This window comes from Polypterus senegalus, chromosome 12 (genome assembly GCF_016835505.1).
Source record: "Polypterus senegalus isolate Bchr_013 chromosome 12, ASM1683550v1, whole genome shotgun sequence".
Taxonomy (NCBI): domain Eukaryota; kingdom Metazoa; phylum Chordata; class Cladistia; order Polypteriformes; family Polypteridae; genus Polypterus; species Polypterus senegalus.
In genome coordinates this window covers 109,108,688-109,238,464 of record NC_053165.1, presented here as the reverse complement: position 1 = coordinate 109,238,464, position 129,777 = coordinate 109,108,688, and the positions used below count along the sequence as shown (strand labels likewise).

Below are 129,777 nucleotides of genomic sequence, written 5' to 3'. Positions count from 1 at the left end.
AAAAAAGGCTTTTTCCAATTTTTCCACTCCATGTGATGGCGTTCAGTGTGGTTTGTATCTGTTGGTTAAGTTGGTGTATATATTTTTTGATTGCATTTTAATTTCTGTGAAATGTAGTTGTGGTGGTCCCCAGTTGTTTTACTGCCTGTTTCAAGGGACTTTATTGTGAACTGCTAAAAATGGCGTCCCAGCTGGACTAAAACGAAGGTGAGGCGTTATGATTTTAATATACACTCAAAAGAATTGCTGCTATGTATTAACAAAGAATACATTAGGATTTTCATGTATGGTAGAAGGCCAGTTCTAAAAGAGGAAAAGATTAACTACCTAATATAACGCATTTATAAGAGAGAAATCGGCTAGGGGAGAAATGTGTTTCTGTAAAAAAAAAAAAAAAAAAGTCAAGTAAATATTAGAGCTAAGATTATATGCTTAAGGGCGTCTTGTAGATCTCATCAGGCAGACCTGTGTAAGCCGTGACTCAATGGCGTCGTCTGTTCGCAAGATCCCCATCCAGGCTGGAGGTGTGTGGTTGAATGTAGCTCGACTGGCCATTACATATGCAGTGATTTCATCTACAATTAATGTTCATCACACAGAAGTACGTAGAGTGGGATATGCTGGGGCTGTGAACGCTGCTGTAATGTATGAAGACTGGCATGCAGACAGTCACCTCTAAGCTCCAACGGCTTGTTGGCTTCTAGGTTTGTTGTGCCTGTGGAGTTGGCAGCCCCTTCCTCAGCCCACATTGGTTTACATTATAAAGCTGATTGAATACACACAGCATACGAAAGGAGAGCGTTGCAGCACTGCTAGCGTTGATCGCACGCACTGTGGGAGATGTGATCGAGTTTGAGGAAGAAGTTCTGTACTTGTGGGTCTCCTTTAACAGGCACTGCATTTGAGGCCCACTGCACTCCTCCTTCCTACAACTTAGTCTCCTTCACTTTGCTCCCATTGTTTCATTGCTGCTGTACATTCTTCAATGGCTGGTCGGCCACCAATCAGCTCCACCTTCCCCTTGCCTGCCCACCATAGTCTTTGTGAAATGCCTACCTGTACCTGCTGAGCATATTTTAACTGTCCTTCAAAAGGAACGCATAGCAGTCCCAATGAATTAAATGTCCTCCGTCCACCCATCTTGTTAACATTAAAGGAGCCGTCGATATGGAGGTGGCTGACACTCTTGTGAGCAGCTTCATCAGATAGCCCACCCAAAGCAAATTTTGGAGTACTGTACAACATTTAGGAATGCTAATATATTTAAGACCACAAAAATGTAAGCATAAAATGAGCACCAAGATTTTGATGTGGGATCAGAAGCAAACCGCAAAAAATGAACAAAGCTTTGTATTCTCAGCCACAGGTGGCCACATGTACAGTATGGGGAAACTCAGGGTCTTGCTGTGAGGTGTGGGGGGTAGCTGAACGGCCAGCTTTATGGTTTACAGTTCAGCCCTTTAAGTCACTGCAGCATGTGATAAAGTTGGGGGGCTTGGTGTTTAAAGTGTTTGAGGTTTAGAGCAGAGTTGGGGGTCTTGTGTAAGAACACACAGTTCTGTGGTGGGTAGAATAGTAATAAGTGTAGAACGTTTCAAGCAGCGGCCGTAATTCAAACTGAGTATGAACACACACTAAGGCTGAAGAGAGTTGGAAGTCCGACGTTTCCATAAACTTCTTCAAACCTGGCTTTATAAGCCATCCACAGCTTTTATGTTAACAAACTCGTTTAAGACAAATCTACCTTGTGCAGGGCTGAAGCCATTTTTTTCCACCAATGTTCACAGATCTCGGAGTATTTCACTTTTTATTGACTAAATAACATTTCCACTTTGTTAATATTTGGTAGCATTGCCTTTAAATTGTTTAATGTGAGCCAAACATTTTGGATCGCCTTCCATGAGCTTCTTACAATAAGTTGCTGGATGTTTGGCCCATTCCTCCAGACAGAACTGGTGGAACTGGGACAGGTTTGTAGGCCTCATCTCTCTCACACACCTTTTTAGTCTAACTGAGGTCAGGGCATTGTGATGACCACTCCAATACTTGGATCTTCTTGTCCTTAAGCCATTTTGCCATAACTTTGGAGGTCTGCTTGGGGTCATTGGCCATTTGGAAGGCCCATTTGCAACTGAGCTTCAGCTTCCTTGCTGAGCGCTGAAGATGTTGCTGCAGTTTATTTCCATCATTTTCCTTTTTCTTGATGATTTAGTGATGTGCTCCAGTCTCTCCTGCAGCCCCCACAACACGAAGCTCCCACCCCAATTGCTTGACAGATGGGATGGTGTGTTTTGGCTCACAAGTCTCACCCTTTTACCTGGTCATTATAGCCAAACGGTTCAAACTCTGATTCATCAGACTGGAGGACATTTCTCCAGAAGATAAGATCTTTGTGTGAAGTTTGTCTTTTTAATGGTGGCTTTGGAGAGCAGTGGCTTCTTCCTTGCTCTGCAGCCTGTCAGGTTACGTCGATACAGGACTCGTACTGTGGATGTTGATACTTGTCTACCAGTTTCCTCCACCATCTTCACAAGGTCCTTTGGCGGTGATCTGGGATTTGATATGCACTTTTTATTCCAAAGTACACTCATCTCTAGGAGACAGAGAAGCTGTATGATGGCTGTGTGGTCCCATGGCGTTTGTACTTAAGTATTATTGTTTGCACAGATGAACATGGAACTTTCAGACGTTTGGAAATTGTTTCCAAGGAAGAGCTGGATTTGGGGAGGTCTACAGTTCTTTTTCTGAGGTCTTGGCTGATTTTCCTATCATGTCAAGCAAAGAGGCAGGGAGTTTGACGGTAGGCCTTAACGCACATCCACATGTTGGCTCCAGTTAGGCTAATTGGCTGTCAGAAGCTAACTGTCTAAAGGCTTGACGTCACTTTCTGGATTTTTTCCAAGCTGTTTAAAGGCCTAGTAGAAAGTCGAGCAAAATGACGCCTTTCATTGGCTCACTGAACAAATTATAATATGCAGCTGCAGCGCCATCATCAGACAGGTTATAATACAGACACTGGAGTGCCATGCGTTTATAAAAACACCAGGACAGAGACAGCATTGGGAAACCTTTCATCTTCAAAGTCAAAAGCAGAGGTGAACAACATCTAGTCAAGATAAGATAAGAGGCCAATAAAGGGTTCTGCAGATTTTTGAGGAGTTTTCCATCCAACGTGGAGCTGCTGTCAGGTTCCGTCAGAGAAGTGTCAGTATAAACCCCAGGAACTCCAGTTTCTGAATGACATCCTGCCTGAAGAAGGGGCCACCATTGCCTTGAAAGTTTGCATATTGTAATCTGCTCAGTGAGCCACTAAAAGGCGTCATTTTGTTTGACTTCTTACTGCCTCCATCACGGTGAACGTGGTATGACACCCAATTATAAAACCAAATTGTATAGAAACTTGAGAGCCACTGGAATTGTCATTTAGTCAACAAAAGGTGAAAAACTCTTGAGGTCTGTGAACGTTGTTGGAAAAAATGACTTCAGCCCTGCAGAAGGTAGACGTCTTAAACAATACGTCAGATTTACAGGTTAGCTAGCGTGAAATCTGTGGCAGACTTGTAAAGTGAGTTCTAAAGACCTCAACAAACTGCTGACTTCAACTCTACGTCACAAAATAACGGCTTTCAAAAACTTTGGTTTTAATTCTACTGTATTACTTTGAAAGTTCTGTTTGTTTTACTGTGCCATTAAAAAATCTCTGCTAGTCGCTTTTCTCAGCCACAGCCACCAGTGTACGTGTTTCGCCGAGGCTGCCCCTGGCTGTTTGCGGCCCACTGATGCTGCTGTGTCTGCTGTAGTCCTCCATGCCCGCCTTCCATTGTCCCTCTGATCTGCATGTGCCCGTACTCTGGTGGGTCCAGTTTAACCGCTGCAGATGGCAATGAGGCCGAGCACAGGCAGCCCCCTGTCCCAGTAATCACCACCCCAAGGGGCAGTAAAGGAAAGGAGTACTGGCAGCCAGGATTACTCCGGTATATGCTGAATACTCAAAGGCTGCTACTACTTTAGTGTCAGACCCACCAATTAGTAAATAATGGATTAAACAATTAGAACACCTGGAAAAATCAAGGTGAAGGTATTGTGAAAAGGAAAAACATACACCCATGTACAGTAACTGCTCGGTACATTTTATTCATTTATTTGTTTTTTTTATTTACCAAACGTAATTTTCTAATTTCTATATTGTTCCCAAAACACAGAACTTGGGAAATAACACATCACTTAGTTAGCCAAGGAGTCCAATTAAAAACAGAAGCTAATTGGAATAAAAACCTGCAGGCACGGGGGGTCCCCAGGACCAAGTTTGGGAAACACTGCTGTAGTATACACCAGTATTACTCCAGTATTAACTCCAAGAATATTCCAGTATTAACTCCAGTTTTACACCAGTAATATTCCAGTATTACTATTAACTCCAGTTTTACACCAGTATTACTCCAGTATTAACTCCAATAATATTCCAGTATTAACTCCAGTTTTACACCAGTAATATTCCAGTATTACTCCCATATTAACTCTTTTAATAACAGACATCACGACTCTGTTGCGTTTTACATCGTGAATGGAGAACTGAAAATCTGCGATTGATGGATGCCGATGTGTTGTTAAAAATTCCCAACGTGCCCGTGTCCTTCTCCAGATGTACTTACGGTGGCCGACTTCTTTTAATTGTCTTTTTTCTCTTCACTTACTGTTTGTGACTTACTTTCCTGAAAGGCCCCTTTGTGTGAGTGAAGGGAGATTCTGAACGAAGACAGCAGTTTGTTTCTGCAGCCGTGCTCGTCCAGGCGGTGGCGTCAGACGTGTACTCGATGGAGTGTATGTGTGTGTGTGTGTGTTTTGTAAATGCTTCAAAATGAGGATGAATATTTTCCTTGTATGCTGTAAATATAAGTAACGGGGTGACTCTGTTCACCTTAAAGCATGTAGCACCTTCCTGGTACAAATGCAGCTGAGCCTGCAGGGCTAACCATACCAAACATGGAGACCATGGTGGGGGGCCGACGTCTACTGCTTTGTGCTGGCAGCAGTTCACTTGCTGTGAATGTCTGGTGCATTCAGAGCGTGTGTGTGTGTGTGTGGTGTGTGTGTGTGTGTGAAGTGCACATATAGAGCCTCAGCCTGATTGCCTGCTCTGATGGAGGGGCCTGCCGGAAGGTCAGCGTATCCCACCTAAACACACCACCACTCAGTCTTCATTTTAGCAATCAAACACTGATGGTTATCCCATAATAATCTTGTTCATGTTAACAACATGGATTGCTATCACTATACACTGCTGGGCACGGTTGGTACTTTTCAAGTCAAACACAGCATTCTACATTTGCCATCTGAGAGTAAGTGTGTTTATCTTCTCTACGTCCAGTCAGTCGTGGTGCTTTGTAATGTAGTGGCAGTGTATGAGGCGCAGGACACACAGACAGACTAAACACTTACTGTAGATGGCAGTTTTACGAGCCAAGGAGGTTGTTGACCACTGATCTGCAGCTTCAGATGACCCCCAGTTTGGGAATAAACAACAAACCACCAATATTAGGAGATTTGTCCATTTTAGAAGACCACCAGGTGTGCCAGCTCCACCAGCAGTAACACAGTTTTCTTCTGGAAAGTCAAAATATCACAGTAAACATTTCCTTCCATGTGCTTTACTTCCACATTTCTGAGATCACCGCCCCAGGAAGCCCATTTTTATCATACAATGAACAGAAAACGAATCCTTACTTCGGGAAAGTCGGTACCAGGAATATGCGATGAAATGATTATTGTCACAACAATGTGTCAGAAACACAGAAAAGCGTATTTTTCTTATATTGAAACCTTTGCTGCTTCAAAGAGGACGTATTCTGTAATATTTTCAGCTTATATTTTTCAGCACATTCCAGGCCCCCACAGGTCACACTATAAAACGCCAGAAGTGATGATGTATTTTTTTACAATTTATAGAAAATCCTAACAATTTTATTTTGTAGCAAATGCACTTATATCATGATTGTAAATATATATTTTTGATTTGAAAAAAAACAAAACTTCTCCTTTCAGCCAGATCTAAAACTGTACAGTAATTGTGTAGAAAAGGCTGCAGGCCGCACTCTCATTGCTGTTAGTCTACTGAGGTCGTCGAGGCCTCTGGTGTGACCCGCTGAAGGAGGAGCACATAAACGGCAGCACAGTGTTCTGGGCACAGCGCCGCCCTTTCGCCACAGCCGTCTCATGCCCTGGCCGCTGCAGATCAACTTATGATCTTGACGGTGGGACAGCAGTGCTTCTGCAAAGCAATCTGACCCCTAAAGCAAAAATAAGAAAAATCGGGAGCAGATACTCAGATATGGGGATGCATATTTGAGGAGTAAACCGCAAGACAATGATTAGATTTTTATATTATGTTACATTAAATAACCACCACCAACAAATGAAATCAAATTAATAATATATTGAACAATTATTATGAAACTAAAGTTGAATAAATCGGATTCTGCAGTTGCATGAATAAAAAAGTACCACTTCAGTTTAGCGGAAATACCTAAAAGTTGATAGAAATCTACATTCTGTACCTAATTTGGTTGACCAGAGTGAAAGCGTACTCAAGTTATCTTGTTTATATATATATACACACACACACACACACACACGCGCACACACACACAGAGGCATAATTCCAAAAACGGTATCTTCAGACTGAGGGGGGTCTAAAACGTTGAGATTCATCAAAATCTCGAAATCAAATTTTTGGATGATTAAAATATTTTCCCTACATGAGAAAGTAAAAAGAATTGCCAAATTAGACAAACCTGAATGAACAACACAACAGAGTTAATGGGCATGAGAGGTGGCACTTGAAGGCTGATGCCCCCCTCTGACTAAAGACTTCATAAAATTCCTCTAAATTGCACATGCTGCCCCAGCTGACTTTAAGAGCGTGGTGTCCCATGGCTGCGCTCTGTGCCCGAGAGTTCTACTGAAAGGGTGGTCTTTGGACTCCTAAGGAGGGCTTTTTCTCTTTTCTTGCTCAGAACTTTCACGGACAGGATCTCAAGGTGGTTTGGGAAACTGAGGGATTCATCTTTGCGGTGATTTCTGGCACACACAGTAACAGTTTGCAGCCGAGTGCGACGTGACTTGTGTTGTGATGTGAAATTTTGCATACGACTTGATAAATATTTTGTATGTCTTTATTTGTAACTTAGGCAAAGCAATGTAGTATTAGTGTGACATTATTGAGAAGCATTCATGTCCCCCCACCCCCCTTTTAGGAATGGGTTTCAGTGCCTCAAACCAGTTTGGTAAGTGTTTCTCTGCTAAAGTCTCTCTCTCAACCCCCACACAATGCCAGGCTACCTAACTGCCAAGCTTTACCTGAACGCCTGGTTTGGGGGCAGGTGTGAAGATGCTCTATCCCCCATTGGTCTGAAGTATGGCTGTTTGGAATTGGCTTGTATCAGCTTTAAGTACCATGACACCCTATTGGCTGTAGGGGTTGGACAGAAAATCTATAAATGTGCTTACTTTACCCCTCCCTCCCTCTCTCTCTGACCAACTGATGAAAGACCATCTCAAACGATGAACTGAAAAGGACAACACAATGAAGAGCACAGCTCGGCAGCCATACTGAGACAGGCATGCAGCCCGTTCTGAAGAAAGCTGACCACCAATGATGCCTTAACTAGAGACATTTTAAGTAACTAACAAGTCTGTGGGCTGCCTGAAATTACACATCAACATTTATCAGTTTGTATGGTTGCCAATATTCAAATGTACTTTAGATATTGTTATTATTTATGAATATTATCAATAATACATTGTTTGAATTGTAACTTCACTCCTGCTTGCTTGTCTTTTACTACACCTAATTGCCTGAGGTTTTAAAATGTAGAAGGGAAGGTGGGGAGAAGTTACTATTTACTATACTGTAATACAATATAAACAGTGGTAAGTCTGGGAGATTTGAGGCATTCTGACAAAGGCTGCATATTAATAATACAAAAGGGGAACGTAGAGTAAAATATTGCTCTACCAAGACAAAACAGCTTGGAATAGAATGGGCACCTCCCAATCTGAGGTCATGGTCCTCTGGCTTGTTCTCCAGAAGAGGCAGAGCTGATGATGAAATGTCCCATGAAAAAAACTGCGGCCAGTGCACTGATTTAACGTACTGAACCATGGCATTAGGTGGTCAGTTCAGAGGTCCACATCCACTACCTGTAGGCGAGCACGAGTACAAGTGGCTGAAATGAGGGGCGTATGGAGAGCTGCTGGGCTGGCCCCTCACAGCAGGGTGAGAGGTATGGCAGTATTGGAGAACCTTGAAATGAAAGTTAGGGTGATCCAGGCATGTAGTCAGGATGTCGTTTTACTTTACAGTTTGACGTTTTGATGAACTATGCCCAGTCCACTGGCAAAAGACCCAGGAGGTGAGAGAAGACACCACGATTTGGAGACCTAGGCAGACCAGCTCGGCAGGTTGTTATCATGCGAGTGAAGTGACGTGACGAGACAAGTGAAGTGACCACCCTGCGTCTGGGTTATGCCAATTCCTGTAACACTTGGCCACGTGGATTGATTATTGCTCTAATGCTGGCTGAAAATCAGATTTGGGCACTCCATTAGGCAGATTGATGCTCAGCAACATTTAATAGCATTTGCAATAGCAATGCAATAGCAATTTATTCTGAATTCAGATGAAATGATCTGCACAAAATGATACTTTAATAAGCCATTAAAATCATTAGAGCAGTACAAAGAGTACAACGTGGAGCAAGAATAAGAGTGGTGAGTGAGCACAAGAGGCAGACGTCTCACGCTGACCTCCTTTTGCATCAAACTGAGAAGAAGCCTTCATGAAAAACATTGCTGTTGAAATGTGTGAGCGTCTATCGTCTGTGATAACAAAGTGTTCATGGCGCACCAGGGACTCGTGGGAATAACACGGCAGATGCGTACTGATTTAGGGTACGTTTTATTTTCCTTTTCATCCATCAGTCACTGACAATTTTTATTTTATAAACTTGATGAGTCCTCTTCATCCAGAGTGGCTATATATAGACACCACAAACATGGCAGATCTCAGAGACTGCTGAATACTCTACAGCTCCTCACTTTCAGTGGCCTGACTTTGCAATGAGTGCTGCAGATGAAAGTGCAAAACGGCAGCTTTGTATGAACCAATTTGTACAACTGTGGTTCTCTCATACAAATCCGTGTACATGAATCCTTTAGTTCTGACAGATATGTTGTCCACACTCCACCATGCTAACTGGCCAGCTTGTCGTTTAGGTAACAGCTGGTTTTGGGATCCTGGAGAAGAGCATTCGCCACACCAAACAGCTTGTGTTCGTAGGCCACTTTGTAGCGCATATAGACATCATCGCAGGACTTGAGTAGTCGTATGAGGTTCTGGCCAGTCGTTGACTCAGCCGGCTGCTTGAATCTGAAAGAGATAGAAGATGGGAATGCAGGAGTGAAATGACTGAGGTCACAAAATAATGGCAGCACAAATACATAAACTGTAAATCTGATGTTGTATGGTGGTGCAGGAAATGGCACCACTCCTTCAAGGGAACTAACCCCATACATGTGAATCTAATTGGGTTCTGGATGTTTATGTGAGATGGTGCCCCACCCAGGCTCCTGGGCCTCAACTAGATTAAACCAGTTTAGTAATGCTAAGAATTGTACCACTATTGTTAAAGTTTAGCCTTTTTTTTGATGCATCACATGTAAAACCAAATTACAGGACTTCATTAAATTAAGTGCTGCCACCAGCCTTGCTTTCTGTACAACTGCTGTCAAAATCAAAAAACAAAAAAACAGTTGGATGAAAATTGGCCCCAACTTTGGCAGAACTGAAGAACAATAATGGTTATAAAAAAAAGTATCAAAGAATCCAGGAAGAAAAGATAACTTTTAAAGTAGACAATCTTCTGACCAGTGCTAGTGTCACTCTTTAAAATGTGACCTCAGTAAGGGTCAATCTAAAGTGGACATGGCAGACCATCGCTGAACGGAGCCAAAGCTTCTCACTGCATGGAATGACTCCTGACACCTTCCCTGTCTGTAAACCTTTCTTTCTAAATGTCAGCTTTGATTTTAGAAGTTCTAACCTGAAGACAGAAACTAACAGTGACATCTCACATGCAAATGGCCAGTGTCACTGAGGAACTTAATGGGTTTGGCTCTTGTGTTTGTTATTTATTTATTTATAATTATGATCACTGAAGAATGACACCATTTTGGTGAGACCTTCATGGTTTTGTATGTCTTAGCTGACTAGTTGTTTACCCCAGGCAGATGCAGAGCTTTTAAAAGTGTTCAGATGTTGCCAACTACACAATCTCGGCCTCTACTGCAAACTCATAAGGCAACTATACTGTGTGTGTATGTGTGTGTGAGAGTGTGTATTATTTATTTATTTATTTTATATATATATATATATATATATATATATATATATATATATATATATATATATATATACATACATACACACACACACACACATACGTACACATACAGTGCATCCAGAAAGTATTCACAGCGCACATCACTTATTCCACATTTTGTTATGTTACAGCCTTATTCCAAAATGGATTAAATTCATTTTTTTTTCCATTTTTTGACTTGAAAAAAACAAAACTCCTTTCAGCCAGATCTAAAACTGTACAGTAATTGTGTAGAAAAGGCTGCAGGCCGCACTCTCATTGCTGTTAGTCTACTGAGGTCGTCGAGGCCTCTGGTGTAACCCGCTGAAGAAGGAGCAAATAAACGGCAGCACAGTGTTATGGGCACAGCGCGGCCCTTTCGCAACAGCCGTCTCATGCCCTGGCCGCTGAAGATCAACTTGTGATCTTGACGGTGGGACAGCAGTGCTTCTGCAAAGCAATCTGACCCCTAAAGCAAAAAAAAAAAAAAAGGTGAGGGCTACAAGAAGATCAGCAAAGCTTTACATATCAGTCAAAATACTGTAGCAAAAGTGATCCAAAAAGTTAAGAAAGATGGAAGTGCAACCATCTTACAGAGACGTCCAGGCCGTCCACGGAAGTTAACATTTCGACAGGAGCGTCTTGTTATGAGAAGGGTTGAAGAAAATCACCATGCAAGTTCACTGCAGTTAGCTAAAGCAGTAGAAAGCCAAACTGGAGTGACCGTTTCCCGTGACACCATACAGCACACACTGCCAATGGCATGCATGGGTATCGTCCACGAAGGAAGACTATACATATATACATAGGGCCAGAACATTGTTGAGTTCATGATACCATCAATGAAATGCAGCTCCCCAACACCAGCAGCACTCATGCAGCTCCACATAAGGACACTGCCACTACCATGTTTCACTGTAGGCACCATGCATTTTTCTTTGAAATCCTCACCTTTACGACGCCATACAGTTTTGAAATCATGAGTTCCAAAAACAGTGATCTTTGTCTCGTCCCTCCAGAGTGTAGAGTCCTAGTACTGTTCATCTTTTTCAGCATGGGCCCTAGCAAATTCTAGGCGTGCTTTTTTGTGCATGGGCTTTAGGAGAAGCCACACTACAAGATGCACACCAATCATCAGCACCAACAACAAAAATGCCAGACTGGAATTCATAAAGGAGTACAACAGTTAGCCAGAAAAGTTTTGTATGAGGTAAAAATGAATCTTTACAAGAGTAATAAAAAGGTACTGACTGCACACCACTTCATCTGTGAAGTATGGAGGAGGTACCATCAAGGCTTCGACATGCATGGCAGCATCCAAAAGTGACTCGCTGGTCTTTCTTTACTGATGATACAAATGATGATGGTGGCAGCAAGGTGAATTCTCAAGTGCACAAAAACATCTTGTCTCCCCAAGTCCGAATAAATGCCACCAAGCTCACAGCAAGACAATGTTCTGAAACATGCTGCTCACCTATCCAAGGGGTTCATCGGAAGGAAAAAGTAGAAAGTTGAAGACTGGACAGACCTGTCCCCTGAGTTAAACCTAATTGAGACTGCATTCCACTTATTAGAGGAGAAACTAAAACAGAAAATCCCCAAAACAAGCACACCAGTCAAAGTTATCAAGAGTCTGACCTTGCCGGTGGGTTGCAGACTTGGGGCAGTGGTTGCATGCAAGGGGTATGCAACAGTTGATCCAACTATAGCCTACGTAAGTTTCATTTGTCCAAGTACATTTACTCGGTTGGAATTGGGGGACTAAACACAACAAATATTCCTTTCCCCAATATTGTTTGTTATATGTAAAACATGGCAAACAGATACAAAAAACCAAATGAGAGTTACGAAAGGTGTTATAAGAATGACAGATAGGTGCAAAAGGTGCCAAATGACATAGATTTGGCAGGTGCTATATGGTAGACAGATGCAACGAATAACTGAGTGATAAGAGTTTAAAAAAATCTAAAGTTTGAGAGAAAGCACAAGAATGATCCAGCTATGTTCTAAAAAAAAGAACTTATGGTCTGATGAGTTCCATATTACGCTTTTTTAGCTAAAATGTAAAGATCTCAGTGCAGTGCATCTGTCCTGTGTGATCCCTGCCATGAGATGATGGTATGGCAGCCCCAGGGGGTAGTGATACTTCTCACAGGCATGGACTGAGCTCTGAAGAAAAAACAAACACAGCACAGTAGTGGAAAAACCTGCTTGGGTGAAAAACACATTTCAGGAGGAGGAAGAGGCCAAACAGCATTCAAAGTCATGATCTCAACACCATCGAGAATGTGCGGCAAACCTGAAAATATTAGTCCAGAGACTAGAAACATGAAAAAGCTGGAGCAAACCTGCCAAGAATCTTTGATAATGACTGGAGAAAGCTGGTAGACAATGAAATGCCATTGTGTGCCACCTAAGTACTTATGGAAACAGATGATTTTTATTTTAGACTATTCCAGAAGTCTGCTGACAAATCATTTTTTTCTTAGAGGTTTTGTACTGAGCAGGTGGGTTTATACCGCAAATGCAAACTAAATAATGATGAGCAAACATCATTTCTGCTCAGCAATATCTGTGAAGTTACACCCAAAAACTGTGGTAATGGTGGGCACCTCCCAAGTTAGAGGAGTCCTTTGTGTCTTTGGGAGGCAAATGTCAAAAAAAGCCAGCTCTGTGTGAGTACTAAAAGGCAGTTTGGGCCCTACTTACTTTTTTGAAATTTCCTCTAGCAGGCTAGCTTGTAGTGGTCTCTGTTGCTTGAATTCCTCCAGGTAAGAGAAGTCTCCTCTCACGACAACTTGCTGGAACACGATTTCTGCCCAGTCAGGGACAAAATCGTAAGCTTCAGCAACAACAAGTGCCTGTAACACAAATTAGAACAGAAAATGACCAATATTAGTAAGGCCTAAAGAAAATGTCCCGATTGACTGAGGATGGTGGGTGTGTTAGACAGACAGAGGTCAAAGTGGCCAAGCAGAGGCAGCCCATACTTTTCAACTGGAGCATTTCATGTGACTTGACAATGGATACCATGTCATTCATTCCAAAAGTGTTCATTCATTCATTCAGTTGTCACCAAGCCACCACTGCTCCGTGGGAGATTTTCAGGTTCTCCAGCACATTTTGGACATTGTCCTAGAGGGCTGTGCTAAATGTTACCACTCGTCTGGGGTTACAATAATAAATAGATGGAGAATTCTCTTTGAAAGTAACTGTTTCTCTCCAAGGTCCTGCCGTATTGCTGAGATCCACAGTCTTCTCCAAGTCTACATATAAAGTACATTAGAGAGGACCAAAAAACTACCATGGCCTATAGAAAATCCTCATCCCCCTTTGAAATAGTCACTGCTTTTGTTTTGTAGGCTGACAAATCCATCCATAGTTTTTTTAATCAGTTTTTAGCTAGACCACTCAAGGACATTCACCAGCCTATCATTAAGCCACTGAAGTGTTTTTGGTGTTGTGTTTAGGGTTGTTGTTTTAGGGGAAGGGTAGGGGATGGCCCTCTTCAGCTCCCTGACAAGAACCACAGCTTTTTCTCAAAAATTTGGGTGTAACTGCCAGTTTCTCATTTACTATCAATCCTGACCAATTTGGCCAGTCCCCACTGAACAGAAACATGTTGAACATAATAATATTGCCACCACCATGCTGCAAAGTAGGTATGGTGTGTTTTGGGTGTTGTGGTGTAGTATTTAGAGTTCAGTACAAAAGAGTTCAATCTTGGTCTTATTTGACCATAAAACCTTTTGCCACAAGGCATCAGATTCTTCTTAGTATTTTATGCAGGGTGTAAATGAGACACACCATGGGATTTTTTCAGAAAAGCGTCTTGTTTGCCAGACTGCCATTCAGGCCAGCTTTGTATTAATGTGATATTGTCACATGCACAGACCAACCAATTTCAGCCATGAACACTTGCAAGTACTTCAAAGTTGCCAATGGCCTCTTGGTAACTTCAATTGTTTAAAGCCATCATGGCTTGGTCATCTGGTTTGGAGGGCTGGCCTGATCTAGGCAAGGTGTTACCAGTAAACATACGCTTTCTACTTCTTAATAATGCTCTGAATGGTGCTCAGGGAGGTTGTTAAAGCCTTAGAAATCTTTTTGTATTCTTCTCCTAATATGTGCCTTACCATGGCTTTATCCTGGAGTGCTTTTGAAAACATTTTTCCCAACCACAAGGAAATCTTTGCATTGCCATGAACTACATGTGGTGAGATTACCAAAGAACAGCCAGATTTATTCTGACGTAATCTGAACACCACAACTGATATCAATTAGCCTGGTATCTGATCTGAAAGGTGATCGGTTGTAGCTAAGCAACTTGATAATAGTTACTTTGAGGGGCCGATCACTTATACAAAGCAGGTGTTTCACTAATTAAATTTGAGTAATTGTTCAGGATTTTTTTTAAATCTAATTTTGGGCTTGAAATAGTTATAATAAACTAATTTTCATTTCCAGGGTTTAATGTTACGGACAGTAATGATTTAGATTAGACAAAATAAAATGTATTAAGCTGAAGGGGAAATTTTGACAGGGTATAATGACTTTCTATAGACACTGTATATTAGCTTAGTGGGCAACATATGCACTGGCACCTCACAAATATAAATGAGGAATATGAATAAGTAACTTGTGTTTCAGCACAGTGGCACAGAGATGAGTACTGCTCAAGTAACTTTGTGTGGAGTTTTCACATTCACTCTTTGTCAGGTGGGTTATCTCATATTCTAGTTACCTTCCACGTACAAAAGGCACAACTGGTATAACTAACTGGCACCTCTATGCATATGTACTGAGACAGTGTGGTGGTATGCATGAAAGTGTGCAATGAAACTTTGTCATGTCATTGTTTTGTCATGCAGACAGTGAAGCTTTTTAAAATAATATAGATATGAATTTACCTGAAAATGCATTGCCCACATATGTCTTAACATCACCTTGTGTGTCCATTTTAGGCAGACCTCTAACCCAGTCCTAAAAAGTCACAGGCAGTAGCTCACTTATTAAAGTGGATTTCACTAAACATAAACAGCATGTGATTAAGTTGTAGGGTGGTAACCATAAATGTGCAATCCGCTCAGGCAAGTGTGTCCAGGGTCAGTTTACTGCACTCCTAATTCCTGTTCCCTGGCTCACTTTCACAATGGGCTGTGTGTGTGTCTGCTATTTAGAGGTTGTGAGGGTACAATCGCTCACTTACAATGAACACAAGCACGTTGTGGAGACACAGGTAGGGTTAAGTGTGACTTGTTATTGTAGTTAAGTGGCTTGTTTATAGTTAAATGGTAAATTGAACATTAATTTTGTGAAGAGCCTTATACTCGAGTTACACCAGTGCTTATGATGGTTTTTATGAATAAAGCCTATTTGTGCTCTGCAGTCATGTTGAACACACTCAAATTATCCCTTCTGTATTTTCACAAGGCTTGTACTGCAACGTGTAGCCAGACTATCAGCTTTCTGAAATGGTATTATGTCCATTCAGAGGGCAGCCAGCATAGGACACAAAATCAGTCATTTTAAGTCTGCTGTCTGTAACATTTAAAGTGCTCCACATCACAGAAAACAAACAGGCCCTGCCAACATGTTACTCACAGTAACTTGAAGCAAATGGTTTATTTATCGCCTATTGCTTTAACTCTTTGAGGGCTGAATATTTTTTCCAAAAAAACTCAGTGTTCTGAAAAGCACACATAGCACATACATCACACATACGTCAACATAAAACGTCTGTTGCTATGTGCTGTGGCTGCTGTTGGCATATGCCCGGCATGTCTGGCAGCAGTGGCTGCATGGGGGCACCTCGATGGTCATCAGGAATGCACGGTGGATCGGCTGCCTGGCTCTCATTGCACAGCAGGTGGGTGGTGGTGGGGGAGCAGTGTAATGTAATCTATCTTGACATCATAAGCGGTGGTCCTACCAGGCAAATGCTTCTGTAGCCGCATCAGCTACACAAAAGTGTTCACTTGCATCAAACTCGGAGTCTGACAAGTCAGGGTCCTATTCAACAAAATTATGTAAAAGGTCCATGGAGTATTTTGCTTTGCACATTCGCTGTGTTCTCTTGACAGATGTCAGTGTGATTTTAGAAGTTGTTTGCCCTTCGCTACTCATGCACACATAGGGAATTGAGGTCAAATTAACAAACCTATGTAACTTTCCTTCTAGCAAAGAGAGTCAGACTAAAACGTATGGGTGAGTTTTACAGCTGATTACCGTCCTCTACTCCTGAATTTTGACAAAAGTCAACATCAGCCCTGAAAGAGTTAATTTCACCTGGTAGAAATGTGGCAGGGAGATCATGGCATCCATAAGGTCCTGTCGAGCCAGGTTAATGAGACGTCTGTCCTGGTTAATGTTGAGAAAGTGGATCTGCAGGGTGACCAGTTTGGCCAGTTTTATGCACCTTAGAGCCTGGCGCACACAAGAGTCCTGCAGGGAAGACAAGTCAAAGGCTAGTTAGCTTACTAAGCACCTTATGCAGAGAGTAGCCAGCTCCTTACAGATGAGAATTTGCTCTCCTGTTCAGGCAGCAGGTTTAAGGAAGTCTGTTTTGAAACTGAGCCCAGTGTCATTCAAGTAAGTGCCCACCTGGGAGATTTGTTCTCATATTCTGTTAGTTATCAACAGAACCCTTTAAACAACTTCTGACCACAAAGCAGTTGTAATGAATCTTGATTGATTACCTTGGAATAACTCTCAGCTGCATCCTTTAAGAGAGTCAGGACTTTCATTAGTGACTTCTTCAGTTCTGGTGTAACTGCTGCAAAAACAGCATATGACGAGATGAATCAGCAGTGGACTCAACGGTCAGTCAGGTACAGAAAGATCAAATACTCCACACATCCCTTTGGTGTAGCAATGACTGCCTAACTCCTCCCATCACCCACCCTTTCTTTCTGTTCCCTCACCCAATCAGCCTCCCCTCTCACCCCAAGGCTGGGACTCAATCAGTTTCAGCTGGGTACGGGCAGCTCCTTCGTGGTTTTCCCCAATCTCACGGCACATGCTAAAGCAGAGGGCTACCATGTTGTGCTTCTCACTGTCACCTGGATGACAGCGTTTGATGTAATCAAGGAGAGCCGTCTTCAGAGTGGTATTCTAATAGATGACAGGATGGGTTAGTGACCACAGACAACATGTGGAACCTGCAAATCTTTATACTACGGTTTAGTTTTCTTACTGATGGCACTTTCTTCCTAAGCAAAATTTCAAAGCGATGGTTCTGGTACAAAAGGTCAAAAATGTAGGTCATGTCATTGTATCTCCCAATTCCAGTCAGCAGACGAACCTGGAGAGGAAAAAACAAAAATCAACCTCTCAGTAATCTTTTTTCATTATGCCTTATAATTGATTGTGGGTCCATTACTATACTTCTCACAATGGGGTATAAGCTCTCGCCTCACCTTTAGGACAACCTATTGGTTACTTGCCCCTTGTGAGATGTAAAATACACACTGACCACTATAAATGAAGAAAAGGAAGATTTAGATACCATGAGACTGTACTGCTCACTAGGTGCCAAGTGGTTGTGGCTGAGGTGACGTGCTGCCTGCAAGACACGGACGATTCCTTCCATGTTGCAGGTCATCGTGTAGCAGTCGTGTGCAAGGATGAGCAGCTCTACCGCTGGCAAAAAACAAAACAAGACAACATGAGTAATAAATTCATTAATGCTGTTCATGAGCAGGTCTGAACCTTTTTATATATATATAAAAAAAAAAAAAAAACTGCTTCTGCCTTGGTAAAAGGTGCCCCTCTGTCCTGCATTTTCTTTCCTTTGAAAGGTGCCTGACTTACACATACATACTCCAAACAAACATTGCAATTCTCTGAATTAGGGCTAGTGTTAAACAGAAAAATGTCTGATAATTAGAGATAATGGCATGGAGTGGACCTTCAGTAAAGACTCTCTTTACAGGGAAAACACGGAGACCTATGGATCATAGAAAAGTCTGTAAAGGCACATAAAATGGCAAAGCAACAGCTTAGTGGTGAAGGTGCTAATCTGGCACAAGTAAGGCAAGACACTTACTACTATGAAACTGGACAAGCAAAACAAGGATCATCCTGTTTATATGTTGTGTGCACAAATTGCAGTAAACATCAACAGGAGCAGCCTGGATACATGTATATGTATTTTACCTTCCTATAACAAGTACAGGGAACATAACAGAATGACTTTTTTTTCAGAATTCTGCTTACAAAGTGCAACCAATCATTTACTTTTGTCCAAAAAAGCACATAGGGAGTCTGCTACGATACTTTCCTTTTAATACTGCAGTCTGCGTTTAGCATATCTGTAGTTGATGCACCATAAAGTAGATATACACATGGCTGCATATGATCTCCACCCATTCTGAGTCGATGGTTAATTAGGCTTGACAGCATGACCTGCACTTTTGTATTTTGTGGATGTGATGAGCTTTCACTTGTTCCTTCTTATCTCATCTGCTAATGCTGGGTGTGTTCTTTAAGAGTATCTTACATTTCCAGAACACAAGCAGTTTACAGTTCGTCCAGCAGTATAGGTATTTTGATGATCTACAAAAACAACAGCACTTTTTGTTTTATGTGCAACTGGAAACTAGAAAATCATGTTCCTGATGCAATATAAGGGGTCCTCGGGCTACGACACAGTTCCGTTCCTATAATGGTGATGTAACTCGAATTTTGGTGTAAGTCGACACACACCCTAGCCTAAGTCACTTAACTATCCTAACACATTTGCAAAATCATAATCTAAAACATAAAAACACAACTAAGCCACAGAAAAAGGAAAAGGACATAAATATATTGTACTGTACACTGTACTGTAGTAACAGAAAAAATGAGTGTAAAAAAAACAAATCCTTACATTTATTTCTTCTCATGTCTCAATTTTTTTAAAGTTTTTATGGGAGTGAGCGTTGTAAACTTGAAATGTTGCATGTCAAGACATTGTAACCCAAGGATCCCCTTATATTGTTTTTTTTTAGGTCTCCTTTTTAGTATGTTGGCAAGATATGCTGGTTTGTTGCCATTGTGACAGTAGAAACCTAAGCAAATCAGTAAAAGCCAAGTAGTCAATCAGCACCATGGTCAAGGAAATATGTGTGTAAAATTAATACTTCATGTTAAAGCATATTCCTCTGTGTTCTCTGTCTTTATACTACATGTGTATAAAGAGAATGGACAAACAAATGGACAATGAGCGATGTGAAGCTTTCTGCACATCTCTGCTACACATGACGTGGTCCACCAGCAAATAACGAGCTTGAATACAGTGGTTCAATTTTAAAAACTTGTATGCACACTTGTCCAGCCAACATGATTCTCGGACCAAAAAAGACGTGAGACATATAGACCAACTTTAATTACAACACTGATGAAAATAAAGCCCAAAGCACACAGGAAAAAAACGCCACAGACCTGAAGAGAGGTCTAGAGGCGCACCATCCTAAGATTCATGCCAAGGTTATCTAGGTGGCGACTTTCCCAAAGCCAATAGTGTTTACCCTGCAAATACTAATCTGTCGAGTGCATCGGTTTATTTTGGGTCTGTTGCTAGTAAAAAGTCACATTGATAGTAAGGTCGGTACTGCACTCTTATGTGACCGCAAATACACGAATAACTTCAGATGTCACAATAATATGTGCGAAAAATGTGAGTAAAAACTACATGTGAAAAATACTGAATAGTGGTGATGATAAACGCACCGCATCAACCTTTTCAGATGTGCTCAGCCTCAGATGTGAGTTGCAACTGTTTAACGTGTAGTGTCACACATTTGTTATAGCAGATGAAATGACAAGGGGATTAATCACTTTTAATACAGTGTCCTACACAGTCCCGGAAAAGGAACGGAAGCTTCACATTCATTCCTTGATTATAATGAGCACATCTACACGTTTGTCTGCTCACCCATCCATTTTGTAACTGGTGGACACAGTTCAGAGTTGCAGGTGAAGCCACCTCACATGCCTCCACTTACACATACAGTTACAGTGGTGGTGATAACAAACAGGCATAGCAATTAAAAATCGAGGCAAGTTTCAAACTAAGTGGCTATTTGGATGTCACCATCATTGATGAAATGAGCTGCTCCATTTGTTAGTAATAACATAAAATGTATTTAGGATTTCAGTGCTTGAAGTACATCTCCCAATTAACACTGGAATCCCTGAAGCCTACAAAAAATCTCGGAATCCTGGCCCACCAAATCCCTTCGCACCTCTCCATCAGCGTCTTTTGTTTTGTAAATGTGTTGATCAGCACAAGCAGCCTTTAGCCAAATATCAAATAAACAAGTGTGCTTTTATTCAAGAATATAACCTAAGAAAAAAAAGCATTTGATTTACATGTTGCTGTCAATGAGTTAAAAACCCAAGCTCAAATGTCAATCAACAGGGAGTTATATATATATATATATATATATATATATATATATATATATATATATATATATATATATATATATATATATTCTTGAATGGTGCAGAGGTAAGAACTGCTGCCTTGTAGCCCAAAGATCCTGGGTACTCATGTTTTGAGTAGTGAGCTGCTATTATTATTATTATTATTATATAATAATAACATACATTTGATTTGAGGCTGTAATACCAGGTTTAAATTTTGGCTACTTATAAAAGTTAGCCCCTGTTTTTTTGTTATTCAGTTTTATTCTCTCAGTGATGTTCATGTGGTACACCAAACTTGCCTCTCCCTCTCAGTGTTGATGGCATTAATCTCCACACACATTCATACATGAAAACGTTACTATTTGAAAACACTATGCCATGGAGTACAGGCAAGATCAAAAAGAAAAAATGTGAGTGTACAAGAGAGACAGATACATATTACATCTCATTCAAGTGGTTACTGGAATATAAAATAAACACTTTCGCAAAGGTAAAACAAAACAAGTGTGCTTTTATTCAAGAATAAAACTGAATAACAAGAAATTGAAGTGACAACAAGATACCACAAAGACATGATTCCTCAGCATTTGTCTGTCTGCTTATACCCCTTCAACAATGTCTTTTATAGTTATCAAAACTTTACCCCGGTTGTTACAGAATGAAATCAAAGGCGGCTTCTTTTTGGATGCATGCACCATCAGCATGGCACTGTCAGATCTAAACACTAGCGTGGTGAATTGCTTGCATACTAAAGTGACTATAGTTGCAGGTGGAAGTTCCATTTTACTTCTGGTACCTAGCAGAGTTGCGTTTCAGCAGTCTATTAGCCAGCGAAAGCATTGTAAAGAAGCTGTCTGTTGTTACGGTCCTGCCTTTGTCCAGTCTGATAGCGGTCACAGAACATTGTACCTTTGATTGATGGTACAACAAATAGTTCTGAGCAGGTATCAGCCACAGCACCCATTGTGGTTAATGCTGCTCTTGTGAAAAGAATGGAGATAAATTCCATCAACTCAGAGAGGCAGGGGCAAGTTTGTTGTTCCACGTGAACGTCACTGAGAGAATAAAATTGAATAAAAAAAAAAACTGGTGCTAACTTTTACAAGCAGCCAAAATTTACACCAGGTCTTACAGATTCAAATCAAATGTATGTTTTTATTATATAATTATAATAGGGCGGCACGGTGGCAGCGCTGCTGCCTTGCAGTTAGGAGACCCGGGTTCACTTCCTGGGTCCTCCCTGTGTGGAGTTTGCATGTTCTCCCCGTGTCCTGTGGTGGGTTGGCGCCCCGTCCGGGATTAGTTCCTGCCTTGCGCCCTGTGTTGACTGGGATTGGCTCCAGCAGACCCCCTGTGTTCGGATTCAACAGGGTTGAAAAATGGATGGATGGATAATTATAATAGTGGCTCACTACTCAAAACGCAGAGCGCCCAGTCTGAAACCCGGGTCCTTAGGGCTATAAAGGCAGTGGTTCTTCTCTCTGCACCATTCAAGAATAGATATAAACTCCTCCTGGTCGATTGACATTTGAGCTTGGGTTTTTAACTCATTGACAGCAACATGTAAATCAAATACTTTTTTTTTTGGTTATATTCTTGAATAAAAGTGCACATGTTTATTTGGTATTTGGAGAAGAGTCTTCACACACTATACTAGTGCTGGGAGGTATACCGGTTCATACCGAAAACCATTTTTGTTATGATATGGATTTTTCTTATACCGCAACACTGGTTTAAATAGCCTAACAATATTGGGAATGTGGCACAGCAGGAAACTGTTTAGGGGGGGGACCTTTCTCACTGCTACACCACTAAACACATATGCAACGGAGTACATGCGTTAGTGGAGTTATTGAGTGGTGAAAATGGACAGAGAACATTCCAAAACTGAAGCTGTAGCAGACGATAAAATTGAACATGATGACACAGAAGGACTTTTGCCGAAAAAAGGAGCCATGTCTGTTGTCTGGTTTTAAAAGGTTGGATGTGGATCAAACAACTATTTAATGCAAATGCTGTCGAGCTAAAGTTGTCACCGGAGGCAGCAACATGAGCAATTTGCTGCACCATCTTAGCCACAAACATGCTTTGGAGTACCATGACTGTATGGAACTAAGATTGGCACCCTCCGCGTCCTCAGGTAAAACCGAAAAAGCTAGAGGACACTCGAGTCAGATGTCACTTGTAGATGCGTTTGCTGGAGATACTGCCTACGACTTTAAAAGTAAGCAGTGGATCGAGATAACCAATGCCATTACAATCCATATAGCTAATGCGTCAGTGGACAGATACTGTTAACATTAACAGAAAGTGTAGTTGATTTACAAAAAATATTTACTATTTATTCCCCTTCTAAGACATGTTCAGTGCAATACAACTTTTGACAAGCACCTCTGGATATTTTACTAAGTCTAAATGCTTCTTTGGATGGTTGAAAATACGTTGAAAATACGTTATCAAAATTATAGTTTAAGTTGTTTGCAAAATTTGTTCAACAAAAAGGCTTTTTATTTGACTGTAACCGTCATGCAATACAATTCCTTCTCTTCATTAGTGCCACCCCCTTGAAAACTATCACTTTATGGGACCATGCAAACATGTATTAATACTTGTCTGAACATTAAAATGTTTTTTTGTACAATGCTCATGACAGTGGAATAGGTTATAATTAGCCAGTCTACTGTAGTAATTTCAGTTGAAAATGTTGTTAACATTATAATCATTATAAACAGTATAATCTTGAAAAATACTGTGATATAGAATTTTGGTCATACCGCCCAGCACTACATTATACTCTTCACGTCAATATTAGTATAACATGGAAAATGTTTCTGCTTTAGGTATGTGTTCAGCATTTCTTGCCTTGCATTTCCTTTCATCCTACACTTACCAAGATCTTTGTAGGCACGGCACATGCATGAAACGCATACATTTCAAATAATGATATACTGTATTGTTTACCCTAAACAACTCCAGGAACCTCACGCACAGATAAGGAGCCTTGGCTTGAGCTGGGAAAACTTTTTGCCCAAGTTGAGCTCCGTCAAGGTGGGAGATGGGACAGCAGGCTGCTTGCAACTTGTGCTGATCAACACATTTACAAAACAAAAGACGCTGATGGAGAGGTGCAAAGGGATTTAAAGTGGGCCGGGATTACGAGTTTTTTTGTAGGCTTCAGGGATTCTAGTGTTAATACGATGTGTACAAGTATTGTAGGGTAAAACAGCAGTGCTTCACTGAGGAACAGGAATATGCCAACACTAAATTTGTGTTAATCGTTTGGTTTTTGAGGGCAAGCTAATGTTTATGAGCTTAACCTCTAAAATGTAGTAAAAGCACTTAATGTCACATACATTTTTTTTTTGTAAAATCTAATAGCAGCATAACTAAGGCATTTTGAGAGCCAGAAAACTGTGAGGACAGACCAGAGCTGCCTTTATCTGACCAAGACCTTTTGAAGTAAATCCTTTCTACACCTACTCTTCATTTTATGTTCAGTAATCACTACATGTGGTTTGGCTCATTAGTATGCATGTTAGTACAGTGTATAATAGTTTAAGAGGTACAGTATATTCTGTGCATATTTATATGTGAATTAATATATCCATTTGATTTTGACTGACTAATTTACTTTTACTTTTAGTCGACTAAAACAGATTACTTTTTCTCAACTAAATTTACTTTTTCTCAACTAAAATTAGACTAACAAATTGTCAAAATTAACAGTGACTCATACTTATTTTAATGGTTGGGACACATCTAATGTGCCTCTTAAAAAAGCAAATTACGAAATCAATAAAATAATTTGATAAGTGTTTGGTAAAGCAAAGATAATGGGATGAAAAATAGGATTATTTCTTTAATTAACAAATTGCTTCTAGTTTCTTTTCTCACTGTCCTTCTCTCTATCCAGACACCCCCCCATCCACAACTACATACTGCAGGCCAGCTCTCCATGAGGCACACAGGAGATTTTATCCAGCAGCATAGAGCCCACGATGTTTGGATCCTGGCTGAGTCTGGCCAGCTGCAGGAAGGCTTCCCTTCCGTCCTCTGGGTTGTATATGGGCTTGTGACTGGCGGCTGTGAACAGAAAGTTGAAGAAAAATCTCAGTCTAGTGGTGGTGCATGAAACTCTCAGCCTGAACGGCAGTGCCGTACTATGAGGTACATCCAGAAAAATGTGTTCTATAAGAATAAATTGTAACTGGTGAATTAGCAGTGCTTTTTCTCAAAATCCAAAGACTGTCACTTCACACTCTGCAGACCTTTCGCATTCAAACAGCTGTGATAAAAACAGGCCATATAGTTCAGCTAGTGTTTCAATCCTATTCTCCTAGATTGTCTAAAATAACATCAAGTGGAGATCTGAAGGTCTCTGAGGTTCTACTGTCCATCTCATTCCTTGGTAATGTATTCCATGTCTCTATGGTTTGTTTTATTAAGAAAAACGTTATAACATTTGGGCAAAATCTGCCCTTAACAAGTTTCCAATCATGTTTCCATGTTCTTGTAGAAGAATTTGTTTCATAGTAACAGTTGGGACACACTGTACTAATTCCCTGCATAACCGTATTCACCTCTTAACATTTGTTCACTTAAATTGAAAAAGCTCAACTCTTTCAACAGCTCATTATCTCTTAATTGCACTCCACTGGACTTTCTCCAGTGCCCCTAGAACTGCTTTGTAATATGGAGAAACTGTAACCAGTGCTCCCCAATAAGCCTCACTAATGTGTTATATAGATTTAAACATAACCTCCCTTGACTTAAGCTCTACACATCTGTACTCTATATAAAACTTAATATCCTGTTAATCTTCTTGATCACTTCTGTACAATGTCTTGATATAGACAGTAATTAGTCCACTATGCCTCCTAGGTGCTTTCCAAAAGGTGTACCTTCAAGTGAAAAATCTTTCATTGTGTCTTCAAACCCATCATTTTTTTACTTTCTATGTGTAATACTTCAGATTTACTTAAATAAAATGTCATCTGTCAAAAATCTTCTCAGGGTTATATGCTCTCCAAGTCCTTCTGTAACAATTTACCTGATTCTGCCGAATCTGCCCTTCCACCTAGTTTGGTATCATCTGCAAACTTAACCAACTTGTTGCTTATATGCTTATTCAAACTGTTTATGTATATTGAAAAGAGCAGTGGCCCCAGAACTGACTCCTGAGGGACACCACCACTGTTAACATCATCCAATTCTAAAATAGGCCCATTATATAAAAAAAAAAAGAATATCTAAGGCTGCAGGATTCCAAAAACATCTTGCAAAGCAACAGCTCACCCGAGTCCAGATCCTGATTTGAAGCAAGTAATGCCTGCAAGACGTCACAGGCCACAAGCTCGGCTACACTCTGCACTCCCATGCCCTGGATGGTGATAAAAGCCTGTGCTTTCTTAAAACGGTCAGGCTGTGCAGATGACAGAACTTTGCGTAGAACCGTCTTAGGCTCCTGTGCAGAGATCTCACTGTATGAGCAGTTCAATTCCTAAACATGAACACAGAAAGGGACTATGAGGTGTGGCACTGTTGATAACCAATAGTAAGGAGGTAAAATTAACAGAAAGCCTGATATGACGACCTCCCAGTGGCAGCAGTTCCCACAATTTTATTAAAGTAAGATAAAAAGATATCAGCACTCCCAAACAGCACCTATGACCTCACATCAGAAAACTGCAGACTCACCTTCGACAGCTCATACAGGCTAAGCACCTGTCTGCAGTAGTTGTTTCCATGGTGACACTCATCAGTTAGAATCTGCAAGTCACTTATAACCTGATCCTCTGGCTGTGACACAACCACAAATGAGGAGCTGCTTGTGAGGCTTGTGGCTAAGAAGAGATAAGAGGAAACAAAATTACCCGTTGCTTCAAACTAGTACTGGCAACAGAGGTAAACATCAAGGATGCATTAAAAGAAGCCACTCTGGCTTAAGGAGTAATATACTTGAGATTCACTTTAGATTATGGAAACCATAAATCCAACCAAACATGACACTGTCTCCGAAATGCCATGGAAGACTGAGATTTATTAATGCATAATCCTCTCCTGTCAGGTTTACAACAAAGTAAGCCCTGGCAGAGTAGACACGGTCAAAATAAAACAGCACAATGGAAGTGGATTTGGGTTGTTTTTTTTTTAAACACATTAAGGATAAATAAGATTATACTTTAAATGTTTCACTCAGGATCTTAATTTTGCCAATAGATTTCTACTGGTATACTTAAAAGGTACATTTGATTTCTAGGGGGGATACACACCAATTGGTATTACTGAAAACAAACCTTCCACACATGCATACTCACTGCTTGACATTCGTGACCTTCTGGTTCCTTTTTCCAAACCTGCTGTACACCCAGCAGTGAGGATGATCTGCACCCCTGGGTGCATGGCTGTGGTATCCACTTCCCCCGATGCTAAAGCCCTGCAGTACAATACTAGTATCACATCCTGGTTGTAAAAGTCAAAGTATCTGCAGATGCGACTGGCTTCATGGATGGAACCTTCATCAAGTAATTGTCCAATAAGGTGGGCTAGTGCTTGTTTCTCTGTGGTATCCAGCTTAATTTCAGAACTATCCATGACTGGGAGACCCTCCACATGGAGATATTTTGGGCAGTTTAACACTGTTAGCTTTGAAAAAGAGTATTCCTTGATTAAAGTGTCATAAGAGGAGTCACCAGCCACCGCAACATGGTGGAAAAATATATTCGCTGGTTCAAATTTGTTTAGTAAGGTTTGCTGGTAAATACAACACTCCCATATCTTCTTCTCAATAGCTTCAAGCTGTCCAATAGGAGTAGGGTCCTGCTGGGATAGCCAGTGTCCTGCTAACGTCAGGAGAAGCCGCTTCTCCTGAATGTTGGTTAGCTGCACCTCAGATACTGAACCCTTGACTTGTGGTATGGCTTCTGCCTGAGCCATGAAAAACTCTGTCACACTGACGATCCGCACACTATCACTTTGAAATTGACTATTGCACTTCTTCCAGAAGCTAATTCGAGTTTCTCTTCTCTCCCACTGCTTGCGTTCCTTCAAAGTTTGCAGTTCTTGTAAGAGCTAAAAGTACAATAAATTATAAGTTTTTAGTAATAAATGCATAAAGGAATGACTATACAAACCAAGCCCCACTTTTCTGACCACTTAAATCACTGTGTAAAATTTACTTATCTATACTAATAAAAGGCAAAGCCCTCACTGACTCACTCACTAATTCTATAACTTCCCGTGTGGGTGGAAGGCTGAAATTTGGCAGGCTCATTCCTTACACACACACACACACACACACATACATATTATATATATATATATATATATATATATATATATATATATATATATATATATATATATATATATATATATATATATATATATATATATACTGCTCAAAAGAATTAAAGGAACACTTTTTAATCAGAGTATAGCATAAAGTCAATGAAACTTATAGGATATTAATCTGGTCAGTTAAGTAGCAGAGGGGGGTGTTAATCAGTTTCAGCTGCTGTGGTGTTAATGAAATTAACAACAGATGCACTAGATGGGCAACAATGAGATGACCCCCAAAACAGGAATGGTTAAACAGGTGGAGGCCACTGACATTTTTCCCTCCTCATCTTTTCTGACTGTTTCTTCACTAGTTTTGCATTTGGCTACAGTCATTGTCACTACTGGTAGCATGAAGCGATACCTGGACCCTACAGAGGTTGCACAGGTAGTCCAACTTCTCCAAGACGGCACATCAATACGTGTCATTGCCAGAAGGTTTGCTGTGTCTCCCTGCACAGTCTCAAGGGCATGGAGGAGATTCTAGGAGACAAGCAGTTACTCTAGGAGAGCTAGAGAGGGCCATAGAAGGTCCATATCCCATCAGCAGGACCAGTATCTGCTCCTTTGGGCAAGGAGGAACAGGATGAGCACTGCCAGAGCCCTACAAAATGACCTCCAGCAGGCCACTGGTGTGAATGTCTCTGACCAAACAACCAGAAAGACTTCATGAGGGTGACCCAAGGGCCCCATGTCCTCTAATGGGCCCTGAGCTCACTGGCCAGCAGCATGCAGCTCGATTGGCATTCGCCATAGAATACCAGAATTGGCAGATGCACCACTGGTGCCCTGTGCTTTTTACAGATGAGAGCAGGTTCACCCTGAGCACGTGACAGAAGTGAAAGGGTCTGGAGAAGCCATGAAGAACATTATGCTGCCTGTAACATCATTCAGCATGAACAGCTTGGTGGTGGGTTAATGATTGTCTGGGGAGGCATATCCATGGAGGGTCACACAGACCGCTACAGGTTTGACAAAGGCACCTTGGCTGCCATTAGGTATCAGGATGAAATCCTTGGACCCATTGTCAGACCCTATGCTGGTACAGTGGCTCCTGGTGCACAACAATTCCTGGCCTCATGTGGTGAGAGTATGCAGGCAGTTCCTGGAGGATGAAGGAATTGATACCATTGACTGGCCACAACACTTTCCTGACCTAAATCCAATAGAACACCTCTGGGACATTATGTTTTGGTCCATCCAATGCCACCAGGTTGCACCTCAGACTGTCCAGGAGCTCAGTGATGCCCTGGTCCAGATCTGGGTGGAGATCCCCCACAACACCATCTGTCATCTCATTAGAAGCATGCACCGATGTTGTCAGGCATGTATACAAGAACACAGGGCCATACAAAGTGCTGCATAATTTTGAGTTGCTGCAATTAAATTTTGGCAAAATGGACTAGCCTGCCACATAATTTTTTCACTCTGATTTTTGGGGCGTCTTTGAATTCAGGGCTCTGTAGGTTGATCATTTTCATTTCCATCAAACGATGTGGCATCCTTTCGTTCCTAACACATTACCCAGTCTATATCAGTATAGATATCCAGGAGGATTTCTTTTTCCCATTGAGATCTGATGTGTTTACAAAGTGTTCCTTTAATTTTTTTGAGCAGCATATATGTATGTACATGTATATATTACGGGTGGGACTCGATTAAAAAAAATAACCCAATTAATTAGAGGCTGTGTAATAATTAATCTTGATTAATCGTATGTAATCACACATGAAAATAGACATGGATATGAATATTGTAAACTCAAGCTCTTTTAATTTCTGAAAAAAAAATCCTTTTAAACTGGATTTGAATTCAAAACAGAAACAAAAATATCATCCCTGGTTAAAATTGGGCAGACTTAAAAATAAAGTGGTAGTTTAAGTACTTTAAGTACATTTTCAGAATGGTGTTGTCTTTAAATAATAATAACCAAAATTTCAACACAAAGTGCAGTTTTTCTTCTTAAAAAAATAAGTCAGAAACATAAAAGGTAATTTGACCAACTTAATCTTTAAACTCTGAGTAACCTTAGCCAAAATTATTTTGTACATTAGGCTAAAACAGTGTGATCATTGAACATTTTGTAATTAGATGTAATTAGAATTACTAACGGTCACGGAAGTCCAATGATCCCCAGTAAGAGCCACAAAGTCCGCTTTCTGTAATGCATCTAATTTTGCTTGCTTTTCAGTGTGCACAAAACCATGCTTTTATCAAGGCTTCGGTCGGGTAGTCTTTTGAAATGAAATTTTCCTCCGATCAGTCGTAGGAACGCGCTTTATTCCGACTATAACATTTTTGTAGCTGTGATGTGTGCATCAGTGTAATCGATGTACCAGGAAATCATGCATTGACAAAAGTTCCCCTTTGCTTGGAATTGAAAGTGTGATTAAATACGTTATTTTGTTTTAACGCGTTATGGAGTACATGCATTGAAGCTTCTCAGCTGTGCTTGTGCTAAGAAAAGGAAACATTTTAAAAATAACGTAACATGATTCTGCGTTAACCGCATATTTTTCATACTTCCCAAACCAAGGAGATGCGAGGGTAAAATGAATCGGGAAGCACGGGTACATACTCAGTGCATCCTCTCTCCGGAATCGAACCTCAGATGTCGGCGCTTAGAGGCTAAGCTCTACAATTAGCATGGCGGTGGCTTGTCTATTTGAGAGTATGTAGATCGATATATATATATATATATATATATATATATATATATATATATATATATATATATATATATATATATATATATTTTCGCAGAGGAGAAGTAGTGTGTTAAAGAAGCTATGAAAAAGAAAAGGGTACATTTTAAAAATAACGTAACATGATTGTCAATATACAGTAATTGTTTTGTGAGTGTTATTGAGTGTTGCTGTCTTCAAGGATTTGATTATCATTATTTCTTTCAATCAGGGTCATATTTGTACGATGTGTTGTGTTCAAGTTACATTCCGTGTTTGTCAATCGTTGTAAAGATAAGAGGTTTCATTCATCGATTCGTTTCTTACTGCATCTGCATCAATAAACAGCTCGTCTTCCTCTTTATCTGAGATGTGACACACTGCATGCACGGGTTTTTTTTTTTACACTGTCTTCCTTTAGCGAGACATTGACTTTTTCCACCGTGTGCTTTGTTTCCGCAGTAGCTGCACTTATGAATATGCTTGTATGTATTACACGCTTCATATTTTTTTGCTGCCTTCTCAATTGTGTAATTTGGTTTTTGTTCAGCACTGTTTGGAACTGTTGCGTTTTGTCTATGCACTGCGTCAGTTCACGTGAGCCGCTTGGTGTTCATGCATCGAAGGTTCCCAGCTGTGCTGGTGCCATCTCGTAATGTCCACGGCTGTATGTAATGTTAGCTAAGACCCGGCACTTAAAAGTTTCTCTCGCAGTTTCGCTGAGTTTGTGCCAAACACCACCCTGACCATCTCATCTTTCTCTGCATAAGCACAGTCCTTCACCCGTTAATATTTAGCGGCAGTGTTTCTATTGGATTGCCGCTGACGGACGGCCTTATATGGGCAGGCACTAAATTACAAACGCCAGCAGCAACCTGTCTATGAACTTAATTTAAACTTTAGGTTTACACCGTGCTTTGTTTCCGAAGTAGCAGCACTCATGAATATGGTTGTATATGTCAGTCGCTCGCTTCTTATTGTTTCACTGCCTTCGCATGGTCAATGACAGTGAGAATTAACAAATGATACCATCTGAATGAAAGAAAAAAAAAATCAAAACTGCTCAGTCATTAAACCGTAATCTTCTGATGACATTGTGAATCTGTCAATGGGCAGTTCAGGTAGATCTGATACTTGACAAACTAAAACAAAACCTGGCCTCCAGCAGCTGTTCCAGACCAAAGGAAAGAGCAGTTGTGTCAAAAGAGTTAAACTAATAAACATAATGGCTGGGAGTTCACCCTTGAGTACACCTTGTAATGCATAAGCTGCCTGAAAATGAACACATAAGGGATAAATACGCGTGCAAATGCTTTTCAGAAATAGCTCCATGGATTTAAGGTGCTTTAACGCAGTAGAGCCAATCATGGTGTCCACATGGAAAAACAGCAATCATTACTGGAGAATTAACTGAAGCAAGATAGCAGTAGAGTGTTGTACCGTGTTAGCCATAGATTGATACAGGAGAGTAGTGAATGACACCTTTTATTGGCTAACTAAAAAGATTACAAATGCAAGCTTTCGAGGCAGCTAAGGCCTCTTCATCAGGCAAGGTTTTGTAATCTATTTAGTTAGCTAATAAAAGGTGTCATTTCAGCCTACTTTCTCCTGAAGCAAGATAATCTTTTCAAACATTAGTACTGCCCAGTGTAAAAATTAAGATGCACACTACAGTTATGGTAATTATAGCTAATAAAAAGTATATAAATTGTTTAGTCTTGTGATATTACTTTTGTCAGTATCTCCATCCCTCAATCATTTTTATAATATTTCAAATATAATAATGTGTGGAGGATAAAAACCAAGAGAACGTCAGTCAGGCACAGAGCTGCCTACCTGGTTAATTACTAATCTGTCAATGGGCAAGTCAGCCAGATCTGCTACTTGTCGAGCTAAAGCAAACAACCTGGCCTCCAGCAACTGTTCCAGAATCTTCTGACACTCCTTCTGCAGGGCCTCTATTGAGTAATTCTTTGGTAGAGAAAGGTCAATGAGAATTGTTGTGTCCTGTAAGATTTGACTGAGGATGCTTAGTTTTTTGAAATCAGGACCTAAGTTAAGAAAAAAAAAAGACAGCAGAGGTAGAATGTCATCACGTTTGGTGACCTGTAAGGTAAAGGCCTCTCAGTTTTAAAGATAATAATAAAACAAGCAGCCACTAAACAGACGATGGAGACTTGATTCATTTTGTTTGTTTTAACACATGGATTTCTTTAATATGCTAGTGCACAACCAACACAGCTGGCTTTACTGACATTAAATGACAGAATAAGTGTGAAGTAAAATTCATCAATAAACTGTCCTTTTAATTTTTTTTATTCCAGAAATCAAAGCCCATTTGCAAACCTTCTTCTCACAATTTGGATATTTAACATGTTAAGACTACTTTTGCCTTGTTTGACAGACAAAAAGTATAAACCCATAAGCATCACAATTCATTTTCATATTTTTTTAGTGGTAGCGGTATACCTAAGATGAGTGTGCCATTTGAATGGGTGTAAATTAAAATAAGAGGCTTAATGAAGGCGGCACAGTTTGCGCAGTGGTAGCACTGCTGCCTCGCAGTTAGGAGACATGGGTTCACTTCCTGTTTCTTCCCTGCGTGGAGTTTGCATGTTCTCCCCAAGTCTGTGTGGGTTTCCTCCCACATTCCAAAGACATGTAGGTTAGGTGCATTGGCAATTCTAAATTGTGCTTGGTGTGTGGGTGTGTGTGTGCCCTGCAGTGGGCTGGCACCCTGCCCGGGGGGTTTGTTCCTGCCTTGTGCCCTGTGCTGGCTGAGATTGGCTCCAGCGGACCCTGGTGACCCTGTGTTAGGATATAGCGGGTTGGATAATAGATGGATGGATGGCTTAATCAAACCCTTTATGACTGTGTAGGTTACACCACCATACTGACTCGCCACTAATATGATCTTCAAGTTCTCTGATGGTAGTTCATGAATGCTTAGATTAGAAACAATGAGTAACTTAGGTCGGTCCCCAACACAGGGATTTTTCTTTTGTTCATAAAACTCCTCACTGTTTTATTCTCATAAAAATGAAAAAACTACTTTAATTCACTCAAATTCAAAACTTCAAACTGCCCACTTGCACACTTTTAGTGGGAAAACGTTGGGAGAATTAAAAGTGATTGAGGTTGATAGTTCATAAAACATTTAAAACCAAAAGTATATTAAAAATGCATGTGACTGCTTCAACAATAATTTGGATTAAAACTTAATTAACTATTTTCCTTTAACGTCATGATAATAAAAGCCAAAATCAAAGTTACATGCATATTTATAAATAAAAACAAAAAAAACAGATTAAAAAAAAAAAATTTGCATCAGAAGTAAGTATGCATACATCCATTGAAATAAAATCTCATACTCATTTAGAAACTGGAACCTTACCGTGGCACCGCCAGACAGAGTCTGTGTCGGCCAGCAGCTGAAGCACCTTCCTCAATTCATACTGAGTCTGACACTGCTGTAAAATCAGGAAGGGCAGCAGCAAGGCATGAGATTCAAGCCACTGTACGGGTATTGGAAAGGAGATTTCAGAGTTCTGTGATTTGAGCTGAGAACAGAAGGAAATAAAAAAAACTCAGACAAACAAACACAAAGTATGGCTCATACTTCACTTCCTACAAGCAGTTACAGTATTAGCAGATTTATAAGCACCACCACTACTAGAGTTTTCAAGACAGAAGCAGGGCCTTCAAAAAGTATACAAGCCCCTTCACTTCTTTCACATTTTTTCAAGTTGCAGCCTTGGGTTAAAATTGTTTAAATTAATTTTTTCCTCATCAACCAACACTCAGTACCTCAATGACAAAGTAAAAACAGTATTTTATATATATTTGAAACAGTATTAAAAACAAATAAATGAAATATTCTATTGACACAAGTATTCAGATCCTTTACTCAGTACTTTTTTGAAGCCTCTTTGGCAGCAATTACAGCAACAAATCTTCCTGGGTTTGATGTGACAAGTTTGCACACCTGGATTTGGAGATTTCCTGCCATTCTTCTCTGCAGCAAAGTCACACTGGATTGAGAGCATTAGTAGACAGCTATTTTCATGTCTCTCTCCAAAGGTATTTAATTGGGTTTAAGTTTGGGCGTTGACATTTTCAGAATTGTCTCTAAGCCACTCATGCATTGTCTTTGCTTTGTGTTTAAGTTCATTGTCGTGTTAGACGTCCAGGGTGCTCTGGAGCAAGATTTTATTAAGGATATCTCTGTACTTTGCTAAGCTTTCTCTCAACCATGTCATATTTCCCAGTCCCTCCTTCTGAAAAACAACCACAGAGCATGATGCTGCCACCACCATGCCTCATCATTGGTTTGGTATTGCACAGGTAATGATTGGCGACTGTTGTCTTCCAGAAAATATGCCTATCTTGGTTTCATCAGACAAGAGAATCCTGTGTCTCACAGTCTGGGAGCCCTTTAGCAACTCCAAGTAGATTTTCATGCTTTTTCTTTTTTTTGATTTTTTTTTTTAACTGAGTTAAGGCTTCTGGCTGGCCACTCTTTAATAAAGGCTTTGTCAGCTGACTGATGCAGTGATACTGTCCTATTGGAACTTCCTCCCTTTGCCACACAGGTTCTCCGACGCTTAACCATATGGTCATATCTCTCACAAATGCCCTTCTTCCTTAATTGCTTAGCTTGGCCGGGCACTCGCAACTAGGAAGAGCTACAGTTTCTATAATGTTATTCAATTTAAAATTATGGAGGCCACTGTGGTCTTGGGAACCATCAATGGTGCAGAAATATTTGTGGCCTTCTCCAATCTGTGTCTCGACAAAATCCTGTCTCTGAGCTCTGCAGGCAACTCCTTTAACCTCATGGCTTGTTTTTTACTCTTTTACACATTATCAACTATGGGACATTCTATAGACGGGTGTGTGTTTTTCCTGATTGTGTCCAATCAATTTAATTGAACAATAATTACAAACAAGGTGTACAAACATCTCAATGATGATCAACAGAATGGGATGCACCTGAGCTAAATTTCAAGCACCAGAGCAAAGAGTCTGAATACTTGTGTCAGTGGGATATATCAGTTTTCAATTTTTAATAAATTTGCAAAAATTCCTAAAAGCCTGTTTTTGTTTTGTCATTCTGGTGTATTGTGTGTCCCTTGATGACAAAAATGACTGTAATTAATTCTAGTGCAAGGCTAACAAAGAATACTTTCTGAATCCACTGTATTATAACAGTGGAATCAAACGGTAAAGTTAGATGAAAATGGTCAATGGTGGTAATGTGCCTCAGTCACTGGACCCTGGTGCAAAATACAAACAAGGAAAGGTAACTAAAAGCAAACAAACATTGAAAATGTATCACATGCATCTTGACTATGCAGCTTCTTTAACAGGAGAAGCAGGAAATTTTCAAGAGGTACAGAACAAACAAGAAAAATGAGAGACATTTTATAGGATTTTAACAGCCTGCTAATTATGTTAAAGAAATTCTCTAAAATCTGAGCACTAAGGATGGAGGGAGGAAAAGAACAGGGAATGTTTGAAGGAAAACATGACAGTGTGTGCAAAAATAACAGTAATAATGCAGTTTTTGAAAACCTATAAACCCCTACTGTAAATGTCACATGCTCACTGTGAAAACTCATATAATGAACCACAAGGTACATTATGTTATTTTTTGTTAGTAACCTAATCCGAGAATTGCAGTTTAAAATATTGCACATATATCATACGGTTAATAAAATACTATGCAAGTTCTTTATTGTAAGTGATTCCGGTGTATCCTGTAAAGGGGGCTACATAGTCTATTCAACATTTATTCTATGATTGTGTATTTGTCAACTCCTTTTGGTTAGATCTTTCTCTGGACTTGAGGAAAAACAGATACCCCTTGACCGTTACGTTTTGATAATGTCTCCTTTAGCTCAGATGGACACTATATAATTACTTAATTATTATACAAGTTCAATTTTATACACACAAGAGGAGATTCTCCAAAAGGATACCATCAAATATCTTAGGTACGCACTGATTATTGAATTATTATGTTTGGTACTGATTTTTCCTTCTCTTTTCCTTTACGTGGTGTTTAAAAAAATGTTAGGAATGTCTATGTTACATTTTTTGGGATAGGCAAACAAAAAGGTAAATTACATTAGATTAATGATGAAGTACAACCAGGTACTTAAGTTGAACCCCCAGTCAAGAAATCAAATCTTACCAGGAAAAAGTCTGAGGGACCCTCTAAAACACACAGGCAAGAAACCTTAGCCAAAAGGTCTTAACTATACAGGTTAGAGTACTGTGTTCTAAAAAGGCGTCAGGAAAAGGAAGAAGATTACAAAAAACTTACATTTATCAAGCACTTCTGGAACTCAAAAAGCTTGCATTTGGCAGCAGTGTAGTCCTTGTATTCACTACACTGCTCGTACATTTCCAACATGAAAACCATTGGCGATTCCTAAAAGAAAGGATACTAGCAAATACTATATCATAAAAGTTGTGGTTAACATACAAGGAAGCAGAAAAAAAAAAAAAAAAGACAGCAATCATTGTTATGCTGGTTACGCAAGAAGTGTCAAATGACAAAAAATGATTTTCACACTGAATATCCAAAATCGTGTTTTTTTGGGGGGAAAAACATTAGAACAAACTTATTCAAAAACAGTCTGAAGTTAAAAAATTAATTAGATTAATATGTATGGTCTGTTTAAAGCTGCTGCATTATCTGAGAAAGACCAGCAGATTTCAATGGGGAAAATAAACTTAATACAGAGGCTATGTAAACTCACAAAAGATAGTTCCATTAAAGAACATATGTGTAAAAACCAAGAGGAGGTCATTCAAGTTTGCCTGGACAGCTGAAGGCAAAGTTGTCTCGATATTTCATTCAGAGGTGAAGTAACTTTCAGCCACAGAGTTGGGCTTATGATATTAAGTGCCAGCAATTAGTAAGTGATTAACACAAAATATCTTTAACACAAAAGATTAACACAGAAAGATCTTATACTTAACCATTTCAGTTGAGCAATCAAATAATGTGAAGTTTTTAAGTATTTGCAAAACACATACCTTCTGAAAAAGCTTAAAACCTCTTAAAAGTGGCTTGACTCGAAGGTTTTTAAGGAGCACTTTGAAGATAACTGAAAGGTCATGTAGATCCCAGGCATGCTGATCCATACTCTCCTTTACATGACAAGTGGCCTCTTGCATGACATGTTCATCCACAGATGTTAGAATCCAGACACATAGACACTGTAAAACGTCTGCACCCTGTCATTAAAATGGTAGTGAATGATCAGTGCATGTACTCTAGATAGACAGACAGATAGAAACCTTACCACCTATGTGTAGGCTGGGATTATATGCGTATAATGTGTTGCCTAACCCACCCACATGATGAAACACCTGGACTAGGACCCGAGTGCATTGGGTAACACCTCAGCACCACACTGGAACAGTGTGATGTTCTTTTATGGTGGTTCGAGTGCCAATCCTGACCAACAACCCATAGGAGACTGGTAAAAGGCTTAATTTAACTTTGATATTGATCTACCTGTTCACAAGCAGCCAGAACACTGAGGACTGGGCAGTTGTGGCTGATTGCCTCACAAAGAAGGTACCTCCATGGTCTAGGCTTGTCCTGACTAAGAAGCAAAACATGGAAGAGCTCATGTGGGACTGCCTTCCTACGTGGCAAGGACATCTTCAAAGCATCAGTGTCCTGTAGACATTTCTTCTCCTCCTCCTCCTCCAAAGGCACCAACTGCAGATTTTCAAAGGCCAATGACAGGTGCTCCTGAAGAACAGGGCTGAAGTACTTCAACAAACTTTTTACCTAAAGGAATAAACAAAACATTTGCTGTTGTGCCTGATGTTTTTCCATCATCAAGTCCCATGCATCAAAACGAAATAAGGCTGTTAATGCAAATATACAGAGTCTATCTACAGTCTTTATGTTAAAAATGGATAAAATGGTTTTGCCTGATACTGTATGCTTCTCCACTATGTCAATGGATCATTTACAGTTTTGGAAAATCTTAGGAAAAAACAACAGAGAGTTCTAACCTGCTCAGAATCATAATTGTGAAGCTGGATGAAGATGAGGAACTGTAGAAATTCATTGTCCCAGGCACAGTGTTGTAGATAAACAGTGCTGAGTGCCAGCTCATGAACTCTGCAAAATTGTACAGCCAGGGCCCATTCCAGACTGGATTGGTGGGATGTTCTTTTAAATATGCAAGACAAAAAAAAAGAAAATCAAAAAAGTCAAAAAAAATCTTCCAAGACTATGAAACAACAATGCTCTTAAAAACTTCTCTACCTGAAAGTGACTGCATGCACTAAGCCATTTAAGTATGACCAAATCATCTATGATGTATCAGTATTATAATATGGTTATCGGTGTCAGCCAAAATAGCAAATGTTTAAAAGATTAAGATCATGTTGTGATTCTGATTATTTAATTTCTGACAGGGGTTACTGACAGGGTAAGGGTAATTACTTTGGCAATTCTAGGTCAAACAATTTAAAATTAATGTTTCTTCTATATTAAGGAAAATTTTTTATACCTCCTAGTTTAGCTGTAATTTAAATTGGGAGTGTTACAGTTATCTGAGAAATGAGTAAGTGTTTTGAAAAGCTTAGAGTAAAAAAATCCATTTCTCAAACAACTCAAGTGGCAGAAAATACTTCCGCTAGACAGCTAGCACAAATCAACCAGAAATCCAAAACTAAACAGCTAAAATAAATGAATCGCAAAGTTGGATGTGGTTTATCTTTTGAATTTGTTTTTTTCACTATTGGAAACCATCACAGAAAAATCCTCCACAATCTATGGAACTCTTAATATGACAGTCATGGAGACTGTCTTCACATGCAAATTCCATAGGGGAGACAACATGTCTTATAGTACAATCAAACTTATGCTTAATTTCGCAATGCACCATTTTCTGATTTTAAGATAACCTTTCCTTATCCAAATATGAAGTTTTCAATACAACTCATAATTACCCTACTTAGATGTTTTTGAAACCTGTAAAGTTTACTATTGTTAACTGCTCTGTAACGTACATCTGGATAGTGCACACCAGCAAATGAGTCTTCCATCCATTTTCTTAACTCATTTAATAAATGCAGATGAGAAGGAATCCCAAGTCTGCCTTAGCAGCAACAAGTGAAAGACCAGAAACAACCCATGATGGACTGTTACTCAGTAAACAGACATGGCATAAGTGGGCTTGTCTTAAATTTGTTATATAAAATAATAGGTCGTATTAATGTAGCTGTTCATTATTTAGTCATCACACAGTGCACATAGTTGTGTTTTCTCTGTCACTGCTGAAAAGACAGGGGTCAGTTCAAAAGTCCATTTAATGTAGAAGAAAGTTCCATCTTTACCTGCTGAATTGACTCCTCTCGATGCAGTCCTGTATGGCCTCCTCAAGCAAAGTCAGTAAATCTTCAGCACTTTGTTTATCTGCATCCACTAATTTAAAGAGTTTTTCGGCTTCAAATGGAACAGAATTTGACAGAAAACATTTACTTTTGTACTTCTGTGCAGATTCAAAGCATCTAAGTACAGTATACTAAATGTTTCACCTGCAAGGTTACAGATACCTACTTGAATGGAAGCCCCCTTCCTTCCCTAGCTTTTCAATAACAAAGTAGCCTTATTTAAAAAGATTCTTATATATGCTGATTGACTTGATACTCTGCAATTAACTGATGAAAGGGTGAAGGAAAATAACAGCAAGCTTATAGGCATGATGGAAAAAAAACAACACAAATCAGACATTTTAATTCTCTTTTTTCCCCCATGAGTGTAAAAATCTGTGTCTAAGTCTGCATAATTAATAAAGGTTAAGAAAAATTATAAGCTCCAGTTATGACACTCTAAACATGATCTACTGTATAAGGGGCATTATGACATCAGTAGTACAGTGATTAATGTATGCCGCTAAGTCCACCTTTAATGGCAACTCAATAGCAAGGACTTCCCAAATAAACATTTCAAAAGTTGTCCAAAACTTCGCAGTACATACATAAATACAGATGGGAATTTGTTCTGACATCTGTGACTAATCGGGTCAATTTCTTTTCTGTTTAAAGGACCCTTGGTTTCTTAGTGCTGAAGCCTTTTTTCCAATGTTTGATTATCTTTAAAATGTAATTCTGACTGATATACAACAACAATGCTTGATATTTGGTATACCAATAAAAATCTATATTTATAGCTTTTTCATATTTTTGAGTATTCAGTTATAATTTTTGTTTGGAGGCTTAATGTAGCTTCACCATAGGCGGTTTAAAAATGTGCTGTGTTGGTAGAGTGCACTGTATTCCTTCTTAATACTAAATAATTCAACAAAAAAAAATATACAAGATTATCTGCATATTTGTTGTCACCCTGACTGTCCTGAGCAATAACAAAATCTTCAGTTAAGATATGGCTGCTTGTGCTACCACCACCAAAAGAAAGTTCACCATATTACATGTGATGGAGTGAAATCAATGCTTTTCAACTTCAGATCTATCCTTTAGGCACTGCATTCTACATGGACAGCATGGAAAATATAACTCATTTATCCAACACAGGTCAATACCAGATTCGGAGGTCCTCCTGGATTGTCGCCTTCTCACATTAGTATGGTTTGTGTGCTGCACAAGCCGTTGAAGGTTGGAGAAACCTTATATTAGCTGAGATTTGTGCAACGGCTTGGCTCCAAATTCATCACCACTATATGGGTTTAATTTATAGTGCATGTAGTTGTTACATCAATCATTTGGCTAGTCTCACAATCCCCTCTACTCTTATTTGCGAACAAAGTCTTAAATTACTTGAATGCCTTGATTTAATTAATCATTTTCATCCACTTACATCAAGGCACAGATTTTCAGCAGAGGAAATTGCTTTACATTTGGATGTAGTAATTAGCATTCAAAGGGCTTCACATTTGACTATGAAAACATAGTTGAAAATGTTGAAAAAGTCAAACCTATATTGGATCAAATTGTACAAAGTGGATCACTGGTAATAGGGTGCAATGAGGTTAAAAGTCAATCACACTTAAGTAACCGTGTTTTTTTAAGTGTTTGTTAAAGGACACTCTGTCTAATACAGAAAGCCAACAATATTTTAATCTCATTCACATCATATTGATCGTTCCTTTCCTCGCTTCCTTTCAGATGTTTCAGTCTTTCCCCATACAAACATGAAAATCATTTTTGTAAGATACTAAGCCAGTGGGTCACACTCTCATGCTAGGAGTGCATCTGTTGACTATTAAAAACAAGACTATTGTGCACAATTATTTGGTGCATATACACCAAACTAACATAAGTCAGTGTTTATCTGTCTGAAACTCAGAATCAAGCTGAAACAAACATCCACCAATGAAAACTTCATATGCATAGCAACAAAATGGGAGCCTGCATTTGTCTCCACACAGCTATCCTACTCCAAAGACATGACATCATGCTCAATTAGTAAGTCTGGTTTGATAATGAACACTAGGAACATCTGCAAGTCAGACTACATCTTGTCCATGTACGAGCTGGAGCTTTTTCATGGGTTCTGGCTCCTTCTCTACCAGGTCTGGTCTGCCTGCGGTGTCCCACTCACACTTTCAGTGCCCAACTGTCAATGTCCCTGACCACCACGCCTTTCCTATATGGATCACTTACCTACATGCTCACCAGTGTAACACTATGCCCAGGCTCCAGGTATAACACCTGGAATAACTAGTTTTGGTTTTCAATTATCTGGCTCCTCTTCCCATATTCATTGTCTGAATTTAACAGTCAAAGTGGTGCACAATATCAAGCAACATTGCTCTAACAGTCATTTGGGCATATAAATGCCTAAACACCAAAATCCTCTGAGCAGCAAAAAATGTAACCCATAAAACTTTAGTTGGGTAAAAAAAAGACTTATCAAGTCACTGCTTCCCAAATTCACATACACTATGTCAAAACATACTGCCTCTAGAGGTAGAATGCCGTCCTTCTATATGTATTACACAGCTGCAAATATCAAAGATCTTACCAAGGCTGTCTCGTAGGGAGTTTTGTGGAGCAACTTCGTTGCTGTTAGTCCAGTGTTTGAAAATCAGGTTGCCAACTTGTAAATCCACTCTAAGTTTAAGGCTGTCAACTCCTAGCAGCTCACAGAAACAAACACATGCTGCAGCAATAACAGGCTGGTCAAAATTTAGAAGTCCAAGGCCGTAAGCCTCACAGAAAGCCTGCTTAATTCTTAATATAAAAAATAAATAAAAGTATTATTAGATCTGCCAAAGCAAAACACAACATGTACTGCATCCATTATATACAATGAAAACTCAAACAAAACCCATATGGTCTTCAGTCACAAAATCAAGAGGATTAAATGATAACAGAACTCACGCCTGAATTGCAGAGTTGGTCTTTGAAAGCTGCTGTACCAGGAAGGTCCCAAAAGCAAAAGACGGGCGTCCATGGTGCAGGTAATGCAGATAATCAAGGCGTTCAGCAACCGCATACTTGTTTACAAGATCAATGCTAGCAAAGTGTGGCATCTCTCCAGAAGATTCTGTAATCAATATGAAAGGAAACAAGTAGGTTGGAATTTTAAACTCTACCGGGCAGTAGACAATATAGTACAATTACCATTTATTAACTAAAATATATATATATACTAGCAAAATACCCGCGCTTCGCAGCGGTGAAGTACTGCCTAAAATTTTTTATTAAGAAGAAAATTAAACCTTTTTAAACTGAGGGAAAATATACCAATGTTTATTTGTTAAGGATCTCTTTGTATACCACATTGTCAGTTCGGCCCTCAGGTTGTAATATGACCAAGCTGTGCGCTGAGCTTACTCTTGAGCATGCAGTGTACAGTTGGCCATGTAAAAAGTTGCTGCTGTCATAATCAGTTTGAGTTTCATGGTTTTTTTCAATTACGACAGCATTTGCAGGACTTGTGTTGAAGTGACATTCGGCATCTGTCAAGCGTTATAAGCATACAACTGGTTTCATCGATAACTTCACATCCAGCTTTTGAGAGTTTAAACATTCATAAACATCAAAGTGTCCACTACTGAAATCGTCACCTGTGAATCTAAGATGTTTAAGAGGCATTGGCGGTTGTCAAAAGGTGTAAAATATTTGGCCATTTCGGTACACCTGAAAGCGACAACCGAACAATTCAGCGGCAGCCATCAACTCACATGCAGAACCATAGGTGAAGGCATTTCACTCTTATAGTGTTCCTGTGTAGTATAATTATCTCCTGTACCATCATCAGTCCACACCTTGAACCTGTCCCAGTCATTCAATACATTAGACACAATGTTCCTCCGGATATCAACAGTGAGCCTGATATGGCCGTGCAATATGGAACAAAAAGAATGGAAAAGGTAGGTGCCATCTCCGGGCATGGAAACCACTCGGTAAGTGACAGTTCTTTGATCGATGGTGATCACCTCGATAGACATGTTAATGTAGGTACAGTTGGAACGATAAAGGAAATGGGTACCTGAACAATGTAAAGTAAGTCTAAAACACCTACACAATAACTATAATCGTAATAAACAAACAATAAAACAGCGGAGAAGCCATGGATTAAATAAAAAGGCTGCATTTATCAGCAGGGAGACGTGAATCGCGTGGCGAAGCAAAGAAGGGAATGTAGACACCAGAGCAATGAAAGGCCTGATATAGGCAGGCAGCCAACAACGTGGGAGAATTTGGGATGGGGGACCCAACGCCGCCTCACACGGTGACCGAGCTGCAGGCTATGGACGTATATACGTACGTAAGTAGGATTCAGTTAACGCTGGGAACCCGCGTACCAAATTTGTTGAAGATGGGCCCATAAGTAACAAAGACCGTTGGAAAGTTCAATATGGCGGCCGACTGTGGCGTCATACCACCGAAATAAGTACGTACATCGGTTTTGGTTAGCGCAGGGAAGCCGCCTACTAAATTTCGTGAAGATGAGGCCATAAATAAGAAAGTTCAACATATATATATATATATACAGTAATCCCTCCTCGATCGCGGGAGTTGCGTTCCAGAACCCCCGCGATAGATGAAAATCCGCGAAGTAGAAACCATATGTTTGTATGGTTATTTTTATATTATTTTAAGCCCTTATAAACTCTCCCACACTGTTAACATTATTAGAGCCCTCTAGACATGAAATAACACCCTTTAGTCAAAAGTTTAAACTGTGCTCCATGACAAGACAGAGATGACAGTTCTTTCTCACAATTAAAAGAATGCAAATATATCTTTTCTTCAAAAGGAGTGTCTGCATCAGGAGAAGAGAATTTAAGAGAGCGCGCGAGCGCTCACAAAGAAAAGCAAACAATCAAAAAATCAATACGTGTCCTTTTAAGTTTGCCGAAGCACCGCAATAAATAAAGCGGCATTTTTCAGAGGAGCATCAGTATCTTCTAAGCAAATAGCCTTTGTGCAAACAGCCCCTCTGCTCACATCTCCTCCGTCAGACGCAGAGAACGTCAGAGAGAGAGAGCGAGATTAAAGCAACAATCAAAAAATCAATACGTGTGCTTTTAAATATGCCGAGCACCGCAATAAAGTGGCATTTTTTAGAGGAGCGTCAGTATCTTTTAAGCAAACAGCCTCTGTGCAAACGGCACCTCTGCTCACACCCTCTCCGTCAGGCGCAGAGAATGTCAGAGAGGGTGAGAGAGAGGCAGAGACAAGCAAACAATCAAGCAGTCAAAAGAATAATCAAGCATATCTTATAGCACTGAGGAGTTTTAGTTAATATGTAATACATGCTCTGATTGGGTAGCTTCTAAGCCATCTGCCAATAGCGTCCCTTGTATGAAATCAACTGGGCAAACAAACTGAGGAAGCATGTACAATAAATTAAAAGACGCATTGTCTGCAGAAATCTGCAAACCAGCAAAAAATCTGTGATACTGTATATATTTAGACATGCTTACATTTAAAATCCGCGATAGAGTGAAGCCGCGAAAGTCGAAGCGTGATATAGCGAGGGATTACTGTATGTGTGTGTGTTTTATATATATATATATATATATATATATATATATATACACACACACACACATATATACAGTCTTTGGGGTGCGAGCAACTGTTGCTGGGGGTGCCAGAATCCATTAAGGAAGAAAAATGAAAACATTATTTGTACAAAATCTTAATTTATTCATCCATTCCTAAATAATTAAATGGGCAGGCTATTTCGTATCAGTGCAATACGCGGTTTGTTAAAACGGATGACTCCCGCTCTTACGTGCAAGTCTGCCTGTATATTATGAACTATCGTATCTGTTCAAGTTCTATTTAAATTTTAAATAGAAGGAATTTTTATTTAGTCGACAGAATATTATTCCGGAATAAATCAACTCAAACCTTAAATAACTTATAATATTTTGCTCTCCATAAAAATATATCCTGTCTAAGTAATAGAAGTTAGAAATAAAGTAAACGTTAAAAGAACAAACATTCAAATTTCTTTACTCTTATGTAATTTTATATAAAAAATAAACTTAAATTTTAAATATCCCAAAAGATTTTGCTCTCGGCGGCACGGTGGCGCAGTGGTAGCGCTGCTGCCTCGCAGTTAGGAGACCCGGGTTCGCTTCCCGGGTCCTCCCTGCGTGGAGTTTGCATGTTCTCCCGTGTCTGCGTGGGTTTCCTCCGGGCGCTCCGGTTTCCTCCCACAATCCAAAGACATGCAGGTTAGGTGGATTGGCAATTCTAAATTGGCCCTAGCGCGTGCTTGGTGTGTGGGTGTGTTTGTGTGTGTCCTGCGGTGGGTTGGCACCCTGCCCAGGATTGGTTCCTGCCTTGTGCCCTGTGTTGGCTGGGATTGGCTCCAGCAGACCCCCGTGACCCTGTATTTGGATTCAGCGGGTTAGAAAATGGATGGATGGATGGATTTTGCTCTCCATAAAAATATATCCTGTCAAAATTATACAAATTCAAATATGATCATGCTGCATAACAAAACCTGGAAATATAAATAAAATTTGTTCTTTTCAGCAATAACAAATCAAATCATTCAGTTGTCTTTGCTCATATGTCATTTTATCAGAGCGGATGCCTGGCATCTTTTTTTGGCAACAAGTTTGTTTATGTTTGGTGTGAGGTTCTGTGTTGTGGAGATTCTCAGGATGGACTGCAGGTGCTCATCAGTGAGGCGACTCCTGTGTGCTGTTTTGTTAGTCTTCATGACTGAGAAGAGCTTCTCACACAGATATGTGGTACCAAACATGCACAAGGTTCGAGCCGCATGTAGACGGAGCTGGAGCATTTCTGTGGGAATGGAGTGAATAAACTGTGCGAGCCGTGCAGTATCGTACTTTGCCTTCAGTGTGCCATTACACTGCAGCTCAATCACCTCCATCTGAATCTGCACAGGTGCAGTTTCCACATCGACGGCAAATGGGTTGCGAAACAACTCAAAATTCTTTTTTTGTTCTTCAAAGCCACCAAAGCGCCGTGCAAACTCAGTGCGCAGTGCACTCAGTTTATCAGCAAAGTGCGTATTTGGGAACACCGTAGTGCCGATTTGGTTCAACATTACTTGGCAACAGGGAAAGTGGGGCAAGTTGCACTGGTGCATTTGTGTCTCCCATAAAAGTAGCTTCACTTGAAATCACTTTGTGATTTTGCACGGGTAAAAACGTCTGCTGAAGTGTCAGATTCTTCTTTAACTCTTCTGCTTTCTGTATCTTGTGCATTGCATTCAGGTCTTTCAGGTTATCTTGATGTTTTGTCTCATAGTGCCGTCTTAGATTAAATTCTGTAATTACAGCCACATTAGCTCCACAAATGAGACACACGGGTTTACTGGCAATGTCAGTAAACATATACTCAGCCTCCCATCGGTTTTTAAAGGCTCTATGTTCAGAATCACCTTTTCTCTTCGGCATCGTGTGGGCTAGCTTCGCAATAACTTGCAGCATCATAAGCTAGACTTGATTAACACGGTAAGTGTTCGCAAGGCAGCTGAAGCGCTGCATTATGGGATCTGTAGTTTATTGTGTTACCAGCGCTTCATATCCCCGGCCATTAATAACAATAATATATAAAATGATCTCGCTGGTCGGATATAATTACACGCCGGGCCGGATGTGGCCTGCGGGCCTTGAGTTTGACACATATGGACTAAATAGAACTTGAAAAGATATATTTTTCAAATGTGATCGCAATTCAGATCGAGTTGACGCAACACTACAGTACATGAGCCCGCGAGCTATTGTGGTTTTGCCTGCATGCCTCAATAAGTTACCCTCCCCTCGCTCTTACTTTTTTACCATTCATCTACTGAATACACTGAGTATGGCTTTACCAAAACAATCATTGATCGCGAATAAAGTATCCATTATTCATAAAGCTTCAATTGGTGATCTGTTCTTCTGCATTAACCGCATATTTTTTCATACGTCTCAAACCAAGGGGATGCGAGGCTAAAATGAATCGGGAAGCATGCGTACATACTCAGTGCATCCCTCTCGAATTGAACCTCGACGCCGCACTAGAGGCGAAGCCTCTACTATTGCGCCAAGGCGTGTGGTTTGTCTATTTGAGCGTAGCAGTGTAATTCGGGTTTTGTTCAGCACTCTTTGGAACTGTTGCTTTTTGTCTGCGCACTGCGTCAGTTCACGTGAGCCGTTGAATCTGGTTTTATATGTCACTCGCTCGCTTCTAATTGTTTCGCTGCCTTCTTAATTATATAATGTATGTTTTCTTCAGCGGTTTTTGGAGCTCTTCCTGGTTTTCTACGTACTGCATGATTACGTGGGCGGTGTGATGATGTCACACGAAACTCCGCCCCCCCACAGCTTTCGCGCTCAACTCCATTACAGTATATGCAGAAAAATAGCTTCCAGTTATGACCATTACGCGTAGAATTTCGAAATGAAACCTGCTCAAATTTTGTAAGGAAGCTGTAAGGAATGAGCCTGCCAAATTCTACCTACACGGGAAGTTGGAGAATTAGTGATGAGTCAGTGAGTGAGTCAGTCAGTCAGTGAGGGCTTTGCCTTTTATTAGTATAGATTCTTGAATAAATCACAATAATCAAAATTCTCAATAATAATCCAATCCTCCACACCTCCCAGCAGCTTAGTCATCCTTCCTCCCAACTCGGCTCCATCTGCTGGGGTTTCCCATCGTCGTTTTAAAGTCCTTGACCCAAAAGTGCTTCTGATCCCTCAGTCCATGTGATTCTTAACACTTCCGGGTCAGGTGAAAACCTCTTTTCTTTATCCCGGAAGTACATCATTTCTTCTGTCCCTGTGACTAGGATGTACTTACGCGTTATAGTGCACATAAAAATCCTTATGCCTCTCTGCAGCATCCTCTGGAGGCCCCCATGGTATCCAGCAGGGTTGTGTAGGAAAACTCCAATGTCCAATGCCAGGAGGGCTCCATCTGGCGTTGTGGAGGTATTGGCCGGGATGAACAGCCAGCCATATCCCACAATATATATATTATATACACACACACACACAGGTCCATTTTGGCTATAGCTTTAAACACTTAACCCTCTTTTGTTGTTTTCCTATAATTTTGCCCTTTTTCTGTGTAGTTTGTTCCCTTCTTTGTATTCTAATAATGACAAAAACAAGCAGAGCAAACACTCAAGCAGATGACACAGAGTAATGAAAGATTGACTCGCTAATTAGCAAATAATGGACTAAATAACCAGAACATCTAGAAAGGCAGAATGAAATTAGCACGATTGTTTTCTTTCACAAAATATACTGTATTGGTGCGACTTTTCAAATCTATTGGCTGCTTACTGTCTGTAGTGTCTTCCTTGCATGATTGGTTGTCTAACACTGATAAACAAGGAATAAGCACACATGTAATGGCCAATTCAGTGCCAAAAGCTTATTCCAATAGCAAGTTATGGAAAGAATGTGCAAACTGAACACAAACAGCAATTGTGCTAGGATTTCAACTCAGGATTCTGGAACTGTGAAGCACCAGTAGAAAACCCTGAAGAGGCCACATTTCAGTTGTCAAACAGTTAATGACCTTTTTATTCTTATGCCTATATTATCAAAAAAATATTACAGATGATTTTTTCCTGTTTATTGTTAAAACAGTTTTTCTAATTCACAGATGCTGAAAATGTTATAACAAGTAATCTTTCATTCATCCATCAATCTATACACCAATCCATCAATTTGCCTACCCTTAAAAGTGTATTTCACCAGGGAATCCTATTGTTTCTTTAAAAATGTTAAAAGTGACAACCTGAACTATATTAGCTGAGAATAAATTGCTGCCATAAATATATAAGAATGCTGTAAAGATCCTTTAAAATCATTTAAAGGTGATTAAAATTACAGCCTTTTTAATATGTTTTAGTACTGTTCAGTTAGAAGCAGTGAGTTATCTTGAACAAATATGCATAACTAGCAAACCCTATGTATTGATGGGTGAACACTTCCTGAAAGACACAGTTGTCCAAATGGGGTTGGTTTTGAGGATATGACTGTAGGTGAATGAAAAGATGTAACTCTGGAGAGGGCAACATACAATACAGCATTTTACACGCTGCATACAGCGATTCAATTTCACGACAAACTGTTTTACACGCCCAAACAGCGATTCACATCCGCGACAAATATGATTCTTCTTAGATGGTGCTGTCGCGTCCACCCACGCTCTCGAAGCATACAAACTGCCTGGTCAGGTGCCCGCTCGCAAGAGCAACCAACAGAGACCCGCCCACCAACTGTAAGACAATGGGAGACCCCTAGCAAACTGTTCTACATGCCGCATACAGCGATTCACATCTGCGACAAACAAACTGTTTTACACACTGCCTACAGCGATTTCCATCCGTGGCAAACATGCCTCTTTTTAGATGGTCCTGCTGTGTCCACCCTCATTTTTGAAGCATACACACCGCCTGGTCATGTGCCCCCTTGCAAGAGAAGCTCATGGAGACCCGCCCACCAGCTGCCTGTGTGTGTGCCTCTGTCTGTCTCTGGCGCTACCTGTGTGCGTGCACAGCTTTCTCTCACGCTGCCTCTGTGTGAACCGGTCAGGCTGCTGAGACAGCGTCTCGACTGTTGCAGGGCCTGCATTGGTGAAGCAGGTGAGACAGAAATGAAACAGAGGCACAGGGCTTATTGGTTTTTAAAGACTGCTTCCTTCATTGTGTTTTAACCTCAGTTTTAAAGGATTGTTTTAAGGATCCCATGAGATACCCCTCGCAAACTATTTAACACGCTGCATATAGCGATTCACTTCCACAAGAAACATGCCTCTAAGAACAGTCAACATGGCTCAGAGGTGCATGTGGACTCTACGACAGACGAACATAAATGACGGCGTTTTTTCCTGTGTCATCGCGTCTGAGTTGGTGGGCGTGGTTCTGCGAGTTGTCGTCGTATCCAATAGTCTTACAGTTGAAGGGCGTGGCTCCTTCCTGCGTCCACCATGGGCGTCTTACTTGTCGGCGCTTAGTGAATTCATGCCCCTTCCAGCGTGCTTTCCATGGGTGTCTTGCCTTAGTGAATTTTATTTTTTTTATATATATATATATATATATATATATATATATATATATATATATATATATATATATACTCAAGCTTGGGAAAACCATAACACTACAAGTCTGGGATTTTTTTATTTTTATTTTATTTTAAGGCATGACTTAAGTTTAATAACAATTTATCTTTTTTTAAAAGTGTGACCATCTATTTTCAACATTAATTTCCTACAAGAACAACTGACATAGAAAAGCACACTCTGTGTCTGTTAAACACACCAGAGCTTTAACATAATTTATACATTCATTTGCTGAACCACTTAATTCACTGCTGCAGAGAACTAAAGCCTTACCAGGCAGAATTAGATGTAAGGCAGGAACCAGCCCTGGACAAGTCACCAGTCCATCATGGGGCACAGAAACATTGTACTGCAAGTTTAAATAAAAATATTTTCTTCTTTATATTGTCACTAGATGGCAGAATAACTTTAAAATAAGACCACACAAATGTCTGTGTGGTGAGGAAACCACTGTACATGATGCCTCTGATTACCTGTTATTCTTGAAGCATGTTCACATAGGTTTTATTGTCTATTTGCTAACTAGTTTATAGCCCATCAAAGTATGGGTGATATTACAGCTCTCTGAATAATTAAAATACTGAGATGTATACTTGATATCATTTAATGATGATAGGAGTTAAAGCATGTTATTAAACATGGGAACACGGTGGCGCAGTGATTGTTCATGCCTCACGCAAGATACTTGCTGCACCGTGTGCTTCCTCAATGAAATAATTTATTGCAGCCGTACTGTCTATTTCAAACGTACTAACCCCCAATTCCTGTCCTTACTTTTCTTTCTCCAAATACCCAATTGCCACACAATCAGCTCTGTAATAGACGTTCAGCCATCTGTAAGCTTAGAACGCAGATTCTTCAAAACCTTTAAGTAACATTGAAATCTTTGTAGTACATGATATATTCTATCCATCTATCCTTCCAGTGTCGCGCCAGTCCCAGCAAGAATACAGTGCGAGGCAGAAACAATCGTGAACGGAGTGCCAGCTCCTTGCTGGCGCTGCAACACCATGTCCTCACATGTTTATTTATGAACAATATAGATTATTTAAATTAAGTTAAAATTTAATTCTGTTGCATTTCATCTTAAAAATGATCTTGTCATCGTATGTAAATACGCGCTTTATAAAGTGGCTCGGTTTGTGCAATATTATAACTGTATTGCAAGTTTACAGTGAGGTAATTGTAATTATAAGTACAAACAGTTCTACAAGGAGCACTTGATGGACTGATTGGTTGCGTTTATAGTTCTTGGGATGAAACGGTTTCTGAACCGCGAGGTCCGTACAGGAAAGACTCTGAAGCGTTTGCATTATGAGAGCAGTTCAATAGACTGCATGGCTGAGGCAGCGTGTGCTTGATGGTGTATACCGATAATTCTCTTTCCGATCAGCTGCTGTACAGCTGTGATTTCCCACTCAGATACAGTGATATAAATACTCCAAGTGGTGCAGTGAGAGTAATATGGAAAAGGATGATCTGCTGTGGCAACCCCTAACGGGAGCAGGTGAAAGAAGAAGAAGGTGTAGTGAGAGTAACGATGCTAAAGCAGCTATTGTGTTTAGAATAGTTTGACCATTCTGTGGACCATTATATTGTTACAGGTTAATTACAATGAGATGCATTAAACTAATAAATAATATGCAGTTAATTTCAGTGTATTTATAAAGCCGCGTCAGGGATGTGGATCAAAAAAGGAAAGGGAAACCACACTGGAACAGTAGCATTGCTTTGATGCTGGGTGCTGCCAGTCTGCAAAACAGAGCAGAGAACTTGTGTATGCCAGGGTATGAGCTATTTGAGCGTGGAAACGTTCGTAAGTAACACTTTTGTGCGTACGCACCATTTATACATGAGACCCCTGCTCTCCACCATGGACAAATGCAGCCAACAATTTTAATTTGAGACACTGACTGAGATTTTAATTCTTCATTGGGTAATTCTGTCAAAATGTTATGTTTTAAGAAATTTTAATTGTAGTTAGTCACAGACAATCCACTACCAAAAATTAACAATAGGACATCAACCAATGCAATTTTGGCTTTACTTGAGTTGGAATGTGCTGACTGTGAAAGCTACTGAGCCACTACAAGGCTATTTGGGCTACATTTTAACTACATAACATTGCAAAGTACTGTTAAGAAGCAATGATTTAATATTGTAATTACATTAAATTACTTTTTGAATATAATTCTTAATTTTTAAACATAAAAACTAAAGTGTCTCAGTAAATATTTTATGTGTGTGTAAAAAGTACTTTGATAAGACGAGTCTGAAAAAATGTCAACCAAAATGATGGCATACAATCAATTTATACAAATAGTATCAACAGTTAAATCAAAAAAACACTTCAGCATTAAACCTATGGTTGACGCAGGATGAATAAATCACCTCTAAAAAAATATACATTTCTAATTCAACTGTATTTCAGAAAGTGGTTTTAATATCACTATTACATTACTAACAATGCAATTTTCAATCTCATTGTTAATGTGGTTGACTCACTAAAACTGTTGAGTGAAGCCTGGTGTTTCAATAGTCAGTATAATCTCTGTAATTACCTAATAAATTCTGGCATGCATACATACCAACAGTGGCCAGTGTGTTGGCAGTCTGCCATCCAAAGTGCCTTGAAGGATTAAATGGAAACAAAGCCTGTAACACAAATAAGATTAAATAAGCCTTCTCTAACTACTGCCCACAATACAAATAAATTGAAATGTTAGTACTGTATATACATTAATAAGTGCTATAATATACTATCTGGGAATGTCTGACAAGTAAAACAAATAATCTGTGAAAGAAATACATGAATGTAATTTACATCTGAACGTTTAGTGGATTTACTATCATGTGTTTAATTTTAATTTGAAATTTAAAAAAAAAAAACAGTAGCAATACCCAAGTTTAACCACAAGAGAAATTCAAATTACAATTTAGCAAGTTTCTGGGAAAATATTATAGTTTCTAGTGACTGAAGGGTATTATTCAATCTTTACTGGTTGACAGACCAAACAATAAAAGAAGGGCTTAATAGACAGGGGATACACAAATTAGGGGGAATACAATACTACATGGGTTAAAATTTTTTTTTTCCAGTTTACAGATAAGCTGGTAGACTCATCTCTAACAAAAGCATCATTTTGCCTTGTAACAGACCCTTCATACAAGTCAGCCAATGTTGCTGTATTAAAAACTGAGGACATGATTAATCAATGTTTCTGGTGCTAGATGGGGTGCCATGAGTTACCAAGCCAGAGATAAAATGCACTTTTCCCACCTAAAGGGGTGATTTTTTTTAACTTATGAAACAGTGTTAACCAAGTAGTTGCTTGGGGGGTTTGGCAATTTTTTTTTAACTTATGAAACAGTGTTAACCAAATAGTTGTGTTGTGTGTTTTCTGTCAAAGTTAACCTTATATATTATTGAGGCTTCATGAAAACAAGGTTATGATCATACATGCTGAATGGTGCACTCTATTTCATGTATTCTTTTTAATTGATTTTATTAAAAGCAAGAAACATTCCATATAATTAAATCAAGCTTAATAGAACTAAATTCAACCCCCAACCGAGAAAAAGAAAGGAAGGCCAAGAGTTAGGGTAAATCTTTAACAGTAGAAAAGAAGGAAGAGAATCCTTTTCCACCAGTAATATAAATGCTTACTCTAAAATGTTATTGATTAGATCTTGCCAGGTTTGAAAAAAGTTTTGTATGGATTCTCTAAGTGAGAATTTAAATTTTTTCCAATTTTAAATAGTATATAACATCAGTTGCCCACTATATAAAAAGTGGTGGGCTAGGATTCTTCCAGTTAAACAATGAACGACTACATGCTAGTAGAGAGGTAAAGACAATAACAGTTTGTTTGTCCTTCTCCACTTTTGGGAGTATACCAAACACAGCTGTTAATGGATTAGGAGTGATTGTGACACCAATGTCTGTTTAATAAGCATTTAAAGATTCTGGTTCCGAATGATATTAATTTGGTGCCTGCCCAAAACATACTGACCTAGTGAGGCTAGTGCTAGACTGCAAGGTTTGAAGGTTGCATCGTGCTCTGGAAACATTTTGGACAATTTTAAGTGAGATAGATGTGCTCGATAAAAGATTTTAGGTTGAATAATTGTATGCTTTGCACATATGGATCTAGAGTGAATTCATCTGCAAATAGTGATATTTTCTGCTCAAATCCTTTTCTGATAATCATCTTTATCTCAGATGCATTTTAAAAGTGAACAGCCAATAGTTCAATGGTGATTACAAAAAGCAGTGGTGAAAGGATGTATCCTTGTCTAGTACCAAGTTCTAGTTTGAAGTAGTCTGAGATAATGTTGTTAATACAAACTGAAGCTTCTGGACTGGTATACAGTAGTTTGATCCATGCATATATGCTCAGACCAGACCCAAGTTTGTGCATTGTGGTGAATGAGTAGTCCCATTCAACCATATCAAATGCTTTTTCTGCATCCAAATATAATAAGGTCTCCGGGGCGTTAGAATTTATGGGTGAATATATTACATTAAAGAGGCGTCAAAGATTGGAAGCCAAGTGTCTGCCTTTAATAAATCCAGTTTGATCTTGTAATATTACCAATTTTATCCGCCCTTCTAGCTAGAACTTTGGAGAGCATCTGTTATTCAGAAGTTTGATTGGTGTGTATGATGCACATTGTAATAAGTCCTTATTTTTCTTAGGAAAGATGGTCATAAATGCTTGGCGAAAAGTTTGAGGTAAAATTTTATGGTCTCTGTCTTCTATAAATGTTGCTAATAATAAGGGAGCTAACCTAATTGAATTTTTTTTATAAAAATCAGCAGGGTAGCCAAAAGGGCCTGCTGCTTTCCCATTCTGAAATAAGTTTATACTGTTTAGTAATTCTGAGAGTGTCAGAGGTTTATCCAGTTCCTCTGCACGGAGAGTATCTAGCGGTGTTATCTGTAATACATCAAAAAACACATTAGATCATGTCATCTTCTTTAAACGGAGTAGAATATAAGGACTTAGCACTCTCTAAATGTGTGCGTTATATTTTTATGTTCAATAGTTTATTTCTTTGTCTGTGTTGGTAATTACTGATATTGCATTGTTAACTTCCTGCTTGAGGATTTGTTGAGCAAAGATCTTATTAGCCTTCTCTCTGTGTTCATAGTAATGATGTTGTGATTTAAAAATGAGTTGTTCCATTTCTTTTCTTGTCAAGAGGTTGAATTCTGATTGCAAAGCCTGTCTTTCCCTATAAAATGTCTCATTTAAAGTCCTGGTGTGTTCTTGATCTATTCTGGTAATTTCACCGAATAAATTGGACACCTTCTTGGCTTTCAGTTTATTTTTGTGGGACAGATGTAAAATAATCTGTTCTCTTAAAAATGCCTTCAAAGTTTCCTACAGTATACATGCAGAGACCTCTGAGAATGCATTTGTCTCTAAAAAATAATCAGTGAGCTTGGATATAAATTTTGTACCGTTCTCTTCAGCAGGGGGTTAAGATGCCAGCTGCGCGATGAGTATGTTAGGCATAGTGATTTGACCTCCATGAACAGAGGGGCATGGTCAGAGATAACAATAATGTCATACTTGCAAGATCTGAATGTGAGAAAAAATTGTTACCAATAAAGAAATAATCAATTATTGAGTAGCAATGATGTACTGGTGAGAAGAAATATGCTCTTATGTTTGGATTTAGAAATCTGCATAGGTTTGATAAGTTATGATCGATTACAAACTGTCTAATTATTTTCGCAGTGTTAGATGTTATCGCCACTGTAGCTGAAGACCTTTTCAAGGCCTTAATTTAAAATGCAAAGTCTCTGCCCATTATAATTTTATGAGAGTTCACATTAGGAATGTATATATTTATCAAAATCGCTTTACAATTAAATAAATTACCCATCACCATCACATATTGCCCTTCAGGATCAGACACTACACTACATCTGATACTACAAATAAATTGTTTTATGTATTAAGACTCCCAGATCTCTGTTTTTTTTTGTTTAGCTAAAATATTTGGCCAGTCCAATCTGTTTGTGAACGAAACCAATCCTTACTTATTAAGCGAGTCTCCTGTAAAAATACTATCTTGGCATTGAGACCTGTTAAAGTGAGAGAATATTTTCTTTCTCTTTAATTTGTGATTGAGACCTTTGACATTCCAGCTCACAAATGTCACCGTTTGGTCATAGAGACATTAATTCTGAACTTTTGTTAACATTCTATAGTCTTAAATTAAGGTAGTACATTATTACATAAGACAGCTTTAATCTTAATTTCCAATTTTGCCAGAGGTTATGGCTATGAAGCCTATTGTTGTGTAGGCACTTGTGGGGGCAAAAAGGATAGATTAAAAATAGCTCGATCTCTTTCTCCTTCTCCGACCCAATTGGGCTTTTTCCTTTCCGTTTTGGAGATGGACGCCTAAGATGGATCACCATTAGCAGTGGTGGTATTTTACCCTTTTTTTCTATCAACAGGAAGTATCCTGTATTTACTCAACCCGAGGGGATTTAATTACAGTACATGCAAGTATATACAAGCATGAGTAGCCGAAAAAAGGCTTAGAAAGAAACAAAAAAAAATAAAACAGCTAAAACATCATCAAAGCCTAAACAGGCATCAAGTTCATGAACGGCCAGCTAGAGACTGACCTGGAACAGATCTTACAGAATCTGATGCTGTAGATCTGAGAGAAAAAGTGGGAGCAAAACTACAAGTGAGTCGGGTCAGGAGAACTTGTCAATTCCAGGATATTCATTGGAACTGAGCATGGTCTTACTATCAGCGCTGTCAACTACTCCCCACAGGTCAACAGCACCGACTCTAACTGGGCTTGCTACTCTGCCTGTGGAGCGCAGAGAAGACCAAATGAACAGTCTAAACTGAAGGTAACAATCACCACAATGATTACCGCAATAACTACCATTCTTGAGGGGGACATAAATGAGATAAAGAATATAAAGAAGGTTACAAAGATAAGAAAAGATATAAATGATATAAACATGACAACAAGAAGCTGTTTCAGTATAGTAAGGACTGCGAGAAACATTTAAGTAATTGCTTTGAGGCAACTTTTAAAGGCATACTAGAAAAAATTGGAAAGAAAAACAACCACAAGGAAATGCGAATAAAGTTGAGAGTAAAATTAGAGTACATGCTACTCAACTTGAAGATGTTAATCAAATGTTTATGACTTGTACTGAAACAGTTGAACAACTGGTATCTACCACTGATGAAAAAGCAATGGCTGCAAATTCCAAATGCAAAGTGCTTGGAGACAGTCTAGCTGTGCTGGAAGATGAATACAGAAGAAATAATATCAGAATTGATGGTCTCCCTGAAAATGGTGAAAGTCCAAACTCAATGAAATTCATTGCTGAACTATTCCGTAAAATAATTGGAGAGGACTTTAAATCAGACACCAAGATATCAGCAGTTTACTGCATACATGGATTGAATGCCTCAAAGCATACAAGCCTTATTGTTTCGACAAACTACAATCTAAAGTAAATCTGATGTCGCTTCTCAGATTGAAACAAGACATATTTGAATATAACTGCATTTATATTTTCCCTAATTATTCACCTTCAAGAGCTGCTAAACTTGCCACACTTTACAGAATTAAACAGTGCCTACAAAATGCCGAAATCAGAAACTTTTTTTTTCTCTTTTATCTATTTATTTATTAATTTAAAAAAGGGGGACTGTTTAACATCATACTCTTGGTTTACTGTATTAGGATTGTACTATCATACATTAGGATTAGGATAATGTATACTGTATTAGGATTGTACTATCATACGTGATCTGCTTCACCATGGATACTGTTTAACATCATTCCCTGGGTTTATTCTTTTGGGACTGTTTAAGGTTATATTCTAGGTTTATAGTATTAGATATCTACTTTAATCTTTCTACACCACTGCTGGGTGACTTGCTTTGTTTTGGACATGCTCTAGGCATGTTAGAGGACAGGGACTTCGTGAAGTTTGTCCTAGCCTCATTAGGGAGGTGCACTCTTTTCTAAACTACATCTTTTCAATAACGATGAAGAACATGGAATGAGTACACATCCACATCTTAGTACAATCCCTTTCTTTAAAAAGAAACAGAAACTACAGTATGTAGAATACAAAGACTGCTACACTAAAATTTCTAATGGAACTAGCAAAATCACAACTTAAAACCCAGCCATCCAAAAGCCATCTGTAATGTGACCTTGACTGTGTTAAAGTCAATTAAATACAATTTAAGATACAATGAAAGTTCAGAAGCTCATTTTGATTAATTTTAATGGCAGTCTTCTAGCGATACCTATTCATTCTTTTTGAATAATTCAGACACATTAGTCCTTGGATGGCCTAAGGAATTAAAAAAAACTATTACACATAATTGTAGGAAAGAAGAGGAAGGGAGTGTGGAAATGTTCTTAGAAGCAAATTATCCTTCTATAATAAGTTCTTCAAGGCTTAAAATGTAGCCAGTCCACCACTGCACAAAATTTCATACTTAAAAAAAATAAAACATTGTTTGACACCACAAATACAAGATTTCAGTTTATTGTTCTGTTAAAAAAAAAAAAACACGTACCTTCCAAAAATTCCCAGAAGTGGTCAATAGCACAGAAGTAGGGTGTACAGTAGTTATCAACTATGCAACTAGGTAAGGTATGCTCCCAGTCTTGTTACTACATCTACTGATTGACATTGTGTTAATTTGATTGAATGCATATTTCTGACACTTATTCTAAGATCATGCATGTGACTGATAATTTTTTTGTTTCCAAGCCAGAAAAAGCACACCAGGTCACATCAAACATCAAGACAAAGATGATTGCATTTTTCGGCATTTGATACGCTTGTTAATAAAAAGTTCGTTCCCTGTGAACACATAGTTAATCAGCAACTTTACACTGAACTGCTGACTCATCTGCAATATGGCACGTAAAACGCTTATTTCTGTCCAATATGCTCAGTATTTAACTTGACTTCATAACACAGCTAAATGAGAGATGTGACCAGACAGATTAGACCAGTATCCACTAATGTAGGAATAGCCAAGGCCAACAGGAGAGAGGAAAAAAAAAAAAAAACTCATACCAACTCTCATACCAAAATTAGAAAAGCAAGAAACCATACATCAGGTAATCTCACATTACCTGAATAAGATTGTAGATAGAGATGTCTGGGGCTGGAATGCCACGAGATGAGTTCTGAGGGAACAATGCAGATTTAAGTTTTGGGTATGGGGCCAGAGCCATTTTTAAAAGTTGCGGGTCCACCTTCCATGATGATTCCTCTCCATCTTTTTGCCCAACAACCTTTTAGAAAATAAAAGCACATATTTAAACAGAGGTATAATACAAAGGGGGGCTGGCGCCCTGCCCAGGGTTTGTTTCTTGCCTTGTGCCCTGTGTTGGCTGGGATTGGCTCCAACAGAACCCCCTGTGACCCTGTAGTTAGGATATAGCGTGTTGGATAATGGATGGATGGATAATAAAGAGGGGAAAAAGTCTTATTAGTAAACAGAAAAAAATCCTACCTCATCAAACCCTCCAGGGGCAAACATTAATGTTGCCAAAGCCAGCAAGGTGTGACCTTCTAACAGCATACTGCTTACACTAGCTTGGCTGCCAGGGATCAGTATATGGGAATTAGTCAGGCTAGACTGGAATATGACATAGGGATCTGTAGGGAAAAAGAGCAAAAGAATAAGAATACTGAAAGCTGAAATATGCAAAAAATGGCTTTGGAACATTTTTTGTGCTATCCAGCCGTATTTCATAAGCTGCTAATATCTATAACACTCTAGGGTTAAACATATTTAAACTAAGTTAGGCCTAATCACTTAAAGATAGTAGCAATTCACTCACAGAAATTAGCCCTTAAATTTCCATCACTGGACTTTAAAACAAGATTTTGACTTTGCTTCTCACCTATTTTTCACTATGCTGCTGGAAAACTATGTCACTTAACCTGCCTGTACTAATACTAAAAAAAAACCAAAAAAAAAAACCAGGTAAGTCACCTCAGATCAAAGCTCTAGCCAAGAGCATAACATTTTCCTTATAGGTTTACTGGGAGCTAAATATATGCCATCAGAGAATCATTTTCAGACATAACATTAATAAAATATTTCATATGTCTGGTGTTTGTTTATGATTTTAAGAGTATTACTTTTAATGCTACATGCACATAGTATTCTGCTTGTTGAAATAGTATACTGATATGCAGTTACCACAACCTTTGAAGAACCTACTTTAAAAACATATCTAAAGTTCATGTGAAATTTTTGACCACTTAAAGATATCAATACATTAATAATATACACTTAAAAATATTAGATGTGGCATTAATTAAAGATATACTGTATTTAGCATAAACAGATAACATACATCATGTATCATTCTTTGTGACGTTATGGCACAGTGTTTAGTGATGCTGCATAGCTCTATAGTCCCAGTTTCAAATGCTGGCCCAGACACCATCTAAGATTACACCTCCTAATCATGTCAGCATGGACTCTCAAGGTGTTCCTCATCTCTCCCATATCTCAAAGTTGAGTTAGCGGGCATCTCTAAACATTTAAAGGTTTGAGTTTGTGTGTGGAAGGGCTTTGTAATTGAATAGAATCTTAGCCTAGGGTTGTCTCCTGCCTGTATGATGATGCTACAAGAATAGTAGGGGATTAAGAAGGTTCAGAAAATGAACAAAGTAATGGAGCTAAAGCATCATGCTACACCTATGAAGTCAAAAAAGAATAATGTATATATACTGATTTATACCATATAGAAAAGCATAAAATAGGTAAAAAAAAAGATTTGCATTCAAAAAAAGGGGTAAGTGGTCTCACATTCCAAAACCCTGTGGGATGTCAAGAAAAAAGAATTCCCAGGGCTATAGCACAGATGCTAATTTTTCTTGTTACTTTTACACACGCTATATACCGTATAAAGATCACCAAATAGTACACTAAAGATGGCAAACAAAAATGGTATTGACATACTTGATGGTATGCCATCGCAAGGCATGCTAACAGACAAATTCAGGTTTGGTTAATTTACTGTTGCAGATCAAGCTAACAAGAATGTGTTAAGGAAATGTAAAGTACCTAAGAGTACCAGACTAAATCTGATGTATTATCAATCTATTTCTTATCATATTTTCCACTTACAGTAAATGATCTACTTAAAGTCATCACAGCTTTACCTTTTGGATTCTTTGTGATCTCCTGAAACCTGACTAACAATTCAAACCAAGGGTGAGCCGCATATAAAACTTCATCAGCCAGGATAGGGCAGTTGCTCAGATTTAACCTGAAAATAGAAGAAGGTCAATGATGTGTGTCATCCTTGTTTAATTATTATTACCAGTATAATATCTAACAGTTTATCTTTGAATTCCTTGGTCTTAAATTTTAAACCAATGGTGCCGTAACTCCGAGAGGTTTTAATTGTAGACTCCTAAGTCAAGCAATTCTGTAGTCTATTTCTAGCTGTGTTCAATACTAAATATTAGCAATAGAAAACCTTTTTTATAATTGCTTCCATATAATATTCTTGTGACCTTTTAAAAATCAAGCCAACATGTAAAAGTTATCTGAAATGTCAGAATCTCAAAGTTCTAAATTGTACTTGAATTTCAAAGACTGAACATCCTGCACAACCAGCCTGATTGTGTATTTACAGTAAAAAACAGAATAAAGATTAATAAGTAGTATACATCAGGTTTATATTTGAAAATGTCACCCTTAACTGTATGCAACCTTACACACAATGCAAGCGATATAATACTTATTCTTACAAAATGCACACTGTATGGATACATGGAGAAAACAGGAAAACAGCATGATAAAACTATAACAAAATGTTAAGTGGATTTAAAGTGAAAAAGAAAAAACATATTAGGGTTGCCAATAAGAGCAGACATATGAATGCAGAGAATTCCTGTAAAACAAAAAAATGTACAGGTCCAAATGGGGAAAAATTAATAATAATAATCATATACTTTACTACCTTGGTCGGCCAGAGCCCATAGCAGTAAAAGCTCCAGCTCACTTGCCTGTAATATTCCAGATAAACATATAGCAAGTAGCGCAGTCCATTCTCTAAACAGAAGGTAATGAAGTGGGAGTGAAAGTCCATTCCATTGGACGAGAGATAATTAGGGACTGGTAATGAATCCTGCATCACCCCTCCAGCCTGACACAGTCTTCCCAACAACTGCTCAAAATCATCCAGGTCTGAGGTCACAAATATTTTATTCCTGGTGGAAGAAGAAAAAAAAAAAAAACAATTCAAGCTGCCACCTTTTTCTTAGCATCATTAAGATTCCTTCATTGCAAGGTACACTTTGTACAGTTTCAAGTACCTTAAGAAACAGTGTATTAAAAATCCTAAATTTCACCACAATTATATGTATTTTTAAAATTGGTATTTGGTAAAAGGAATTCAATTTCCAGCCGAGAAAATTTGTTTTTCTGTAATTTAAAAAAAGCAGCAGTTAATACAAGGTGGGGCATAAAGATCTCCCACATTTTGAAGGGATATAAAAAATGAACAAAGCTATCTAAACAAGAAAATTGTATATATTTCTGAAAAGTACATAAAAAACAGTTTTGTTTTAATGGGTCTTAAAAATTATAATCACACAAATGGCAATATATTGCTGAAGACATTCCTGGAAGTTCTCCATCACTCTCTGGCTCATCTCAGGCGGAATGGCATCGATTTCCTGTTTGATCCTTTCCTTCAAATCTTCAAGAGATCAAGGACAATGTTTGAAAACCTTTTCCTTTAGGTATCCCAAAGGAAAAACTCACATGGGCTTAAATCAGGTGACCATGCCGGCCACCCCACATCTCCCCTTAAAGAGATCAAATGCCCAGGGAACATTTCCCTCAACACTCCGAGCAAACGTCGTGCCGTGTGAGCTCTGGCCCCGTCCTGTCCTAGATGTGCCAGGTGATTTTCTTATATTATAGTATGGATTAAAAGTAAGGATTTCACATCCATACTTTCTCTGCAAAGAATTACTTGTTTTTTTAAGTACTTTGTGCTTAAAATAGAACCTTTTCGGCCGATGTAATGAAGATCTTCCTGTTTAAACGGGGCTGCGAGACGTGAACTCAGCTGTTTGGCGCACCTCATTCGATTTTTTCCAGCAAACAAATTTTCAAAACAAACCGCATTGTACGACTCTAATCAGGGTCAGAGTAATAATTATGTTGGTGGGGTCATTTTAGATCGGCTAAAATTTTAAAAATGCCCGTTGTTAATGCCCAGCCGTCATTACTCAGTTTGCCAATAGATGTCAGAAGGACGGATGCCAAAATCGAACTGCCCAAAGATAAATTTCGACGTACCAAGCAAATGGCTATACATTCTAAATTACTTACGGTTCCGGAGCTGTCCAAGGGTTTAAGTCAGTCGACGATGTTAGTCCTGGAAAGAACGCCCCACCAAACGAACGTTCCAAAAGCCAATCAAACTTACTGTTATCTGCTCAAACCAACACCGACTTACTATACTCGGCTGTCCAGCGCTGTCACTGTAGTATTCGAACATTCTTAGCCAACTATGCAATAATGCATCCACGTTTGCCATGTTATGTTCTAACTACAGAGGCAGATTCCCATTGCATGGTTCTAATTTGTATTGAGTCGAGGTATTGATATGAACACCATACATACGGGGTATTGACGCAAACATCATACATACGGATAGTATCAAATTATAAATAACGAGATATATATATATAAACTTGTATTTGATTGCAATGTTTAATTAAATTCATTTTCAATGGAAAGAACATATAAAAATTTGGTATAATCTCAGGCACCTTACAATGAGACATTTCATGCAGTGATACAAATGAGAAGTGGTGTTAATTTGTGTTCTACAACTGTACTTCTTGATACAGGATTAAATAAACAAGCCTGACCAGAGTGTGTTTTTCCTAGACTATTAAATAATGTGATTGTTTAATGTTTATTTTCAATGCTAATTTAAGACTTATAAGAAGTTAGAAACTTGGTGTGTATGTTGCTTAGCCCTAACATAATGAAAGCAATGCATGGTAAGAATGAAATTAAAACTTGATAATTTAGAAAAAATGTAAAAGCACATTGCACTGTGAAAAGTCCATACTTTGCCAGCTTGTCAAGCACTTTGTTCTTCATGTAGCTGCAGCAATGCGTGAAACTATTGATAACCACTGGTGTAAGTGCTGGCCATTTCTGGGAAACTGTGCTCTCTGGAACACCAAAAAAATCCAACCATATTCCAATATTCTGCCAAATATGCAGCAACGTCAGGTATCCCCAGAGAACTTCTGTGATGTGTGTTTTCATACCTGGTAGAAAAAATAAAATGAATATCATGACCAGAAATTGACTCCTACCATGTTACTTCCAACAACAGCATAATGAAGTTAAATTTAGCATTGAAGCAGAAACATCTGAGGGCAAGGTTTGATTCTAGGCTGGGCTGCCTTCTGTGAATTCATAACCTCCAAATATTTGTATTTCTTTTCACCAGGGACTGTGGCATCCTAGAGAGTTAATCTTAAGTGCAGTTTGTCTGCTTTTAGTGTGACCAGCACATTCGAGATCCCATAGAACCAATTCACATTGTGAGCTGGGGGGCTGATCGCATCTTCAGAGAATACAGACGTTCCTGGGGAAACCCCTGAAAAACATTGACAGACTACCTTCATATTGCTCCTTACCTCACTTGCGGCTCTGTCGCGTGATAAGCCTCAAGTGCAGTACTCCACTTACTTAAAAGCCTGTATGGCACCTGTCAGTTTTGGAATTGATTGTTTTGCTTCTCTCTCTCTCTGACTTTTCCTGCTCCTGACGCATACTCCTTTGAAGGAGGACATACGTTTGCTTTCTTTTAATTGAGAGATGGAACTGTCATCTCTGTCCTGTCAAGGAGCACGTTTAAACTTTTAAAAAGAAGAGAAAAATGTTTGTTTGCAGTGTTTGAATAACCAACCTCCTTTGTTTCTGTGCAAATCTGTGACTCAAGCGTGACAACATATTACACAAGAATGCAAAATGAGCTTCGAATGAAAGGTACTTGCCACATGCAACATCTGTTACACAAACAACTTTTTTATTAATAGTTGTTTAGAATTCCTCAATTATATTTGAATCCTATCATCATTCATTTTTACACAAAAATATTTTTTATAGTACTGGACTATTTTAGCACTAAATCATTTATTCAACTACTTTAAAAGGCATATTATTATGCCCATGCCCCTGGTGATACTTTGAGAAACTAAAAGAATAATGCCAAAAATATGTAGTATGTTTTCGAAAATACACTTCAATATTATGACAATGTGAATATATTACACTAGTAATGGCGTACTGCATGATAACGTGCAGTGAATACACTTGACTTGAGCATTCATAGTTTTCAGACTCTTTCTCTGTCTCTGTTTAGCATTCATTTGCTCAGAGGTTGATGCGCTTGCTGCTTCCTGAACAGCTCTTTATTTCTCCACCCTAGCGGCCCGCTGCTTCTCTTCTTTCATCAGCATCTTTTCACGTTAAAACTGATTAAGTTAGTTTTTGTGTTGCAATTAGTAATTTTCATTAAATTTTTCACTTAAGCTAGCACTTAAGTCTTTAATCTGCCTCAAGAATGATTAGCAAAGGTGGTAGGGAATGAAAACGGCACCCATACGCATGCGCCGCACGGCTGCCCTGCTGCGCACTGCCAAGAGTTGATTCTACAATAAAATAAAATAAAAATAAAAACAGTAATAAAAATCATCACCCCAAAAGCAGATAGTAGACGTCACATAGTATATTTCAAGTCTAATAGGTGAAACAGTTTGCGAGCTACAGGTGATTTAAAATCCTGGACAGACAAACAAACAGCCACTGTAGCGTATAATATAAGAAGATTTACAAAAAAGACTGACTACCTAAACCACGGCTATCTCCTGCAGGGCACTTATCTTCCTCAATCTGTCTTGATAGTAGGATAACTTCCTGAATGTTGTTGTCCCACCATTTGGCCCAATCCAATAGTATACTCGAACACTTGGTTTGGATAAGAGTTTCATCTCTTAACATCTTTTCTAAAACTGCCTCATGTTTTGAATCAATTTGTTCCATCTGCAAAGACCTAGGATCCAAACGACAGTCAAAACATAAAAATAAAATATCAGAGCTCATTACCAATTAATATAAATGTTAAAGTTTAGTTAGTATAAACAGGCCAGAAGTCAAAATTAAGAATGTAAAGAGCGGAACCAACATATTACATTAATAACTGAGCTATGGTTCAGTTTTAAGGCATCCTCAAATCACAGCATTTTGTTTAAACCTGACTGTAATCAAAGCACCCAGAAATCATTTTTATAATACATTTCTGGATCATTTTTTCTATTTCAGCACAATATATTCACCTACTCAGATCTACCACACCGGCCTTTACCTGCATCCAAACACCACAACCTTGGATTTTCCTTGACTGCACCCAACTTATGTGAGGCACAAAATATGAAACTTAAAGGTCACATATTAAAGCAAGTTCATTTTTTCTCTCTCATGTATATTAAACAAATGCTGCATAATAATCATAATCAGCAAAGGACATGCATCTTAAGAACAATTTTACTCAGTCTGCAACCATCTTTTCATATGACTATGCTGACATCTCTTTATATTTAGAATAATAAGTTTCTCAATGTGAGGACTTAAGGAAGTAATTTTCATTTACTCTTACCCAGTGCCACATACAACCTGTGTAGATTTTGTTCTAGGGGATGGCAGAAGTTGCCTCTCCACTATTTTGATGAACTCCAGCAAGCTGCTTTCCTTTTCAGAAAAGTGATTCTGCTTCTGTAAATGCTCAGCCTACAGTAAATCAAACAGCCATTTGAAGAGACAGTTATTTTTTTTTATACTAAAGGTAAGATTTTTAATCTCACTGAAAGGAAGCCCACATTTATAACAAAGTAAAACCTTTATATACAAAAAGCAACCTCAAGGCTCTAAACAACCATGCATTGAAACTGAATTTTTTTCTTACCAAAAAGTCACGCAGATCTTTGTCATCTGTATAGAAGCAAACAGTATGTAACTTCTTATTTACATCATACCCCTGTACAACAAATAAATATGACAGATGCAATTTAAATAATAGCATATATTAATTCAATATTATACTATTTTGGTAAATGCAGACATTTTCAGTTTTTTAACATAAATTCAAATATCAACTTAAACTAAAATATTATTAGCAAGACACTTATTTTAATATCAGGATGAGAATGGATAATTGTTTGTTAAATTGCCTAGACAGTCAGTGTGGTGTAGTGGTTAAGGCTTAAGACTTTGGACTTCAAAACCTAGTAATACTTTGCTAGAATGACAGCTATTTAAATACATTTATTATTTCTGGACATTTTTACTATTTATAGTGGACTGAAAGGGACAGTCACGAAGATGTAAATTAGAAAATGGAATAAAATATACTTGAACCAAGACTCATGTTTCTATAATTTGGTCTTCAATTAAGAAGAACAGAGTTAGTTATCAATATGACTGAAAGTTTTCCCAAAGCTAAAAGGTGCTAAGTTGCAGAACGTGCAATTCAGAATTCAAAACAGACGTTATTCACACTGTACACTTTTATTCCAGCATTTTACACTGCTTAATTTCTTTCATGCCTATACAGTTCATGAAAATATAGCAAACCTTCCTATGTCCTTCATTCTGCAGATAATCCAAATAATTTTAAAATACAAAAATATTAAGTACGTTGAAATAGAATATTTCAGAAATGAGAAATACTCAAAACAGCATTTGTAAGCAGTATCCCCTATTTACAGACATCACAAGTTGGGTAATAAGCTGCACTGCTGTAGAGTGTACACTCTATAACCTAGATTCCCTAGTTCAAGTAGTCTAATAATTTTGTGACGATTGCTAAAGAAAAATCAATATTAAGAATGTAGAAGAAAATAAACCTTTCACATTAGAGAGAATGAATAATACAATTCTTGTATTCCATGTTAAACAATACAACATGGCAAAACAACAGCAAACTAGAAACACTAGATTACCTACCATATTTCTCAAGAGCCTTCCTGCTTCTGTCACCTTCCTCTGTTGAAGATGCTGAAAGACCAAGTTAAGGCCTATCTTCAGAAGCTTATCAAGACAGTGAGCAGGGTCATGATGTTGTCTCAAATAAGCCTGAGCCAATGGGATCTGGTTACTCATGATGGCATCTTGAATAAATTCCTAAAAAAGAGGTTGGTTGCAAAATTACTGTTCATTCCTTTAACACTACACTGAACTGCCTGAAAATTGCTTATTAGAAGCCCAAACTGACCCAAAAAAAAAAAAAACACCTCAGGAATATAGAAAAATCAAGACTGCATTATCAGTCATTATTGTGTAATTCATACTTGAGTGTCATTATCACACGCAGTACCTTGTAGTAGCAACAAAACATTCTTTTATAAAGCAATAACAATTTTTTTGGAAACATACTTTAATATTATGAACTGCATAATGGTAACATAACAAAATATAGTATACCAGATTAATATAACCTTCATCACATATTATCAATATTATAATAACACCTTTTAGAAATTAGGTATTTTTCAGGCAATACTGGTTGTAAAGCATGATGTCTTTGATGGTAATAAATTATTACAGAATAAATAAAAGCAAAGTTTTACCTGTTGTATTACAAGTAGGTAATGACAGGACAATTTCACAAAACAATGGGTAGGGAGGAAGTCTTAGAGATAATCTAACTTGTGTGGACGCTGGCCCGGACACAGACAGGCAGACATGTTGTTCATCGTTTATTTACACTAATATTTACAGTTTTTTCGTGTACTCACAACCCCAGTGCCTCCAGCACCAATTCCCCCAAGTCCAGGCCTCACAGTCAATGTGCCTTTCTCTCCTGACCGCCTCCAGTCCCCACTCCAGCTTCGTCCTCTTTTACCCAACTTCTGCCAATGACTGGAGGGAGGCGGCCCCTTATATGCACCTCCCGGACGAGCACCAGGTGTTCCCGGCATTCCTCCCCTGGCCACGCCCCAGCGTGGCGGAAGTGCCGGCTGTCCTCCTGGCAGCCCTCCGAGTGTCACCCAAAATCTTCCCCCCAGCACTTCCTGGTGTGGCGGAAGTGCTGGGCTCTTGGGATATCCAGGCACCAGGGCGCCGCCTGGCAGTGGCCACGGGTCCCTACAGGGCTGGGCTTCCAAGCCCTTAACCCGAGGCCCCCAACATAACCAGGGCGGACGCCCCCTCTCGGTCTGGAGGAGCCACAAGCCCTCCTCTGGTCCTCCTGGGTGTCCCAGCCGGGGACCACACTTGCTAAATTTGAGTTTATCAGATCAGCTTGCTAATTTTCAGAAATGATCACTTGAACATAGATAATCAATTTTTTTAATTTTTTTCTTAACCGAAAAGAATGCAAGTTTAGCAGCTCACAAATTTACTGGGTTCCAAGAATCTTTCTGAACTAGCCCATTTAAATAAAACCACTTGAGCCTTAGAAGGTGGCAAGTGGAGGCATTTACAAACGTATAAACAGAGTTCACTACAAATGCTTTGATAATACTTGTCAGGTCAGTAGATTTAGAAGGAAAACAAATAACATATCTTCACAGTTTAAATATATATAAATTCCTCATAAAAGAAAACTCTATATTAGTATTTTCCATTATTTAATTTCAGTTCTGCTTCAAACAGTTCTGGATTTGTTGGATAACAGGCCTTTATTAACATTTGTTAATCATCACAAAGAAACAGAAAAAATATATACTAAACATTCAAATGTCCAGGGATATTCTAGGATTATGCAAGCAAAACTGTTGAAAATAGAATTTTCCTTACTCAAAGACAGCAAAATTGACACAATAAAAACACTCCAACATACTTAGGGCTTATTAAAGAATACTATAAAAATGCTTTTATTTACATGTAAAGGAAGAGATTTCCACCTCTGGTTACATTTGGTGAGAAGGTTTTCACTGTCACCAAAGTCAGAGACATCTGGGTCACTACTTGAAAACCTAGGAAACTTCTTCATGAAAGTGCGAAGTTCAGAAATGTAGCTGCTTAAAATGTCAATGCACTGCTGCATGTGATCATCCAGTTCTAAGAAAATATTAAAACATATCTTGTTACCCACATTGTCTAAGGATTTAGATATTCAGTGTCAATAACAGAGACAGGCAATTAAGACAAAAACATTTTTATTAGTGCACATAGAAATAACTATGGGCAAAGGAAAATGGCATGTTTTGAACTATAAAAGCCATCTGTTCCCTATTACCACCATTTATTTGCTTAATTTATTTATTATTATCATACTAGACAGAAAATGTGCACTGTATTATAATATGCAGTGAATACACTTGACTTGACCTTATTCCGTTAACCCTTGACCTTCGTTGACCATATATGTGTACAATGATTTAAGATATAAAGAAAGAGATAGGGGAAGTGAAGTGACAGCAAAGGTGGTAGGGATGAGAATAGCACCCGTAAGCATGTGCCACACGGTCACCCTGCTGCCCACTGCCGAGTTGATTCTACAAAAAAATAAAATAAAAATAAAAAGAGGAATCATTCCAAAACTTGTTGCTTTTAATATAGAGCTGTAGTGCAGAGTTTCAGTATAGTATATGTGTACCAAATTTCAGGCTACAGGATATTTGATTTTTGACCTTGACCTTCCTGTGTTGACCTTGGAGGTCAATCATCACCGCAAAAGCGGATAGTAGAGGTCACGAAGTAGACCTTGAATTTCAGGTCAATAGCTCAAATAGTTTGTGAGCTACAGGTGATTGAAAATCCTGGACAGACAAACGGACAGCCCGGGTAGTGTATTATATAAGAAGATGTATATGATAAAACAACTTGTTCTTTTCATATCTGTGACTCTATAAAGTGAAGTATCTGCATCTCTAGTTTTTGTTAGAAACCCTAGTTTACCTGCTGCTTGAGTTCCACTTACACCAGTACTTCGATTTAGCTGCTTCCAAAAATCTGCTGAACCTTGTCCATCTGCTCCCCTCCAAGCTGCTTACTATGTTTCAACCCTTGGATTTGGACCCACTAAATTTCTCATCAGTTTCCCTTAATATATCTTACAGAACCAGCAATGAAAACCAGCCAGCATCCAAAACAGTTTTTCAAATTTACTTTGACTGCTTATTAAATTAAAAATCCCATTTGTAAAATCTCAAACTACAGTTTTAAAATACTAATACTCCATATACATTTCTTAAAAAAAATGAAAGCATTGTTGTTCTCTTAATGCTACAATTTTCTCATAAATGCCAGAAGAATGTCATATAATCTACAATTATTAGTTGAGGTCCACTCATCCTGTGTGAGGAAAGGTTTACCTTGAGTTCTCTCAATGATCTCACGAACTTGCTTATTAAGAAATGAGAGAGTAATGTTGAGCAGTTGTTCAGAGAATTGTTTACTCTGAGCCTCCAAATCATTGTCTTTGATGGCAGATGACAGCAAATTGAGAGCTGGTGTTAGACTCTTAATATCTGCAAAAATCCAAAAACAGTCATTGCAAAATTAAATTCTTTATTAATTATCTATTACCTTTACACTATCATGCATTTTTCATGTTAAAATCTAACAATAATTAATTGTAAATACCTTTCCAATATTCCAGGACACAATGTTAACTGTAAGTCTGGTCAGGTCAGGTTAGGGAGCATGCACTGGTACAGGGTGTTCCCGCACCCATCACATGGCAAAACAGCTCAGAATCCTTGTTGGCAACTCCCCATGCAGACAAGTGGTCCAGTCCCACCCTCCGGAAATGACTATCTGCCACAGCCATGTGTTGTGTGTCAGTCCCCTTGGCCTGGACCAGCCACTCTTGTCCTCAACAATGAGGATCCTGAGAGACTGATCACCCTCGGGAAAATCGCACCACATGGCCATAGTGCCATAATTGATGCTCCCTCACAATGCAGGTAATGTGCCTCATTCGGGACTCCGTGAGCAACCACGCATTCAACACAAAGCCAAACCAGTGTTACCCAAGGATTCTCTGAAGAGACACAGTACCAAAGGAGTCCAGTCTTCGTCTAAGGTCACTTTTGCTTAGATATCGGGTGTACCACACATCCATTTCCAGTGACCATTTGACCTCCCGTGCTCTCCCAATCCGCAGGCTGACTTCATAGGAAGAGCCACCAGAGACATGACTGTCGCTGCCGAAGTAAGTAAACCTCTCAACAAGGTTGACACTATCTCCAAGGACAGACACACTGCTGATGGCTGTGCCCATGAGGTCATTAAAGGCCTGGATCTTGGTTTTTATGCCATTATTTAACTCTAACAGGTCCAATAATTTCCTTTCATTTTTCTCCAAGCCCAACAAACTAGGCAAGTAATAGATTTAATACTGACAAATAAAGGCCACATAAGCAACTGATGGGTAGGAGATTAGAAATTTAAATCTCAAGGCTGCCAATTCAGTTAACCTAACTGTACACTAACTGTAACGAAATAAATAAATAACTGTAATACACATTTATCTGATAAGTCACACTGAGTGAAGGTGTCTGCCATGTAATAATATTATTTATTCCAGGGTGACGAAACTTACTCAAAACATTGCAGAAAAGACTATACACGATAAAACCTATGATCACATTAGTCCTATACTAAAGTCTCTTTGTTAGGTTAAGTTTGGACAACAGCCTTAAGACCAAATATTAATTTATCTTACCATCACTTACTACTGCTGGAGCTGCGGATGCTACAGTGTCACTTTTCCATTTCGCTCTCAGTCTTTAACAATAGCTAGGACAATGTTGTGATGCTGCAACAACGTAATGATGATTTGCCCAGGATTCATAGCTTATGCATATCATGAATTTATTCTCTCAGATGAACTGCTAGCTCTTAGACAAGGTTTATACGTCACGCAACGCGATGCATGCTCCAGCGGACGGTACTGCTACGCAAGCATTGTACTGTTCACACTTGCGCATGTACTTTATGTAAATCTGGAAGATTCCACCAGATGGCAGGTTCGGCTTCCCTGTGTTGTGAATTGCCTGAAACACCCATTAAATTGCGAGGACACCTTGCCACAATATCTCTGAAAAGGATGTTTAATGATTAAATCCATCAATCCAGGGATGCACCCATTCCTGCAAGCATCAGGTGCGAGACAGAAACAGTACCTGGACGGGGCATCAGCTCATTGCAAGGTGAACACAAGCACACACACACACTAGTGTCATTTTAGCATCACCAAATCCCCAAACCTTTATGTCTTTCAAAGGAAACCGGAGCACACTTTGGAAATACACCGGGAAAACACGCAAACACCAGGCAGGAAACAGAAGGTTCGTGACTCCCTGCGAGACAAACCGTGCTGTCACAACATGTGTAATTATTAACAGCATTCATTATATAAATGAAGTTAACGACTTATCTGTAAAATGTAACATACATGCTTTAATTCATTTCATCCTAAAAGTGATATCAAGTAGAAATACAAGGATTCTAAATTGTGCATAGAGCTGGAATATCATAAATGTAATGTGTTCTGTGTGGTGATTGCTGCTGTCAGGTCAGGAAGAAGCCCCAGAAGCACGCAGCAATTAACAACTGGGTCGGTTTTAAGATTATGTTTATGACAGTCTACTTTAATGATAAAGTAAACTACGAGGTTAAAGTGAACATTTCAAGATTAAAGCCGAAACATTCACTTTAATCAAAAAATACACCTTATAAGAGTTCCTCGTTAAAAGTGGTTTCATGATTAAGGTTCAATTTTCCATTTTGCTGCTGCCACTCAGCTCTTGGCAGAAGCTCTGTACTTACTACTTTCATGAATGTGATACAGATTACTATTTTTGTGGATTTTGAAAATTGAAAACATTTTTTTAATAACGACATGGAAGGAAAAGTAAACAATCTAGGTAAAAATTAAATATAACTTTTTTTCTGAAATGTGTACTCCCTTGCCTACTAGATATAAAGTTTTTTATTCATGGTTTTTATAATAAGATTATCAACAACCACCTTTGCTTTCTTTGATTGATCTGGTTTAATTGAATACTAAATGAAACAACTGTTATTTTTTCAAGATTTTCTCAAGATATTTGTATTGTTTGATATTGCTATGTAATACTTTTGTGCTGTGTTTCTATTTGCACTTTTTTATTCCAGAAACTAATCTTAAAGATATTTGCAAATGTGCACCCGGCAGAATCATGATCTGCAGTACAGCTTCAAAAAAACAAAAAATAATAGTCAGCAAAGTACCACTAGAACCAAATAGTCAAATTGTTCCACTACTTTTATGTGTGCACAATCCAGTACTGTAAAAATTTAAAGCAAAAAGCTGAAAGATTAGTCAAAAATTAAAGGTCACATTCTGTAATTTTGCCTTGTATTACTCACACCACCTTAAATAAAAATGAAAGTATTTATGTACACAATAAATATTTGTTATGTCCCAAAACTTACGGAGGTGAAAATATAATAAGAGCATCCATTCATTCATTCCTTCTTAATGGAAAATGTACAGTACATTTTTAAAGATAAGAGACAAAATTGAAGTATCTGGTGCTATGTTATCCATAATGATAATATGAGGGTATACGTGCTAACATTTTTCTCAGTTCTGAATAAAAGTGATGTGTTCCCTTAATCACTAATAAAATTATTTAACCCTTAAAACTCATACTGCTATGTCATGGCAACTTGTAGGTATTAGTACCAATTCATCCACTCTCTCAAAAAGACCAATTTATCTAACACTCCATACACTTCAATTACTACCGTACATCTCATTAGATACCTACTTTCCAGTTGCACATAAGAAGAGTTCAAAGACGACTCCGGCACACTATAAGTAATGGACGTGCTGAGGATGTTCTTTTTACTTTTCAGAAAGAAGTCAACTGTGTCCAGCTGACGATTCTTCAGACCAGCCTGAAAAATAAAGGCATTTGAGATAAAATGTGCACTTCAGAAATTCAAAACCTATGTCATAAATGACTGTAGTTTTATTACGCAAAACATTATATATAGAAAAGACCCCCAAAACCTCTGCTAATAAAAATGTAATAAATTAAAAATCCATTAACTGTTATTAGAAAAAATAATGCATTTTTAGAAATAAAACACAACAGAAAGTTTTCCTTCTTCCACCAAATGAAAACAAATAATCTTGCAAAAGAGGGGCTTTGTGAGTGCAAATATGCCTTTCATAATAATGCAATCAATAGAAACTGTCATTATTTGGCAGAAATATTAAAGATTAAAAGATATCTCTTAACTCTATACATGTGACCAAACTATGAGTTCTGTTATTATTTATGACAAAAGTCATCTCATAGTATTGCAAGTAATCTATTACTACTCTTATGTAAAAAAACAAAAATTCAGTACCGGATGTGCAACTATTTTATGATACAACTGAATAAATTATAACAATTTTGAGGTATACTGTTAATAAAATTGTTAGAAATTGTTGCATTCTTGTCCTGGGAGTTTTCATTTCTTTTCATTTTTAAGTTTTATATTACAGTCCTTAAGGAAGGTCATACAGTATTTTTAATGTGTATTTAAGCTTTCATTTATCAGAAAAAACACAGATAGCAGAAGAGGTACATTAATTGATAGATAGAAAGCAAAAAAGGCTAGACATTTCATTCAGCATAATGATAAAATGCACAAAACAAGATAGCAAGGCTAACAAATGAAAACAGTCAAGTAATTTAAGTCAGAGTAGTAATGTCGTCAGATGTCTCAAGAATGATGACGGCCAACATTCATAAGGAAATCAAGACAAAAAAAGATTGGAAAAGAAAGACAGCCAAATGCTAATTATCTATTCTGTTTTATCATTTTCTGTAACTCAGACAAAAATGGTCCAAGAGAGGCATAATAAGACTCAAAGAATACTCTCTGATTGATAAGTGGGCCTTTTTTCAGTCTGAAGCATGTATATAACCTCTCTTTGTGGTTAAATACTGTAAAAGCTTTTCATTACCATTGTGACGGACAGCCGGGTCCCATGCCCGGCCGGGACGCCTCTGCTGCATACGTCCCGGGGGAGCCACCATGGACAGTGCAATGCCTCCCCTGGGGTGCCTGGGGGCAGCCTCCCTGGCCGTGGGTCCTTCCTCAGTCTCCCCCATGGCTCCATGGGACATGGAGTCCACCACAGCCCGGCTGGGAGATGGGGTGGCCGCTAGGGGGTGCTGCGGAGAGCCAGCCGCCACAATTGACGACTTCCCAGCCCCACCCGGAGGTGCAATTAAGACCAGCTGGTCAGGCACCTGGAGCACTGCCGGGTGTACCATAAAAGGGCAAACCCTCCTTCAGTCGAGGCCAGAATCGGGAGGAAGAGGACGAGGTTGCCTGGGAGGAGTGGTGGTGCCAGGAAGGGTTGTATAAAGTCTGTTTTGTGCTTTTGGGACTGTGTTGGGCCTGTGGGACACAGGGAAGGCTTGCCCCACGGCTGAAGAAAAGAAATAAAAAACCTATTTGTTTTACACATGCCTCTGCGTAAGTCTGTGCCGGGTCGGGCGCTATATAGCGCCTTTTACAACTGGCGTAGTCGGCAGGATCCCGGTCCGTCCATTTGGGTCGGAACCTGCATTAAAATTTGTTGCAAGACCCGGAATAGCGAAGTGCAACAGCGCGGGGCACATGCTCGACTCAGTGGCGCGGATAAAACGCTCCCGACGCAGCCGCAGGCAAGCCCAGTACAGACTGCATAGCATAGCCACTGAATCGCGCCCACGCGGCAGGGGGCCGTTCACCAGCGAAGGGGAAGCACGCGAACGTGGCAGGAGCCGCAACACGGCACGTGCCGCACAGCGTGAGAGAGCACTACCAAGGCCATCGAGGAGCTGCTGCAGGCACCAGCTATGGGGAAGAAAAAAGCCGGGAGGACACAGAGGCCAACTGGCGGGCGCTGCCCGCCGCGCAGGTTGCAGCCGGAGGTAGGTGAAGGGCCAAAACTTGATGGGCCGCGGATATGTCTGTCCGCTTGTAGGTCATCCTACCTCCTAAACGGCGAGGGGCGAAGCACCCGATGCGGGCAGGGGGATGAGTGTCCAAGGCGTGACGGGGGCACCAGCTCGGGAGAGAGCGAGGCAGAGCGGTGTCTCCCTTTCGGCCTGATCCAGCGGCTGGGGGAGGAGAGCCCGGTAGAGCTTCCCAGCGAGATGTCCCGGCAAGAAGAGCCGAAGCAGCTCCAAGAGACAGGTAAAGGGGGGGGAGGGCGTGTGTAAATCACCCGCCAAGGAGGATCGGCAGGCGGGAATGACGGACTCCCTTCCCTCTCCTCCGGACTACCTGAAGGGGCCCGTGGGGGATCCACAGGGTCTCGTTGGCACGCGGTCGGCGGGGGGCGACAAGGAGAGCCCAAATCCAGCGCCGGCCGCCACTATTAACATTACTTGGTCTGTGGGAAAGGTGAGCTCCGTTGTCCTCGCCCTGCAGTCCCTCTTGCAAGTGTTTCAGGTCCTGCAGGAAGCGAAGGAGGGGCTGGAGAAGAAGCTCGGAAGCCCGTGCGGAGCCCTGGCCGAATGGCTTCGTGACGGCGGGTGGCCAGCCTCCCACCAGCAGGACAGAGCGGTGCAGGTAAGTGAAGCCGGTACCGCAGAAAAAGGGGGCGGGACGCATCGGCAGCTGTGTTGATCAGTACTGCCTGTCAGGCGGACCCGCCTACCACAAAAGAGGCTGCTACGATGACCGACAGTGGGGTGGACGAGCGTGTGGGGAGGCAGCAGGTGGAAACCGGCTGCCAAACAACCCGCCCCGACCGCCAGTGCCGGTCTTGCGGCAGTCCCAAGGGATGCAGGCAGTGTGGGGCCCCTCCTTTTCCCATAGGGGGACTCAGACCGCCAGTGCGTCCCAAAGAAAGAGGAGGAACCGGGAGAGGAAACCAGAACCTCCTTACAAGACGCAGTGTATGCCTGACGGCTTGGGACCCCAGGAGGGCTGCACTGCAGAAGGGCGTAACCGTCACGGGCCCTCCTCAGAGGGGGCGAAGGGGCAGGGGTTCCCTGCCTGCTTCCGCTCACACCGGGGCTGTACTGGATGGGGTCGGCTATGTTTTAACTGTGGCTGCGGTGGCCATGTCTGGCGGTGTTGTCCAGAAGGACGTCGGGGCAACACCCCCAGACCTATTCATTGTGTTTTCACAGGGTGCAGCCACAGAACCAGGGATACCGACTCCCCATCCTGGAGAAGACCGGCCCTCGCAGGGCGGGCCGATGAGCCCCACAAGCCTCATCTGAGGGAGGGGCATTGTGACGGACAGCCGGGTCCCATGCCAAGCTGGGACGCCTCTGCTGCATACGTCCCGGGGGACCCACCATGGACAGTGCAATGCCTCCCCCGGGGCGCCTGGGGGCAGCCTCCCTGGCCGTGGGTCCTTCCCTCAGTCTCCCCCGTGGCTCCATGGGACATGGAGTCCACCACAGCCCAGTTGGGAGATGGGATGGCCGCTAGGAGGTGCTGCGGAGAGCCAGCCGCCACAATGGACGACTTCCCAGCCCCACCCGGAGGTGCAATTAAGACCAGCTGGTTAGGCACCTGGAGCACTGCCAAGTGGACCATAAAAGGGCAAACCCTCCTTCAGTCGAGGCCAGAATCGGGAGGAAGAGGACGAGGTTGCCTGGCAGGAGTGGTGGTGCCAGGAAGGGTTGTATAAAGTCTGTTTTGTGCTTTTGGGACTGTGTTGGGCCTGTAGGACACGGGGAAGGCGTGCCCACGGCTGAAGAAAATAAATAAAAAAACTATTTGTTTTACACGTGCCTCTGCGTAAGTCTGTGCCGGGTCGGGCGCTATATAGCGCCTTTTACACCATTCAATGTGTTAATCAAAAATCAAATCAATTCAACTCTAATCAAAATGTTTTGATAGAGTGAAAAAAATGCCAAAGTAGCATAACTCAAAAATACAAACCTTAGTAAAATACTCAAAAGGAGAATACAAATGCAGAACAAGATTGATGCAAAATGTATTGTTCAAGGCTCAATAGGAACTTTTCCAACTTTCTAACTATAAATACTTATTTCTAATGTTCCATAGGTTTTCCACTGGGCTGAATTAAAAAGGAGTAAATTAGATAAGAATGCATTATTTTTTGGAATATCATGCTCAAAAAAGCAATAAAGAGGGAAAAAAACAAATATGAAGTTAAATGGAAAACTATTGTGCACATATATGCCGGAGAAGAAAAACAGTAGAAGAGGGAAGACAAAAGTTAGAAAGGGGTGAAATGGAGAAATTTCATCACTGAGCATCCCCAATCAAGGTCCAGACTAAGTATGAAGCAGGTTTTGGGTAGATGAGCAGGTTGTTGAGCTGGGACACAGAGTTCAGAAAGAACAGGATTAAGGAATGAAGGCTTACAGACTGCAGGTGCTGCAAAGTCCTGGGAATTTTGAGTAGAAGCTAATAAATGGCAACTTAGCTGTCATGGTAGCAGCCATTAGAATCCACTGCTGTGAGAGAGACAGAGAGAAAGGGAAAACAGGGAAGATGAAGAAAAGCCCAGGAGAAGAAGAGGGACTTAAGGTGACAAAGGAATGAAGAGGACAGAATCATGGAGAGGGACTTCGCCCACAGAAATTCATAGGACAGTCAAAGAATATGTGGAGAAGTCAGATGATGAAATAGGTCTAGTTCTAAACTAATAACATGACACTTTTAAGGATGAAGTATACTGTAATCTATGGACAAATAAAAACTGTGTGTACTGTATGTGTGTGTTTTTATTTTTTTTTTTTTTTACAAATAACTAATAATGTATGATTGTATGTTTTGCCAGTACAGCACAGGGGTCCGAGAAAGTGCTGTTATTCAGTTACAAATTACAAACTGTAGCAGACAAGTGAATGAAAACTAGATAGGTTTGACCTGAAAGAGACTGTTGAAGAAAATTAGGTCAAGAGATGACCCAGAAGAGGAAAGTCCACAGATTCATCTGAAAATAAATGAGGAGGAAATGGAAGGTTATAGAACAAATGTGACAAATTCCAGACCACCTCACCCCAATCCCTCCACACAAATCATGGTGTCATTCTGTGGTGAACCTCTGCTCGCTTGCTTGTATGGGTTTTTTGCAGTCTTTTTGACCAACTTGTTTGTTTAGATTGGCACTTTTGATTTTGGAGTTACTCTAAGACCATGGATTTGTGAAATTTGTGGCTCTTTGAATTATGAAACCTTGCTCAAGGTAATTAAAAGTCTAAATAAAACGCTATTTTTTTTATTTTTTTTAAATTCTTGTTTACATTTTGGATTATGATTCATTTTCTTCTCGTTAATTACTGTTATTATCTTTTTATCTTTTACATTTTTGCCATGTAGCCAGAGTTTTTGATGGAATATCTTTATAACTCGATCTACTTAAGATAAGGTTACGCAATAAAGACAGTCACATTTTGTTTAAGGTTTTGCTTAAACCAATTAATACATGTACTACAGATGACCAGAAATGCATACTTCAGAAAATAAGAATGATGTGGCGTGTTTGAGGACTCGCAAACAATTTAAAACTGTAATATCATGCAAGGTGTTTAAATGTTTTGGGAGGTTTTATGATTCACTCTGTTAAGATGAGATAAAATAAGTGTTTGTAATAGTCATTCGAACTGGAGGGATTCACAAAATAAAGTGCTTCTGAATGATAATCCTAATTTTGTAGCTCTCAAACCATCAGAAATTACTTGATTCTCAGAACTGTACACCTCAAAGTATATATGCAGATAATTAATCATACTAAAATAAAATAAAATGAATCATACTATAATTTTCACCTTCATCATCATATGCTTAAAACAAGCTGAAATTCAGCTTTCTTCTTTTGATTGTGTACGGACATCGAGCATTTGGCTTTTTTGAGCCTGGTGGCAGGAATGTGATGATGCCTGTTGTTTCTCAATGAGATAAAAGAATGAATTTTAAGCATGAAGTAAGCGACTTATACTTCTAATTGTGTTGAAGTGAAGTGAGCCTGTTGCAATATGAGCACTTCCATTTAAAACTGAAATCAATTAAGTGAGCAAAAGAAAGTAACTTTGGCTTGGCTGTCTAAGTTTGATTTTGTTCATTCCATTTATTTCCTGTTCAGCATGGGAATAATTCAAAAGATAGTTTCATATGGCCAGTGCCCCATCTCTTTTAGGAATATACACACAGCATTTATATACTACTTTGAATCTACTTGGAATGCAAATGTGACCCCTGATTTGCCACAATAGCTGCATAATACATTTCAATCCTCAAACTGAAATTTCAAAATATAGTGATATACATTCATTAAAACTATTAAGTGTATATACATATTTAAAATAAAACCTTACCTAAACTATGCCCAATTCTACACATGCTACAGCATTAGTAAACTTTCACCCCCACCATTACTGTACATAAACTTTGCACTAAATAAAGCAGCTATTTCTCATATTACCTGGGCACCAAATAGTATCTTGCACTACAAAGCATATGATAAAGATCCCATCAGTCAAAGAAAGCAAAGGAAGACCGAAATACCACATCACCCATATCATGCTCAAAGCAACAGTTAGCTTTTTCATTTTTTATTTCTATTCCTTGCCATCATAACATGAAAAATTGGCAGATGTCCTGAACTAAAATTATGTTAAGCTGTACAACAACCTGCATCCATCTAGTATGTCACATGTGTCGGACTGTCTTCAGCACAGTTTTCATTCATTTTACACATGCAGGGCACATTCAAGATAGATATCTCTGTACTCTCTAGGAGACAACTTGTATCACTCACACAATTAATGTCAAAAAAAGTGATGGTAGAGAAAAAAAAAGGAACTTTAAAATTGTATTTTCCAAAATATGCCAGCATTTCATTGATATAGTTCTTTGCTTTTTCTAAATAACAGTAATCATTCTCATTTACTTTTAAACTTTTTAGTTTTACAGACCAGTGATGACTACTTTGTAAGGCAAACACCAAAGATGGGTAACAGATATCTGCATTATATTTCTTTATTCTACAGATTTTTCCTAATTATTTAGGAAAGAAACTACAAAAAATAGACATTAACTTTCTCACACTAATTTTCCTGTGCTCTTCTTTACAAGACCTGCAGTAGATACTAATTAAACAAATATGACTACAATTCACTATCCCTAGCAACAAACTTTAATTTTTTTTTTTCTGGAAATAAACTGTCCAAGTGGAGCTGACAAAAACGACAATGACAAAAATTCAACAATGCAATTACGACTGCATAAAGTTTCAGTAAAATACAGTAGTTCAGGAAGAAAAACACATACCTCTAAGGCAGGGATGGGAATGGAACACCTTCCCCAGCCATTCAGATGGCACAGTGAATCAACGGTTCCAGCACTTCCATAGATGATTAGCCTGTTCAGCAAATCCTCTTGTGTTAAGCCAAAAAGGATCATGGACAATCCTGACTCTAAGAAAGATCCAGAGAAAATTTGCCGTCTAACCCACCACTGGTATACCTCTGCTGTGCTACTATGCACAAACATCTCTAAATTATATTAGATTTATGGTAAAAGAGAAAGTATCAAGTGTTCCTACCTTTTAGAATAATACAAAGCTGCTCCTCCCCACTAGACTCAGCTGTCACACAGGAATCACAAAGAGGATGATATGCAACTTCATTGGCTAGCAGGTCCCAAAGTGCCACAGTTACTTGAGATTTATCATTGGAAATGAAAAGTACAAAAACAGAAAATTCTGATGCAGAAACTGCAATGGCTGTATGTTCTTTATAGTCCTTAAAATGCATGACAGACAGGCTTTGACTATTGGCCATATCACTAAATTCTCCAGTTGGCTTCTGCCCACCATGGCTTTGGACACAGATAAAAGTCTTCAGGAAGGAGGCAAATGAGGAAGTCCGAGTCAGATTGATAGTTTCTCTTAGATGAACATATGGAAGATGATGATACCAAGGCGTGAATACTTTAGTGGTACAAACTGGAGCAGGAGCCACCTTACTGCACAAAGTAGACAATCTTGCTTCCCAGGACCTTGAAGAAGGCACAGATTCACAAGAATAATTTTGTGCTCTTGTTCTATGTGCCACAAAAAACTTTACAAAGAAAGTATTGCACCAAGGGCACCAAAAAGCAATACTCAGTGTACAGAACATGCTACATAAGAAATTATTCCAAAACTAAAACAAACCAGCAACATATTATCAAGGAATGAGAATATAAGTGGGAATCATTGGTATCTGGTAAACCTTCATTTGCTGCTGATTCAAGAATTTCTATATACCAGATTTTACATTACATTTTACTAAAAAGGGTAAAGAAGAAACATTGCCTACTTACTCTTGAAAACTCTTAAAAAGCATTACCTACAATCAAAATTTGAATTTTTGAAATTGAATCAAATGAAATTACCAGTAGATTGTGAAATAATATGCTATGAAAATGCATTTTAGCCAGCTGTTACTAAATGAAATTGAAAATAAAGCAAAAGAATCTACAAATCAGAAGACTATGAATAATTTTCTATTTAAAGGCCCACTCAAGTAAAACCACTCTACTTCAGCTTACCTTTCTGTTTTGAATGGAAGCCCAAGTGCAATCGCACTATAGGCAGCACTCTCTAAGCTGTCCTCATCAAGGGCTACATCTCTCTTCAGAGGCAGCTGCTCTTGTACATGCCTACACAGCAAATCCTGCGGATGCTCTCTGGAAAAAATAATTAAGTCCTATGTAAAGCAAAAGTGTTTGTTCAGATTAATACAAACTTGAGATCAAAGCTCACCTGTGGTATCAACTTTGTATTTTATTAACACAGTATAATCTCAACTCTCTTGCAACTATTTCAAGTGGAAAAGAAAATATGTTACCTGAAGTATTTGTTTAAGTTAACAGAGACAGCAGAGCCACAGGAAGTAATTACAGCAACTGTGCTTAAATTGTGCGACACTCTGAGCAGCATGAATGAAAATAACTTGCATTCATCTTCTTCGGGATTAATTCGATTTAACACCAAGTTGACATTGGCAAGATGTTTCCCATCAGCAGTACTATATAGGTCTTGGAGGAGAATGTTAAAGATTTATTACAGCGTGTCATATGCTGCAAGCTTGAATTTTAGGGAGATGTTGAAAACAGAATTGCTACTATTAAAATACAGCTTCTTTAAGAGAATAAAATGAGCACAAGTGATAATAACAATTATGCTGCAGGTACATAAAAAAAGTCCATGCCAAATGATCAAAATGCAAAATTTGTTTAAAATGGTTGTTAATCCATTATCTTGAAGGTCTTTGACACACTCTATTCAAAATAGCATGTGCAAGTGAACAAAAGCTGGCAGATTTAGAAATTACTAGACCTCTTCCCACAAAACATTCTTTGTGTATGTAGCTCATCACAAGATAATCTTCCCCTTATGAAAAGGGATAAAGAAGAACATTGCCTGTTTATTCCTGGAAAACCTGAAAGTCTTATCTTTAAACAAACTGAACCAAACCAAACCAAATCAAACTGGCAGTAAATTGTGAAAGGAAACACATTAGATGAACTATACATAACTGAATTTAAAAACTAAGCAACAAAATAATTCTACAAATACTTAATAATCACAGTGTGTATCTTGATTAGCTACAATTAAAAATAGCTTTGATTATATAGTAGTCAATCACGGACACACTGACACAAAAAAAACACAGAGAAAAAGCAGAATTGATCTTTAGTATCAATAACATATTTCTGAATGGCCAAAGTGTTCTCAAAATGGTTTGTTAAGAAGGGAACAATATGAATACAGTGTAAAAGTTGATGTAAGAAACACACATAAATGTTAAGCAAGCAAATAGAATAAAACTATATGCAATTTTTAGGAAAAGGATCATCTTTAAAAGGATACATATATGTCCTGCCTTGTCCAGAAGAAGAAGAATCCCTTTGCAGATTTGACTGTCTACTATTTCTGCTGATGCCTCAGGAGCAAGATTGAGATTATAAAATCCCAGGATTTCTAGATGAGTTGGTGTAGAAAATGAAATTTGCACAAGGATGCAGCTATTCAGCAACACAAATGCATGTTTATTGGCAAAGGACAAAAGTTGCAAGGAAAGAGATGAAGGTAGGCCTGCAAAAAAAAAAAAAAAAAAATATTAATAAAAAAAATGCAGACTCTTAAGATGTGAAGTATGCTAACAGTGTGTTGAAATGGACACTAAGGCAAATCTGTGTAGAACCAGGACAGATGATATTATGATTTCACAAATCTGTGATCTTTTATAAAACAAATACAGCAAACATCATTTTGGTACATGTAAAAGATTTTTTTCTTACAAAACATGTTTGCTAAGAGATTGTGAATGTGTTGCTTTACATGGTAATTTAGCTAATATTAAAAAAATATTTTCTCTGTTTCCAACCTGAATCAAATCACCCCTTTATAGCCAATCAGGTGATCCTAAGCTTCCACAGAAATATCATATTGATATTAAACTTAGTGTAGGCACATGATTGACCGAGGTCACTCCACCCTAGTGTTCCTGGGCTCAAGCAAACCACCAGCCTCGGAGTACCAAGAAGTAGGCACGCACCATCAATGCCCAGCTCAACTCAAAAGCTGTGTGGAGTTAACACAAAGACTCTTCACACACAAGAAAAAATGTATTGGTCATGTGTAATCTCAGTCATCTGACAGACAAGACCAGCAGAGTCTGGCCTTATTGACATTGACAATGTAAACTAGCTCTTGGGCTATAGAACACAATTTCTCTGGTAAGGAGGCACAATAGCTCATACGTGAAATTAAAAAAAAAACAGGTATAGTCAGACAAACATTAATCAAAGGTTAACCCCAAGAAAGGGAAGATAAGCATGGATAGGAATACTCATAAGCCCCTGGCTAGGTATCGTACAGTTTCATTGTTCTGGTGGATGTAACGCTTACTTGTAGAGAAGAAAACCTTCTACTGTATTTGCAAGTGTGTATAGCAACTACTTGAAGTACTCTGTTTTAAAAAAAAAAAAAAAAAGAGATAGGCTTTGGTGCTTAAAATGATACAGACTCTGAATTTCTATTGGAGAACACCCGAGATATTGGGGGGTTGGGGGTGATTTACAGTAATGGTCTGTCTGAAAAGAATCAATACTGTATAAACACCACAATTTAAACCCAAGTTTGCTTATAAACGTACAGTACCTAGTACCAGAGTAGCTTGGACCAAACGTCAAAGATTGGCTTAATGTCATGTCATCTTATCCAAGGACATGTATTTTGGTCAATCAGGTAAAGAGAGGTACTGAGATGTCAACTAATCACCACTTAGTGATAAACTGTTCTAGACCTGGAAAACCAATGGTGTGTGTATGCTGGGAACCACTGGCAAATTTCTCTATTTGGAATGAATTCAGCTCTCATCTTTTCCATGAAGTCTGACTATACCTACTGAAGAGTTAAATGATGGATGTCTATCATGGTGCAACTCCAAAACTAACTGGTGGTCGCAAGCAGCAAGGGAAGCTGTCAAGTTTGAGAAAGAGGCCTTCCATGCAATATTAGCATATTGGGCCATGAGGGACCAATGCACCGAAATGGAAACAGTTGCAAAAGAGAAGACCCATGTGTATGTTTAGTTCGGTGAAACATGAGTTGGCCTTAAACAGGTTCTAGCAAACCATACTACACAGCTTGGGAATGTTAGGTGAAGAAATGTTGATCTCAACTGGGAATACTGTTGGGAGGTAGAGGGATCATTTTAATGAATTACTAAATAAGTTGGATACAATGTTCTCAAAGGACCCAGTGCCAGAAGTACTGATTATGAGTGTGCTCATCTCTTTGGCCAAGGTTGCTGCAGTGACAAAAAAAAGTCCTGTAATGGCAATGTTTCAGGGTTGAACAAGATTTGACTGGAAATTCTTACAGCAATGAATATTGTGGGGACAAACATGCCCCTTAAATGTTGCACGGAAGGCAGGGACAGTGCATAAGGACTGGTGAGATCCAATTAATAAGTGATCACACTTCCTCAGTGTTCGTGACAAAGCCGATGCCAGTACAGAACAGGGGAGGGGTATCTCTCCATTGCCAATTTGGTCTACATGTGCTTAATGAACTTGGGAAAAATCTTATGATCTTGTATCCTTTGGTATTTTGCAGATGGTGCTACAAGAATATGGGATTCCAGAGCTATTGCTGAGTGTCAATTTCTCCCTACATTTGTAATGACTTGTGTTCAAATACTTGTTGTAAACTTATTCATTGTAAGCACTGGACTCCATTAAAGACCCACCTATTCTCCTTTTTTACGATTTTCTTGGACAGGATATCAGAACAGAGTTTGAAGCATATCCAGCTTGTAAAGGTAATGGCTGCATCTCAACTATTTTCACATTATGTTATCCTTGTGAGACAATAACCTCAGGTGTGCCATGAACAATTCATGGCTAACAGAGATGCAAATTAGATGAAATTTGACAAATCTAAGAACATGGTCCTTTCTGAAAAAGAGGGACTTCTTCCCTGTGGGTAACGTGTGAGCAACTGCCATAGGTGAAGAAGTATGAAGTACCTCAGGGTCTTGTTTGTGAGGAAGAATAGAGATGATCAGGAAATCTGTTCTGCAGACATTTTACAGGAAAGTGGTGAAGCAGAAGCTAAATCCTCCACAAAACTTTAATTTATTGGTTGCGCTACATCCTCACCCTTACCTAGGGTCAAAAGCCCTGGTGACAGACTGAGATTATGAGTACAAGCAGTTAAAATGGTGTCCCTGCATAGGGTTAATAGATTGGCTGTCTTTGAAAGAATGGTAATGTCAATAATTAAGGGAAGATGGTAGTACCATTTCTTGTCCAGTTAGACAGAAGGCAGCTGAGCTAGCTGGACCATATAATGTAGCAGTGTACCAGAGATAGACCACTGGCATAAGAGCCTGCATCAGACCCACAACATGCGTGACTGGTAACACTTGGTGTCACAACTGGTCTGCAAGCTTCTAGGAGTCCTTAGGAAGAGGCCTGGAATTTCCCAGCTCAGCATGGTGGTACGATGATCCACACCAAGATAAGCAGACTGAAAGTGAACTGAAGTGAAAAGTACATTTAAAAAGTGCCTCATTATTTCTTTATGTTCCAATTACTGAAAAAGGGTGAGAAGTCATCTAGTTTAATATTAACATAACACTCTGATCAAATTTCTAAACATAACCATCAACTAATGTTGCATTTCCACTACCATCCAGAACTAGCTAGAACAAGCCATGTCTGGCTTTTGTTTCAACTGAATGACATTTTTTTGCTTGACACCTGGAAATACTAGTAAAAATGCATGAGCCCCTTCTCTGCACAACAACCTGAAAACACCTGAAACAAGGTCATGTCCAAAGTGTGGCAAATGACAGTAAGCATACACTGCATTCATTCAATTTGTAGCGGTGGTACATGATTAATGTCGTCGTAAATGTATTTTGTGCCGAATCCCATCTTTCGTAGCACTGCCCTGTTTATGTGTCTATGTAAATATGATCCCCTGGAAACAATGGGGGAGAGGGGGAGGATAACACTGTGAAACCGTGGCCCTTCACAATAATTGGCCCTGTCAATTCCATCACCTGCATCCAATCATTCGCTATTTAAACAGAAGTACAGAAACGAAAAAAAAATAAATCCCTTTCTACTAGACCGCCAATTCACTACAGGAACAGAAGAAAGCAGCAATCCAAATCATTCACACCCTTTGTCTACCTGCCACTTTCAATGCCTGTCAACAACATCTTTGCACCGTAAAACCCTGGGGGTTCTGGATTACACCACGTACCGAGGATAAGCACTGTGAGACTGTTTCTTGTTTGGGGAGAGAAGTAAGCCATCATTTTCATCTGTGTAATTTCCACAGGACAATTTTTCCAGCTGAACCAGGTTCACAAACATTATCCATTTTCCACTAAATCTTCTGGACTTTTTGTGTGTTTCACACTTTGTGTGTCTTATTGAGTTCATGTTCAGTGTGGGGTCAAGGGAGGGTTTGCATTGTATATTAACTTTGTGCTGCACTTTTTCTTTTTATTATTTTCCACCGGACACTTTTGGGATTAAATGTTATGTCGGGGTTGGTTGGGGTATGATATATATATTGTTTGGAGTTTGTTCATTTCTTTCTTTATCAATATACTAGGCTGACCCGCCTTTTAAGGCGACCGACTTTTAAGTTGACCACTTCTTAAGGCAATTCAATATGTAGATCAATTTGATATTTTATACAAACTCACATGGTATCAGGTGTTAAAGTCCTCAGTAAAAAACATAATCAACTGTAATAAAGAAGTTCTAAAGGTCATAATAACTAGATTGGGTTGATTAAAGAAATAGATTAACTAAAGTTTTACATAATCAATGTACAACTAATACCTTTATTAGCATTCTTGTTTATAATTGGAAAACATCCACAAACAGGTTGTCAGTTTACTGTTAGTGCCGTTTCTGGCTGCACAATGTTTCTGGTGGTGGTGGAAACTAGGAAAATTCCTTTGATAAATTCTATGAGTTATACAGACTATACCGTTCAAAATGTTATGCTCAGATTATCTCTAATAAAATTAAATGTTCTAATAATAAAAAAGGGATCATCAGAATATGCAAGTCAATCAATTAGTACATGTATTTTTCCTTTTACACTGCCAATTGCCATTCATTGAAATGAAAAGGCAAATAAAATACATTTAGCTCTAGTCTCCTTTTATTCTGTTAATTAAAATCACATCACAGTAAGAAGTGAAAATAAAACCAAGAAAAGTCATTTTTCAGATGCTGTCTGCATATCAAGGACTTCCAGAAAAGGATTGGCCTTTTAAAAATCACGCATTTAGTGTTGCCATGGAAAGTAATTTCAAGAAGAGGCTTTAACTTTCTTAATTTGGCAGTCTGCCTTTGATGTGTACATATTCTATGTTGCTAAAACTGGAATGTTCCTGCAACAAAAATACATATTTAAAAAAAAAAAAAAAAATGTTACTTATAACTGTCAAATTACAAATCCACTGCTCTGTGTAGCCAACTGTTACTTTCAAATTTTTAAAGAAAACACCTCAGAAAATTCAATTTTGTGTAGTATGGGCAACTGGCCCATTTTCACTTCCTAATTATATTTCAAATGCACAATAAAAAAGGAACTATGCATTATCACATTTCCAGTTTCAACAATATTTATCAAGCTGTTTCATGAAAAAAAGAAACATCGTTATACCCTTGTGTAAGAAATCTCTGTGTAATGTTTTAAGTTTAGTATTTTTCAAGTTATTTTTTTCACAAACATGGTACATTTGCATTTGCCACACGAAACTGTGTTCTAAAGTTAAGCATTTTATATAAATTGTAAAAAAAAAATACATATCCATTTCTAGCATTTTATAATGTACCTTATTGGGCACAACCTGAAAATAAAAGCCTAAAAAACAACTCAAAATGTTCCCTTTAAAATAGCAAAAGAAAACATGCCTTCTGTGTTTCCAACTCAGGTTTGTGATAAAAAAGGGATCTAAAAATATTTGCTTTAATGCATATTCCAGGTACTATTTTTCTTGCGGTGGGGATACATTTGCTCTTTGATTGTGTGATATCAGTGGCCTCTCTGGGAAGTGTCCCCACATAAATACAGGAGTAAATCAAGACATGGCATGAAAAGTTTACTGTGATTTTGTCTTTTGAGAGGAAATCACACATCTGGGGGCAAGGTCATTATGGAAAAAGACAAACTGCTGAGTTAGTGTGCACTGCTAGTCTTCTTTTAAAATGGCTGAATTTTACGTTATTGGTGCTATTTTACAATGCGTATGCAATCTAAAGACACAGATCAATGCTTGACAATGTTCTTGGTTTCATAAATTGACATGTTTGCTACATTTTTAGGCTTTTGTTTTCAAACCAAACCATTCCATTATAAATTGCCAGGAGTGACTATGCATTTTTTTTAAGAAAATGCTTAACTTTAGAACGCAATTTTGTGTGACAAATGCATATATTCCATGTTTGTGAAGAAATAACTTTGACCTGAAAAATCCCATACTTATCCTTTAAGTTACAATATGCATTTAAATTGACTCTTTGATTGTACATTTTACAGCTACAGGATAATTCAACCAGACTTACAGAGATCTTTAAGCACAACCTGGGTCCGAAGGTCATCTTCAGAACATTGGGATATTAAAGAAAATGTGTGTGCATTCAGCTTATAAACAGCAAGGTCATTATGGACAGAAACACACAAGAGTCGCAACTTGCTTCCATCAGCAGGGGAGGAGATCATATCTTCCCAAACAAAGCTGAAAGTGAATATGAGAGAGAGGTTAAAGGTGTAAAATACACTTATATATGTTATCTCTGATGATCACTTCTATTAAAATGTAGGGAGAAAAGGGTACATCTAGATACAAACAATCTAACAACTGCTTTAAAGTATTAGCATGACATACACATGTGGAATAAAGATTTAAGACAAAGTTCTATTAACACCTTTCAAGACAAATTAAAACTTTACTGAAAGCCATTTTTTTCTATCAAAGTTCATGAAAAAAAGATTATATTTCCAAAGGGAGAAGTCTTCAGCTAAAAATCTAACTGGAAGTATGCAGTCACCCTCACTAACTTTAAAAAGAAAGTTAGGCTCAATTATACCCAAGGAATATTCCAACTGACATGCATTACTCTGCATATCCTGGCCAAGAAAGGATTCAGAATCACTTTATAAATAAAGGCGAACAATACAGCTTATATTAAACACCCTCATTATTCATTACTAAATGTTTACAATAATCAAGGAAAAATGCCAGTCATAAAATCTATTAAAAGGCTCTTATCATACTAGAATAATAAACATACTGTATTGTACTTTATTTAGTAAACAAAAATGGCTTTCAAAATACATTACTGTTACACACAAGTTAACTGCTATTTTGTTGGTAAGAGCTTCATTCACTCTGTCAAAACCTGCACTTACGATGTCAATGTTATTCTTGAGAATGCTCTGCTTAGTTTGCAAATTGGGATATTAAGCACTAACAATTTAACTTGCAAAAAAATATTTGCTAAATCAGGCCCATTAATGTCATTTATGTTCTTTGAAGCTAGATGAACTACCTTAAACACTATGTCAGACATCAATTACTGTGCTTTAAAAGTAAAACAGAAACTTTTTGAAATGGGCATCGTACACATCAACAATATTATGATTCTAGTCAAAACATTGACAAATATATGGTGCTTCTTTCTACAATTTTGAAAAATTAAACAAAGGATTTTCAGGGATTTGCAAGAGTAAGATTGATTAAAAGTGCTGTTATGATGCTTTACATTCCTGAACAACATTCATCATTTTAACACATAATAAATATAGAAATGTCATCATTCAGATTAACTTAATTAAGAACATGTTATTCCCTGTGACTAGCCCTGTATGCCATCTTAAATTTGATTAGTTCTTTTAAAATGTCCTGCAGTTTACATACTTGACCACAATTTCGGAGAAATTTAAAATCCATTTAAGTTTGGTTTTACAAAATATTTTTCAGAATCTATATATTTTATATTTTAATAAATCATTCCTTTAACAAAATGGACACTGCTGTAATTTCACTCATTTGGAACACAAAACGTCATATAACAAAAAAAAAAATAATTCTTCAGAAATTTAAAGCAGAGGCATCTATGGTGTTACTTAACATTTTTCTCAAGTGCTGGATTCTGAATGTACACTTTATCATTATGAGATTACAGAAAGAATATGAAATAAATTAAACCATACAGGTCTGACTAGTCATGGAGATTAAATCCTTTTCCAGTTCTTCCCTACCTGCTTTGCTCCATGAATCAGGTATCACCACCTAGTAAAGTCATCTAAGCAGATCCAGGGGTTCAACACTGACTCAGGATATTATTTTAATGCAAGGGCATTTAAGAAAGATATACTTTTTTCACATTTACAATTCATCATCATCATCATCGTGTTATTGGCCAATTTCTGGGTTTACCCATGTTGGCTGTTTGCTCCTTAAACCTTTATTCTCTCCACTTTCCACTGGCATGTACATCCTAAATCACAGTGCACCTCTTCACCCAATATTTATTTGTGCTTTACTGACTCCTATATTATACGCCCCTCATGACGATTTCAATTCCCTTTAGTTCCTGCACTTAAATGTGTACTCAGCATTTATTACACGTCTAAACTATCAAGGTCTCACAGTTCTGCATCCAAAGCAATTGTTTTGGTGTCATATATTAGAAACAAATTGAACAAAAAATCTTAACGTTTTGTATTTTATATCCGTGTTTGCAATGTCTCATTCATGAAACTGCAGTTTTTAATATGTTTAATACATTATATGCTGCACTAAACGAAGTAGTGGCTCAGTGGTTAAAGAACTACACTGGTAATCAGAAGTTTGACCCCGTATAAAAATGGGGAATGCGAAGGAAGAAAACGAAGAAGAATAAATTATATGCTGCACTCAGCTACAATTAACACTAAATATTCTTATAGACTCTGAATCAAATAAATCATATAATTTGTGTAAACAATGAAAGTATGCAATACTAAGCACCAGAAGTTTAGGAGCTCTTTAGAGAACTGTCTTGTGTTCTCTCTGTGTTACATCAATAGTACCATATTATTACTGTTGTACAAAATTGTAATATTTATATTAACAATGCATTAATGGTGGCAGAGTTTATACTCCAGAGGAATGATGCACTAGCCCTCAGAAGCACGAAGAGGTATAAAGTAGTCGTTTGAGTTGCCCAGCTAAGATCTTCTCTGTTAGCTGAGTGGCTTTGGGGATGGCTCGCAACTTCGCAGCAAGTACGAACAGAAGTTTATTACATTAGCACAACAGTTTATCCTTGTGAAGCTTTTTTATTTATAAAAGATATTTTTTTGCATACATGTTCAGTGCCAACATTACTATAATAGTACATTTATCACAAAAGTGTACTGCTAAAACAGGGTTGGGGGTGTGGAAAGTGAGTAGAGTTAAAAGACATGCTGCTGACAGGGGTGTCATCCGACGGGCCTCAGAATGTCTCAGGTCGCTAAATCTGTCCAAGGCCTAAAACTGTTCTGACTGGAGCTGGATCTATTATTTACTGGCCACATCTCACAACACAAAATTTCTTTAAACTTTACATTTAAATGCCAGACAGAAATCTTCAAATATCAGAATGTGTGACAGATAATGGAATTCCATCCAATGCATCTTTCACTCTGGCTATCACTTCTGTAACTGCACCTAAACATGTCACCCAAGTACCAGAACTTTCTTACCATCTCCAAAACACCTCACTGCTGAGATATAAATGTGCACTTACTTCATCAGGCACACTCACTGCCTGAAGACTAGCCTTTACACTTCCAATAACCTATGTACTGGACTGAATTTCTGTCAACAACACTATCACATACCTTATGGCCATGCACCCACATCTCCCTCACCTCCTGCTCTTTTACCTAAAACCATTATTTTTTCTGGGTTTACCTTGAGGACTTCCAAACTAAATTTCTAGTTTTGTGTTCTATCTTTCAATTCCCAGGGTAGTCACAGTGCTGAGCTCTTATATAATGGTAGAGCTCATCACTATGTAAAAATTTCCATGACAATTCTACACAGACTTCTCTGATCACCACCTTCACCACTACCTAAAAAAGCAACAGAATTGGGATCAGATCCCTGATGCAGCCCCATTCTACCTTCAAAACTTTTACCATGCCCTTCTGCCGCCCTACTCATTGTTGTGCTTTCTCATATATTTGCATCACCATAGGCACTAACCACTAATTCAAACCTAACTTTCTTCCAGCCCTCCTCACCATCTCCCTCTGCACCCATTCAAACACCTTCTCCAGATCAACACATGTAAAATGCATATTCCTTCCTTTTCCCCACTTTCCTGCATTTTTTCTTTCTTATAGATCACCCGTTACCTGTTATCTTTGTTTACTGTCACTCCTAATAACATTTCTGCACTCCTCAATTGCTTTGTTTAAAATAGCATTCTAAAACATTTCTTCCTGTGCCTTGGCACCCCACACGTCCCCCACCTACCGTTCAAACACTGAGTTCTTCTTTTTTCGTCAACCAGATATTATTTATCATTTCCCACTTGCCATTTACTCCTGAGGATTCTGAAACCACAATCTCTCTTACTAGCAAAGGGTCAGCACATTTTTTTCTCAAATTCTGTCCCTTCAGCTTTTAGACTTTTAGCCACGGTACATACATTCTGTTATTTTACTTCATGGACAGATCTCCTACAACTAAGCAATACTGTGATATACATCTTTCCCCAGGGATTACCTTTACATTTTCCACCATGCCTAGATCACCTCCCATCATTAATAAACAGTCTATTATGCTGACTACACCATCACAGGATTTAAATTTTACCAGTTTGTTCTCCATTATTTTAACTATGGTGTTGCAGTTGCTATCAAATAAAATAATCCACAGTCCTTTCCACTTCAACACTACTTGTGCAAAAACCCTCGTGAACTCTCTCATAAACAGCAGCACTGGCTCCAGAATGCACATTCAAGTCATCACCCATTACAATTATCCTATTAAAGAAACAAACTAAAAGTGTCAAAGCATTAGTATTGCTCATTATAACTAATCAATCATTTAATTACCACTTATCAGAAGGTACCGTGTAATAACGGCATTTTAAATATTAACATTTTGTGTTACACAGTGTAGATGTACAGAACATGCTGTTTGTACATCTACACATATGTGTTTAAACCAGTCTATTATCCATCCATCCATCATCCAACTTGCTACATCCTAACTACAGTGTCTCCGGGGGAATCTGCTGGAGGCAATCCCAGCCAACACAGGGTGCAATGCAGGAAACAAACCCTGGGTAAGGTGTGAGCCCACCGCAGGGTGAACCTAATTGCTCAATTTTAAAAACTTATAAAAGCTCAATAAATTGTCTCAAAAAGGCAGGCTGTGGCCTTCTGTGTTAGAACAGTAAGGTAAGTGATGCATACTGTAGATATCAAGTCCTCTCCACAATGGTCTGCTCATTTAAAAGTACAGACCACCAAATCCAAATGTGTGTAACAAGCCTGAATTATAGGATTCATAAAAGCAGAAAACAATACCTGCTAACTCAAACCCAATCACCTGTAATTTCTGGAGAGAAGAAAAAAAGAAAAACAATTAAAAACTGGCAATATCAATCTCTGACTGGTAGATAGGGACATCATTAATTGCAGCTCTTAAAATTTTTTGGACTGAAAATGTGCCTCAAATAAAATCACTCAAAAACCGGGCTGGACAAAATTATTGGCACCCTCAACTTAATATTTGGTTGCACGACCTTTGGAAAAAATAACTGAAATCAAGCACTTCCTTTAACCATCAACAAGCTTGTTACACCTCTCAACTGGAATTTCCGACCACTCTTCTTTTGCAAACTGCTCAAGGTCTCTCAGATTTGAAGGGTGCCTTCTCCCAACAGCAATTGTGAGATCTCTCCATAAGTGTTCAATCGGATTTAGATCTGGACTCATTGCTGGCCATTTCAGAACTCTCCAGCGCTTTGTCTTCAACCATTTCTGGGTGCTTTTAGAGGTATGTTTGGGGTCATTGTCCTGCTGGAACACCCATGACCTCTGATGAAGACCCAGCTTTCTGAAACTGGGCCCTACATTGCGCCCCAATATCTTTTGGTAGTCTTCAGATTTCATGATGCCTTGCACACAGTCAAAGCATCCAGTGCCAGAGGCAGCAAAACATCCCCAAAACATCTTAGAACCTCCACCATGTTTGACTGTAGGTACTGCGTTCTTTTCTTCATAAGCCTCATTCCATTTTCTGTAAACAGTAGACTGATGAGCTTTACCAAAAAGCTCTACCTTGGTCTCATCTGTCCACAAGACGTTCACCCAGAAGGATTTTGGCTTCCTCAAGTACATTTTGGCAAACTCCAGTCTGGCTTTTTTACGTTTCTGTGTCAGCAGTGGGGTCCTGCTGGCTCTCCTGCCATAGCGTTTCATTTCATTCAGATGTCGACGGATAGTTCGAGCCGACACTGTTGCACCCTGAGTCTGCAGAACAGTTTGAATATGTTTTGAAGTTGATTGTGGCTGTTTATCCATCATTCAGACTAACCTTTGTTGCAGTCTTTTATCAATTTTTCTCTTCCGTCCACGTCCAGGAAGATTAGCTACAGTGCCATGTGTTGTGAAGTTCTTGATTATGTTGCGCACAGTGGACAAAGGAACATGAAGATCTCTGGAGATTAACTTGTAGCCTTGAGATTGTTGATATATTTCCACAATTTTTGTTCTCAAGTCCTCAGACAATTCTCTGCTCTTCTTTCTATTCTCCATGCTTAGTGTGGCACACTCAGACACACAACAGAAAGGTTGAGTCAACTTTTCTCCATTTTAACTGGCTTCAGGTGTGATTGCTTTATTGCCAGCACCTGGTTCTTGCCACAGGTGAGTTCAAATGAGCATCATAAGCTTGAAATAAAACAATTTACCCACAATTTTGAAGTTGCCAATAACTTTGTCCAGCCCATTTTTGGAGTTCTGTGAGACATGATGTCAGATTTGGCTTTTTCTCTGTTTTTTGTGTTGTTCCAATGCACATAGAGGAAATAACTATGTGTATACCAAAACATTTGTAATTGCAACAATTTTCTGGGAAAATCCCAGGGGTGCCGATAATTTCGGCCATGACTGTATGCTATCTAGCAGTGATGAAAATACAGATAGCATTCTCAGACTTTACTACTTTTTTCAGAAAAATGCAGACCAAGAAAATGTGAGTAAGCACTGGGAATGGGAGCTTTCAATTAGAATTTCAGGTAATGGGTGGATATCAATTATTGATAAAACTATTGCACACCTTAATATATTGCCAAAGGTGTGGTCTAGTTCAATTGAGCATTTTTCATCACACACATTCCTCTCAACTCAGATTATACTAACTGTACCTGGATTAAGACTATTTGTGAATCTTATCGTCAGACACCCCCATCTTGTGGATCACATGTTTTTGAGAAAGTTCCACACTAATGCCTTATGTAAATCAACTTTTTGGTTACTTATCAGTTTTACATTCACTGTAATCCCTGACTTTTTTTAGTACTATTTGCAGTTACACTTGATGGGATATCACCACTTCCTGAATACTCTTTTATAGTAACTTGCACTAAAGTGCTAATATATTTCTTATGCTACTCAACTGGAAGAGTACTAACCATACCATACCATAGTATAGGAAATTGATGTCCTATTTTTCTTAAAATTAGGGGAAAAAAACAAATTCAGTTTACATAGAACTGCCAAAAAAACTTTTTTTTGAAATTAGCAGACATTTATTAATGTTGTACTTTATTAAATATCCTAAACTGCTGCAAGCCTTAAGGATGTCTCACTATCACAATCCTCTGATTTTTTTTGCACTGAAGAGGAGTTGGTAGGTGTTTGATCTGAATAAGTGTACTACTGTATGTCTGATTGAACGTTTATTTATTGAAATGCAACTTATAAACCAAATAACAATAAATGCAACTGCATATGCTTTATTAATAAGCAACAAAACTACCAATAATGTTAACAATACAATGAAGACATATTACAAAATATTAAATACATATACTATTTCATACAATGTAACAGCGAAAAAGCTAAATAAGTCCCTGATGGAATGACAAATCTGTTGGCAATGTCAGTTGCCTCTGGATTCTTAATGTATAATTTAACACACAAGTTCTCAAGCAATAGATTTCTTGGTTGGTATCTCTGAAACAAATTCAGACTTAAAGGCCATCTCGTGCTGTTAAAGGTTTTTGACAAACTAAACAAACTCTTAGTTTTATTTTAGACGATTTCTTCTTTATACCCCCGCAGTAACAAGTAAATCAAATGACAACACAAATCCTAGCTTAAAAAATGAGAATTAAAAGCAGAAACTGATAAGACTCCTCTTTCTTATTAAGAGTTCGATAGTATTTTCAAAAGTTAGTTAACGGTTACATTTAAGCGAAACTAAGATATTAAAGATGACAAAAGGAGACAATTGAAACAAAATGAACATTGATAGGTTTTTAAAATATGTATTTTTAAAATTCATATACATGCTAAACATTGTAATATCTTTTAAAATACAAAACGAAAAAGCAGTTGATCGATTATACACAATTCAATCATCAGAAGATCTCATAATTATCTAACAATTTGCCTCTTATCAGAATTTAATTGCAATGAAACTCACAGTCCACAGGTCCCTGGGAAATATATTTGGAAACTAATTATTTTGATGCGCATTCAAGTATAACTCAAAAAAAACGAGAACTAAGTTAAAAGAAATTCAAAATTGTGATTATAATATAAATCAACGATAATAATCCCGTAACAAGACCAAGACTCAGGATAACACATACGACGACTCTGTACTACAATTTGACTAGAACAGACCATGTTACGAAGCTGCTATATTTTCGTTAAGTAATTGACGGTAAAAGCAACAAGCTGACCTGACACAAAATAATTCCTGCCATCATGTTAAAGTACATTACCTATGTGTTGAACATCAAACGTGTAGCACTCTTTGGGAGGTTAATTGTAACACACGTGTTAAGATAACAGACATGGCTAGTAAACAGAGGAGCGTACTAACTACTTCTCAGGCGCCCCAGCACTATTTGTCTGTCTACGGTAGATCGAAATAATACAAAAAGCAAGCGTATCAATGACTTAAATGTTGAAAACCTGAAGTGTGACTTTGGCTGCTTTTAAACCATTAGAGAAAAAGCATAGTACTCACTCTTTGAAGACTCCGTCTAAAAGATGCTCACAAGTACCAGTTCCCAGCATTGCGATACGCAGGGTCCCATCGGCTGTCAAACAGCCCAAAGCACCGGAGCCTCTTGGACATACTTTTGCCTTTACAACGTCTTTGTAATTTGGCCAACGACTGAGTAACACTTCCAAACTGCCCATATTGACAAAAGGCCAGCCAGGACTATAAGCAACAGTCTCCTCTGCCTTTTTCCGCGTACTTTAATTAAACCCTGCAGTTTCAAACTATCCCACACTTTAACTCGGTGTCATCATCCCGAACTCCGAAACAGCCGCTTGCTCAACTTTGTTTACAACCATTTCCGTGTTCAAAACTGGGAAACGCCGTTTATGCTGAGTGACATGCAGTCTAACAAATAGAAAACAGACAACCGCATGGCGGGGGGGGGCTTCAGAAGGAGGCGGGAGCTATTCCTTCAGACACAAGCAAACGATTGAAGAGTGTTTTAACAGCCGCTTTGCTATTTAGATCGGGAGTTCAAAACACAGTTTTGCAGGACCGAAACAGCCACAGGTGTACGTTTCAGGCACTTACTTAATAGGTAGCCAGTTACTGCTTGCTAAAAGAATATACTGTACTCTGTTGCCTTAATTTGATTTTCTCCTTAAGATTACGAAACCTAAATAGCTTATTCATCCTTTGTCTGCTGCCTGGTAACAGAAACTGCTGACCAATCAATTGGACGATGTTCCCAAAAGAAGAAGAAAAACATTAGATAGGTCGGATGTGTCAGAGTGTGTCTACGGCCATTTCATATAACGTAGGGGTTTTCACTGCAAAATGTTTTTATATTAGAAACTAATTCTGTATGTTCCTGGCTGGGACAAAAACCAGTGCCTTTACGGCTCTCGAAGAACTGATTTTGAGCCCTATAGTATATATAAATAATCCATTAACCCAAACTAGAACCTGTTTAATTCTTAACTAACCAAACTACTGCCATATTCAAGACTGGAACCATTGCAAAGCCCTATAAAACTCAGAAAAAAAGCATATTACTGATTAGGCGAATGTGTGATGCAGGGCAAATATGTGAGCTTGTGGCCTGATAACTACAGTGATTTTTTTGACCCATTAAAATCACCCTTAACGAGTGGAAATATGGTACAAAAATGGAAAAGCTACATTTACAAAAAAAAATTGTAGTACCGTATAGCACAGATGTATTCCTTATTATTATTTTTCTTTTTTAGGCTAATGGACAGGTTGCGGAAAGACTGTTTTACTCATTTTAGGTAAGGGTCTAAAGAATGCCCATACTCTAATAACATGTAACTCTGCGATCTCGTAATTGGATCCATATTGATCCGTATAAAGATTCATCAGTTTTTCCAATAGATTTCAGGTTTTCTTTTTTTAAGACATTTTCAAACCTTTCTAAAACCATGTTTTCACCTTGTCATTAGGGGTTCTTGAATGTAGATTGATGGGCAAAATGGCACATTTATTAATTTATAATCTCTCCAACATAATAAAGTGTGCAGAAAGTGATGGGGCTTGAATACTTTCTAAATCCATTGTAGACTGCTATAAACGTTTCAATCCGTTCCCTTGCTGCGGTTCAAAAGATGAAATCAAGACTTGGTCCTGGACTAGTAAACTAAACTAGTAGTTAATTTGATGTCTGTTTTTCAGGAACAGTCTGTATTTATGGTTACGTGCAATTTTTGAAGTTGATATTTTAGAAATGGGACGGATTATTTACTTACATTCCCCATTTAAGTGAACGATACAGGCATAATAATCTGGACATTTGGAAACTTTCAAGTAATTCACCCGCAGCAATGGCTATGGTATTGCTCGTGTCTCGTGAATTGCAAGTCGCAAAGATGCTCACCTCTTTTAAAATCTATCATACAGAACACAAAAAAGATAAATTGCTAATTGATTACTTGAACGAACCAGTTTTTTCGTTATTTATTTGAGTACCTTTTTTATTCGTGACATTCTGTATTGGATTAACGGATTGCGACAATGTTAGCTTGTGTTATCCAGTATCTCTTTGCATGCTCATTTGGCTTTCGACTATGAAGCCTGTGGTCGATGATTTAGGCTTTCGATTTGTTTACCTCGCCGCGTGCTATCTGCTGGTGAATGTGTTCAGCAGCTGGACTCTAAGGGCTGAATGAATGCGGAAGTTGCAGTATGGCTCTTTTGGAAGATGGAAGGTTTCGTCGGCCTGCTCTCCTATTCAGTGTCCAAAGTGCTTTTGCTTTCTGGGCTTTCTAGGAAGGACAATGTGCAGAAAGCCAAAAAGATGGAAGAAAAAGTGCTAGAGGTGTATGGTAAGGGTCGGTGACTGTCTTTTATTATGGGCTGTGCTCTGACCCTGCGCCAGTTCACCTTGTCGCCCTCGGTCGCGTTTGGCGCTTCTAGTGTGATCTGTGCTCTGTTTCCTTCATTTGTGAAAACCCTTGCAAATGTAGAAATAAAGAGAATGAACTAGTAACTGAAGTTGAATTACACTGTAGCAGTAAAGTAAATAGTGGGTAAAGAGAAGTGACCATTTAGCAATAAAAACACCATTAACATGTATGCAGAAATTATTGACATTAAATATAAGAAAAAGAGTGATAAACGTCAGTGGAGCACCCCAAATGATCTAAAGAATTGGTCGGACTTTCATTATTTCAATAAAAGATGTTAATGTAATATAACCTGAATAAATAGACCTCTTACACAGGACCGAGTGCTTGAGTGAGACCCATTTAGTGTCTCAAAATGCGTATAAAGTACGGATAAGTGATGTTGTAAAATTTGCCACGATGTGACCCTTTCACATATGGGTTATGTTATATTCTGAAGCCTTATTTGCGCAGTATTAGCAATTAGTTGAGTGAGTAAAGCAATTAGATCAGGAACTCCCTTAATTTAGTTAACATGTAATTTTATAGGATATTTGTCACGTGTACAGAGTACAGTAAATGTTTTATGAACAGTTTATCTTACTGTCAGTAAGCATATAAACAGGAATTCCCTTTTCATTTATTATACTGGTGACATCCATTTGTTTAAAAATAGCAATGCACGTGTAAATGCCTGGAGTAGCACTATTGCATACCTCACATTATACGTAATACAATATGGTTTTACATAATGCACTCTTTACCTAAATTCAGTGTTTAATGGAAGATTAAAATTTGTTCTACCAAACTGTGCATTAAAATTATTACCTCATTTTGTGTCAATAATAATCCTCTCTGTCAATATTTGTTGTTCCTTTAGATGCTATCCGCACAATACGTGATCCCGAAAAACCCAACACTCTGGAAGAGTTGGAAGTTGTTTCAGAGAACTGCATTGAAATGAAAGAAATTGCGGAGGATGAGTACCTGATCATAATCAGATTCACCCCTACAGCGCCACACTGCTCTTTAGCAACACTCATTGGTATGTTCATCAGTTATATTTTTTTTGAAGTTAGTATGTTGTTTAAGATAACAATATTGGAAAATGAGAGTGGTTGGTCTATGCAGTCTGCTCCTAAATTTTGTAAATTTGGGGATCCAGTATTTACAGGAACCCAACATCTGTCCCAGCAATAATTACCATGAGACATCAAACAATCCTCGGTGAGTTGGCTGGCCATCACAAGGCATACTCACCCAACACACACACACGCTATCAATGTACAGACACTAGTTGACCAAATATGCATAAGTTTGGGATATGGAAGAAAATTGATAAACAAAGAAAATGTACAAGTAGAACCTGCAGACTCTTGGCAGATTGCAGCTGAATCTTGAACTGAACCCTATTTCCCGGAGATGAGAGGCAATTCAGTAATCTTAACATCGCTATGCTGCAACTGATCCACATAGCAAAAGGAAATTTAAGAGAAAAGGTGTTAGACCATACAGTATTTTAATGATTTGTATCTAATATCTGCTTGAAAGTGGAGTTATGCAAGTTTACTGCATACATGAGTGAAGGAAAATTAATGAGCAAAGCAAATATTGCATTGAATGACAACATTTGAGTATTGATCTAAAAGTAGCAACACTGTCTCTATTTAAATACCCAACTTGATTGTATGTAAAGAGTATTCTGATAATTAATATTTGTAAATTGTCTGTCAGCACTGGCAGGGAAGGTCAGATTTTGTTGACACTAGAGGAAGTACCTAGCATTATGCAGGTTTATTTGTAAAATGGGTTAAGATAAGAACGCAAGTATTTTGTATTACATGGAGAAAATACACTCTTGTGCGCTATAAGGTTGAACACTTCCATGTTTTATGGTAATTTTATAATGCAAATCCAGAGTCCTCAAATGGAGAATAGAAATAGAAAAATAAACGGTTGTAAAATAAATAAGTTAGTCTCGTGCAAATTTATGGATTTATAACCTTGGATTTATGTCAAATCTCATGATGGTTTCTTGTGTAGATTTTGTATACTCAATTTTATCAGCAGAAAGCATATGTTTCCTTAAACGGTATTTATTTTTGTGTCAACACAAAGTATATTAAAATTAACAAGTGCAAATTATAGGTTATTTGTTAAATACTTTTAGAATTTGCTTTTTTGGGTTTTTTTTAAAGTAGCATAATACAGTAATGCATTTGAATTGTTCAGCTTACTAGCTGTGCTACCGATCTGAAATGGTTTGAATTCTAAGCAATTAATGTAGACGTCAATGATAACATTTGCAGTACACCATGCAATGCACATGTCTCTGTTATGTGCTATTTGGTATATTTGTAAAAGCAGTGGTAATGATTGTGAGACGCCATCAGTTGGAATGACAGAGACACTCGTTTTTGTCTGGTTAATGAGATTTTCCCTCATGTTCCAAAATATCTAGACTAACATCTGTTCTGCCCTCAGATCTTCTCCAAGTAGCTTATTTATATCCAATAATTTTGTTACTCTTGTTGCTGCAGTTGTTTGTATTATTAGTTGTTGTTTTTATTTATTACTGTCTGTTTCAAATTATTACTATCTATCTATCTATCTATCTATCTATCTATCTATCTATCTATCTATCTATCTATCTTTCGCACTGTTGTCCTGGGGAACATTATTTCATGCCAATCTATCCTATAGTACTGTTTATTGGATGGTATGACAATAACACCATTTGGCTTGATTTGAATCTTAGCCAGTTTGCTTTAAGTGGGTTGCTTGTGTGTCCTCCTGTGTTTTTGGTCCTAATTTTGCAGGTTCCTACTGCATTCAAAGGAAAATGAAGAACAAACGAGAGCACCCTTGTCTTGTACCACAGCATACAGAAAAAATATCTGAGCATATTAAATGAGCATTTAGAAATCTAAATTACTGTAGAGCTTTGTGCACTTCACTGTGAGTTTACATCTTGGTGCCACTTTAGCATATAAACTCGAAAAAATGCTTTAAAAGTATACTTGTTCAGTTGGGTTTCATTCTAACCAACTAGTTCCCCCTTGTAACTACTCTCCTGTCTTAAATAAACATATTTTATTTTTAAAATGTATTTCAGGATGATTTGTAAAGTGCCTGCATGTGCATGGTGATTTGCACTCTGTTAACATATACAGTAAAATATTTAAACATATAGCTGCTTTATAATAAGTACATGGGAACTATTACAAGCTTCTGCTTAGGATACTTTGTTTTTTGGACCAATGCATATCTTGTAATAATTGCAATTTTAATATAGAAAGAAAATTGTTAAGAAGAAAAATCATTTCTTAAAATTAGAAGAATAAAAAAAAGAAGTAAAATGTATGGAAATTACTGTTTGGTTAAAGATATAACAATCTATCCCCTCTGTGTAATGTGTTGTATTCAAGCTGATGGAACTTGAATGTGGTACATTTTTTAACAAAAGTTAATCACATGGCAAATTTCTTTTGATTGTTGAATCAGATTCAGCTTCAAATGTACAATTGCAGTTAATAGGCATGAATTGGAATTAGCCTTTAAGAAAAATTGTTATGAAAGTAAGAAAAAAAAAACACAGCACCACAGGATGCAGGTTTTGTTAATGCTTTTCTAGTAACAGTGATAACATTACTTATTGTATTATTGAATCACAGTAAAGTGCCTGCATGTGCATGGTGATTTGCACTCTGTTAACATATACAGTAAAATATTTAATGCCACTTTTAATTTCCCCTTGGGATTAATAAAGTATCTATCTATCTATCTATTGTGGCCCCCGCCGACGTGAGGAGGGCTTGTGCCTCCTCCAGACCGCGAGGCGTCCGTCCTGGTTCTGTTGGGGCCACGGGTTGAGGGCATGGAAGCCCTTCCCTGTAGGGGCCCGTGGTCACCGCCAGGCGGCGCCCGATGCCGGTTTATCCCCGCGGTTGCCGGTCGGGGCAGGAGCCCGGCGGGGCGCTTGGAGGACCGGAGGAGGCGAGTGCCTCCTCCAGACAGAGTGGGGGCGTCCGTCCTGGTTAGGCAAGGGGCCTCAGGTACAGGGCTTTGAAGCCCAGCCCTGTAGGGACCCGTGGCCACCGCCAGGCGGCGCCCCGGTGCCTGATTATCCCGGGAACCCGACACTCCCGCCACACCAGGAAGTGCGGGGGGAAGACTTTGTGTGGCACCCGGAGAGCTGCCAGGAAGACAGCCGATACTTCCGCCACGCTTGGGCGTGGCTAGAGACGGAAACACCTGGGGCTCATCCGGGGCCTTATTTAGGGCGCCTCCCTCCAGTCATTGGTGGAAGTCGGGAGGCAGAAGGACTGAGCTGAGAGAGAGGACGGAGGCGGCCAGGAAGGCACAAGAGACTGTGGGCCCTGGACTTTGGGGGAATCGGTGCAAGAAGGCACTGGGGTTGCGTGAGTGCACCGAACTGTAAATAATATTAGTGTAAATAAAAGTGTGTGGAGCAAAGTATGCTGTCCGTCTGTCTGTGCCGGGGCCAGCGTTCACAATGGCGTAGCGTGGGGCCAACCCCCTGCTAAAAGGGGGGGACCCCGTCTTTATAAATATTTTGTGAACGGCCCGGCGCAGCAGCGGACCCACACACTGGCGCTGGAGCGCCTGCGGCCACGTACAACCCAGCGAGCGCGTTTACCGAAACCGCGCGGAATGAAGAGAGGCCATCCCGGGTGCGGAGGAGGGCGGGCCTCGCTGGGCGCAGCGGGCTCCGAGACGCGCTGTGGAGATGGACAGCCAGGCGGCGTTGCCGCTGAAGGCCAAACCGAGGCAGGGGCCTCGGCACGACGGGATTCGGGAGGTGAGTACCCTGCCCTGCGGGGTTGGATGTACCTTGTTCTCCGCAGGGAGGGGCGAACCGGATCCGCGTCTGTGGCAGGAGCACGCCGGGCCACGGGCTGTCGACAGCGCGCCGGCGGCGCTGAGGAGGCCGCGAAATCGAAGCCGCAGCTGCGGTGCGGCGAAGAGGCACGTCTTCGCAGCCAGCGCAGGGGAGACAAGATGGCCGCGGGCGGTGGTCCCGCCGCTGACAGGCACGGGATTGGCGGTGTGTCTTGCGTGCCGCCGATGATTGGATAGAGGCGGGCCCAAGGAATGCCAGTCTCGTGCCAAACCGAGACCCGATTGGGCCAGAGGGAGTGGCCCAGAGGAGGCAGGCGTCGCGGGGAGCGGATGGACAGGTAAGCCCACCGGCGTCTGTCTCTCTTTCCACCAGCGGCTCGGCGCGTCGGAGGTGTCCCGCCCGCCAAGCCGTCTTTGAGGAGTTGCTGCGTGTTCTAGTCGCTCAGTGCGAGCAGCTGATGGAGAAGGCGGTCGCGTCGGGAGTGACACCGCGTGAGACGGAGGAACGGCGCGGCGCTGGAACCGGAGGCAGGCAGAACACGGCGGGAGTGGTGAGTGTTGCCGTTCCCGTAAAGCAAGTGGGGGGGTTCGCCGAACATGGCCGTGACTGTTTACAGGACGAGCGGCTCCGAGTAGGCAACTTCCCAACAGCGGATGCGGCGGTGCAGACAGCTAGCGAGGCTGGGAGATCGAACACGCAAGGGCTGGTAGGATCGGGGCTGCTGAGTGCCCTGGGTCCTAGCGCCCTGCGCTTCAAGCCCGCAGCTGTCTCCTGTCGCTCTGCCTGGACGCAGACGGGCTGGATTTGAGCTTTGCTGTGCTCAGACCCAGACCGTCAGCGTCAAGAAAGAAGGAGGAACCGAAGGGTGAATGCGGTTCCTCCGATAGGAAGAACGCGGCGCTGGGTGCGCGTCGGAGAAGGGCCGTCCGCTGGGCGGGCAGAGGAGATCCCCTGGGCGGCTGGGCGAGCCGCCTGCGAGAGCGGTGCCGCGGACGAGCGGACGGGCATGGAACCTGCGGCGGAGGACTTCAGCAGGCAAGTTGGGGGCTGTCGGAGGGGGGCAGGAGCACGGTCGTCACGGAGACCGACGGGCGCCGGGATGAGTGTCCTGGCAGTGCTTCTGGCCCTCTTTTCCTTTATTTTACAGGCCCGAAGCCCCGACGGCGCTGAGGCCGGCGTCGACGGGGACCTGCCCGCCTGGAACGGGCGCTCGCGGAGTGCTCACGCCGGGAGGCCTACAGTGACCCGCTGGGGAACGGCGGGCGAGCGGCGCAGACCACAGGGGCGTTTGCGCGGCAAGGGTGCGAAGACAGATGTCCCAGGGTGCCGTGTTGGACCCTGGGGACATAGTAGGGCCCTCGCTGGGGACGTGCTGCCCTTTCGGGTTGTGCCGTTCGGACCACGTGTCCTCGCTAGCGGTGGGGCACTGTGGCCCCGGCCGGGCAGGAGCCCGGCCGGGCGTAGGAGGACGTGAGGAGGGCTTGTGCCTCCTCCAGACCGCGAGGGGCGTCCGTCCTGGTTCTGTTGGGGCCACGGGTTGAGGGCATGGAAGCCCTTCCCTGTAGGGCCCGTGGTCACCGCCAGGCGGCGCCCCGATGCCGGTTTATCCCGTGCGGTTGCCGGTCGGGGCAGGAGCCCGGCCGGGACGCCTTGGAGGACCGGAGGAGGGCGAGTGCCTCCTCCAGACAGAGTGGGGGCGTCCGTCCTGGTTAGGCAAGGGGCCTCAGGTACAGGGCTTTGAAGCCCAGCCCTGTAGGGACCCGTGGCCACCGCCAGGCGGCGCCCCGGTGCCTGATTATCCCGGGAACCCGACACTCCCGCCACACCAGGAAGTGCCGGGGGGAAGACTTTGTGTGGCACCCGGAGAGCTGCCAGGAAGACAGCCGATACTTCCGCCACGCTTGGGCGTGGCTAGAGACGGAAACACCTGGGGCTCATCCGGGGCCTTATTTAAGGGGCCGCCTCCCTCCAGTCATTGGTGGAAGTCGGGAGGCAGAAGGACTGAGCTGGAGAGAGAGGACGGGAGGCGGCCAGGAAGGCACAAGAGACTGTGGGCCCTGGACTTTGGGGGAATCGGTGCAAGAAGGCACTGGGGTTGCGTGAGTGCACCGAACTGTAAATAATATTAGTGTAAATAAAAGTGTGTGGAGCAAAGTATGCTGTCCGTCTGTCTGTGCCGGGGCCAGCGTTCACACTATCTATCTAAATTGTGCACCATAAGGACAGTATAATCCTTTTTGTACACTATTTGTAATGTGTAGCGTTTTGAAAAAAGTATTTGCACCCTGTTTGTATTTTTCTTTACCATGAATTTGATCAGATTTCTTTTGGCTTGTATAGTAAAGTGTTGAAGGGTGTCTGAGAGAGTAAACTATTTTGGTTTGTCTCAGAATGACTCTGATCAAATTAAAGGTATATTTAGTAATTGTGCTTTGAGTAGTTTTAACAGTCTTAACTTAGGCTAAACCTACCCTTTCTGAATAATTGTGGCACTTGGCATCAGAGTTAAGACTCTGGGGCTTCTCTAAGCCATATTCACAGACATATTGTGCTTATGCAAAGAAGAAAAGTAAACAATCTACAGTTGTGCTTGAAAGTTTGTGAACCCTTTAGAATATTCTATATTTCTGCATAAATATCACCTAAAACATCATCAGTCCTAAAAGTAGATAAAGAGAAACCAGTTAAACAAATCAGACAAAAATATTATACTGGTCATTTATTTATTGAGGAAAATGATCGAATATTACATGTTTGTGAGTGGCAAAAGTATGTGAACCTATGCTTTCAGTATCTGGTGTGACCCCCATTTGCATTCCTCCGTACAGAACAGTTTCAACTCTGGGATGTTGGTGGGTTTCCTCACATTAACTGCTCGCTTCAGGTCCTTCCACAACATTTCGATTGGATTAAGGTCAGGACATTGACTTGGCCATTCCAAAACATTAACTTTATTCTTCTTTAACCATTCTTTGGTAGACCGACTTGTGTGCTTAGGGTCGTTGTCTTGCTGCATGACCCACCTTCTCTTGAGATTCAGTTCATGGACAGATGTCCTGACATTTTCCATTAGAATTCTCTGATATAATTCAGAATTTATTGTTCCATCAATGAAGGCAAGCCTTCTGGCCCAGATGCAGCAAAACAGGCCCAAACCATGATACTACCACCACCATGTTTCACAGATGGGATAAGGTTTTTATGCTGGAATGCAGTGTTTTCCTTTCTCCAAACATAACGCTTTTCATTTAAACCAAAAAGTTCTATTTTGGTCTCATCCGTCCACAAAACATTCTTCCAATGGCCTTCTGGTTTGTCCATGTGATCTTTAGCAAACTGCAGACAAGCAGCAATGTTTTTTTTGGAGAGTAGTGGGTTTCTCCTTGCAACCCTGCCATGCACACCATTGTTGTTCAGTGTTCTCCTGATAGTGGACTCATGAACATGCACATTAGCCAATGTGAGAAAAGCCTTCAGTTGCTTAGAAGTTACCCTGGGGTCCTTTGTGACCTCGCTGACTATTACACGCCTTGCTCTTAGAGTGATCTTTGTTGGTCGACCACTCCTGAGGAGGGTAACAATGGTCTTGAATTTCCTCCATTTGTACACAATCTGTCTGACGGTGGATTGGTGGAGTCCAAACTCTTTAGAGATGGTTTTGTAAGCTTTTCCAGCCTGATGAGCTTCACCAACTCTTTTTTTGAGATCCTCAGAAATCTCCCTTGTTCATGCCATGATACGTTTCTACAAACATGTGTTGTGAAGAGCAGACTTTGATAGATCCCTGTTCTTTAAATAACACAGGGTGCCCACTCACACCTGATTGTCATCCCATTGATTGAAAACACCTGACTCGAATTTCACCTTCAAACTAACTGCTAATCCTAGAGGTTCACATACTTTTGCCACTCACAAATATGTAATATTCATTCATTTTCCTCAATAAATAAATGTCCAAGTATAATATTTTTGACTCATTTGTTTAACTGGTTTCTCTTTATCTACTTTCAGGACTTGAGTGAAAATCTGATGATGTTTTAGGTCATATTTATACATAAAATTCTAAGGGTTCACAAACTTTCAAGCACAACTGTATTCCAGGATGGATGTCTGGTCAATAGCTCTCCAAGAACAAGAAGTAAAAATTTCCTGTAAGTCATAAAGAAATATTGTACTTTTGTTCAGGGAAGCTGGGCCAAAAACATACTGCTGGTATTTAAAAACTGTGTGAATGACTATTATAATTATTTTTTTTTTCTTAATTTTTCAAACTGGAACTTTTCAAATTCTGTTGAAAACACATTTAATGTCATGCCAAAACTGCCTGTACATATTTACTGCACCTGTAATGTCAGAACGTAATATAGAGATGGTATAGAACAGTCTAAATAGGTATAGGGCAGTTTTATTTTAAATGTTTGTGAGAAGGTATAAAAAGGAAAAGCTAAACTGTGTATCAATAATCACTGCAGCAAGGTTTTCCATTTTCTGTGTATAATTTGCTTTGTTGTATTTTTTTTTGGAGATTTTTTAACAAGACACGTTATACACATGTACTATGTTTCTCATACCATATAGGATTATGGACAATTAATTTATGATTAATTAGAAAAATTTTGTGCAGAAAATTACTTTAGGGACATTTTCAAAATGGTTAATCTCCCCTCAACTAAAAACAAAGTGAAGATCTACATTTGTTTGATAAATCATGTACAGTACCTGTATTTTATTTATGTAAAGAATGACCAGAAGGGGGAGCCTCACAACCCAAAGAGCACCAAGGAGACAAAAACTATAAAGAAAAGGGAAGAAAAAATAACTTTAATGTATCTGATCTCTACTCATTCCACCCATCTTCCATTTCTGGTTTGTCTGTCTATTGTCAGCTGAACTCTTACTCAGTCTCTTCCCAAATCTAAGTTCAACTGATGTATGGATGGAAGGGTCGTTTAACTCACTGCCTGAAACTGCTTGCGGGTTAAGCTCTACTAGAGCTTTCCAGACTGTGTAAAAGGCTAGGGAACCCATGATGTTGTTCTGACAGAATTCTCCTTTACAAATGCAAGTCTCCCTGCATTACTGTATCTCAGCCTTCTATTACAGGATCAGACAATTCCATCCCGACACTTGTCAGTCATACTGAGAACCAGTAAGACATGTATTAAATAACAGAATCTCTCTACTGCCACATCATGGTGTGAGAACCTCAGGTATGTTTCCCATTGTCCTATAGTGTTCTGTACTTGCATTGGTGGCCCAAAAGTCAATTACTTTTAGCTTCCTTGCATACTTTTGAGGGGCGGCCCGGGTCCTCCCTGCGTGGAGTTTGCATGTTCTCCCCGTGTCTGCGTGGGTTTCCTCCGGGTGCTCCGGTTTCCTCCCACAATCCAAAGACATGCAGGTTAGGTGGGTTGGCGATTCTAAATTGGCCCTAGTGTGTGCTGGGTGTGTTTGTGTGTGTCCTGCTGTGGGTTGGCACCCTGCCCAGGATTGGTTCCTGCCTTGTGCCCTGTGTTGGCTGGGATTGGCTCCAGCAGACCCCCGTGACCCTGTATTCGGATTCAGTGGGTTAGAAAATGGGGATGGATGGATGCATACTTTTGAGCCATGCAGCTCCCTTTCAACCATGGCATCCTACGGCCTAATTCCTATCTTGCACTATATTAGCATCATTGCAATTCCAGCCCTTCTTGGCCCCCTTTTTATAATGGCTTTGCCTTGCAAAACATTCACTGTCATGACTATTTCATAAACGAGGGCCTACCTCAGAAATTGATTCAGCTTAAACTTAAAATTGACCTAAGGGCAAGACAGCTGTTTGAGTGAAAGCCTGTAGTTACTATTCCTTTTCTCATCCAATGTTGGCCCTACTTACAGGAGTAGCTAAAGTTAGTTTTATAATGAGCCCTTCTTTTTTGATCTATTCTTTTAATTGTTTTTAGGCCGATGTTTAGGTACTTTCTGCATTTTTTAAAATTATCATAAGTGGTTTTCTTCATCTTACCCATTCAACACACTGATCTCTTTGTCTGTTAGCATAATGTGTTAATTAGCTTCTCCAGAAGGTGATGCCATTGCTTTTTTTGCTGATGGTATTTGCATTCAATGATTTTGTAAGGCTTGTGAGTGGTCTTCAGATAGACTGCATTTGACATGACAGTGGCATTTGGTAAAATCTAACTAAATTTGACCTAGCTTTTTTATGAAAATGTACAGTTTTACATATTGGATTATCTTTAACAAAGTATAAAAATATAGATCACTGTTATTGGTCTCTTAAAAAATGTTTTTCTGTACAATTTGTAATGATTGTGAAAGCCATATATTTTATGTATCCCGGAGGGTGCTTATATAGCATCTGTTTAAAAGAAGCAGAAGAGTGGATGAGTGGGTGGTTGACTGTCTCAATTTTTTTCTTTAATAGGCATTGTTTTTATTCCTTCTTTTTCATTTCCTGATAGAAAATTGGAATGGTCTCTTCAAATTCATGGCATGTGTGTTGGAAGCTGATGTATTCTTCAGCCTAGGATCTTCGCACAGAATCAATTATCAAGGGGTCCTGCTTCTTTTGAAGTTTCCTTGATTATGTTACCAACAGTGTGTGATGTCATGGCCTTCAGCTTCCTGCTAGCATGTCAGTTTGGTTTGATTTGAAATGCAGAAAATCTCTTTTCATCAGCACTTTTCTTTCTAGAAGAACTCTATTTCTGTTACACAGTTGCAGTTAAGGATAATTAGATACTTTGATAAACCGTATATATGAAAAGATACATTCATGTTGGTTTCAAAGATAGAGACAGCAGCTATTTAAGGAGACCACAGAAGTTACATTTTTATTCTGGTGCAAGTTTTTTTTTATATTGAAGAAAGGGAAACGCTGTTAAGTTCATTTCTTTGGTCTGTACATGCAGTAGTTTAGTGCAGTATAATTGACACAAGACCTAGAGATCTAATTGTTTAAGACCCTTTACTGATTGTCCCACACATAGGTATTTAAAACATGCATGCAAAGAAAAGAGGTAGTATATCTCATAAATATTCAAGGAGCTGATGGCTGAGTTAGAATGTGGTGTAACATAGCTAACATCTTATTAACTAGAGCCTGGAACACATAAGAGGTCAATGCCCGAGACAAAGTGGTGAGATGACCTGTCTGAGGGGCACAGCTGATCTAACAAGACCTTTGGATGTAAAGGGCCACATAGTTCAATGCTTTGTGGCTTTCTGTTATTCTTATGTGCACACATCGTAGACAAACAGGACAGCCTGTGACAGTCTTTCTTTCTACACAGTAAATCTTTTAGAATTAAAAGATAAAAATTGCAGAAATGCTTTGGAACATATGCTGTAGAGTCTAATGAAAACTTGTAAAAAGCCCTCTGATATTGCTCCTTGGAGAACCATGGTAGAATCAACATTTCATTTTTGGTGATCCACAGTTTGACCACATCATATTACAGAAGGTATAAAGCATTTTACTTGATACTCTGCAGCTTCACCAACATCGTTCTCTCTGCTACTGCCTCCATAGTGCCCAGACAAGTCTCTAGAACAATGCCAGCCTTACTTGTTAGGTGTATTGGCTTTTCATGTTCTTATATTATTCCTCCAAAATACCACTGGATAAAAGAGCAGACATGTATCCACAGACTGATATAACATAGACAGAAATGTTCTACCTATGCCAAAACACCCGTGTCTCCTCAGAAAATAAAGTTAATTCTGGACCTTTTTGTATGTGGCTTCTGTGCTTGCAGCCGATCCAGAGTTCCTAAATTACATACTGAATGTACCTAGATCACCTATCGTTTTATTCCTTGGATGGCTACTTGATCATGTGAAACCTTGTTCTTCCTGAAGTCCCCTACCATCATCTTCACATTGCTAATGATAATCTATCAATATTTAATTTTGCCCATAGATACATATATTAATAAACAGGTAGATAGAACTTGCATCTCAGCAAATTAGATCACCAGCCCTCTGAATTCCTTTTTGTATCCCTGACTTGTAAACCCAGTTATTGCAGAGTCACCTGATAACTTCTGCATGTGGCATGTCACAGATTGAGTATTTGCTTAAGAACTCTGTGTAATTGGACGGTGCACACCTTAAACACCTTAGAGATGATAGCAGGAACTATAGTCTTGCCAGTGTAAAATTTTCTGTGATCTTTTTACCTGATCAGCAGTGATGTACACTCTGTGACAGGTGAGATAGAGTTGTCCATACCAGGAGAGCACGACTCAAAACAAGCTTCATAGGGGTTGCAGTGTGGTTTGTTTAGATGAGAGGCCTGCATTTGAAAGACGTTTGGGTAATCAGCACTGAGGCAGAAATGATCATTGGTTTTGCCTGAGTGGATGAGCCCGCATCATACATATTCTACCAGCCTCCAAATAGCTATCTTTCAAGGTAATGATACATAACCTTCCATGTAATAATAATGTTGTTTTTTTTTCATTACTCTGTATGGATCAATTTGTTACATATATTTTAAATTACCGGTACATGTTTTTTGGAATGACAGCTAGCTTGTGTAATATAAAGGTTCTTATTTAGATTGATAATTTAAATGAAAAGTATTTAAAGGTTTAAGTTTTATGAATGCAGAGGATGGCCATGTAGATAGGCTTGAGATGCTATATGGTAACTGAAATACAGTATAAATACCTGTTTGAAGTCTATTAAGCCTTCCAACAACCACACTACAATCTGCCTACTAAAGTTTTTCTCTACTAATAAAATGATAGCATTTTTAAAAAAAGTGCACCAACATGCCTTTAAATAGTTTAGTAGTAGCTAGTACATTTATGCAGGTCTGTGAACAGAACCATGCATATTATGATATTCATTGTGTTCTTTTGGTCATTATTTAAATTAAATGTCTGTGCTCCATTCTAAAAGGTTTGTCAGTGTAAACTGCATTTGACTTTTTTTTATGGAAATAATTACCTTTCATGTTGGCTACATTATGTTTTAGCACATTCTCACAGTTTTCAAGTGAGTTATAGAGTCAGATTAATTGTCGGTCACACAAAAAATAAATTAACTCTTTCTTTTGTGTTGGATCTGAAAAAAATCATATATCAGTCATTAAATGTGTGATTTTAAGAGGATGACAAAAATTATGGGATGGACATTTCAAACTGTAATACAAAGTTTATTGCTTGCCAAGTACTTTAATAAATGCGTCTTTCTTTTTAGGTCTTTGTTTGCAAGTAAAGCTTCAGAGGTGCTTGCCTTTTAAATACAAGGTAAATGGCTTTTTGTTTCACTGTGTTGTGAGCTATTTAAGAGCAGTGTAATTAAAAGCTCTGTCTGAAATGAGTGTGCAGTTGTTTTATACACTGAGGCACTTGGGTTCTCCAACTTTAGAGATATTTGTCTTGAAAATATGTTTAAATCAAAGCATGTGGTGATATATTTCCTTGATAAGAAACACTAAGATGATTGATCTTAGGGATATAATTCATAATGAGTTTGCTAAGCTGGGCTTGGGTCCAGTCCCCTGTGGTTTGGCTGGGCTTCATCATGACTGTTCAGCAACATAATAATAGACAACGTTGGCTACATTCAGCCCAGCATAACTTGATGCACCTTGGCACTGATCCTTTGAAGACTTTTTATGTACACCAATATTAATGTGTTTGTTTGTAACATGTATTGACACACAGAAGACAAATGAATAGTCATACTTTTGGCTTCAGAATTGGGTTGTCTGTTTGAGCATTTCCAGTACTGTACTTTGAGTTCTAACAGCCAAACAGAAGGTACATTTTGTTACAGTTATTTAATGTTAGTAATATAAAGGTAACTGCACTGTTTTCTGTATTTTAGCTGGAGATCTACATTTCCCAAGGCAGTCATTCAACCGAAGAGGACAGTAAGTATAGCAGCAGTGATATTTTGAGCCTTATGGTGCCTTCACTCTCTTCCACTTGCAAACTGTTGTAATTTGCAAATTCTCAGAAATGATCAATTCTGATGAAACTGGGCAAGGTTCAACTAAAGCAACAGAAACATTTTGTTTTATACTCACTGTTGAAATATTTCTTTTTTATAAGTGCATTAGGAAAGTACACTTTGCTCTATAATATCTAGCAAAAGAAGATTTTTGGGGGGAGTCAGGGGTGTGTCTGTTTGCCATATTTCCATGTCTTTGAATATCAAATATCTGCAGATGTTGCAACACTTCTTAACTGCCTTACATATTAATCAGATAGCAAGTTATAGCTGATTAATATTAATGTACTGTGATGCTTTTTAATGTTTATTGCATAGATTTTGTATATTGTTTATATCTATTAAACAAAGCGGACATGGAGATTGTAACATGATGTTAGTGTCTACTTAATGTGTCAAATCAGAACCTATTCCGTCTGTTAAACTGGAGTACATAATTGTGTTTGATATATTCTATATATCATGGATATTACTAGTAAAACAAGTTTATAATCTTTTTATTACCATAAGTATATTTATATTTTACGTTAACTACAGTATATATACAGGTGTTGACTAGTGCTCTCTTTTGGTCTCTTAACCCTATGGAAAGTATGTATTATGGTGACACATGTAGTACAAACCGAAATTCTACTAAGTGAGCAGCCCATCTGTTCCCCCCAGGAATTCTTGAAAGGCCAGTATCTCTAGTTGTTTGTTATTTCTTTTCATGTTTGTTCACAGACGCAACCCGAATTTTTTGTTTTCTTCTAAGCATTTCTGACTTTTGCCATCAAAGGATCATCCATCCATCCATTATCCAACCCGCTATATCCTAACTACAGGGTCACGGGGGTCTGCTGGAGTCAATCCCAGCCAACAACGGGCGCAAGGCAGGAAACAAACCCCGGGCTGGGTGCCAGCCCACCGCAGGGCACACACACACCCACACACCAAGCACACACTAGGGACAATTTAGAATCGCCAATGCACCTAACCAGCATGTGTTTGGACTGTGGGAGGAAACCCACGTAGACATTGGGAGAACATGCAGACTCCACGCGGGGAGGACCCGGGAAGCAGCGCTAACCCCTGACAGACAGTGAAAGACAGAGAAAGGAAGGCAAAGAGTTTGCTTATTGTGCTTTATTGTACTTGAGGCTGTGGTGGTGGGAAACGCTTGTGGGAAGAGTTTTTCCACAACACTCTTTGCACTTTTACCTTGTGTTCATGCCTGTTAGGTGCCAGCGTTAGGTGTTTGGGGAGCTAGAGTGCACCCTGATGTCCACAAAGTAAATGCTGTATAATTTAATTCTGTCATTTTATTTTAGCTAGAAATGTGTACCCAGTGAAGAGCACTATACAAAAATAAACTGAACTGAATATTACAGAAGAGAATTTCGGGGGGAGTAAGCTTTTTCTTACATCCTGTGTTATGTTTATTGTAGTAAGCACTTCCTATGTATTTTTTAACATCTGTTTTTTATCTTCTTGTTTGTTTTGCAGTTAACAAGCAGATCAACGATAAAGAGCGAGTGGCGGCTGCTATGGAAAACCCTGGTCTTCGAGAAATTGTAGAGCAATGTGTAGTAGAGTCAGACAACTGATGCTTGGGTGGTGTGCTCTACCAAGGGATGTCTGTTAAACAGCAACATATGTTTTTCAGAGATCAGCTTTAAAGGACAGGAAGTGGATTGCGTGTAAACTTTCATTCAGTTCACTTGTGCCTGATTCTGTTGTTCAGTTTAATATATTAGTTAATGAAAAAATGGCTTAGTTAGATTCTCCTTTATCTGTAGTGATTGTCCAGAAGCAGAGTATCTAGGGGACAATGACGGTCAAGCAGACTACATGGAACATTCTATATTTATATGCAAGGAAAGCATACATGGATACAGAATTTGCAGCACTAGTCATTTTTAATGCTGACAGTTCACTGTAGTCTTAAACGTTAGAGCATAAGTGGTCTGTAGAAGTTGGTAGTTAACTCCTATATCCCTCATGCCTTCACATGAACACTGATGGCCAATGCTGCTAATGTGAATCTCTCTTCTCCCCTGCCATTTGGGCAGTGTTTTTTGTCACTGCAAACATTACTACTGATTTTGTTATCGAGCTCTTAAATAATTCAGAAATTCTGAATAAAAATCATGATGAAATTAAGGAAAGTTATCTGTCCTGTAAAACGAATGGCAAGCTGATTTGCCAAGAGGTCTTCCAGAAATCAGTGCTCCAGCCTAATGACGAAGTACAGAATAAACTTTGCACTCTCTGACACCTTTCTTTGGACAGACAAAAACAGATTTAGAAAACCTTTTGTGTTTTAAATAGCATCTGCAAGATGAGATGGCTGTAATCGGTAATTTGGCAAAATAATTTAGAGCAAAAGGGAACTTGTACATCTGTATGTGGCTGTTAATGGATTTTTGTCATGTTCTGCTGACAATGCTCTGGACATGAAAAGTGTGGTCTTTGAAGACTAATCGGTGTGCATTGTCATTTTTAAATTTTCACTGACTTTTGGATTCATTCTTTAAAAGGTCATCATGATTCTTGATCTTTGATTTCTTTGTATTTAAATATTTTCAGAATGTTACATTTAGCAATAATACTGTTGTGCCTTCTTTTTCTTTCTTTCATGTTTTATACACTGATAGTTTTGTTTGAGGTGTTTACTCCTTCTTTTTGAACTGTTGGATGACATTAAATTAAAAAGGGCAGACTTGCGGCTGGTGGCTGTCTAGGTACCATCATGCCTCCATGTAGATGTAACAAAAAGAAACATTCCTTGCGTTGCTAATGTTGCATTTAATGACCTACAAACAGTCTGCCTGTTGTTTGATTGAAAGGACGAAGACAGCTTCTCAGGGATTGTTACTGCCTAAGAAACGCACATGCAACAAATGAAGTGTGTTGTGTTTGTATTTCTATCCCGATTGATTTGGCCAATTTTGAAAGTTTATTTTCATAAACCACTTCTTGTTATTAACTTTATTGCTTTGGAGGAATGCCGATAAGCTGTGTTGTGACTGGAATAACCTTTAAACTGTGGTGTGTGTATGTATGTTTGTGTATGTATATATATATATATATATATATATATATATATATATATATATATATATTATAATTGTGTGTGTGTGTATTAGCTTTAAAAAAAATGAGGAATTGCTGCTCCCTAACTTGAGTAACGCCATTTTCTTTTCAACATACTTTCTCAGTGTTTTTATTCATATCAACAATCTGGATTTTATTTGAGGCCTCGCCCACAAATCCACAGTCATTTGTGGCTCAGCCCTCCATTAGGGAAGTGTCTGTTGTCTTTTCCTTGTTATTTTTTAAGAAACATAGCTAGGAGCAAAAGAAAAGATTGTGTCATTCTTTACATAAATGAAGTCCTTCCTTCTGTGGTCACATCTCTGTGTGCTCAAGTGAATGCTGTCTGGGAGCAAGAAATCTTTTCAGCCATTAAAAGAATCATGTGTCTGTTCCTCAGAGATAGCCTCCTCACCCCCTAAAACTCCATTTCTGCAAAATCCCAGACATCTCGAGAATGGTGATATTACTGATGAGAAACCAATTGACACAGAGGAATAAGAGCTGGAAATAGCATTTCTATTTATAATTATGGCTGCTTGAATTCTCAATTTCAAATTCAAGGGGGAGCCTTTAACAGAAAAACACCAAGTATGATAGACTTTTTTGGTCTAATGTAATTTGGTGGCATTGGTTTAAAGCTGTGCTAAAATAAAAAGAATATGTGTTGGGTTTTTTTGTTTTTGGTCTTACACTAAATTATTAGGGATAAACGTACACTAAAAATTCCATATTTGTGTGCTTGTTTTTCCTAAATAATGATTTTTATTCTCCTGCAAGTCAGTTATTTGGTATCACTGTTGAATGTCTGCTCAGTTTAATTTTAAATATGAATTACCACCAAATGTACTTTATATTTTGTTATTTACTACACTAATAAAGCAAAAGATTAAAGTTACCTTATTGCTCACAAAATGCTTTTTAGGTTATTTGATATTATTATTATATAAACTTTATTAATCCTTTGGGGAAATTCTGATGCATACAGCAACAGAAGCATTTAAAACAAAGATATAGACTCACAGGACAAATAATACAGCCAGTCTATCGATCAGTTAAAGTAAATAAATAAAAATAAACTTAACAAGTACATCGGGTGAAAGCAATGAATTGCCTGATATCACTGGGCAGAAAAGACCCCTCAGAAGCACTGCTTAGCACACTGTGGTGGAATGAGCCAGTGGCTAAATATGCTCCAAGAGAGATCCTCATGGGAGGTGGTGGGATTTTTCATGATGGCACCCAATTTTGTTATCATCTTTTTTCCACAACAGCTTCCATCGTATCCAAGGTTCACCCTGTGATGGAACAGGCTTTCCTGATAAGTTTGCTCAGGCATTGTGCTTCTTTTGAACTCAAAATGCTTTTCCGGGAGCTGCCAATGTAGAACACAACACTGGCTACTATGGACTGATAGAACATTTCCAGCAGCTTGCTGCACTCATCAAAACACCTGAGTCTCATTAACAAGTGCGGTCTGCTCTGGCCCTTCTTATACAACACCACTGTGTTGTCAGACCAGTCCAATTTGTTTTTTATATGGACCTCTAGGCACTTGTAGCTTTTGACCACTTCCACGTCCTGTCCATGGATGGGGACAGGTCTCAGAGGCTTCTTGGCACACCTAACGTCCACCACCAGCTCTTTTGTCTGCTGATGTTGAGTTGCAGGTTGTTGTCCCTGCACCACAAGACAACGTCCTCCACACCCTTCCAGTTGTCTGACTATTCTTCATTATTAATACAGCCTATGATGGACAAGTCATGTGAAAATGTCTATAGGTGGCAATCGCTAATATAGTGCTGGATGTAGACAGGACAGTACCCTGAGGTGCTCCAGTATTATGGTAGACTCGGTGTGTGTTTCCACAAGGACTGCACACCTCAGTCGTAGCAGAACATCAACAGACCAGACTTCCCTGGCCAGTCACACTGGTACCCCTAGTCCTCTTCTCGAGTGTCACAGGGCCTATAATAAGTATTTACTCCCTTGGAAGTTTTCTCATTCTATTTGTATACAACATTAAATCACAGTGGATTAAATTTGCCTGTTTTGACACTGATCAAGAGATAAAAACTCCTTAATGTCAGAGTCAAAACAGTTCACTGCAAAGTTATCTAAATGAACTGCAATTATAAAACACAAAGTAATCAATTACATTAAGTACTGAACCCCTTCAGGTGAGTATTTAGAGAATGCAGCCATGACAGCCGTGGTTCTATTTATACACAAGTCTCCCTATCAGTTTTGCACACGGCCATTTTTTCCTCCTTCAGCAAAACTGCTGAAGTTCTGTCAGGTTGTGTGAGGATCGCAAGTGAACAGCCTTATTCAGTACAGCCACAAATTCTCAAATGAATTTAGATCTGGGCCTGTGCTTATCAGGTGTCTCAGAATTATTCCAAAGAAATGCACTAAATGTCTGACCAGGACAAGAGATTGTCCTGCCTTAGAGCAAGACACGAGAAGTACTTGTGTGTACTCCAGTGAGGAGTAGGAAGCCATGTCTTAGAATTAATGAAGTCACGATTTTAAAGCCCCCTCTTGCCATAAATTGCCACTCATGATGATGTTTTGTAGTTTTCTAATGCTAAGGCTTCACCAAAAAGATGATAATATTAGTAATATTCAAAGTAGTATGAGAAGAAGAAGGAAAGAATAAGGTGTAGAATATTACGCTTAGCTGCACATAACTGCTGCCACTTCACAACAACAACAAAAATAAGGCTGCAATGGACACTCAAAGGCTGAGACACACACTCAGAATGAGAGCTAATCCTGATAATGGGCACATTTATTTAACAATAAATGATCCGCAGCCGTACATTCAGAAGGGTCACCTTCTCGCTGTTATGGCCAGGGCTACAAGTCACATTCACTCGTAAGATGGTCTGGGTGTTCCACCATCTACCGTTATCAGGGAAGCCACTGCTCTGAATTCAGTGTCTCCCCTGTTCCTTAATTACATTGGCCTCCTGGCTGGGTAATGAACCATACCCTATCCCATTCGGGATGCCAGCTCATGCCTGTTGTCCCCTACAACTTGTATTGTAAATCTGTGTTTTGCAAAAAACTAGTTCTGTAAGAGTCTTTCATTGTAAAAGAACTCAAGCTATCTTCTTTAACTCAAATGTGGGTGGTTTCCTGTAGTTCATTTTATGACTTCTGTAGTTCCTGTTGTTTTGAGAACAATAAGAGTATTTAGTGTATGATTTTTTTCAGTATTTAGACAACTAAGTTGTCATTTTATACTAGCCACTAGCTGAGCTACCCATCCAAGACTGATTGAAATCTAAATAGTCACCTGGACCTCAGTGTTAACGTTTGCAGTGCACTATGATGTGCATGACTCTCTTATTTTTGATTTGGTATGGGATTCGTAAAAGCTGTGATATAACAGCTTAAGGTCATCCCCTGCACATGAGCTGAAGTTAGAAGTAGTTTCATACATTGCAAAATCAATCAAATGCTTTTACTTCTATTCCTAAGAGTAGGGCCAAGCTTACCTCACTCTAAGAATTTTGAGACATTTAGGACCATTCTCCTACTCTGAGACATTTGATAAATACGGGCATTGGACTCCGACTCAGACACTCCAGGACATTAAGATTGTTATTTTTATTGCCATTCCTGTGTATTTTCGGTTTTCTGCTTGGGGTAATTGTTTTGCTTTAAAACGTTCTTGCAAATTGCATCAGGAATTTTATTTTGCTGCATTTGTTTTCCCCTCACATGCCTTCCAGGGCCTGCTGAAGAGAAGCAACCCCGGCGCATGGTGCTGTCACCACCACCATACTTCATGTTGCGATGACATGGTTTTCATAATGTGTACTGTTTGTCTGATGGCACAAAAAACATGATTTTGTTGTCCTCAGACCATAGAAAACCCTACCAGCTAACTTCAGAGTCGACATGTGCCTTTTGGCAAACTCCATCTGAGATGTCATGCATGTTTTCTCTCTTTGCTGCTCTCCCCCAAATCTGCGACTGGTGAGGCACCCTGGCAACAGTGTAGCAGCTGGAAGCGCTGTGCCATTGCAAGAACACAAGTCACATGCACCGCAGTATAGGAGGAGGCTGGGTGATGAGAGGACAGGCAACAGTTAAGTATACAGTTTTGTAACATTCAGCAAAGTCCAGTAATCTTTTACCTGCATCAAGAAAACTTCTGGCATGTTTTCTTCCCTTGCAGGGCATTACAACAGTATACTGAAACGGGCTCTCCACTCTTTACCACTGTAACCTGTAACTCCTTAAGAGTTCTCAGCGGTCTCTTGGTGGTCTCCCTCACTAGTCATCTTCTTGCCTGATCACTCGATTTTTCTGGACAGCCTGCTCTAGGCAGATTTCCAACTGTGCCATACTCTTTCATGTCTGATTTAACTGGACTCCAAGGAATATTCAGTGACTTGAATATTTTTGTGTCTCCACTGTAACCTTGAAGATAATTTTTCTCATTTGACATATGAGTTAAGTATTGTTTTTTTGGGGGTGGGGGGGTGAGTTGGGGTTTTCTTTGTTTACTTTCAATATTGTAAATGATTTGTTGAGTATCAATTAATAAAGTTCAATTCAAAATTCAATTCTTCTGACTTGTGCTTTTCACTCACCTGTTCTCTTGTCATCATTGTGTAGGTTAGACCACCATATTGACTCGCCATAAGTTGGTCCTTCCAGATGCTGGGCATTAAGACTACAATCAACTGAAACCCAGACAGGTGATCTCCATTGAAGTAATGATTGGACTTCTAATACCAGTTGGCTGCACCAGTGAGGATTGACAGGTGTCATATTAAAGAGGGCGAATACTTATGAAATATTAGTAATTAATTTAGAGCCCTTTGCAGAGATCGTTTGACATTAAAAGAGTCTTCTGTTAATAAAAAAAGCCAAATTTAATCCGCTGTGATTCAACGTTGCACAACAATTAAATGTAACAGCTTTAAAGGGGTTTAATACTTTTGACAGGGCACTGTGAATGTGAGCCTGCAACACAACTTTTCTCGTTTGTCTGTAGAATTTCCCATTACCCTTGGCAGGGCAGGTCATGGCTTCCTTTACATTCTTTTTGAGATGACACATTTGTATTCATTTATTGAAAGGTCTATTTAAATAGTTTTTGGTCAGATCACCCATTTTCCTACTCATGAGTGGACTCTGGTGTCATTTCCTTTTGGTTTTTTTGGCCTCATTTAAATAAGTGCCCGGACTGACTCTGATCAGAACTGAATACAGTCGTGTAATCTCACACATACAAGAAACTCATATTGAACGATTTTTTTAAAGACTAGGGGGCTTTGCCCTCCGACCCCCGTGCTTACGCTACATGCTAGCCTCTTTGCGGTTCTGCCGCTTGCATATGGGGATGCAGGTGTACAATTTACTATTTTACATTACAGAGAATGATTAACCATATTAAAAAATAGTAAAACGTAATAATTTGAAAGTAAATTATGCTTCATGTTGCATTAGAGTTATTCATTGCGTAATACAATTTTCTGTTTCACTTTTAAATTAACAGGCAAATACTTTTTAAACTTACACTTTTACTGTAAAACTTAAGTAAAAACTATTTTTTGAATAAAGTTTTCGTCAATATCGCATTGAATTGTGAGTCTGTGTTTGGGCTTTCATAGTGACAATGCAATGTATAACTTCCCGTGATTGAATTTCGTTTCTTTCTGTCTATTACATAAAATGACTTTTTTGAATGTTTGGCTCTGAGATTTGTAAATTGTCTTTGCCAAAGCTCTTCTAACGGGAAACTGTTAACGTTTTAATATGAATGGCATATTAAGATCTCCTTTGTTGTCTAATGTTATCCCTTGAAGATGTACAACATTACCTTTGTTGGATATATCCTTCTTTCTACAGTAATTCATGCAGTGGAAGACCAGACGGTGTTAGCGATTGTAGATATTCTACAGGATATTGTAAGTTGATGTTTTCATCTTCCGCACGATCACCACCAACTGTTTCAGCATAGTCTATTGATACGTAATTAACCAATTTGCAGTGTAACTGATCAACATTTTTGGTGTTAATTCGTTTGACTTCATTGTTTCTCGGTGCTAGGACTGCCCGTGTACTCATTTCTTCTGTTGATAACCCTTTGGAATGAAATTCTTTAATAAGATTTGGACATAATACATCTTCTTTAATTGGGAACTTAAACTTAGGAAAATGTTAACATTTACAAGAGCTGAGAGAGCAGTAACTGTGTCTGTCAAAAGCATTCACACGAATGAGAGGTAAGAGGACTGTGTGCGTGGTTTTCGATGATTGAGAGGAGACTTGAAAAAATCTCATGGCCGAAGTCTCGACTCATGGGACTTGAAAAAATCTTCCAAAAGGTCTCGTCCAGTCGCAGGATTTTTTTTTATATAATAGAGAGATATGAGTGCTTAAAATAGTAGTGACAAAAGGAGATAATTCAGTTTTAGTATTTTCAGAAGGCAAAAACTAAAAGATGCAGTAAACATGGAGTTCAGTTAATCAAGTGTCATTTATCTTCTGACCACAGGAGCAAAAAGAGGCAGGCTTTGACTTCATCTGTGACCAAATTTCCTCACCTGTGCCATTGACACAGCCCTGCAGATATTGAAGACGGCTGCTGCTGAGCCATGTTTGTTTCCTTGGATGAGTCACCCAGGTCACTTTAGGTTATCTTGCATCTGTTTTCATGCCCTCTGGGATACAATCTTGAATTGTAACACTAAAATGTACTCAAGCAGGTGTTTAGAGGAATGCTCAGATCACTCTCAAACTTTCCAGGGAGTAAAATGGCTTTCAGGTCTGCTTAGAAACCCGGATAAAATAAATGAAGTAGTCCATTTATTCCATAAGGCAGCAATTTAGTGACATGCTAAAACAGAATGTGTGGCTTCTGTGGGTCTGCTTTTCACAAAAGGGCTTGTTCTTCAAGACAATAGGGAGCTTGTGAGAGGCTCCAGGTGTGTAGCCCATCCTAAAATGATCGGTCCAAAGGCAAGCATGAACATCAGCCTTCATATTTGAGAGTATTACTTCAGTGATACCTCTTTTAGTCTTGAACAAAGAACACTTACATTAATTCCTCCAAGAAGGAGTTATCACTGTCATGTGTACAAAAAAAGAATTCATCTGTTCAAAACAAGACAAGATAGGAGGGTCAAAGGGTGGGTGAGCGTTTAACTCAGACAGCACCAGCTGAAAGGCAGGAGCCATCCGTGAAATGTACAGTAGAGGCTGAAAGGGCAAATAAAATGTTAAGGTTATATGATAGTGACTTGAATATACTGTAAGTCGAGGGATGTTATGGTCAGACTATTTAATACACTAGTAAGACCACATCTGGAGTTTCATGTGCCAAAGACATAGTAGCACTTGAGGCTGTGCAGAGCAACTGGCCGCACCCCAAGACTTAAGGACACGGCATACTCTGACAACTCCGAGAATTAAACCTGTTTAGTCTCAAGACAAGGAGACTGTGTGGTGGACCGAATCCAGATCTTCAAACTTCTCAAAGGCGTTAATAAAGTCGATTCAACAGAATTCTTTAAGCTTAATGGTCACTCTCATATTTGAGGACACATAAAAGGAAAAACAATCATTGAATTTGAAAGAATAATATTTAATAGGCAGGCTTAAAAGCTTCTAGAATACATAGGGCATACTGGCAGAACTTTATTGCTGCCTACATTTATCATGGACACTAAAGAGGAGCAGCCATGTCAGTCTGTTTGACCATTAGCTGTCAAGAAGATGGGAATACATGGAATATGTCACATGTATAAATGGCACTATACAGGTATTACCAGAACACTAAAGGCAGGATACACGCTCCCATCCATACAGATGGGGCTGAGGTGGAGTTTATCAGTCAGTCGGTCATTATTCATCCATCCATCCATTATCCAACCCGCTATATCCTAACACAGGGTCACGGGGGTTTGCTGGTTTCCTACTTTAATTTCCTCGGCATCCACATCTCTGAGGACCTCAGCAGCAACTTTACTTTTGGTGAAGGCTAAAGAAAGCCAGCCTGTCTCCTCAGATTCTCTTGAACTTGAACTTGAACAACAGCACTGTCGACAGCGCATCAACTAACTATATTACTATGTGCTATGGCAACTGCTCAGGAAGGCCCTACAACGGGTGATGAAAACTGCCCAGCACATCATTGGCATCCCATTGCCCACTGTCATTGACCTGCAGCACACATGATGTCTGCGACAGGCTAGCAGGATCA

General features: G+C 39.2%; 2 protein-coding genes across 4 annotated transcripts; one reads left to right on the top strand and one right to left on the bottom strand.

Moving 5' to 3' along the window:
• Window positions 1–8,612: 8,612 nt before the first annotated feature.
• On the bottom strand, window positions 8,613–101,608 carry spg11 (SPG11 vesicle trafficking associated, spatacsin). 2 transcript variants are annotated; one of them, XM_039773241.1, is made up of 40 exons: window positions 101,262–101,608; window positions 92,575–92,747; window positions 86,336–86,560; window positions 85,311–85,500; window positions 85,012–85,149; window positions 84,023–84,477; window positions 83,749–83,894; window positions 76,266–76,395; window positions 72,819–72,974; window positions 71,384–71,562; window positions 69,505–69,681; window positions 68,465–68,536; window positions 68,159–68,289; window positions 67,353–67,555; window positions 65,558–65,762; window positions 63,471–63,674; window positions 62,619–62,725; window positions 60,952–61,097; window positions 60,569–60,730; window positions 53,974–54,067; window positions 43,235–43,400; window positions 42,876–43,084; window positions 40,229–40,337; window positions 38,897–39,056; window positions 38,385–38,666; window positions 37,901–38,101; window positions 37,182–37,289; window positions 34,248–34,413; window positions 32,690–32,904; window positions 27,149–27,902; window positions 26,529–26,674; window positions 26,127–26,331; window positions 24,771–24,914; window positions 17,926–18,059; window positions 17,614–17,721; window positions 17,363–17,531; window positions 17,117–17,193; window positions 16,707–16,862; window positions 13,128–13,279; window positions 8,613–9,427 (listed from the first exon to the last, which is right to left on the bottom strand). In XM_039773241.1, exons 1-40 carry the CDS (start codon window positions 101,435–101,437, stop codon window positions 9,250–9,252), a joined length of 7,308 nt encoding a protein of 2,435 aa, XP_039629175.1. In that variant the 5' UTR covers window positions 101,438–101,608; the 3' UTR covers window positions 8,613–9,249. The 2 variants fall into 2 exon arrangements, with proteins under 2 accessions (XP_039629175.1, XP_039629176.1); XM_039773242.1 differs by having other exon boundaries at window positions 54,001–54,067.
• A 1,793-nt stretch (window positions 101,609–103,401) lies between these two features.
• ciao2a (cytosolic iron-sulfur assembly component 2A) lies at window positions 103,402–122,462 on the top strand. Of its 2 annotated transcripts, none has more exons than XM_039773240.1 (5): window positions 103,402–103,582; window positions 104,523–104,687; window positions 117,714–117,763; window positions 118,347–118,392; window positions 119,783–119,921. In XM_039773240.1, exons 1-5 carry the CDS (start codon window positions 103,423–103,425, stop codon window positions 119,821–119,823), a joined length of 462 nt encoding a protein of 153 aa, XP_039629174.1. In that variant the 5' UTR covers window positions 103,402–103,422; the 3' UTR covers window positions 119,824–119,921. The 2 variants fall into 2 exon arrangements, with proteins under 2 accessions (XP_039629174.1, XP_039629173.1); XM_039773239.1 differs by lacking the exon at window positions 119,783–119,921 and adding an exon at window positions 119,958–122,462 and having other exon boundaries at window positions 103,407–103,582.
• Window positions 122,463–129,777: the final 7,315 nt, after the last annotated feature.

Excerpts from the sequence above, each read along its gene's own strand:
- ciao2a (XM_039773239.1), top strand. The coding sequence starts at position 103,423 with ATGAATGCGGAAGTTGCAGTATGGCTCTTTTGGAAGATGGAAGGTTTC. Across the intron at positions 103,583-104,522 it reads AAAAGTGCTAGAGGTGTATG|ATGCTATCCGCACAATACGT; the intron begins GTAAGGGTCGGT and ends TTGTTCCTTTAG. Across the intron at positions 118,393-119,957 it reads TCATTCAACCGAAGAGGACA|TTAACAAGCAGATCAACGAT; the intron begins GTAAGTATAGCA and ends TTTGTTTTGCAG.
- spg11 (XM_039773241.1), bottom strand. The coding sequence starts at position 101,437 with ATGGGCAGTTTGGAAGTGTTACTCAGTCGTTGGCCAAATTACAAAGAC. Across the intron at positions 43,401-53,973 it reads TGCATGCCAGAATTTATTAG|AATCTTCTGGAGAGATGCCA; the intron begins GTAATTACAGAG and ends TATTGATTACAG. Across the intron at positions 34,414-37,181 it reads TCCAGAAGTGCTTGATAAAT|CTCAAATCACAGAACTCTGA; the intron begins GTAAGTTTTTTG and ends TTCTGTTCTCAG.